The 144,179-nt window shown below is 37.8% G+C and overlaps 4 protein-coding genes and 1 long non-coding RNA gene across 8 annotated transcripts; 2 read left to right on the top strand and 3 right to left on the bottom strand.

The window, feature by feature from the left end:
• The first annotated feature begins 68,053 nt into the window (after window positions 1–68,053).
• On the top strand, window positions 68,054–69,740 carry si:ch211-198c19.1 (uncharacterized protein LOC100151013 homolog). Its single transcript, XM_059567090.1, has 2 exons — window positions 68,054–68,203; window positions 69,177–69,740. The coding sequence occupies exon 2, from the start codon at window positions 69,187–69,189 to the stop codon at window positions 69,712–69,714; it is 528 nt and encodes a 175-aa protein (XP_059423073.1). The 5' UTR covers window positions 68,054–68,203; window positions 69,177–69,186; the 3' UTR covers window positions 69,715–69,740.
• Window positions 69,741–77,710: 7,970 nt separating this feature from the next.
• On the top strand, window positions 77,711–96,648 carry cep162 (centrosomal protein 162). 3 transcript variants are annotated; one of them, XM_059568254.1, is made up of 28 exons: window positions 77,711–77,850; window positions 78,187–78,252; window positions 78,498–78,642; window positions 80,566–80,658; window positions 81,034–81,339; window positions 83,395–83,547; window positions 83,621–83,795; window positions 83,951–84,009; window positions 84,102–84,172; window positions 84,844–84,874; window positions 84,958–85,083; window positions 85,172–85,333; window positions 86,023–86,104; window positions 86,183–86,423; window positions 86,627–86,846; window positions 87,104–87,252; window positions 87,331–87,519; window positions 89,343–89,480; window positions 91,443–91,555; window positions 91,673–91,778; window positions 91,873–91,999; window positions 92,097–92,365; window positions 92,840–93,088; window positions 94,149–94,801; window positions 95,362–95,503; window positions 95,672–95,770; window positions 95,868–96,002; window positions 96,183–96,648. In XM_059568254.1, exons 2-28 carry the CDS (start codon window positions 78,193–78,195, stop codon window positions 96,402–96,404), a joined length of 4,515 nt encoding a protein of 1,504 aa, XP_059424237.1. In that variant the 5' UTR covers window positions 77,711–77,850; window positions 78,187–78,192; the 3' UTR covers window positions 96,405–96,648. The 3 variants fall into 3 exon arrangements, with proteins under 3 accessions (XP_059424237.1, XP_059424239.1, XP_059424238.1); XM_059568256.1 differs by lacking the exons at window positions 80,566–80,658; window positions 81,034–81,339 and having other exon boundaries at window positions 83,410–83,547; XM_059568255.1 differs by lacking the exons at window positions 80,566–80,658; window positions 81,034–81,339.
• Window positions 96,649–98,141: 1,493 nt separating this feature from the next.
• Window positions 98,142–101,061, bottom strand: LOC132158720 (melanocortin-2 receptor accessory protein 2A). Its single transcript, XM_059568257.1, has 3 exons — window positions 100,503–101,061; window positions 99,898–99,997; window positions 98,142–98,777 (listed from the first exon to the last, which is right to left on the bottom strand). The coding sequence occupies exons 1-3, from the start codon at window positions 100,618–100,620 to the stop codon at window positions 98,351–98,353; spliced, it is 645 nt and encodes a 214-aa protein (XP_059424240.1). The 5' UTR covers window positions 100,621–101,061; the 3' UTR covers window positions 98,142–98,350.
• Window positions 101,062–102,415: 1,354 nt separating this feature from the next.
• LOC132158717 (uncharacterized) lies at window positions 102,416–103,830 on the bottom strand. Its single transcript, XR_009437710.1, has 3 exons — window positions 103,766–103,830; window positions 103,281–103,379; window positions 102,416–103,038 (listed from the first exon to the last, which is right to left on the bottom strand). It is a non-coding gene; the product is annotated as an uncharacterized LOC132158717 (long non-coding RNA).
• Window positions 103,831–112,027: 8,197 nt separating this feature from the next.
• Window positions 112,028–136,085, bottom strand: plekho1b (pleckstrin homology domain containing, family O member 1b). Of its 2 annotated transcripts, XM_059568252.1 has the most exons (6): window positions 135,684–136,084; window positions 134,394–134,540; window positions 123,787–123,927; window positions 120,659–120,763; window positions 116,845–116,946; window positions 112,028–115,726 (listed from the first exon to the last, which is right to left on the bottom strand). In XM_059568252.1, exons 1-6 carry the CDS (start codon window positions 135,708–135,710, stop codon window positions 115,034–115,036), a joined length of 1,215 nt encoding a protein of 404 aa, XP_059424235.1. In that variant the 5' UTR covers window positions 135,711–136,084; the 3' UTR covers window positions 112,028–115,033. The 2 variants fall into 2 exon arrangements, with proteins under 2 accessions (XP_059424235.1, XP_059424236.1); XM_059568253.1 differs by lacking the exon at window positions 116,845–116,946 and having other exon boundaries at window positions 135,684–136,085.
• Window positions 136,086–144,179: the final 8,094 nt, after the last annotated feature.

Here is a 144,179-nt window from a genome sequence, read left to right as displayed (position 1 = left end):
GATGCCAGGTACATGCGCTGCCTTTAGCGAGCGCAGATTGTAATGTGCCCATGTCAGAAGACGCTCGGTCAGGGTGTGCAAGGTTTCTGACCTGACACCACCCTGGCGATTTATGTAGGCCACCACTGACATGCTGTCTGATCTGACCAGAACGTGGTGGCCCTTTAAAAATGGGAGGAAAGCTTTCAGGGATAGTTCGACCGCTATCATCTCCAGACAGTTTATGTGTAACAGTCGCTCCGGGCTCGACCAGAGGCCGGAGGCAGACCTGCCCTCGTACAGGGCGCCCCAACCGAGGTTGGATGCATCTGTCGAGACTACTTTCCATTTCGAGACAGCGCCCGTGCTTACGCCTAACTGATACCAGTTGGCTATTTTCCAAGGGGCCAGAGCTGTGATGCAGCCGTGGGTCACCCTGATGCGCGCGCGGCCGGAAATCCAGGCGCGCGCTGGAACACGGTCTCTCAGCCAGCGCTGTAGTGGGCGCATGCGCAGCAGGCCCAGTTTGAGAACCGCAGAGGCTGATGCCATCAGACCTAGCATTTCCTGAAATCGTTTGAGCGGGTAAAGAGACCCGGCTTTGAACGACACGGCTAAATGCTGAATAGTGAGAGCGCGCTGTGACGTCAGACGCGCTATACATGTCACAGAGTCTATGTCTATCCCCAAAAAGGAAATCCTCTGGCTGGGAGACAGAGCGCTCTTGACAGTGTTGATCGTGAGACCCAGGCATTCTAAATGGCTGAGGATCCAGGATCTGTGTGTCGTCAGTAGTTCCTCGGAATGGGCTAAAACTAGCCAGTCGTCGAGGTAGTTCAATACTCGCACTCCCCGCATTCTCAGGGGTGCGAGAGCGGCATCCATGCACCGTGTAAACGTACGGGGCGCTACGGAGAGGCCGAATGGAAGAACCATGTACTGATAAGTCTGCCCCTCGAAGGCGAATCTCAAGAATGGCCTGTGATGGGGTGCTATTTGAATGTGAAAGTAAGCGTCTTTCAGATCCACTGAGAAAAACCAATCCCTCGGGCGAATTTGCGCGAGTATTTGTTTGGTAGTTAACATTTTGAACGATCGCGTCATAAGCGCTTTGTTCAAACGTCTGAGATCTAGGATGGGTCTGAGACCGCCATCCTTTTTTGGTACGAGGAAGTAGTGGCTGTAAAAGCCTGACTCGCGCTGCGCAGGGGGGACAGTTTCTACCGCCCCTTTTGCAAGAAGGTTTATCAGTTCGGCGCGAAGGACGTGTGTCATTTCGCTTTTCACTTTCGTTTCGACCACGGCGCGAAAGCACGGCGGTCTGCGAGCGAACTGGAGCGAGTAACCTCGTTTTATTATATTCAAAACCCAATTTGATATGCCGGGGATGGCCTGCCATGCAGCGGCTCGTGCGGCTATGGGTTGAATGTGCTTCGGGCACTGGCCGCCTGTTATGAGGGGACCAATAGCTCGAGTATGCTGTGCTTGTGACACTGTGGTGACAGCGCTTATTTGTAGGGTTGCGCACTGAGAAGTGGGCACGCGCGCTACATTTAGAGCACCTCCGGCGCGAGCGGGAAGGTGGGCATGAAAGGAGACCCGAGTGAGTCTTTGTGACACTTGGGGGAGTGTGTATACATGTAGGGGTGCGTACTGTGTAGTGGGCACACTGCCTACATAGAAAAAGCTCTTTTTGTGCTTTATTGAGGTCGCCGTGAAAACGACGTTTGTGTGCAGGCGTGCGTGCATTGTAACAGGCTCGTTTACTGCAGTATAGACATCTCCAACCGCCTTTAGTGAGGGGATTGGAGGAAGCATGTGAGGTTTCTTGTGTGGTGGTCCGGCCGCAGCGGGACTTAACCACGGTCTTTTCAGCCCGAAGGTCAGCAGAGCTAGAGCGTTTCGGCAGGAAGTGTCTCATTGCCTGTGACGTTTTCTGAGCCTCAGTGAAGCGTTCAGCGAAACCCTTAACCGACTGGCCAAAGAGGCCGGAAGGCGAGATAGGAGAGTCGAGAAAGGCGGATTTGTCGGCGTCTTTCATCTCCGTGAGCGTGAGCCAGAGGTGTCGCTCTAAAACAGCGAGGCTTGCCATGCTTCGGCCGATCGCTTGTGCTGTGGTCTTTGTCGCACGCAGGGCTAGATCAGTAGCGCTGCGGAGATCTTTAAAGTCATAGGTATCTGGGGCAGACTCGTCCAGGTTACGGAGAAGTCTGGCCTGAAAAACCTGCAGCACAGCCATGGTGTGTAGAGCCGAAGCAGCTTGACCAGCGGAGGTGTAAGCTCGGCCAGCGAGAGCTGAGGTGGTGCGGCACGGCTTGGATGGATGCACAGGCTTCGACCGCCATCCAGCAGCTGAGGGCGGGCAGAGGTGTGCAGCAATAGCCTCCTCGAGAGGGGGGAGGCTCTCGTAACCGTGGTCTCGGGCGCCGTCGACAGAGGAGAGCGCTGACGAGACAGAAGTCTTCAAGCGTGCGGAGAATGGGGCTTTCCACGACTTCGTGAGTTCATTGTGAACTTCCGGGAAGAAGGGGGCGTTTCTTTGCGGAGGGGCCGAAGGGCGCCCCTGCAGGAACCATTCATCCAGCCTGCTTTTAGCGGGCTCGTCTGGAGGAGACCAGTCGAGCTGAAGGTCGCTGACAGCCCTTGTAAGCACGCGAGTAAGCTCCGCGTCGATATCGGCGCGTTGTCCGGTGCAGCTGGGTGCTGTAGAGGGGGGGGGGTCCGCAATGGAGCCCGACCATTCCTCACTACTGGACGCGGCGAGAGAAAGGCTGTCGTGTCTGTCCTCTTCCGCCTCAGGCGCTCCGAAGGAGAAGGGGGCGCTGGTGAGCAGGGACTGGCGCTGCTCGTCCACGAAGAGGACAGGCGAAGGAGAGAGAGCGGGCGAGGCACGCGGGGAGTGTTCCGGCGTGAGCTCGCGTGTAGCAGTATGCTCAGGCATTCTCTGATCGCGGCGTTTCTTACGCGGCACTTGAGAGAGAAGAGGCGGAGCGGGTGGAGCATTGTGGCTGGTTTGAGCTAATCGAGCCCGCAGGGTCGATATAGCCATGTCGTCGCACTCAGGGCAGCCGCCCCTGAAGAGTGCGCTCTCAGCATGCTCGCGGCCCAGGCAGGAGACACAGATGATGTGGCGGTCCTCGCTGGGCAGAGGGCCTCGGCAGGAAGCGCAGGCCCGAGGCATTTGAAACAACGCCTCGAATTCTGGAGGAAAAAAGTGTGATGCAGCGGCAAACACACTAGCTTTGAAAAGGATATAGTCACGCCGGATGGCGCAGCAGGAAGCGAGTGCTGAAGGCGGCGTCGAGATGAAGCACGAGCCAGCGTCCTCAGATCTGCGTTGCAGTGCTATCCCGCTGAGAGGCTTTTCGACGGCGTGTAGAGGCTTCTCCGGAGAAGACAGCGAAGTGCAGGTGAGATCGCTGAAGGAGATGAAATCTGATCCCTATGGTGAAGCGGTGGCTTATATAGTTCCAGCCACGCCTATTTTGGCGCGCTCTGACGTCCAATGGGCGCGAAGCGCCCCCATTGGTTCGTTACTCTCCGCCGCCTCACCATAGGTTGCTGCAGTTGCCGCAGCAAAGCCAATAAGCGCGCGAGCCGCTTCGCTTGGGTCTGCTGTGCTGCAGCACTGCGTTTTACATTATTTAAAAATTAAGGATAATTTTTGGCTTCATATTCTCGAGAAAAGGGGACCTTTTCCCATAGCGTAAGCTAGCTTACGCAGTACGAGAGTACTCTCGAAAGGGAATTAATATTAGTAAAACTATTCCACTTTTAGTTAAAACAGTTTATAAAGTGATATCAAAAATTGAAATTGCAAGGGGTTATATGATGCAATTTAAATTTTTCCTTTCTCTTTGAAGTGTTACAAGCACTTAAGCATAAAGAAGATCTGTATAGTTGCAAAGACTGAAGTCTCAAATCCAAAGTGATATTGATTATCAAAGTTAAGATTCTGCCACGTCCCCCTAAAATGGGTCATTCACACATGCCCTCACATGTCTATGTCACTATGTGGCAATATTTGTGTAATGCTAGCCTAAATGTTCACGCAAAGAAAGAAGACGTGGTTTCAGTAACCGCAGTAAGTGTTGAAGCAGCCGTGTCAGGGAGATGCTGTGTATATCTAGGCGAAAGCAAATGCACTTTATTTGGCCTTCCAAAAGTCGATGCATTAAGGAATCTTTAAGATTACTTACAACAGAACAGCAACGCATTTTATGGACGACCGTTTCCTGAACCTAGGAGAAGAGGTCATTCTGACTTTGCTACGACAATCTGGCACTTCTGAATCACCTATTGTAAGTATGTTTTAGTTATTAGTTTAAGTCTTTGCTATTGAATGTCAGGTTGCGCGTGTGTGTTTGTGTGCGCACGCACACGTGTGTGTGTGTGTGTGTGAGAGAGAGAGAGAGAGAGAGAGAGAGAGAGAAAGAGGGTCACACAGTGGAGTTAGCTGTCTTAACCGTCTGTGGCTTGTGTACTGCAAACACATACAAGCTTCATCACTGTGTCTGTCATGCGTTTCTGTTCGCCTTTTGGGCTTGAACTGATGGTAAATCTATAATTAACTGGGACCTGGGAGTGGAACATTATTGAAGGTGCATTTCCGACGAGTGCTTGCGTTGTTCAGCTAGTCACAATGCACTGGGTCAGTTGGCCAATCAGAGAGACTGCTCTTGTCGGAAGGAGGGGCTTTGTAGAAAACGACGTGCTTGAGAGAGGCAGGGCATAGAGGACCTACAATAATGTACAGTATTTCAAAAAATATTGTGTTTTTTGAACATTAAAGCATGTCAAAATATTCTGTTACACAAAATAATGATCTTTAAAACAGCATCATATTACACCTTTAAAATAAAAAGTATGAAATAAAAATACAGTAATTTATTATTTTTTTAATTACATTTTCATCATTTTCAAACCTAAAATCAGCATTTTATTTTTCTTTATTTTGCCAGGTGGAGTGCATCAATGAATGAAATGTCATGAATTTTGTATTTTGCTCTGAAACTAACAGAGCATAGCCTGTTAGTCATGCTAAAAGCATAGTCATTCGCCACAATGGTATTTCGATGGTCTTTCTGCAGAAGGCCATAATCTGTGGAAATCACTCAGAGTGAAGTCCAACCTTGGGATCTAGAAATAGATTTTTTTAAAAGAGAGAGAGATCCAGGTAAAATCACTCACACTGTAAGATGTTGTTTCTTAAAGGTTCCGTGTCATTTCTCCTCTTCTCAAATCTTTACTTTGGATCACAATAGAGTTCTGCTTTTTCACACTCACTATGCTTCAGAGGATTTAAAGCACCGTGAAGCTTTCGACTTTACTATTATGGTTTTATTTTGAATATTTTAACTTCAATCAGTGTGGCACTTGAATACATAGCACATTTTTGTTACATGTTCTGTTTTAAAGTATGGTTTTTACCAGTTTGGGCCCATGACTTCTGATATTCGATGTCAAATCAAGATCCTCAAATAAAAAATAAGTAAATGGTATGATTTTCGTTCAAAATGCGTCAGATAGAAAGTCATACGGAAAACATGAGGAGTTTTTGGTAAACTATTCCTGTAATTCTGCATGTCTGTTAATTGTCTGAGGTTTTTGACCTCTCTTAAAGTGCCTTGAATGGGTAAATGTTTTGAGTCTAAGGTTGACGTGTGTAATGCAGAAGCTGACATATAGCATGTCAGACACATCCCAACCCTAGACAACTTTCCCTGTCGAACTTCAATCAAACTCCAGCCCACAGGTGAGATGACCTTTTAATGTCAATGCTTGGTCTTTTGTTGAACCTCACTGACAAATTAGAAATGAGAAAGGTCGATCAGGCTAGGGTGGAAATTAGGAGGAACACGGAAGGCTGTTTCGAACGTTTGTTAGTCAAAACTCTTGTAAACTTCTGTTTATCACACACAAAATAGGATGCATCCAAAATACCACTCAGTTGCACAAATGGGTCACTGATTTTTGGGTAAGGTCACACTGCCTGGAGGTAAGTAAAGTAAGGTTATTTAAATTATTAGTGAATTTTACTTTGAAGTTTGTTGAGGTGCTTCAAGATCCGTAACTGCACATGTTTTAAAAATAATAACAAACTACCCACTTTTTTCAGTGTAGCTTGACCAAAAATTACTACACACATTGCTTTTGATGGTGCACCAAGCATACTGAGCGCATTACTATATAACAGTAATACTCACTCTCTCAAGAAAGTAACTCGTAGTCTTGAATGCAAATGGAGAAAAACTAACTTGGAAGTTTTTAGAATTGCATGGAAAAACAGTATGTCCAGCTATAGACAGGCTCTAAAAACTGCTAGGGCAGAGCATATACAGTACACAAACTCATAGAAAATAACCAAAACAATCCAAGGTTCTTATTTAGCACAGTGGCTAAATTAACAAATTACATGACGCCACCTGATTCAATATGGATATTCCACCAACGTTAAATAGTAATGACTTTATGAATTTCTTCACTGATAAAATAGATAACATTAGAAATACAATAGTGAATGTAGATTCTACAGCGTCTAACACTTCAGTTTCATCCATCGCACCCAAAGATAAACTGCAGTGCTTTACAAATATAGGACAGGAAGAGCTAAATAAACTTATCACTGTATCTAAACCAACAACATTTTTATTAGATCCTGTACCCACTAAATTACAGAAAGAGTTGTTACCTGTAGCTGAAGAACCACTTCTCAATATTATTAACTCGTCGTTATCTTTAGGTCTTATCTTCAAGCTGGCGGTTATTAAGCCTCTTATTAAGAAACCAAAACTAGATCCTAGTGAACTGGCAAATTATAGGCCTATTTCAAATCTTCCATTTATGTCTAAAATTTTAGAAAAAGTTGTGTCTGCTCAATTGAGCACCTTCCTGCACAAAAATGATCTGTATGAAGAATTTCAGTCAGGTTTCAGGCCCCACCATAGGACAGAAACTGCACTTGTTAAAATTACAAATGACCTGCTTCTTGCGTCAGATCAAGGCTGCATCTCATTTCTAGTTTTACTTGATCTTAGTGCTGCCTTCGACACCATAGATCATGACATACTCATAGATCGATTACAAAACTATACAGGTATTCAAGGGCAGGCTCTAAGATGGTTTAGATCCTACCTGTCCGATCGCTACCATTTTGTTTACTTAAATGGGGAGTCATCTCATTTATCATCAGTAAAATATGGAGTGCCACAAGGATCCGTCCTAGGTCCCCTTCTATTTTCATTATACATGTTGCCCCTTGGTAATATTATTAGAAAATACGGAATTAGCTTCCACTGTTATGCTGATGATACTCAGTTATATATCTCAACGAGACCAGATGAAACCTCTAAATTATCTAAGCTAACAGAGTGTGTTAAAAATGTAAAAGATTGGATGACCAATAATTTTCTCCAATTAAATTCGGATAAGACAGAGATATTAATTATTGGACCAAAAAACACTACACAGAATCTTGTAGATTACAATCTGCAACTAGACGGATGTTCTGTTACTTCTTCTTCAGTCAAAAATCTGGGTGTTATATTAGACAGCAACTTGTCTTGTGAAAATAATATTTTCCATGTTACAAAAACTGCATTCTTCCATCTTAGAAATATTGCCAAGCTACAAAACATGTTGTCTGTTTCTGATGCAGAAAAGATAGTTCATGCATTCATAACCTCTAGACTGGACTATTGTAATGCACTTCTAGGTGGTTGTCCTGCTTCTTCAATAAACAAGCAACAGGTAGTCCAAAATGCAGCAGCTAGAGTCCTTACCAGGTCAAGAAAATATGATCATATTTCCCCAATTTTACAGTCTCTGCACTGGCTACCTATTAAGTTCCGTATCAGTTACAAATTATCATTACTTACCTATAAGGCCCTAAATGGTTTAGCTCCTGCGTACCTAACTTGCCTTATACCACGCTACAATCCATCACGCTCCCTAAGGTCACAAAACGCTGGACTTTTGGTAGTTCCTAGGATAGCAAAGTCCACTAAAGGAGGTAGAGCTTTTTCACATTTGGCTCCCAAACTCTGGAATAGCCTTCCTGATAATGTTCGGGGTTCAGACACACTATCTCTGTTTAAATCTAGATTAAAAACGCATCTCTTTCGCCAAGCATTTGAATAATGTATCTTAAATTGTGAGTGTAGTTGTATCTGATCAAATGTGCATTGTTATTCTTTAGCTTGGGTTAAACTAATTAATTTTACTTTGTTGGAACAGCAGCTGTGCTAATGATGTCTCATTAACAAATGTATTTGTTTCTATGTTTTGCTAAGGATTTACACTAACTAGGATTTACACAAGCTCCGGTCTGGATCCAGAACACCTGAGAAGAAATGATGCTGACCCTCAGAGGACCTCAGATGATGCTAACCCTGAATCAACAACAGAACAAACTAATATTGCTACAAGTGTGACTGCATCATATAATAATTATTAATTAATAATAATATTGATAATGTTCATCATCTGGCTGACTACGTCTTGTATTCATTTCTCTACAAATCCTGTCATATGTGCACAAACTGACAGTCACCACTTATAAGCTATTACTAAATATTGTAGAAACATAATTTTCTGTAAAGTTGCTTTGTAACGATTTGTATTGTAAAAAGTGCTATACAAATAAACTTGAATTTAATTGAATTTAATTTAATTGAATACTGAACATAAACAGCTAAATGGTTTTTGCTTTTCATTGCCACAGGTAAACAATAGACATTACCATTTCAAATAGCCAAACTAGAGTGGCAGTAAATTAGCTTATAGCTTTGGCACCTTCCAAACATATTGACTCCGTGAGGTCTGAATAAGGGCTCCCCTAATTGTGCACAGCACCAAATTTACATTTATGACCTCAATCCGATATAAATCCTCATAACTCTAGATTAGATTGATATTATGTCAGGCAAGAGTGCAATAAAGAGTTGATCAGAGGTCCGGACAAGCTGCATCAAATCTAATTCTGATTTATTCTGAAGACTGACGTGGCTTTTGCTGATGCTAATTTGGGAGTGATGAATTGGCACAACTCATTCTTGTAGCCAACTCCCTGCAGAACATTAACCATCCACCTGGCCACCGCACAGCCAATGATGTGCAGCACTGATATATATAAGGCATCGATGCGCTCTGAGAAGACGCAGACCCCAAGGATGCATGTGCCCTAGAACAGATTCCGCAAGGCTGATAAACGTTATGTTGTTGATGTAATACAGTTATAAATTAGGTAAGCCAGGTAATTTTCTTGGAAGAATTTTTCACAATAACAGCATATTGGTTCATTACGGTGGAAATTATCAGGGGAGTGATACTACACAGATGAGCTGAGAATATAATGTGCAAAAATCTATGCCAAAATCCTCTTGGTAAAATTTTTGTGAAAATCACCGAACTGTATCCATAATGCTTTATAGAATAGACACAGTGTATGAGCATTTGACCTCTTCTGTGACCCAAAAACAAAACAACAGCCATGTGCTTGTGTATCCTGATTCCGAAGGATATGGATGTATGGATGGATGCATGAATGGATGGACGGATAGATCAACTTTCTGTGGGGTGTGGCCAATTGAGGAATTGTGAGAAATGGTTGGGTGGCAGCATTGTACCGAGTTACTGTGGATCTTTAATCTTTCGTAATGGCATTGTAGGCCAAAGTCTGTCAGGAGTGATTCGTCGGGCCGGATAAAAATGGAAGAAGGAAGGGAGAGGAGAATTTGGGTTGATTTATGGTAATGTCAGGCAGATGGTTATGCCCGCATTCTTGAGGTTGTGCCCTGTAATGGAGCGTCATTAACGAGTCGCATGTTTACTGAGGATGGGGCCAAGGCCTGGGCACGGGGCTCAAGACCGCTGATTAGATATGCAGAAAAATAACTGTGACTGCCTGAGGGGAGGAACTTGATGTGTGGTCAAACGGAAATGAATTTAACGGGATCTAATGGGGTTTGAGCCCTTTCTCTCCCTTCAGTGAAGTCAATGGCATAGTTAATATAGCGGGAAGACGGGCAGTTCATGGAATGTAGACTGAAGGGAGCATGGAAGGGATTCTGGGAGCTCTGGAGTCAGTGCTGCTTCTGGAGAGAATGCTCACGACATGCTACTGTCAGATCTGAGATCAGTGGAGTAAGGCTTTCGTCTGCCTCGATGGAGCCGCCGCATGAGTTGTCGCCTTGAGTTTAGCTGATGCCAGAGTCGTGCTGTTTAATGTGCAGGGCATGACCAAGCAGCCGAGCTGCTCCGCATTACTGACTGCTGCCTCTACGAGACCTTGGTGAGACATTAACAGCATGGAAGAGGTATAATTGCCAACGTTGCATATGGACGAGCAGAATGGACTCACCTTGAAAATGTTTTACAGCCAAATGGGGAACGGACCCTGGCAAGTGTACTTTAGTTCCCCAGTGAGGTGTTTAGCTTCTTTATGGAACACACATATGGCATAATGGTACAGTTTTTGTTTAACTGGTCATTTATGAGGAGGTCATCTCATTTGATGGCCAAGGTCCACCTCAGCACAATGTTATTGATTCATATTAGAGAGCTGCTGCTGTTGATAAGAGTTTTGCTGCCAGAGAGTTTTACTGCTTCTGCAAAAAAGAAAAAAAAAGATGACAGCAAGAGAAGGCATTAGGCTGGTGGGGGTTTTTTTCTGAGAGGAGGATTGTTTGTATGTGTTTGACAGGGGCAACAGTTTCCTACTGTAATCGCAACTGTTGCCATGCAATTTCTGAGCCAATACCGCTGGCTTGGATGGAGAGAGGTATCAAAACTCTTATTGTGAATGGCACTCCCTAATGACCATCAACTTTGCAGTTGTTCCGTTCTTTCTCTCCGTCTCTCCTATTATTTATTTTTTTTCCCCTTTGACATTCCATGCCACCTGTTTGTGGAGACTTGCATGCAGTGGTATGTGAGTGTAATAATAATAATAATAATTATTATTATTATTATTATTGTTGTTGTTGTTGTTGTTGTTGTTGTTGATAATGTTATCATTAATAATGTTTCTTAACTCCAAAGGTTTATATTGATGATGATAATTATGATTATGATGATGATGATGATGATGATGATGATGAAAAAAATTATGTTAAATAATAATAAAAATTATAATAATGATTATAATCATGTTTAATAATAAAATGTTTTCTGCCCACAATGTTTCTTAACTCCAAAGGTTTATATTGATGATAATTATAATAAAAATGATGATGATGATGACAATGATTCGTTCAATAAATAATAATTATAATTACAACAACAACAACATTATTATTATTATTATTATTATTATTATTATTATTATTATCATCATAAACATTAATTTAAACCATTGGCAAGATCAAGGTCACAAGTAATGTGCAATCGAACAACTAACAAATCTAATTTATTATAAAAACATTTTTTAAAAAGAATGGTGCAGTCACATAGGGCTCTGCAATATTCACTACTGTGCGAAAAGTGGAGGAAATGTGATCATACATGCATGCATAATTATATAGCATATACAAGCCTTTATACAACAATTAAAACAGCAGTAGTCCACAGTTTGTATGCCAATTATGGTTACTGAGCATAATCACATTAACATAATCACAGTATTCTATGAGCACCAACTAAATTGCAGTATTGGTTTAATTACAGTATAGGATGCATGTAAGTCTAGCCATTGACACACCCCTGACCAAAGCTTTGTGGACACTTAGCTGTTAGAGAAGGAATCGTTGGGGTGCATGTTAATGTCCGTGGTGTCTGCTGAGTACTGTCAGGTGCTAGCGGTACAGTGCTTCTATAATGAGCATGGCAGACTGTGAGCCAAGATCTGGAAAAGTGTGTGTGGGGGAGAATGTAAAAGGTCACCTTGTTTTGCACCTCTTACACTCCACCTAGCAGTGAACTCATTCGAGATGTCAAATTTTGTCTTCTGAAACTCTGAAAACTGTCCATGTGTGGCACTGCAACACACCAAAGATATTGGCATGCACACAAATACACAGACATTGGCATGTTTGTTTTTCTTGAACTGTGCCATGTTTGCAGACAGTGATAAATAAATCTGTGCAGTCATGAACATGCAAAGGGTGCATTGTGGGATCCTCTTCTGACTCCATCCACTTGACGGAGTCAAGATCATAAAAAAGTGTTGTGTCTTTCACTTAAAAGGTCACTGTTAATAGTCAAGGCTCAGGTCACTGCAACTGATGAATCTCATCTTTATAAGTGCAAGCTCTCTCCAGTTTTGCATTTTAATCACTATAATTGAGTTAAATGAGAAAGTTCACTTCTCTGGGTGGAATGCTTTATGCACGTACAGACTAGCTTTGTTCAGACTGAACAAAAATCAGATTTTTTTTCTTAGCATATCCAAATCAAATCTGTTTAAAATAAATAATCATAAATGCATTGCATCATATTTATTTTTGTATTAAGATTTATTTTTTTAAATTGGAAAAACATTTATATGATGTAGCAGCCTTTTACATTGCAATTAGATTGCTCATTCAATCATGCATATGCGACTAAATTTTGAGCTACAGTATAGGCAACTAAATAATGTCTACAGTTAGCCATTGGATAATAAATTGTAAAATTTTGCTCAGCAATGTTTGGGTTAAAAGCTAAGAATTTTAATACTAAGTTTAGTATAGATTTATTTTTACACACTTTCAGCCTCTGAGCGCTGGAGATTTTCACTCGGCATCTTTACAACGCACTATTCTCACTGATATTAATGGATACGCAGCGTATTTGACATGCTGTAGCCTCTAGTGTAGGCGGCCATTGTCGCTTGGCTATGAGAACTGTGTTTCTCAAACACATGCAAAGAAAAAAGTGAGAGAGTTTTACATACCACAAGGAATTTACACGCTACATGTTTGTTTGGAATTATTCAGCCTTGAAGAACATGCAGAAGACACTGCCGGTTTCTTCAGTAGTGGGCGGAGCTTATGCCCAAGCAGCTGGCGCATTGACTATGCTCATTGATTACTGTCCACATTTTGATTTTAGTAAGTTCAAATGAAAGCAGACAACATGATTAATACTCATTAGCCCAGCAGCTCATCAAACTTTGTGTTTTTCTATTGTCGTAGAGGGTTGTAAGGGGGTATTGTATTCATAATATTTAAAATAAGTTTTAAGAGTATTTACAGAATAGAGGTCCTCTCGGTTGTATCTGGCCTTGTTTGATCCAGCTTGCCAAACATGACTGCATCATTAACCACCCTGTATTGTTGACAAGAAAGAGAGAGTGCTAACCCTAAACCAAAGTGTTAAGTGCTAAGATGTTGTTCTGAGGACAAACTGCAATATCATTTTGAACACCTGGGCACCTGCTTCCTGTGGCCCTGACTGTTCTGTGATGCTGCTTCATCTTATTGTAAGAGCACAAGAAAAAGCAAATGCATATCAATATTTGCTAAGAAAAGCCCCCAGATAGAGATAATTTTAATGTTAAATTGTGGCAGTTAAGTAAAGCGCTGAATAGATATTTAAAAAAATTGTCATTAACAGTCAATATATTTATTTTGTCTGCATGCATTTTTTTTAATCATTGTGAATGGTAAATTAGAAAAAAAACATATAATTAAACACAAATTTGGAGGAATTATATTCGGTTTATTTGTTGAGCATTTCTTCCAACAGTTGAACCAGCGACATTAATTCTGTGACAACAGGCCCATCTGTGCTACAGTACTCTGACAATTAGAGTCGTTTTATGAAGTATTCACAAACACACACAAACACATAGACGAAAAAGGGATTTAATTCCCTTTGAACCCGAATGCTCCCTTAAGAGGGACTAGACCTGATTAACACATCAAAGAACTAAAAATCACAAATGCAATCCACACAAGTAAATAAACAATGCCACATACACACACACACACACAGACACACAGACAATGTCCACAGACACACATGTACACAAAATTTACTTCAACAAACAGCCTGTGGAAATGAGATTCTTTTCATGGCTTAAGTGCTTCTCCCAAATTTTGCACATTTAATCAGAGCAGGATAAATGCTAGGCAGAACATCAGCAGACCGATTCAACAAAGCACAGCATATAATCGCTCTAAAAAAAAGTTCAGGGCCCGACCGAGAGAATAGTGCTTTGAGGCAATGACATTGACGTCCATCCCATTGAGAAATTGGCCAGAGGACATTTACAGGCAGCCAAGTCTGGTAATTCTCAAACCATTGCGAGCAATAAAAGCATGACTAGAAGCCCATTGCACATCTTTCCTCATCCTCTTTTGTCAAAAACGCTGGCTTCTGTAGTTTTTTATCCACTACAGGCACTGGATTTCAGACAATTTCAATGAGGTATGGATTTATATAATTAGTATTAGCTACACAACAGCCAATAGAAGACAAGATGAAATTATATCATTGAGAGAGTTGTCCATCTCACAGATTTTAAAAGGTATTAGAAGCATTTAAGAGATGAAATCTGCTCCGCTCAGAACCGGCCATTTTGGCGTTGCTTGCTTTTTTGCTTTCTCTGTATGATTGATCACAAAAAAAGGAAGAAGATTAATTAAGCCAACACAATTAAACAGAAATTCTCTGGGCTGTATTCATCCCCTCTGATATTCAATCATGGAGTAATATTGTTTCTGCCACTCACATATTGATTTAATTGTCTCATCTACTGTGTTAATTAACCAGACTTGACAGCCAAGACTGGTGCCCACCGTTGGAGGTTACAACCCTGAGACAAAGAGCTAAAAAGGAACAGCTGCACAAGTGTAAAACTAAAGTGGCACATGGGATGCAATGTAACACTATGTGCATTCAAGCTTTGGTTAAACCAGTAAAGCTTACTGTGGCAAAAATACAATAACTGATACTTTATGAACAGTGGAGTGTTGAATAGAAATGCAAAAACTGGTCATACATTGAAGCTTTGAATGGATTATATTTTTTTTCCTTTTTTTTTTTTTTTAGTGTGATGAACAGACTGGGATTTTAAATTAATCTGAGTGGATCAGTTGATTCTATAACAAATCAGTTGATCCACCAAATAAAGTGGAAAAAAATATTTAAAACATAAAACCTTTGGTGCTCCTACATCTATTTTAAAGCTTGAAAACTAATAAACTAAAGTTATGCATGTTTGGAATGCTAAGATGAGTAAATGATGACAAGCTATTCCTTCAGCTGGCTTGTCTAGGACATTTCCCACATCACTGATCAATATAAGTCTAGTGAGTCGGCTCTCCAGTCTGGATCAGTATTGAGCATTCCATATTAATCTTTCATCTTTCTTTCCAAAACTTCTTGTGTATACCCTTTTTTTGACCCCGTCAGAAATACCAGCATGCAAGGCCCAGATGGTAAAGACGGGAGCACAGCATTTTTAATTAGCACGAATGAATCCTAGTCTGTTTGGACTGGGCCGTTCCACCTCCTGGCAATTGTTTTTCTGGCTCCTTATGCATGCCTGAAAAGCTAATGGCTCTGTGACATATAGGGGTCAGGGGGTCACAGAATAAGTGGCCCTAGACCCACCTGAGAATAACATGCACATATGGAGTCCTTTGGTGCTTGTGTCTGCAGTGCATGCATGCATCAGATAAAGAAACCCATCTGAAAGACATATAGGTTTGCATGAGAAATAGAAAAATTTGGATCGTCTGCCAAAATATATTTTGATGCATGTGGCTTTCACCATGGGAATAAATGTTGTTCCCACCACACATGCACACACACAATCACAAACATCTGTTTTAATTACTCTTCCTTCTAATTGAGACTGTGGAGGAATTCAATTAGCCATATTCTGCGTGCTAAGTGGCTGCGCCGCTCCACAAAAGCAAAGGTTTCCAAACAGGCCTGGCCAGCAGATGGGCTCCATTCACTGCAAATGGGCCCTCCTATTGAGGTAAAGCTGATGACATATCACTGCTAACAGGTTTGCACCAGCTCGCCACATATCATTCACATGCTAATCAAGAGCGGGTTGCGTGAGGACTTTTTTCCACCCCACCTCTTATTACCCACGTCAATTCGGCTCCTGCTCTAAAGCTTTCATTGACTAAAGTGCCAATTACAGCTCACAATATATCATCCTCTGCTCCCGCAGACACGGCACGGCTGAATTCAGATATCAGAACAGATGATAATATGCAGAAGACTAGTTATATATGGAGTGTAAATGCACTTGTGATGTTACCCGAAGTGACACATGGGAAAATCTGATGAAATATTTATTCAGCACAGAGCGAGCAACATCTTTGACCTCTCTTGGCTGGCAAACCCAGACCACTCGGTGTAAAATTTATTGTATCTCTTTCTATCTTTTTGTCATAAAGTTTTTATAGGTATAACGAAATTAAAAACAAGCCGTAATGACTGCGTCTCTCAGCATGATTGAACCTTCATGAAAATTTAATGGGGTTTCTTGGCATGCCACAGTAGCCCACTTCACTGCTGACTTCCAAATAACTTCCTTCTCCAAAACCAACACAAACACATTTGTTGAGAAGTGACTAACTAAAAGTACCAACATTTAAAAATTAACTAGCATTAGCACTGGAAAATTTTCGTTTATTTTAGTGAATCTGTTCATTTGAATGGTTTGTGTAAAAAAAAAAAAAATTAATTAATTACTGTTTTTTGTTGTTGTTGTTTTACTAAGTTTTGTATTGATCCTGTTCCCTGTACAGAATTTTTTCTTCAGAGCCCCACACATGACATGCACAAGAAAAAAACAATACCATGGACATGAAATAAGAATTTGTTCTTACAACTTATTATTTTGTTCCGTAGTTAAATTGTGAATGGGTTGTATATTTAATGAGGGAATGCATTAATACAACATGGCAACAATTTATCTAAGAGCATTTAATGAAAATCATGGCAGAGAATTCTTAATTTGTGGTCACAATATATATATATATATTTATTTATTTATTATGTCTGTACTCTACATTTAATAATTTTATTTATATAACTGATATAAATTAATACAAATTATTTTTATACGAACAAGCATTTTGATTGGACGAACATTTCTTGGTCATACGCCCTCCACAGAATATATTAATAGAGATAAATACATTTACATCACTTAACTTGATCGCTATCGGGATGTGAAGAGATTTTTAACCAGCATAACAAAATATGTTTCTGAAGACAATCACCTATTGCACCTTTAACAAGTTTATGAGTAGACAAGCTTCAGTTTTAGAGTAGCTTCCCCAATGCTGATATACACACACAAATATGCATATGCTGCTATGCTGTAACCCTACAGATTTCTCTGTATTGATTTCTCTCATAAATCTATCACACTAACCGTCCCCTTGGCAGGTTTCTTGCATTGGTTGTCTTGCTATGTACGTAAGCCAGGTCATATCAGACACACAGCTGTGACCTCAGCACATAGGCAACTCAAGAGAGAAACACATACTGTACTCTCACCTGTGTTTCCACACTGCAGACCAGCATACAGAGCACGTGTTCATCGTTTATGGTCCTGCTGTATAGTTTAATGTCTCTCTGCGCTGTATGACAGAGATTATGTGTGAGATATAGCAAATATTGGAAAGGAAATCTCTCTCGCTTTAGTAGATGCTCAGGTTTTTGTGTGTTTGATGATGACAGCTGGAACAAATTTAGAGCCATAATCCTCTTAAATAGTGTTTGTTGACTTCAATCATTTTATTTCTGTTAGACGGCACAAACAAGCTTTGAATGACAGATATTATCACTTGATTCAAGCAGATTATACTAGCACCACATGTCTGTTTAGGTTTTAGATTTATGAGGTCACTGGGCCAGCAGTTAAGCTATTTTGCAGTCCTTTTCTGTCCACAAAGACTGAAATTATAGTAACTGAATTCGGAAGCAGAGACTACAGGTTGCAATATTGTCAGATTTTTGCATTACATATTACAGTATTATTGCAAAAAGATCAATGCTGTATTATTGATCATGTATATATTTCCAACTCCATTGAAAGGGTGCATTGTCTTTGCAAGGATTGTCTGTGTGCAAAGGATTGTGGGATATTGTGAGATCAAATTAGAAATGCATCTAGGTTTTCATGATCATCAAAGACCCTATCAAATTTAACCATACCACCAACTGTGCCTGTTTGTGTGTGTGTGTTTGACACATCTGTATCACTACATGTGTGTCTGATTAGACAGAGAAGAGTGTATTACCCCTAATGAGGGTTAATTGTTACTGTTGTGTCAGAACATGTTTCTTGATTAGCTATGTGCTCCATGCTGCGAGGGGTTCAAACCCACCCCACTGGAATGGATCTCATCTCATCATTGAGTCGATTCCTCAACACAATCTGACACTGCTCACTGCAGAACAGCAGCGGACAGAAAGCGGGCAAAAGAAAGGAGAGACAGATAGACAGCCAGCACTGGGGTGATGTTAATTGCAAGTTAGAGAGCTTTGGCCACGGTTTTACATCAGGATGGCACGCAAGAAAGGCCGAAAAGCCCCTCCCACATCATAATTTATACATCTTTTTACATGCATAACATGATTTACACAAGTATGACATGCTCTTGTCAACATTTCTGTCAACCAGTCATAGATCTAACTATAGCTGCCATATTGCCATAGAAATATCACTTTTATGTTTGCACAGCTTCACTAACCTGCAATTTTGCATTGAAAATCCACATATGAATCCACTCCTAATTTACATAAACACGCCACCAGTCACATTGTCTACTGCATTAAAAAAATGTAATACAGCAGAATGTTACTCTCTGATCATTTTGTGTTTTCTGTTGTCCTTTAGTGTTATATGATCAATATTTTGTTCAATTCAGTCTCATAGTTACAGTTGCATTGCATCACTGTTCACACACTGGCTGAATTTATTTCTTTGACTTGTACAGACATGTACATGGAAAGATGTAATTGACCAGGCTTTCCTTATCATCATGCCACTGATTGTTTTTTTATTCATAGGAATAGTTCACCCAAAATAAATTATATTTTCCTTGAAATTAGAAAAAGTAACACAAAAATGGTCCATACAGTATTACTTGTGCAATACAATGCAACTCTTCGAAGCCATTTGTAATTCATAAGATAAAACAGATAAAAAAGAAGTAGTGATTTGTAAAGAGTCTTTACTTTGTGACAGATCTTTCAAATGAACTGGAAAACTGATCTGAATAATTTGTTCCCAAGTTGGACCAAATCAATTCTTGAATTCAACTCATTGACTCAGTTCAACTCACTCAATGATTCAGTTGCAGTGGTTAATAGCTCAACAGAGGGGAAAATTAACAATGAATAATGACTTGAATTTTAGTCTTTTCTTCACACAAAGTTATTAAATTAATCCAGAAAACAGAATATAATGCACAACCTGCATTTGAAAAAAAATTTCTGTTGTTTTGTCCTTTTTGAAGTGTTACCTACCAAGAACTTCCCTTTTCATTTATAGCTTGCAAAAATTCATATAAAGGCTTTTACTTATTTCTCTTTTCTTTATCCAAGAAAACATATTGTACTGCAGTGTAGCGTCTGTGTTTTATTATTATCCACATGTACTAGATCTACTCAAACTGATGATCATCAGGAATAGATCAAATAATTAGACAACAAATCTTCTCCATCTTTCATTCCCGCATACACATAAACAAATGCAATCTCAAGAGCTAAAAGAGCCTCGTACAGTGGCTACCTAGTGATTTCTCCTTGTCCGCCCACAGCTCTCTGATTATGCCTGCACATGGAAGATGCTTGTTTGGATTGGGTTCATCTTTCCCACACAAAAGCAAAGACGACCTCCACAACACCATCTACTAATAGAACAGGCCAGCCTGCTCTAAAACAACCACCACTGCCTCGATGCGTGACTCCATCAGAGCACTCCAGCTTCAGAACGCTCAGAGTCTGAAATACAATGCAGCTTCTTAAACATTTACTGATCCAAACAAAGACATCTTATGGGACTTCCTCAACAGTGGTGGTGTACAGAGGGAGTAAATTAACCTCTGGTGCCTTCATTTTTTAATCCTGCAGAACGAAAAAGGATCATGAATATGGAATATGGAAGTAAGGAACATAGAAGAATGAAAGAGTAATATAAAGTGACACATCTGTGGTGGGCACCGAGAGAAACGGCGTGCCATTGTGGGGTGAAGGGGGATGAAATATTTAAATGCTTCTGAATGAGGCACGAGGGAAAAAAGCCACTCGTATACTCATCACACTGGAAATTTGAAGGCCTGCGGCCACACTTAAGCATGAGCGATAAGCATAACATTTGCTTCCCGTCTCCTTTGTACGTGATATCAGCTGTGGAAAAACATTCTGTCCATGGCGAGCAGCTTCTCAGATTCCCTTTTGGAAATTAAGCTAACTTTGACTAGTTTCTCTCTCATGAATATGAGGGTTTTACCATAATAACAATAGCTAAAAACATGGTCTATCCTAGAAAGACAGGCTCAGGGGTACTAAGGACTCAACAATGTTGGTCCTCAATTGGTTTACTTCAGGAACAGGATTTTACAATTGGCAACAACAAATGGCAACTCGACATAGTTTCAAAGTTGTACAAAATATCCTTAAACTCACACACTGAAATAAATCAATATCAACAAGAACGTCCCAAGGTTACGTATGTAACCCTAGTTCCTTGAAGGAACGAGACGCTGCGTCGAAACGCTTTGGGGAACGTCCCTGACGAGACCGACTCTGAATATCGTGTGCAATCAGTCCATCGGAAAGGCGTGACGTCACGGGCGGGGTGACGTAGCGACCAGGAAGCTATAAAAGCACGTACCGTGCAGCTGGCTTCAGCTTCGAGTAGGGAAGCAAGCGCCGGCAGGGGTGCCGGGAGTATGGCTCTGCGACGCAGCGTCTCGTTCCTTCAAGGAACTAGGGTTACATACGTAACCTTGGGACGTTCCTTTTCAGGAACTCGAGCTGCGTCGAAACGCTTTGGGGAACGATGTGCCAACGCTGCCAGACTTCCAAATCCCTGCCTAGTGTGTAGTCATAAGAGCACAGCTAAGACGAGAGGACAGAAGAGCCCGGCGTGGCTCGCATGTCAAGATCGTAAAATCGGACAAATGTGGAGGGCGTGGACCACCCCGCAGCGTTGCAGATGTCCAAGAGGGACACACCTGCTGAGAAGGCCATGGAGGCCGCCATACTCCGAGTAGAGTGAGCCTTGGCCCCCAAAGGGGGGGGGGAGACCAGAGGACTCATAGGAGAGGTTGATAGCCTCGACTATCCAACGACTAAGGGTCTGCTTGGTGGCAGGAGAACCCTTGTTAGAAGGACCGCAGCAAACAAGCAATTGGTCTGATTTTCTCCACAGGGCAGCTCTGTGGACGTATGCGTCCAGTGCTCGCACTGGACACATACAGTTTAGCTTCTCTTGGTCGTACTCCCGAAAGGGAGGAGGACAGAAGGCCTGCAGTACGATAGGCTGTGGTGTAACAGAGGGAACCTTCGGAACGTAACCCGCTCGAGGGTATAAAAATGCTTTGGCCATACCAGGGGCAAAGTCTAAGTAGGTAGGGGCCACCGAAAGGGCCTGAAGATCTCCAACTCTCTTTAGTGAGGTGATTGCCAGTAATAGGGCAGTTTTAAGTGTCAGATGTCTATCTGAGATATCTTGTATAGGCTCGAATGGAGCTTTACAAAGAGCCTCTAGAACCACAACCAAATCCCAGGGGGGAACACGGGATCGTACTGGAGGTCTCAGCCTCAGCGCACCGCGGAGGAAACGTGTAACTAGGGGGTGTCTACCCACTGACTGACCATTGAAAGGGACGTGGAAAGCAGCTATGGCCGCCACGTAAACCTTTAAGGTGGAGTGGGATAACCCCGCAGAGAGCCTGGCTTGTAAAAACTCCAGAGCTGTACCAACTGGGCAGTCTGCTGGGTCAAGCTGGCGGTCTCTGCACCATGAAGTGAAGAGCTTCCACTTCAGGGCGTACAGTTTCCTCGTAGAGGGAGCTCTGGATTGGAGTAGGGTCTCAACAACCTCGGTTGAGAGACCGGCTGCTAACAGCTGTGCCCCCTCAGGGGCCACACCCACAGCCTCCACAACTCCGGGCGAGGGTGAATTATCGTGCCCTGCGCCTGTGAGAGTAGGTCTGTCCTGATCGGTATCTCCCACGGAGAGCCGTCGAGGAGCGAGACTAGATCTGAGAACCATACTCGGCCCGGCCAGAACGGGGCTACTAGTAGTAGACGGGCCCCGTCCCGGCGTACTCTCGCCAGAACTCCCGGGAGCAGAGCGATAGGGGGAAAAGCGTACAGACGAAGCCTCGGCCAGGTCTGTACCATAGCGTCCAGTCCCAGAGGAGCTGGATGAACTAGAGAGAACCAGAGGGGACATTGCGATGTCTCCTGAGTCGCAAAGAGGTCCACCTGAGCTGTACCAAATACTCTCCATATCTGCTTCACCACCTCGGGGTGAAGCATCCATTCCCCGGGCCTCGGCCCCTGTCTCGACAGTATGTCTGCTCCCACATTCAATCTCCCAGGAATATACGCTGCTCTGATCGAGAGGAGCTTGCCCTGGGACCACAGAAGGATCTGGTGTGCCAGCTTGTACAAGGGGCGCGAACGCAGACCCCCCTGGTGATTGATATAAGAGACCACTGATGTGTTGTCGGTGCGCACCAACACATGGTGACCTCTCAGGTCCGGGAGGAAATATTCCAATGCTCGATAGACCGCTAGTATCTCTAGGCAATTGATGTGCCATGTTAGATGGCGACCACTCCACAGACCGCGGGCAGGGTGGCCACTCATGACCGCACCCCAACCGGTGAGGGACGCATCTGTCGCTAGCGTTACACGGCGACAAGGAACTCCCAGCACCGGGCCCTGATTCAAGAACCAAGGTTTCCTCCACATGTCTAAGGCACGAAGGCACCGCCGCGTGACCTTGATAACTCGACGTGGATTTCCCCTCGGGGAAAAACCCTTGGACTTGAGCCACCACTGTAGGGGTCTCATGTACAGCAGGCCAAAAGGTATCACGTTGGACGCAGCTGCCATCAGCCCTAACAATCTCTGGAATTGTTTGACAGTGAGTGACTGGCCTTCTTTGACTCTCTCGACTGATGTGAGGATCGACTCGATCCGAGCAGGAGACAAGCGTGCCTGCATCGTGGTCGAATTCCACACTACGCCTAGATAGGTGGTTCTCTGAACTGGAGAAAGTACACTCTTCTTGGCGTTTAGTCTCAAACCCAGCTCCCCCATGTGTGCGAGAACGACATCTCGATGTCGAGCCGCCATCTGCTCTGATTGAGCTAGGATCAACCAATCGTCGATATAGTTCAGAATGCGGATGCCCTGCATACGGAGGGATACCAGAGCCGCATCTACACATTTCGTGAACGTGCGGGGTGAGAGTGCGAGGCCAAAGGGAAGTACTCAGTATTGGTAGGCTTTGCCCCCAAAAGCGAACCTCAGAAACTTCCTGTGTTGTGGAAGGATGGATATGGAAGTATGCGTCTTGAGATCTATTGTGACAAACCAGTCCTCGGATCTGATTTGAGCTACAATCTGTTTGACAGTGAGCATTTTGAACTTCAGTGACATTACTGAGAGGTTTAGATGACATAAGTCTAAGATCGAACGCAACTCCCCATCCTTCTTTGGAACTATGAAATACCGGCTATAAAACCCGGACTCCCTGACTAGAGGAGGGACCACCTCGATGGCCTCCTTCCTAAAAAGGGTATTCACTTTTTTGTTCCATAACCAGAGCCTGCAGGAGGCCGACTATTGTCTTTCCACTGTGCGCAGGACCCATTGAGATACATTGGCAGTAGTTTCCACGCTGCTAGCTAATGTACTAAGGGAATCAGTCTCTCGAGACTGATCTCTGGAGTAAGAGGCCCCCGAAGGGGAGGCGAGTATCCCAGCTCCGCTACGTTCACGGGCGGAAATAACTGAGTAGTGCTCGCTGGAGGCCGCTGCACCCTGAAACTCCGGCAGGGTTGGCAGACCCACCTCCCGAGGGCACTGAGGTGAGCCGGGCACCGTGTAATGAGGTGGACACCGCTCTACCCCAGTAGGGGCTGCCCTCTGTAGTCGTGACTGTTTGTACGCGGAGGGGGCTGCTCCCGCCCAGCAGTCCCTCCAGTACATCTAACTTCATGAGTCAAATAACTGTCATTATATTCCTCAGAATTTAATGAAATCAAGCAATCAGACAAGTAAATACGGTCTGGATTGTGATACAATACACATTGAAGTGATATATTGAACTTCTCGAAGTTAGATAACAGTCGTTAGATTCCTCAGAATCTAATGCAATCCAAATCCCTCAGAATTTAGTGAAATCAAACAATCAGACAAGTAAACACGGTCTAGATTGTGATAAGGTACACATATAGTGCTTATGCAACTTTGTTTGTGCAACTACAAGCTCGCCGACGCTCTCCGTGTCAATCTCCCCGGAGAAAGAAAGGCGGAGCGTCAAGCCCGACGTTCGGGGGGAAGAGCCGAAGCTCGGGCTTCCAAACCCCGGAATCAGGCAGATCTGGTGGAAACGTAGGAGATAAGGACGTGCCCGTCTCCATACCTTCCAGCAGATCGATCTGCGAACCCAACGAATGCCGGCGCGGCTTCGCCTCGGCGAAAGCGGAACCGGCATCGCGATGAACGCTTGCGAAGGCTCACTTCTCGAAGAGAGCCCTGCAGGATCGAAGCGTCCGCATTGGCATTTCGTTCACAATGCGGGCAGTCGGCCCCCTCGAGAGCTGACTCAGCATGCTTCGATCCCAGGCAAGCCACGCACAAACTGTGTGTATCCCCACTCGTAATGTAGCGAGGGCAGGGAGGAACACACAATCTATAACGTGGCTTGGAATCGCCCTTCATATGTTAGGTCTTTTGCTTTTGTTTTGGCATATTGAGCTGTTTTAGCGATCTTTTAATGGCTAAGGGACAGACAACAATAAATAGGACCAACAGGACAGACTTTGACATGCACACACAGAGCGCTTGATGACAGATTCGAAGCTGAAGCCAGCTGCACGGTACGTGCTTTTATAGCTTCCTGGTCGCTACGTCACCCCGCCCGTGACGTCACGCCTTTCCGATGGACTGATTGCACACGATATTCAGAGTCGGTCTCGTCAGGGACGTTCCCCAAAGCGTTTCGACGCAGCTCGAGTTCCTGAAAAGGAACTACACTCTTGGTTCCTTGAAGAAATTAATTGAAAATTATTTTATAGTAATGACACTTGGTGGAAGTAAGAATAATAGTGAAACAAAAATCAAAACATGAGCTGTGTTTCCATTACCCCTCAAACTGCACAAATTGAAATAGCTAATCTAATGCCCAATGGAAACACATCAATTTTGCAAAAACTCCCATATATCATCAATGGGAATATTAACGCATGCGTGTTTTTAGGTGTTTTTTTCAGGCAATTCAAAAAGGGACATTTCACAAAACTGCAGTGGAAACAGGTTTTTCACATTTACATGTCACCTGTAGGCAGAAGTCACATGATCATTCTTTAATGTACTATAACCTCCAAGAAACACCTCATAGTGGCCGCGCTCATAGGGGCTTTACTTGCTATTAATGCTTGAATAGATAATGCTTTGTCGTCGTTTAATGGAAACATTGTCATTTCACAATATTCTGAATCCTGGTAAAAGGGTCTGCAACTACAGTATCTTGGCATGAACTGTTTAGGTTCATCCATAATAATCTCCGGCGACATGGCATACTGTATAAGAACTTTCCTGTAGCTTAAACAGTAGCACATGGCAATAGTAACAAGGCCATGGGTTCAATCTCCAGGGAACATGAAACTGTTAATACGTATACTTTGATTGCAAATTAGATTTCTTTAGATAAAGCCATCTCTATGAATGCAATGTAACTAACTAATGTAGCTTGAGTACAGTAATTTTGATATCCCCCTCATGTTGTTCCAAACCTGTATGATTTTCTTTCTTTTGCAAAACAAAAAGACGTTGAAAAGGTTATGTTATTTTCATAGAAAAGTCACTGGGGTCCAATGTTTAAGGCAGCAATTTTTTATACAAATAAGGCAGTCTCTTGACAATAGGTTGCTTCTTAGAACAATTTACATCACTCTAAACATAATGATGAGCCATCCATTTTTCCTGATGTCACTATGGTCATACAGACACCATAGTTGTGTTAAATATAGTTACTGTACTCTGCAGGAACAATGGATTCATGACTTACAGATGATTTAATTACTTTTTAAGTAATCTGTTATTGCTTTTATTCAAAAGAACCTTGTTTATTTATAAAGTCATGCCAAGAAGGGTTTTGACATGCGTACGTTTTTGTGATCTCTGACAGCAGAGTGGCTTTGTAGAGGACAGGTCTGTAATCATCCATATGGGTGTTGCCAGTCACAAAAGATGGTGTGTTTGCTACAATAGTAAGAGCTTCCCTTTATCTACCAAAAGAACATGGTGTCTGATCTGATGCCAGAGTTGTGTTACACACAGGGTGAGAGCAAGAGAGAGCAAAAATAAAGCAAAAGAAGAAAGCAAATCCAGTTTCCCTTTATCCACTCATTTTTATCTAAAAGCCTGTCTCTCCCCACATTCTTGTTAACGGTGGTCGTTTTGCACTCTGAGGTTTCAGCGAAAGGCGATAAATGGAGCTACTTTAACACTGATCATTAAAAGAACCATGGAGAAAAAACTGAAAACATAAAAGCTACCCATTTATTTATGAACACAAAAGATAAATCACTCTGTAGTTCCTACGTACGCGTTTGTGTTTTGTGTGCATGCATGCTTTGTGAGGGAAACCAGCAGGGTCGCCACCTCAGGGTGTCGAATCTTTTTAAAGCAACCAGCTAAATTCACTGGCCGTACAACCTGCGTTTGCTGCACAATAGAGATGTTTAGACAAAGATGAATGGGGGGTAGCTAATTTCAGCCATTTGTTATTCTTGATTACCGGCACCCATCGGTGCTAATTGGCTTCTTTCTTTCATTTTTGCCACTAATACAAAGGCATTTTCCCCCTCAGGAAGCCAGCAACACTCCAGAGATTTCCTCTCATCCCTGCTAAAACCCTAGAGTTGTCCATGACTTAGGCCCTAATGGGGGACTTCCTTATTTTTAGCATTTGCTGGATAACTTTTTGATACCAAGCACCTCCAAATATGATTCCCTTCTTTATATCACATATTATACGCAATATTTAAAAGACAACATGTTTCCAATAGGGATGCACCGATATTAAAGTGCCCCTATTATGCCAATTTTAAGGTTGCTAATATTGTTTTATGAGTCTCCTAAAACAGGTTTGCATGCATGCAAGGTCAAAAAATATGTTAGTTTTCTCAGAAAATATATTTATTTTCTAAATGATTCATAAACGACTCGTGCAAAGCAGTTCAAAGAGTCAGTATCTCTAAACCCCTTCTTTCCTTGAGCCCTCACTGCTGTGATTGGTCAGATGGTGCAGTCCTTTGTGATTGGTCCAGAGCCGTAAACAAGTGTTGACAAGTTTGTGGTAATTATGAGATGTGATCAAATAAATTTACTCTCACAGCGTAGGATACAGCGTCTTCTCGAAATGAGTGAACCACATAGAAATTTTACTGTGTTTGTGGGCAGGCAAGTAGGTGACCTAAAACGTGGGCGAACATAATGCAAATGTGTTACTTCGTGACGCAGAGCCGTAACAGAATAAGATTCAAATTCCTGACAACATGTTTCGGCGATTGCGAGCCGACTCTTTGATTGTTTTTTTGCTTTTTTTGACAGATAATAACTTTATCTATCGGCTTTACAACTTTGCAGATAGTTTATGTTCACATACAGCTACATGACACACTGCATGAAAGGTAACAGTCGACAAGGCATAATATGGCCACGTTAAAATTCTGTCTGATATAAAAAAAGTCTCTAGTACTTATTTTTTGTCTGAATATTTTTTTTTAAATACTACCAAAAAAACTGAAACTAAAATAAGTTATTTTGAATGCTACATGCGAATTTAGGCATCACATCATTATAATGTACAAAATGAAAATGTTTTGCAAAGATTACATTTAACAGTTTTACAGATTGATTTAAATGAGCATTAAACAATGGTGAATGTAATCTAAATGGACAAATAGGGGAACGGAGTATGATTAAGATGTCCAATATTGCTCTTTACTAACATAACACAAACATATGTTAGCAGCTTGAAAGGAGAAATGAGCACTTTTATTTTATCAGCCATATGGGTTTTATTTCATGCTGGTAAAAATGAAGTATATTAATAAAATAAATGACTGTAATTGTAATCTCAATTTCTAACCTTTAAAATAAGCAAAAAGCTTTTATAAAAAATAATTTTTTTAAAAAAATATTTATAATTTGTTATGTTATAAGATATCAATTAAATGTTTAACGCAATAGAAGTTTTACAACCCTAAAAAATTCCCCTCTAGCACCCTCTTGCGGCCCCCTTGGAGGTCCCCGGACCCCAGTTTGTAAACCCTTGGTCTCGATAATTGGATGATGGGATTGTTAGTGCTTCCATCCTGACCTCTCGACTCTACACAGTTCATATCAAAGCCATTTAGTCCTACCTGATAGCATCTCTCACTTGCTCACAGAGCACATGACGATCTAGCTCGAATGAGGGGCAGCGCTTTGGGAGACCCTTTGCACCATCGTCCGTGGCCCCTACTGCTCAAGGGCCACCGGCGATTAATCAGGTGCATCGAGCACAATAAAAATCAATGCGGAAAAAGAAGAAGGTGAGGCATTTACAGGACCACTCCTGCTCTGCAAAAGCTCATCATTTTTATTGACTGCTTTTAACTGCCTCACGACCAGCTTGCAGTGCCTGCATTTCTTTATTGGCTTCAGACTATCTATAAAAAACAGTGGGGCCAAAGCAGCTGCATATCTCCTGAATAAATCATGCATGCACACACACACACGCACACACAAAATGGGAAATGCACATAAGCGCCAAGGGCAAAAAGTAAACCGACAGTCTCAGAGAGACTGAGGAACATGGTGCCCTAAGGTATGACAGTCTGGTATCATTTATCTAATCAGTTGTGGGATTAGTGGTAAAAATATACTTTTATCTGTTCAGTTCAAAATGATTACATCTCTGTGCTTTATATAATGTTGAACATTCATCCAGTTTTATACAACAGGCAGCAAGATTCAGAAACATATGCAATATCATACAGCACGATCTGACAGAAATGGGCATGGACAGCAATATGTGTACATACACATACAGACCCCTGACCCAGGATCGTGAGTCCAGCGCTGTGAGTGAGTGATATCTCTGTTATCCAGCACCTATAGGAAGCTCATGAGACAATGGGCGGCTCTGATGTCTTCTGGGATTAGGTGTGAAGCTCACATAACAAACACAATGGCCTCTTATTGATCCCAGTGTTTCTCAGAAAGGTTTATGACTCACTGATGCTTAATTTGCCGGAGCGATACAGGAAGTCTTGGACCAAAATGGTCACAGATAGTATCAGTGACCGTATGTTTTTTTTTTTTTTTTTTTACTTAGCGCTCCCTTCTCCTTTGTGGGAATTGATTGCATGGTTCATTAACCAAATGAGTGGTGCTTCAGGATGTCGAATAAGGCAGAAGCTTGAGTAATGTGCTCGTGAAATATGAGTGAAAATTCGTTCGAGAGTACAGTTGAGCAGACATTAAATAGACACTGGAACTGCAGTGGACCAATGATAATAAGAGGCTCCTGTCTGTTTGGATAGAGATATAAGAGGGAATCATGATGGAGAGAAATAAAGGCCTGGGATTGTGCTTGACTTATTCAACTTCAGGCTAGTGTGTGCATGAGTCTGTCCTTGTGGGAACCGAATAGGGACCAATATCCCATAATGACCACCCTATATCCCAAACAACATACTTTGTGAGAAAACATAATGATAATGTCTTATTTATCATGAAATGTGTCAAAAGGTATCTGTAGGAGGTATGGTTATTATTAGCTTAGCGTAAAAACAATTCAATAGTCAATAGTTGGGCATTACCTTGATATAAAATATGAGATGTGTGTGGTCATGGTGGCCAGTGATGGGGGCATCAATAAAGGGTCAACCTTGGTGCAGCGTTTATCCTTTTAAAGAAAGGCTGAGGAGACAAACTACTAAAATTGCTGAACAAATCTTCTTTGGTGTGTGTATATGAGGTTAAATACCAGTAAAACCTTATAATCAGACAACTAATACAGTTACTCGCAGGTGTCTCAAAATAAATTTAAAAACACGTCCAGCTGCTTGTGATTATACTAAACCAGACATGTGTGATGTGTGCTGAAATATAATACACTATTAAATATAATAGAGTGCAACCGCCTACCTTTTTGCTAGTCTTGGTTCTGGTAGTTTTTAAAAAGAAAAAAAAAATCTCCATAGTGATGTAAAATAATTCTTTAATAAAGAGTTCTATGCCATAAATCACAACATTACATATATATATTATATATAATTAATTTATTTGAATTAAAATTAAACAGTAATATTGTTAAGCATTGCAATTTAAAATAACAGATTTCTATTGTAATATATTTTAAAATGTTATTAATTCCTGATAATTTGACACTCAAGAAACATTTATTTTTGTGATCAACATTCAAAACAGCTTAATATTTTTGTGGAAATGGTGATACATTTTTTCAGGATTCTTTGATCAATATTAAGTGCAAAACAATAGTATTTATGAAATATAAATCTTTTGCTATATATTAGAAATGTTTTTACAGTCAGTGTTGATCAATTTAATGCATATTTTCTGAATGAAAGGCATTTTTTGGCATTTTCTGAATGCCAAATTTTTGAAGTGTATTTTGGTTTTAATACAATATCATATAAATCAAAATATTATGTAAATACAGTATGTATATGATTTTTTTATGAAAAAATTAGCTACATAAATCTCTGCAGCATTACTAGACAATGTAAAGTTCTATTGTGAACTTAAAATGTAGCTATTAAATGTAGCCATTTTTTTATTTTTTAGTTGAAATTACACTGATTGATGGTGGAAGTCGTGGCCTAATGGTTAGAGAGTTGGACTTGCAATCGAAAGGTTGTGAGTTTGAGACTCGGGCCGGCAGGAATTGTAGGTGGGGGGAGTGCATGTACAGTGCTCTCTCCACCCTCAATACCACGACTGGTGCCCTTGAGCAAGGCATCGAACCCCCAAGTGCTCCCTGGGTGCCGCATCATAAATGGCTGCCCACTGCTCTGGGTGTGTGTTCACAGTGTGTGTGTGTGTTCACTGCTCTGTGTGTGTGCACTTTGGATGGGTTAAATGCAGAGCACGAATTCTGAGTATGGGTCACCATACTTGGCTGAATGTCATTTCACTTTTCAACAGAAGGAAGCTTATACAATTTATTCATAACCTCAGGGCCCATGGTAGGTTAGTCTTGTAAAGTTTACACAGAATCGTTAACAATCAATTTCTTTATGGACAAAATTTATGACATTTTTTTTATTCCCAGAAGCCCATATTAGCACTACAGCACAGCAACACAAACTCCCCCTATCTATCCGTACATACCCTCAATTACTGAGGTCAAAAGAGGAATGAAAGAGAGAGTGTGAAAGACATGATGGACACTGAGTGGCAGTCAAGGCAATTTAGCACTGACCTCTTTCCCACAAGGAGACTAAAGCCTAGCGCTAATGAGCTAGTCAAGTCAAACTTATGTACATTCATACTGTCAAAGCCTAAACAGGCGGGAAGTCACCCTCAGAATGAAGTTGAATCCTTGCCATCAAACCCGGGGAAGGAACCTTGTTGAGCCTTGTCTTTATTTAAAATGCTTTGAATGACAAAAGAGAAAGTTTAGTTCATCCAGGCACACAATGTATTAAAGACTGGATTACTCCAACTTCCTGCTTACAAAAAAAGTCAAAAACACAGGTTTTCTTTGGGAAATGCTTTGCTCAGACTCATTGTGCATTTCAAACAACACACTGAGATACTACCATGTCTTGACATTTCATTAAATGGGCTCCACTCTCTACAGCCAGTCTGAGCTGACAATATTGGCGGCACAGTGCCATCTATTGGTAAGAGGAAGCTGAAAGCTGAAGCAGGTTTTCTCTTTTTTTCTCTAAATCATAATATTTAGTCTACAAGTCTAATGCTTAAAGGAATAGTTCACCCAAAGAGGAAAAAGATGATACGTTGAAGAACATTTAAGCTATTTTCATACATACAAATGCAACAAAAAGTCCACTAACTACCATTGTATGGACTAAAAACTCTTGGAGACATTTTAAAAAGATTCCCAATTCCACAGAATAATGAACGTCACACTTTTCAAACAACATGAGGGTAACTAAATTGTCAGAATTTGCATTTTTGGTGAACTATCCTTTTAAGAACACAAACTCACAATTTTGTGATCATCAGCTTACCAAGAAGAATGAAACATTCATTTAGACCAACAATAGAGGAGCCACTAGAATGGCTAAAGCTCCTCAATAAAAACCAAAAGCTTGCTGGTCTGATTCCTACAGGAAGCAAGCCATGATCCATTAAACTGTTCTTTTAAACAAGCCGCTTAACCTCATTTCACTCTAGAGGGATTGTCCCTTAAGTGTACTGTAAGCTTTACATATAATAGTCTGAGAAGTGCCTACTTAACAAGGAAGCAAACATACATGACAATAAGACACAGTTTAGCTCTAACTCCTTAGCAGAGAGACCACTGTATCCTTTAGCCTTGCTTTTGAAGATGGATCATTTTGGGAGGTCACTGAAAATCGATGTTGACTACACAGTGTAATCATCGCCGGGAATGCCATTAGCATATCTTAGCATGGATTGAGTTGTCTGGCTGGCAGGCAGAGGGAGGGAGGAGTGATTAGGGATTGATTGTTCTGGCTGGAGAGGCTTCGAGTTCGAAGGACGGTATGGGAAAATGTTAATAAAGGCTGAGTTGGAGCCTGTGGCCCCCGCTTCTTTAATTACCTGAGCATATCTACATGTCCAGGGGGCCCAAGCCTGCTCCAACGTGTCCGATAAACATTGAGGGAGAGTGTGCGTCTGACTCAGGCTCTGATTAGAAGGTTAAGACTGCTACTTTCTAGATGCTCTCCCCTTCCACACTTCCTTAATGTGGAGTGCCTATAAACTCTATCTCTTTAATGACTAGTTGATCTGCTGAGTTTGGATAGCCTCGACCAGCATAGGGTCTTTGGCTGCATTAAAATACTGGGCAAACTAGGGTTGTTTATGTCCTTTCCTTTATTCATGATTTCTGCTATAGAGACAGACAGTGTCTCCATCTGCTATGGAGCACCCGCACTTCCCCATGATGCTTCGGTTCAGAATTGGCAGTAGGTGCGGGCCGCAGACATTTATTAATATTCATCGGATCTCATTCTGCCTGTTATAATCTTTGACACAGCTGTAGAAAGCTTATCTTAACATGCTCTCAGTGTTTAGACGTCCATTGAAGTAAAAAAAAAAAAAAAGTGAAAGTGAAAGGTGGGCCAGTGGCATGATGCAATTTTTTTTCTAACTGGTAAAAAAAAAAAAAAAGTTATTAATATAATGACTTTAAAAAGTCTCTTCTATGATGGGCTTTTTTTTTTCACAAAAATGTCAGGGTATATTATATATATATTATAAAAAATAAATAAAACAAGCCTCATTAACAAAAATTAAACTTGAGAAAATAAGTAGTTTGACATATAATTCCTTTATTTCCTAAAAAGAAATTGTAAACAGCACCCTTGCACACCCATATGTGTATAAAAAAAAAAGGTAATTCTGAACATTTTATGACAAGAAAAGATTAGTTGACATTGTATGTTGTCATGCAGTGCAACTCACCCAGAACTTAATAAATGAATTAATAATTCATTATATTAGTAAAAAATAAATACATACAAATATATATTTTAAATGTGTTAAATTTTACAACTGTGTATTTTTAACATTATCTATCTATCTATCTATCTATATATATATATATATATATATATATATATATATATATATATATATATATATATACATTTAGTCATTTAGCAGACACTGTTATACAAAGCGACTTACAAATGAGGACAATGGAAGCAATCAAAATCAACAAAAGAGCAATGATATGCAAGTGCTATAACCAGCAGCTTAACGCAGTACACATAGCAAGTTTTTTTTATTATATATACATTTATATAGAAATCTAAAAGACGTTTCTTTCACATGTATAGCACAGTAATAAAGGCAGCAACGTGATAGATAGGACAGAGCAAGAAAGACTATTAATAGTCTTTGATTGCACAGAAAAGTATTGTAATACTAAAGGCACCAATACAGAGAGGCACAGAGCACTTATGCGTGTCCCGTGTGCAGAATGATGATCTTGAAACAACACAGAGTCACAGGCTGCACAGCCCTATGAGTCCACATAGAAAAGTTAGTACAACACACCAGCTGGTCGGCTCGAGTTCATCTTCAGTTCTCTCTGCACAGCAGTTCAGCCAGTGTACTGTTGGAGTAAATGAATTACTCCAGGATATTGGTTGATTTTGACTCAGAGGGAGTGTTAGTCACTTTAAAAAAGTAAATAACTTAAGTAATTTGTTGATTAATGCTAACTAGAGACACGAATCGTTTCAAACAATTCAATCCGATTTGGTGAACTGGTTCAACCGGTTCACTAAGAAGACCCAGTTAAATTGAACGATTCGTTCGTGAACCGGACATCACTAGTTCAAAAGGAAGATATATTGATAAGTAGTGTATTAAATGTGTGCGTTAGTTTATTGAGCCTTTTCTTTGAACTGTTTTAAACCTCAGTTACTGTGTGCTCTTGAAGAGAGTTTCATCATTTTGACCATAGTAATCGAATGCAACACACAGTTTGATTGCTGAATGCAGGATGACAGACAGCCACAATGCAAAGAAGAGTTTAGGTGAACTTGAATTTAATGACTTAAATATTCATTTGTACCTCACGCTTAACTATGGAACAGCTTCAGAAAACTTGAAATATAGTGCACAAAAACGTGTTGGTAATGTTTTTGTGCCTTTCGTGGGGCTCAGCAATAACACAAACCGATACCTGATCCGCAGAAAATGCCAGTATCGGAGCCGATACCGATCCTGAGTATCAGATTGATGCATCCCTATTCGTGATCCAGCTTCACCTACAGAAGAAGGGAGTCTAAGGTCTTTTAATAAATCTTTGCAAATCGCCTTTCCTGATAATGTGCTAATTGGCTAGTTTCACATTGAATGCAGCTAAAGTAAACAGTCTGTCTGAGAGCGGAAAATGCTACAAGACGTTTTTGACGGTAAAAAAAAATTTTTTTTTTATACTACCATTGAGAAATTTTAACCACAGACTTTTCATTAATACCCTAAAGAATCATTTCAACTTGTGGAAAATGGGCATCCGATGACCCCTTTAATCGTATAATCAATAAAAAGAAAACAGATAGAATACAAAAAGATTAGATTGTTTTTAAAGAAAGGAAGCAGTTAGTAAATGAATAGAGTGCAAGTCTAAAAGGGAAAAAATAAGAATAGAATTAGAATAGAGAGTTCTAGAGTTTGAGGGTCAAATAAAGATGGAAGAGATGTGTTTTTTGTTTTGGAATCAGATTTTCTGTCACGGTTCTTGAATTCACTGTCTCTCTCTTGTCTGTGTTTGTGTTGGTGTAGGTGGAGCCGCCGATCACTGGGCTGATCAGCACCGCAATCATGACTAATCAGCATGCCAGCTGCAGAGGATCTGCGCTGACTATTTAGTCTCTATGTTTTCACCTTGTCTCTTGTCAGATCGTTGTTTGGAAGTTCCTGCCTGTTCTCGCCAGTCCAGTTTCTTCGCTGCCTGTTCGTTTGTCCTGCACATCCGCCTTCACTTCGTATTCTTCTCTTGGATTATCACCGCGGTCGACTTCCAGGTTGTTGTTTGTCTTCACTCACCTCACGGGATCGTCACGCCCGGACTGGGCTGTACCACAGCATCCCTGTGTCACTGAGTGTTGGCTTCCTTGGACTTTGTTTGCATCTTCATCATCATCCCTGTTCCACATTTATTAATAAAACTCTCTTTACTTGCTATTGAATCCATCTCATCATTTCATCACACTTTCAGATTGAGTTGGGCAGGACATTCCACCAGGAGGGAACATTTAATTTAAAAGTATGTGAAAGTGATTTTGTGCCTCTTTGGGATGGCACAATAAAGCAATGTCCACTTGTAGAACACAAGCTTCTAAAGGGCACATAAGTCTGAAGTAATGAATTTAAGTAAAGGGGTGCAGAGCCTGTGGTGGTTTCGTAGGCAAACATTAATGCCTTGAATTTTATGCGAGCAGTTATTCGTAGCCAGTGCAAATTGATAAACAAAGGTGTGATGTACATTATTTTTGGCTCATTGAAAATGTATCTTGCTGGCTTGTTCTGGATTAATTGTAAAGGTTTGATAGAACTGGCTGGAAGACCTGCCACGAGAGCACTGCAATAGTCCAGCCTGGACAAAACAAGAGCTTGAACAAGGAGTTGTGAAGCATGTTCCAAAAGAAAGGGCCTGAGGTTTCTGGCTGTTTTTGAAGGAGCTATGGTTGATGTGCATAACTGGATGGTGAAATTGTGATGAAACTATGGGTTTTGATGGAACCACAAACAGTTCTGTCTTGGGAAGGTCGTGTTGAAATTGGTGGTCCTTCATCCAGCAAGAAATGTCTGTTAGACAAGCTGAGATGTGAGTAGCTATCGTCGGATCTTCAGAATGGAATGAAATGTAGAGTTGAGTGTCATTAGCATAGCAGTGATATGAAAAGACATGATTCTGAATGACAGATCCTAATGATGCCATGTGTAGACGTAGAAGAGAAGTGGTCCAAGGACTGAGCCCTGAGGCACCCCAGTAGTTAGATGTTTCGACTTAGACACCTCAATTCTGCATGATATCTTGAAGGACCTATCTGAGAGGTAAGACTCAAACCACTTGAGTGCGGTTCCTAAGATGCCCTTTGCCAATAGGGTTGACATTAGGATCTAGTCGTTAACCATGTCAAAAGCAGCAGACGGATCCAGCAAAATAAGTATTGAAGGTTTGGAATACTTATTTATACTTACTTTGAGCTTTAGCAACTGAGAGCAAGGAAGTCTTGGTCTTGGTTAGAGCCTGTCTAAATTCTGAGGGGAAAACACCAGTGTGAAGAGGTACAACTGCACTCAGTCTTAAAACATTACTTGGCTTAAATGAGATGAGATGGAATAGGATCACGTGGACAAGTAGTAGGATGATTAGAAAGGATGAATTTGGAGACTTTTGCCTCAGAGAGTGAAGGATGTGAATGAGTGTACATTTGCTGGTAAGATGTGTGTTACATATTTTTAGTGATTGTTATATCACCTGACATCCTTAAATTTCAAATGTTTTTCAAAACCAAATGAAACTAGCATAAATACAAATTTACAACATGATATCTTTGGATTGCATTGAGGAGGTAGCCTGAGACAACTGACCTAACGACATGCTTTAATTGTTGTATTCTGGCTTCTGCATACATGATCTTGGCAATTCCATTTTTATTTAGGTCATATTATGTATGACTGGCATATGACATATTTGATTAGCTGCAGTCATCTGATTGGCAGGTGCTACATTTCCATCATTGTACATACCTCCACTGATTTAAAACAAAGCATGGAATCTAGCAGACATCCCTAAAGAACATAAGCTACTGCTAATGCTAATATCCTCCTACAAGCACAGCTGGACATTTGGATTTGGCCCTGCTTACCAAGAGTTCACCCAGATAAGCTATCAAAGAGAGGACAGCCAGCATACCACCACCGATTAAGGGCAGCCTGCCCATAATTAGAGGAGGTCCCAATAGACATTCCCTAGCCAAACGCTCTTCCCCTTTGAACACTGAAACGTCAGCCATTCAGAGACCGGCATCTCCTGTTGTCTGGGAGGGTGGCTTGATGCCACCATATTCTCATTGGATTGTGCCAAATGCAATGGTTAAGTGTAATTAGCGAGCTCAGTGTCCTTGAGATGTGAATGTTGCTTTCCAATAGTCTAGTCCCCAACAAACCACATGCACTGTACTGCTCATAGACGCCAGCCAAAATTCTTGTGCCATATTGCATGGGTTCCATAGGCCACCAATGGCTGGTGTGGGTTTTTTGTCCCTCAGGCTATTACAGATCTACTTAAACCAATCTGTCCAATGTCTCTCTCCTATTTCTCAAAATAGCATCTCGCACCATTCCAGATGGATTGGTATCTTTGAAAGAGGTGATGAAATAGAAAATAGGAAATTGGAGAAGAATCTGTTTTCTGAGCATTCACACACTGAAGTTTTCCACTAGGATACATTTTCTCTACCTGGTGTTCTGCCAAGGCCTGCAATACTGTTGTGATAGAGGAAAAATTTCTGTCTGTGTGTCGATCTCCTACTCCCTGCTGTATAAAACTCTAGTAGATTCAGGTAGTACTTATGGTGGAACTCAAGTTGATTGTGCTTATGTACCAGTTTTGAAAAAAAGAGGTGGAATCAAAATTGGTCCGAAACAGCAGTGTTGTTTGCTGTTCACATATGAGTGAGTATGAGTATGGTATAAGAATACCTGTTAAATTTCAACTAATTTTCTGAATTTGAATTGGAATAGCAAACAGGATCCATTTTTTAATCAAATAAAATGAATTGGGTTGATTGAAATTGTATTTGAAAGTTTAAAAAGCCTTAAAGCCGCAGTCCATAACTTTTGGCGTTCTAGCAGTTAATAAACAGAACTGTATGCATCTTGCAGAAGAACATTGTAGCCGGAGCAAATCATGCAGGTACTGGGCTACTCCGCAGTTGTAACTACCCGAACCAGTCTAAATAGTCTGAATATAAATGAATATATTCCTGCTTGTCCCGTAGATGATCTGCTCGCACGTTTTTAACTTCACGCACGAGCAGATTGGTTTCTTCGCTTTTCTCCAGCTTTTCCGCCAACAAATTTGTATTGAACTTTACGCCCCTTACTTATTAAGTACCTATCACCAAGTAATTGTAATTACTACAATAATTACACTTTTGGTTAGTGATCTACAATGGACTACCTGTAACTTGGCAATTTGTGAGTCAATGTCATCTTAGACTAGTTATTAGCAGCTGGTTAATGGATGAGTACAGAACAATTCATCTTAAATCAATTTATTTTCCTTTTTCAAATTGAAGCAGCTCATGATTTGTGTAAATACGCCAAGAGTAAAAAAATTGGCTTTGCTGAGTAAATAAAATAGTTACTATGCAGTTGGAGCTTTAATAGGATAGATCAGTGGCTGGGACAACTCAAAGGGGGAAAAAATCATAATGCAAAATACAGTTTCATGGCTGGTGAGAAATATAATATAATAATCAAATTTTTCTTACCATTAGTAGGTGTAGCAAAAGTGAATTTTGGTCCCTGAATACATTGTCATATATTAATGCTTTGGCCAGTAACTGGTAAAACAAGTCCATCAGTGATATAAGATTTCTGAGAAGAATGACTGATGAGATTCTAAGAAGATACAACTTCTTGACTAAGATACAACTCTTACATCTGAACTACAGTAACCTCTTTTAACAAGCATGTGGCTATTAATCCAACCAACAGCTGAGGCTGTGGACAGTAATAAAGAGGTAGGGCTGCTAAAGCAACGGTGAAATGCGTGTTTCTCCTCGTCAGATCATCCGGTGCATAACTCAAAGCGACGACCAAGACCAGCACCAGAAATCAAAGTCTTCATTCAGCTTTCCAATCCTCTGACTGAAACTGTTTGAGTGGCTCGGAGAAACTTCAAAGCGGAAGGAAAAGGGAGCGTTTTTTAATTTCAGATAAGGCCCCCTGAGCTGAATGTGAACTGCTGGAACTCTAAAAGTTCACATCTTAATCGACGTGACCAGCTGAATTGGGGAGTGAAGAACTCATCTCCAGAGCCCTCATCCCCTGGCCTCTTTTTTCCTCTATAATCTGTATAATCAAAACAGGACAGAGAGCCTACAGCAGAAAGAGAAGAAGGAAAACAGCTACTCTCACTGAAGCCCAGGCTGCTGAGAGACTTAAGCATTATTATGTAAGGAAAAACACATTTGTATTGTTGAGCTGGAGTCGCATCAAGTTTATTGATTTACTGTAATGCTGCAATCATTATCGAGCTTGTATAAATCTCTTCTAAAGCAACCAGTCTTTTCTGGTTAATTTGGTTTTTCTTTTCTTTGTTTTTTTGTAAAGGTTTAATATGTTAGATCATTGAATTTCAATAAATGGGAAAAGTCCAATGTGTACATTTAAAATTAAATGGCTAGTATTACTTTTTAAAAATCAATTACATAAAGTTATAATAACAATAATATGGCAAACAAGTGAGAAACATTTGAGTTGTTTTGCAAATATCATGCACTGTATTCACATCAAGTGCATCCACATTAATTGATACGCCCACAGTACAGTACTTGAATGCAATAGCAGCTGACAGAGCATAGTATGATCCATTAGGCTTTTCAATGTGCTCTGCTATGTTATCTACTAAAAAGGTAACCCCCACTTAATCTCCAAATATTAAAGAATTAAGTTTACTGCAATTAAAATATTTCCAAATGATAAGTTTCATAAAACTCTTGTCGAATTGAAACAGTTCTACTCTGAAGAATATTAGTACAAAATTCAGCATTTCAGTAATTGATGCTGAAAAATTCAGCTGACCTGAATGTATTAAGTAAAAAAAAAATGATTTTGTTTAACAGGTTTATAAAAATGTTACATCAGGTAGTTACCAGTACATTACCAGGAAATAATAACAATAATTGCTGGAGTGATGTTGTATTTTTTTAGGCCAATCTGAATGTTAAAACACTAAAGGTGTTTTCCACTAACTTTTGGATTTTTGCAGAAAAAAAGCTCTGTGACCAACAAAAGTTTATGATACTCAACGTGTTTAATTCATCATTTTAATTTTCGCAAATTAATTTATGAATTCTGAAGACTAAATACAACTGGCAGAAGAACAAAAGCTTTAAATGAACTAGTCCATGAAAGTCTGAGTTAGAATAGTTTGCAAGAGTGTAATTATAAATGTGAGGCTCTCAAAGCGGACTAGTGAGTCGATGAGATGAGTTTACTTGTTCAGCTTGATGATGTTTAATGTTCCAAGCATCTTCTGCAGTCCCATTTAGCTACTTGTTTGTAACCACATTTTTCAAGACAAGTAATTCACTGCCCAAATATAGGCTAAATTAGCTCACAATCAGCTTGTCTCATATGGACACTGTAAAAAGTGGTAAAAGTGGATAAATTAGTTTTGTCACTATAAATTAATGAATTTAGGTTGATTCAGTGATGTTAAATAAGACCAGTACATATAGATGGTACTATTTTGAGGTTACCCTTTCTTTCAGTATATATAATTCAAAACATGACTGAAACAGTCAAGATTTGCTCCCATTACCTTTATTCTGCTCTGTATGTTCATGCTTGTCTGTTTGCATTTTGATGTTGAAAGCAACCTGACAATTTCCTTGCAGCTAATTATTTTTTTTTTTTCAGGCTGCACCACAACACAACAGCTAACATAGGGAGGAAAATCTTGGAATGGTCTGCTTTAAATAACAGCAGTATAGTGTGAGTCTTAACAGAGTGTGGTGAGCAGATCAGATAAAGGGTTTTCTGTGCAGAATAAAACAGATCCTCTTCCGAGGCATTGACCAAGAGTGAAACAAAGAATTGACTCTGGATTGATTCAACTAGCTGCGGTGCTGGGAATAAAACTATAGGGACACATGATGTGATTATCTGAAAGAGTATTAATCCATATATGCATGTGAATCAGAAGGCAACCATTTCCAACATGTTTCTGGAAAAATACATTAGAACATTGTATGGTTTACAAAATCTGGACTGCAGAATACTTACTGGTGAAATATTTCTTATTATACTGAAAGCAGCTGTCCTGCTTAATATTTTACTGTTCATATATATTTTCAGTATGGTCTTACTTAAGCAAAACAACTCAAACATGAAAAAATGATACAGCAAAACAAACCATCAGCCCTAACATAGAGGGCAATAGAGATCATGTGAGTTGGCACATACTTGATGATTTGAATTAGAGAGGACGAAAGCCTCTATAACAACATCTGTATTTACAATTTTCCCTCTCTTAGTAGTCCTTATCTTAAACAATAAAGCATTGCAAACTGGTGAGCACCTATTTCTTGTCTTCATAAATGAACTGAAGACACTGTGTCCTTGCCTGCCTGAAAAATCTCAGACATCATTCATAGGAAAGATAACAAACAATGGGGGAAAAAATTAGTTTACAAAAGAGCAAAAATGGTGCACATTTAAATAGCCCAAGCTCAAGGTTTCTAAAAACATTTTTAGAAATCAGTTTATCCACACTCATGGCCATTCAGATATGCCCCATTAAATTTTTTTTGAGCTGAGTGGATTTTAGATGCAACTTAGCCTTTGGAAATTAAGGTTGTTTTTTTTATTACAGTGGCACAAATCACTTATTCACGTGTCAGTCAGTCCAAGTTAGTCAAACTTTGTGTAATTTTCACACCAATATGTCAATGAAAATGCATAGTTCTCACTGGCTGTCAAGCTCAGATTGAATTTTGGTTAATTATTGAATTATTATAAATATAAATATGCTGGGATTTGCTCTTATTTAGCCTTTTCAAAAATGTGTGAAGTAAAAGCACAGGTCTTACACTGTTCTCCCTTTGGAGCACTTGGTTTGTGTGTGTTTTCTGCTCTCTTTTTTCTTGCTGAAGGCCTCTGAGTTTGTTTTTGCAGTAACAAAGTGTGGTAAAGCAAGCCCACAGCAATCATAATCCAGCGGTCTGTGGCCCTTTCCATGGCGGAAATTCATGCCTCATCTTTCAAAAGCGGTTGTTCACACTTCAGAGGAGTTAGACAAGCTGCTGGAGGCTCTGGGATACCGCAGAATTCACAAGCATGAAAATAACAGTACATGCAGACGAGCTGAACGGTTATGAACAGAAGGGCAGTGGTACGAGAAAAAAAATAATTTCAAGCTGATCCAGTCTTTGTTTATTTCACGCGTGGTGGTGTTCATCATGACCTCTCCGCAATCTAGACTATCTCCATGGAGAGTCTGTTACGTTCTCACAGTTTAGCCAGAATACATTTACATATATTTGCTAGTTAGCTCTCAGAATTGTTTAAATTCAGTATGTGTTATGTCAATGTTTTATGCCGTTTAATACATGAGTGTTCCTTCGGAGGTCATTTATATGCTAGTGTATTCCTAAATGTTGACTATTTATTTTTAAGCATATACTGTAAACACAAATGTACAATCTCTTTTATCCAATAAACACAGACCAAAATATTGATGACTCATCCAGCACTAGCATACACAGTTTTTTTTTTTTTGTCAAATCAAATGCTTTCAACAAATGACAATGTCCCTTTCTATGAAACCACCCTGTTAAAGTTTTCAAATGTTGTCAAAGCAGTCAAATATCATACAGATATACAGATTTAAAATGTACAGTCTCCCACCTCTGGGAAAACAGAGCAAAAACACTGATGAGACTTCTTGCACTCAAAGGCATATGCAGCACAAAGGAAACACATCAACACATGATCTCACTGGGCTTTCCGCCTCTATTCCACATCATTAAAATTTTAGCTGGAAGCAAAAGTAATAAGCTTTTTCACTTCACAAGACAGTAATTATTGTATGGGATTATTGTGTGTTTTTATCAGCTGTTTGAACTCTCATTCTGACAGCACCCATTCACTGCAGAGGCTCTATTGGTGAGCATGTGAAGTAATGCTAAATTTCTCTAAATATGTCAGATTGAATACATAAACTCATCTATATCTTTGATGGCTGGAGAATGGATGCATTTCATTTTATTTCTAGGTGAAGTATTTCTTTAAATGTATATTAAGACTTTTGGTAATTAATCAGATTTAATAAGATCAACTAAATGTTTAAAAGATAAGACAAATAAGAAACTATTACTATCATTATTACAGTGAATTTCAACATTATATGTAAAAGCAGTTTTTCAACTAGTTGTTCAGCAGGTGTGTTTTCTCTCTCTCTCTCTCTCTGTCACTATTACTTTTAGTGTCTCTCACACACACATTTCTCTTGATTCATGTCAGCCTCCAACTATTATTCACATCTGATACTACAAATAAGAGCATTTTGACATCCCCACGGTCTCTCCGATGCGTTCACTCCCCCGCAGTGCCGTTCCCATTCCTCTTTCCCCCTCTTTTAAAATCTTTGCCATTTTTCTTCATTTGGTCTCAGGCTCTTTACACTCATGTCAGTCCGATCGTGATGTCTAAGGTATCATTTTGCAAATGAAGGTTGACGTTCCTTCAAGCTTCTAAGTTACTCATAATGGGGGGGGGGGACAGGAAAACAAATCATACTGTCAACAGGAGTAATTTTAAAAGGCCAGTATCGGCAGTGAAATACAATGGTGTAAGATTGCATCTTAAGTCTTAGCTCACACGCCTAACACACAGGTATTATTTTTCACAACCTTACAATCATAACATCATGTTACCTAATTGCCTATCAAATTTGCACAGCATAGCAGTGCCCCTGAGGTCCCTACTGAGACCGCTTTGATTTGATTTCAAGGAGATTTGTTGGCTGGATTCAGTGGACCACTGAAGGAGGATTAGAGAAGTTATTTCAGGATTAAAACGGGCTTGTCATTTAATTTGCACTCTCTTAGGCAAATGAGATCAAGCAACATTGCCCAGGAAGGTCTAAATCTTTTACATATTAAGTATGAATTTTGCCTATTTACATTGGTGAGTGGCACTTTAACCAAGCGTAAGATGTGACATGTGATAACACCTTACAGTATCTGAGACCTGACCTGAGAAATTTGCTGTTCAAAAATTATCTAATAAATCTTAAGAATTAACTATTGCTGTTTAAGCCTTGTTCAAAACCTAGTTTTTAAATATTGTAGTCTGTAGAACCTGTTTTCATATTGACAAGTTAAGTATACTTAGAAGAAACCTACCAAAGTAACAAACAAAAAAAATTACAATACATAAACTACACGTCATGTTTTTGTTACATTTTTTTCTTATTATGAGTGTGTTTAGTTAAATATATTTTAGAATAATGTAATAATAAAGACATAATGGGTGACAAATAACAATATAATAAAAACAATAATATAAAGACAAAACAATAAGAAAACCTAAACCAGTTTCAAATCTAGAAATGTGCCAAAAACATGAATCCAATACCCAATAGTTTGTTTGCAATCTTTTCAGGTTCAGGTCAGGTCAGAGTTATTTTAGTATCGTTAAGTTTTATTTTTGCATTTTAATTTAAGTAATTTTTGAATAAATAATGTGTAAATTATAATATTTTTGTCCTTTTTATTAGTCTCTTTTTTAAATATGTCTATATAGTTCTAGATTTAATTAACTATAATAACCCTTGGTCAGGTAGGAGATTCCTACCCAGTGAAAATACTGCATCTTTTTTGTCCAAATTTTTTATCCAAATACTGTGATGGCTTTGATCAGGACTAGTTCTATATCGTCTGCATTTGTCATTGTCAGTTGAGACAGTGCATATTTGGCTTGGCCAGTCAGCTGTGAATATCTTGTGTCTTTCCTCAAAAGCTGAAAGTTGCTCTGAGAAAGCGGAGGCTGCTGTGATTGATGACTACACTCGCCCCAAATCTAAATTAAAAAACTAAAATGATTAGTTCTTAAAAGAGATTAGAATGAAAGACGAAGCTTCCAACCACCACACAGAGTGATCTGGGAATCAGTTACACTGACAGACAGCAGGGTCTTCTAATGAGTCACTCCCTACTGGTGAATATTCATATTTATTTGCATTTATTCTCTCGGCAGATGCTTCCTACCGAACTGAAGCTGATGGCATTCGCGTGGCAGGTAGATTAGGATAAAAACAGAAACAAAGTGCCAATAAAACCATTAACAAGAGAGTTGAGCAAAAGCTTTTTACACACAAACAAATGATAAACAATAAGTCTCCAAAGAGAACAGCATCTGTAAGAGAAAACATTTTACCTATTTCTCTTGTGAATCTATCAAACAGTTCGTTTAAACAGACCCTCTTTTTCCATCCAGTGGCTCAAAGCATTGAAAGTCCCAATAGTCAACATGACAAAATTCAAAATCCCGAAGTTTTATCCTGTCAGCATGTCTGAAGCAACAGAGACTTGCAAAACATGAAGCACAATAAAAAGAGGGTTTTCTTTTCCCCCATGTCAAACAATGACAGACTTTTTTTATTTATTTTTTAGGACAACAGAAATTGATTTTTCTAATCACTTGTCTGCCACAACAACATTGTCTGCATTTTACATCAACATCTCGACCTCCAAAATAGTTTGGACAGCTCAAAAGTGTCAGTCTCTCAGACAAAAAAACTGAATGTTGTTCAGGTTTGTGCCTCTATCTGTTCTCTTTAAGTCCTCAACTATATCATGTTGTCTGGACTTCATGTCCCAAACTATTTCTGTCCAATGGTGCTAAAATAAGACAAATGTCTAAAAGAAATCAGTTTTGAATAAAAAAAAACAAATACAGCACACAGCCCCACCAATACTTTTTGTTTATAAGGTAATTATAAATACAATTATATAAATCTGCAACATTTAAAAAAAAATAATAATATTAACCTCTTTAATTATAACAATTTTGACAAGTGTATAGAAAAGCGCTTCAAAGAGCTGTGCAATAAACAATATCATATCAAGATTGTGATCAAATTCATGACAATAGCAATGATAAGATCTGGACAATTTTGCTCGAAATGGAATAATTTAATAGCCTATCAAATAAATTTGACAACAGCCAATAAAGTCTGCATGTTCTGCATGTCTTTGTGTGAAAGAGTGGCGTAGTTTCATCTACTACACAAACTCATGCTCACCGTTTTTTCAGTGCCATCTCAATATGAGGACATACAAGTTTGGTTTAACTTGAAGAAATTATGACAGAATGTACTTGTTAATAATACTGTTATAATTAAAAAAATAATAATAATGTTTCATGGTATATTAATTGTTATATTTTCGTTTTTCATATTTCATTTAATCAAATTGTTAAAATGAAATTAATTAATTTCATTTTTGATGATAAATTTGTCAGCTCATCAAAACGTCAATCATAAAACACAGATTCCAGTAAAAAAATAAATAAATTACAAGATTTAGAGGAAAATAAAATTAATTTCATGGGGCCCTGTTATGTTATATTCATTCATTCATACTCAAGGTCTTACAAACAAAAAACATTTCCTTCCCCATTATGGTTAAGGAATATTGTGATTTTGTATGGCATGGGGAAAATATTGGGATAATATTTCTGGCCATGTCGCCCAACCCAAGTGAGTGAAAATGAAAGGTCTTTTTACCATACTGTACTGCTTCCATTACCGCACATTTGTGACCCTACACTACCTCCTCAATAAGTGGCCCATCTGTAGATTAATTTTACAGTAATGCTAGGCAATATTTCTTCGATTTTTTGAGATGTCAGAGATTGTTTGAGGAAGGAGATTAAATAATTACCAGATCAATTAGAGGTCTTTTAAAGATACTGTACTTGACCCTCTGCTTACAACCATTCAACTCCGCCCATGCGCACTGATTGCACTTGTTAAGTGTGCTCCTTTCCTTATTAATAAGCAGATAGACATGACCGCAAATGACGATCCGAGAGAACGGCCTAGGCCTGAGACACAAACGGCTTCCTTCCCTCTCCAGAGCACCATAGAAACATAGCAAATCTATCATTACTGTGACATCACCACATCCTGCCTGTATTCAAACTGATGATGGCCTTCATGGAGAGCTCAGATGGAAGTTTTATTCAAATTATATGCCGTGCACAGAGGGGAATCAGCCATGAGGAGAAATTTGCCATAGCTGAAATGTGGTCCTTATAGTTTGTGAAAGGTGATTAAATGAAGCTTCTCTTTATAAATTAGTATCAAAGCACAATCTCACACTATGCACCAATATATAACTACATACAGTGGGTCTAAAGGTTTGAGACCACATGAAAAAGATTAGATATTATTATTAAATTATATTTGTGCATTATATTATTATATTTTATCATAATTACTATTATTACAAATGTTATATCATTTCATTTGATTTAAAAAATAAAGTTTATGGTTTTAGACAAATTTAAGAGCAAAGAAAAATAACAATGTGAAATCGGGGGAAACAGACTGGATTAGCTTAGATTTCTATTTTCTCCTAATTGTGACCGATAAGTGGTGCATCCCGGTGGTCCACTTTCAGCCCAAACACATTTATAATAGCTGTCACTGCCTGTATTCAACAGCCTGCTGTGATGACTGTGAATAAGTGAGGTTACTTAAGTTTCTTAGTGTGTAGAAAAGCCAATTAATCTCCTCTTATTCAGCTCATCGATTGCGTCAAGTGATAAGTCTGAAAAGGCAATTTCAGAAACTAATGCTGACAGTTGCTGTTGGCTCATCACATCTTAAAACTGCTTAATGGTGTTTCAGTATATCACTAAATACACAGTGAATGATATCTGTCTTGATTGTCTGTCATGGATGGATCGATAAACCCTTGGAGATTTCGTTTTGGTTCTTGTCCTCAAAGTTCATGTGTACTTGTATATTAATTACGATGAGAGAGGTTTTATTGACCATCTCAATCAGTCTCTCCATTTAACAAAGTTAGACTGTGAAACTGCTTTAGACACTGCTCATCAAAAACTCCTGTTTTACGTTGTGATCTGATCTATCAAATAGACCGTTTAAATTTATTACGTAACACAGAGTGAAAGTGAAAGTGAAGTGACATTCAGCCAAGTATGGTGACCCATACTCAGAATTTGTGCTCTGCATTTAACCCATCCGAAATGCACACACACAGAGCAGTGAACACACACACACTGTGAGAACACACCCGGAGCAGTGGGCAGCCATTTATGCTGCGGCGCCCAGGGAGCAGTTGGGGGTTCGATGCCTTGCTCAAGGGCACCTAAGTTGTGGTATTGAAGGTGGAGAGAGAACTGTACATGCACTCCCCCCACCCACAATTCCTGCCGGCCCGGGACTCGAACTCACAACCTTTCGATTGGGAGTCCGACTCGAATAACCATTAGGCCACGACTCCCCTTTAAATAAGTAATATTGGACCCACAAGGGGGTCCAATATTCCCCAATATAAGTAATATTGGACCCACAAGGCAGCTGATACAACACAAGAAGACTTGTGAAGCATAGGGCCTTCACTGTCAAAATACTGTGACATAAACACATAATGACAACAGATCAACTCCCTGCGCTCAGTTCACATGCTGCATGTGGGCTTTGTTTTAATAGGAAAGACAAAGATCAATAAGAAACCAAGAAGAACTGTTAATGAAAGCATGTCATCTAGGGCAATAAAGTGTCTTTACATAATGAACTATCACACTTCAATTGCTCCCTAATATTCTCAACATTAAGAAAAGAAAAGAAAAGAAACAAAAAGAAAAGAAAAGAAAAGAAAAGCTTCAGAAGTTTAGTAACTAAAAAAATTAAGTTTTTTGTGCCGGGTTGTGCACTATTCAGCACTGGATTCAGAATGTCAAATTTAAATTGAATTGCTAACTTTGAATTGACATTAAATTGAGATAGCAAACATAATTCCAATTTTATTTGGAACTTAAGAAAGTAGAAATTAAATTTTAACTTAAATTTAAATAAATTTGAGAACTTAAACACTTTACTAATAAGCCAACATGTAATTTAGCTTATTACATGGCTCTGTGGAATACTTGATTCTGATTGGTCAGTCAAGGTATGTTATCCCTTGATAACAACTGGTAAAAGCTTATAACACAGCTTAAACAATTTTTTCTTGGTGGAAGCTTTGGGTTTGTTTGGCTAATAAAATATTAAAACTCAATTCAAAATGGTGTACAAGTATTTAAATATGTTATCCTGGTATCGCAGACTCGCTTCCAATTCATACAAACGCAGCTGCTGCCATTTTGCTAATATTGTTTTGTACACTGTAATGGATTATAAGAGAACTAACAAACTGGTAACTTGTAGTTTCGAGTCGGGGTCCTGATCACCCTGTTGGGGTTTATTCTGAGATAACAACCGGCTGGATGTACATTATTCCTTACTTAAAAAGTTGTAAAGTAGCCCAGACGGACAGGCAGATATAGATAGATAGATAGATAGATAGATAGATAGATAGATAGATAGATAGATAGATAGATAGATAGATAGATAGATAGATAGATAGATAGATAGATAGATAGACAGACAGACAGACAGACAGACAGACAGACAGACAGACAGACAGACAGGCAGACAGACAGACAGACAGACAGATAGACTTTGATATACCAAACAATGTGTTTTTTGTCCCTTATAGAAGTCAATTATTTGCCTGCTGTTGTGTGGGTTTGTTGAGTGCCTCATATGAAGCTGAGACTGTCTGCTCTGGAAGTCTGTGCTCTCTAATGATGGCAGGTTAGCATGAGAGTTTGACAGGCACAACTGCGCAAGGTTTGCATGATGCCAATTCTAACTCTTTGTGAGCTGCGGACTGAGGGCACTACAGATTGTTAAAAGGGTTCAAGCATAAACACCCACCAAACCCCAGCTCCATTCACTGCATTATTTCAATTGTATTTTTCTCTGTCCCACAAGTCAGCATGCACCTGTTCTTGTCAACGTCACAGCAAGAACATTTATAGTTTAAATGAACATCTTAAAAATGAGCAACTATTTGAATTTATCATTGTGGTCCTGAAATACATCCAGAGCCACTTGTATCTGAACCCTTTCACTGAGTCTATTCTTTCCAAACACTTTTCTCCGCTACTCATTCATTCCATTGAAGCTTTAATAACATGTTTCTTTTTACCAGGTGTGCCTCATGATAAATGTGAATGGTTCTCATCTATAGCTGCACCCGTTATTTCTTTCCACTAATTATTATACTGCGACCTTGCGGAAGGAAAATCGCTACTTTCCTTCATGTCTTTGACTTTGTGTGCTCTCGTTTCCTTTACACAGCGGGGATCAGAATTTGCATGTTAAATTTTGCTTTGCAAAAATCAAAATCATCTTTTCCCCTTACAATACACTGTCAAGCATAAATATTTGCATATTAATCTCATCAGAAGCTTGTTTTTCCATGCTAAAATTCTATTCCTATTCTTAAAAAAAAAACAATGCCATTGTTAATTTGTACAACAAAACTCTATTGTGAATGTGTAATAAATTACTTCATATAAACGATCAGTCATTCAGTAAAAAAATAAGTAGTGGTCAACTCATGCACACTTTGGAAGACTACAGGTTTTTTTTAATTAAATGTTTATTAAATATTCAAAGACTTGTTTAAATAATATAAATGTGTTTATCCTGAATGCTGACAGTAGATGAAAAAGCATTATGGCATTTGTCTATTACTAATATGAGATAAGTAAAAGCTATAATACTTTTTCATATACCAGTTCCTTCAAGTAATTTAATAGACAGAGGGTAGTGTAGTTTTGCTGGAAATCAAACTTCTGGAAAGGTACAAATAGTTTTAGCCCATCTTCACCATATGTCTTCAACTTTATCAGACTCAGCTTGCATTCACAGTTTGTTGACATCTACTTAAGTTGATTTTAATTTCAATATATTACCTCTGAGAGATATCCTGTCATGTGAGGTTAAACTTTAATGAAGTCTACAGACAGGCAATTTGCCAAGCCACAGGGTACATTGCTCCTAATTCTACAGGAGGATGCGAGACAAATCAAACTTTATAGACATTAAGAGAAGGAGAGCCCTTTTCCACAAGTCAAACTGTGCTGAGTAGCTTTTAATCAAAAGAAAGAATCACAACTAAATTGAATAAAACGTTATCTAAGAGCCAGAAGTGAAGGTGGAATTTATGGTACATTATGTTGCCCTGATAAACAGACTTGATCTGAAATTTAGCCCACATATATGATTCATCACCCACTGTTCAAACTCCTCTCTCCTACTCCTCACCTTAAACCAGCTTGGAACATTGGCCAAATTGATTTCATGAAAACTTCTACAATACACTGGAGACGTTCAGAGTGGTGAGAAGCACTTTTCATTCATCAGGCATTTCATTTTCATTTTTGCTTTTCATTCTTCAAGTACAAACATAGACAAAAATACAATAATAATAATTAGTGTCTTCATGTACCAAAGCATTAGGTCTAACAACAGGGTTTTGTGCTGTATCAAAATGCTTCAATTATTGTTCTCATATGAAGTATTTTATCACTTCTGCTTTGTTGGAATTTTATTACTAAAATATTAATAAGACTTTATATTCCTGGTGTAGATTCATACTAATAATGCCATATACTGCATTAAAAATAATGCACTCAATTCTGCACTCGTGTGTCCCATTTTTAATTTATGACTAGCTCTCTGCTTTTTCAAGTCAGGTGTGCCGACTGAATGTAACATCTAGTCATAATGGCAGATAATAAACTTCTGATATTTGCATATTGTACTTTTCAAACCAAAGACAGTTTCTGCATTGCAGGGATTCAGATAATCTCCCCCACAGATCTCCAGCCTAAAATGCCCAAAATTGACGATGACTGGGAGATGAGAACAAAGTAGGCACACAAAGCCATAATAAAGAATCTAGCAACGGTCCTAGAAAGCAGAACTGATCTGTTTCTCAGCTCCAGGGTTGATGTTCCATTACAGTCTTACACTACACTACACGTTTATTTCCTCACCCAATGCTTTGCTTTATTTTTTTTTATTAATCCTGTCTTAACCATGCTTGGTTCTCCCTGAAACTTTCATTTTAAACTTAAGGTCACTTCTGCCCAGAGGTCAGGGGACATCAGAGTCCGACAGTAATTGATGGTCCAGAAGCGAGATACAAAGATGAAGTTCAAATGTTCAATGGACCAGATAGGTTTTCCTAGCGGCAAAAGACCATGTCCCCCCTCCTTCGTTATTTCACAAATTTTCTTTCCTTATCTTCATTTAACCTTGAATCAGAAGATAGAAACCCTCGTCTGTGGTCTCAGCCCCCTGATAGACACAATTTATTATCTTGTCGCTTGTTCATGCACTTTCATACCCCCCCCCCCCCCCAACCATCATTCCTTTTCTTCTCTCTAAAAATAAATTCAAAGCCCAGGCTCAACGAGAGGAACAAATCAATGTGTTTCTCATTTTGGACTGTAAATTCAGACTTTGCTCAGAAAGCTATCGCTTAATCTAATGTTAAAAAGTGTGTGGAATGTGTTGAAAGAGCAGGCGATGGATGAGGCCATTTAGTTTTGATGGGATTCTTAGATCATTAAGTTGTGCTGGATTTCATTGGGCAAAAGGGGGAAAAAATCATCTTTCTTTCATCTGCAGCTGTCCTCACCTTTGTAATTCACCACCATGTAAGAGTCTAAAATAGACTCTTGTAATTTAACTGGAAATTTTGGAAATGCCATTTAATTTAAGTAAAACTGGGAATGGTTTGAATACTTTTTGAGTTTGTCATAGTTTAGTGCAGTGGTTCTCAACTGGTTTAGTCAGGAACCATATTTACATTGGATATCAACTAGAGACTCAACATTATACAAAAATAAGCAAAAATGACATTAAAGGGATAGTTCACCCAAAAATGAAAATTATGTCATTAATGACTTACCCTCATGTCGTTCCAAACCTGTTAGACCTCCGTTCATCTTCGGAACACAGTTTAAGATATTTTAGATTTAGTCCGAGAGCTCTCAGTCCCTCCATTGAAACTGTGTGTACGGTCTACTGTCCATGTCCAGAAAGGTAAGAAAAACATCATCAAAGTAGTCCATGTGACATCAGAGGGTCAGTTAGAATTTTTGGAAGCATCGAAAATACATTTTGGTCCAAAAATAGCAAAAACTACGACTTTATTCAGCATTTTCTTCTCTTCCGGGTCTGTTGTGAGCGAGTTCAAAACAAAGCAGTTTGTGATATCCGGTTCGCGAACGAATCATTCGGTGTAACCAGATCTTTTTGAACCAGTTCACCAAATCGAACTGAATTGTTTGAAACGGTTCGCGTCTCCAATAAGCATTAATCCACAAATGACTTAAACTGTTAACTTTTTAATGTGGCTGACACTCCCTCTGAGTTCAAACAAACCAATATCCCAGAGTAATTCATTTACTCAAACAGTACACTGACTAAACTGCTGTGAAGAGAGAACTGAAGATGAACACAGCCGAGCTAGATAACGAACGAAAGATTGATTCATTCTCGAGTTAGATTAGAGTCATTAATTACATAATTTTAATTTTTCGGTGAACTAACCCTTTAAAAAATCAGAATAGAAATTTATGAATGGTACCTTGAACTACAAATGCCCAAAAATATACTGTACTATTGTAGTTATTTAACCTTTTTGTGGCTTATGTTCTAGTAGGACAAAACAATAATAATAATAAAAAAAGTTTTGCTTTTTATATAAGAAAATATGCTAAGAAATATGATACATAATATAAAAAAACAAAATGTGTTTCTTTGCAGGGCAAACTCTCTGCACCTGCAGTCCTGATCCCAGTTCAGACCATCTGTCACAGTTTATGAAGAAACCTCTTGAGTCTTGATTGGTTTGATTTACGGTTAGGCCATTTCATCCTGTGTTATCCACTATTGTCACAGACAATGAATGTAATTAGCATTGACAACTGGATTAGAAGGATACGGTCACTTAGAATTTGCACGGTCTTCTAAACATTTATATTTACATTTAATCATTTTGCAGACCATATAATTTTTTATCCAAAGTGACTTACAATTGGGGAATACATAAAGCTATTCTTCTTAAAGAGGAAAACAGACACAGGCATGCTCATAATGCCAAGTTTTAAGCATTGTTCAAATAAATAAATACTTTTTTTTAATTTAGGATGAAGTCAAGTAACATCGAAAGAGATGAGTTTTCAGCTGTCGCTTGAAATTGTCAGGGATTCAGCATTCTGGATAGACCATTCCACCAGCCAGGAATGGTGAACGAGAATGTTCTGGAAGTTAATTGCCGCTGGATTCTGAATCATTTGTAGAGGTTTGATAGTGCTTGATGGAAGTCTAGCCAGAAGAGCATTGCAGTAATCCAGCCTAGAAATGACAAGGGCCTGGACAAGAAGTTGTGCTGCATGGTCCGTTAGAAAGGGCCTGAGCTTTCTGATGTTGTGCAAGATTGAGCAGTCTTTGCAGTGTGGTCTTTGAAGGTCAGCTGGTCATCAAAGATTACAATAAGATTTATGACCGAAGTTAATGGGGTAACTATAGAAGAACGTAGCTCGATGGTGAAATCATGCTGTAGGGTTGGAGTGGCAGAGAAGACAATCCGTGCAGCTACTGTTGGATCATCTGGTTGAAATGAGAGATATAGCTGTGTCATCAGCATAGCAATGGTAGGAGAAGCCATTGATCCCTGAGGAACCCCAGTGACCAGTTGATGTGCTTTGGATACCTCCCTTCCCCAGGCCACCCTGAAAGACCTACCAGTGAGATATGATTGAAACCAGCTAAGTGGAATCCATGTGATGCCCAATGATGAGAGGGCAGACAGGAGGATCTGATGATTGACAGTGTCAAAAGCAGCAGATAGATCCAGCAGGATGATTTGGAGTCAGCTTTTGCAATCCGCAAGGCTTCCGTGACCGACAGTAGTGCAGTCTCAGTTGAATGGCCACCTGAAACCTGACTAGTTAGCATCCAGTTTGTTGTCCTGTGAAAGAAACAATGATACCTGGTTGAAAACAACTCGTTTGAGGGTTTTCGCTATGAATGGAATGAGTGAGACAGGTCTGTAGCTGACTATAAGAGAAGCATTTAATGTAGGTTTTTTTGAGTGTTGGTTTTCCTGAGCCTGCTTGAATGCAGTGGAGAAGGTGCCTGTGAGGAGAGATTTGTTGATGATGTGTGTGAGTGCTGATAAGAGTGTAGGAGAGATTGCTTGGAAAAGGTGTGAGGGGACTGGGTCTAGAGCGCATGTTGTAGGATAGCTGGAGAGGAGAAGCTTTAATACTTCTGCCTCAGTGAGGGGACAGAAGGAGAAGATGGCAGTATTAGCAGTGAGTGTTGGTTTGAAGTCCTGTGTGCTGGGAGCTTAGTTTTTGTCTAGAATGTGCCCAAAACTGTACTCAAGTAAAAGTAAAAGTACTTATAGAAATATTTAGTCAAGTAAAAGTAAAAGTACTGAAAAGTTACTTGAGTAAGAGTAAAAAAGTATTGGATATAATATATATATATATATATATATATATATATATATATATATATATATATATATACATATATATATATATATATATATATATATATATATATATATATATATATACATATATATATATATATATATATGTATATATATATATATATATATATATATATATATGTATATATATATATGTATATATATATATATATATATATATATATATATGTATATATATATATGTATATATATATATATATATATATAGATTTCATCAGCCTTTACTCCAGTCTTCAATGTCACAAAATCCTTCAGAAACCATTCCAATATCTTGATTTCCTAAAAAATATTAAGCAGCAAAACGGTTTCCAGCACTGGTAATGAATCAATATATTAGATTTATATTGAAGGATCATAACTCTGAAAACTGGAGTAACAGCTGATGAAAATTCGTATTTGCATCACGAAATAAATTATATAAGTATGTATTATATATGTATAAATAACCTCTAACACAAAGAAGAGTGAAAACTCCTAACATAACCGCTAAGTTACTGAACATCTGAACATAACGAACCAAATGAACAATGACGGATCTTCTTTCATCTGTTCTGCAAAATGTAAACAAATGTATATTTCTGCAAGTGTAAATATTGTGGAAATATCATTAATAATTGTGTCTAGGCATAGGGGGGTCGTGACACACAGCAGCAGTATTTTTTATTTTTATTTTTATTAGAAACATTCCCAGAAGCATGAACTATATAATGAAATATATAGATTCTCACTTTTCATAAATTGTTAATGATAATATGCGATGGTCAAAGTAGCGTAATTATGTAATTTATTATAAAAACCTGTCTGTTTACTTAAGTAATATAGGTGTCATGCCATAAAATATTTTTAATAAAACTTACTTTATATTTAATGGGAATTTAACATTTAACAAGTCAATGTGTTATAAAAATCTTTCATTGTTCAAAAAGAGAGCAAATAACATTTACATTATCAAAGATCATTTTCACTGACAGTCTATCAATCACTCTCAGAAACTCCCATTAAAATCACTGAACCTGTTAACACTGTGAAATCAATATCTTATTTACAGATTCGTACACACACATCTGCACTTTGTTGTTTCTGAAGAGAGAATTCGCCAGAAAGAAGTATTCAGTCAGCGAGCGAGTGAAGGAAGCACCGGCATTTCAGCGATGACTCATCGGAACACCTCTGATTGGCCAATGCTTTAACAAGCTCAACAGAATCTTGTGTGATTGGTTATACCAAAATGTTTTCTGCAATACAATTGTGTGTAAATTAAATCAAGTTGTTTGCTTGATTTGTGCGTGCTTGTAGTGATCATGATAGTTATAGTGTTTACAGCTTCCAAACCAAACCAAAACAGTCCACAATTAAATAATCACTTACTGCAGCATCTTTGTAGTTGAGTTTGCTTTCATTAAGCAATATTCATTAGAATGAAACATTTGGAAACTGTAAAAGGTTTTGGAATGACCTAGACGTAAAGATAGCACATTAGATTACTAATTTGATTATTGATGAGTTTAACAATGGTCATTACCAGTATGGGAAAAAAAAAACTTTTCCAATATGTCATGTCAAACAAAGACTCTAACCAGCATTCCACTGATCTTCTTAAGTCTGCATAAAAAATGTGTCCAGGCTGTAAAAATTACCAGTACAGCACCATTTCCTATTACCAACCTCACGTTTTACCGGTTGTATTAATTTTGATGGGTGACTATGCTATTAATTAATGCAGCAGATTCCATTTTCATCAGAAAACTTGCCAGTGCCATAATGAATTTTAAGTCTTAGTGCCAATTCATAATAAAAATGGATGAAATAATAAAGTTTGTGGGGGTAAAATGGATAAATGGATGCCATTTGAACAGGCACTTCAGTTCTAATGTGTGACCCCTTTATCTACTGTAATAAATTTCCTCTTAAAGAAATATTAAAATGACTGCTACACCGTGGAGCTCTTCTCAAGCCATCAAAACAAAGTGCTCAGAAAAGCCCCAGCATTCAAATGGCCATTAAAAATGATCCCACTGCTTAAATGACCCTTGGAGTGGAAATTAATTGGGCAGGGTGAGTGGGAAAATTATTGAATATAACGGCTATGAAAATCTAAATTCTTAAATACACCATTTCACATATAACAAATCAAACACTCATGTGTTGCCTAAGAACAATTTCTAATAGGTCTATTGTGAATAAATTAAGGTTGCAATGGCTAATCGATAAAAAAGATAATGAAAGTAATCAAAAACAAATTTCATTAATTTATTTGGGTCACCACACTATACATGGAGAAGCAACATTTTATAGTAATGAAAAGGGTATGACTGTTCAGAGTAGAACAATTGCTTACTACTGTGCAGTGCACTACACAGTATGATGCCTGCTATTTTAAAAAGTAAGTATGGATAATATTTTCAGAATATTTATTATTATTTATAAAGTCTTTATTATGAAGTAAGAAACTTTTTATTTAAAAATATTATATGTATCGGGGTTATTGTACTTAACTAAAACTAAAACAAAACAATAATATTTTTAAAAAAAACTTTCATTACTTAAAATAAAAGATAAAAAAGTTTTAGTTATTTTAAACTAAATGAAAATGAAATTTTTTTATCTTTTATTATATATAGTATACAGACTTATTTATAAAAAATATAAAAATATAAAAAATAAAAATTTTAATATATAGTATACAGACTTATTAATAAAAAAAATTAAATGACAATAACATTTTAAACTATAAAATGTTTAAAAAACTAATTCAAAATATTAATTTAATTATTCATTAATTAAATAATCACTTATTGATTTATTTATTCTAAACTATAATTAATATATCAGTGGTACTTAATCAATAAAACTATAGTTCAGTGTAAAGTATTCCATTTACAAATGAATTACTTAAAAATTACCAAAAAACGTCACTGCAAGACTCTAATTGTAAAAGGTTATGGCGATATAAGGATCCTAGATTCAAATCCCAATAACACTGTTGTCAGGTGGCTCGGCATCTTTCCAGGTGGGTGAGCCAAAGACTAAGTCCTACAGGGTTTCTTATTCTTATCCTAAAAACACCTTGTTATTCAAGCTGCCACGGCCAAATCAGAGTCAAAATGTGTAGTGTTTTTACACTGACCTCTACAAGGGCAGTGCTGTAGCCTTTTTTATATGATCACTCTTCATCCCTGCCTCGTGCCCTTCCATTTGGTTCCCATCTTCGATGCCAATCATCTTTCCATTAGTATGTATTTATCTCTTTATAGCTTACTCCCTCTAAGCCTCAGGGAGGTGTCACTCCCATCTTCCTCCCATTGTTTTTATCTGCCCACATCGACATGCTTGGCAACCTGCCACTTCGCCACATCTCTCTCTCACCAATACACACACAAAAAGTCCATCAATTAATGGTCTGCTGGAACAGGGACACACAAACTTGGACTGATACACTCCCACCATAAAAAGGAATATAATTGCCATGTGTCATCAATTTACTTTTTTATTTTGCTGTGACTTCATTTCACTATCTCATGTTCACCAGCTTGATGCACTTTAATAATTATTAGCCAAATGGCACAGATTATAGTATTCCTTTGATTACGTAGACGATTACGAGATTGTTTAAATGGCATCCTGGCCTGTTGCAAAGTGCGGTTTGATGAATAGAAATCACATGTTGGATGAGCTCTCATTTGAATTTAATGGTTGCAAAACATCCTTTTCGCCCCTTAAAATGAGCCGCCATGTGACAATGCTTTCAGTCATTACTCTTTGATTCTCTAAAAGTTTCTAGATGATTATTTTTGGGCAGCACACCTGGCTTCAGTCAAACTAATCAAACAGCCCCATGTTGTTAAAGTTTGTTTTCTGAATTTGTGCTTCAATTGGGTGTAAAACTAGCCGTCATGAGGATTTTTTTTTTCATTCTGCAATTTGACAGCATTATTCCTGATTTATGGCTTCTGCTCAAGTAGAAAGAAAGTGAAGAAGAAGACTAGAAGGATGATTAAATGCATCAGGTTGAGTATACTTCACAAAAGTTGTTGTCTTGCTTCTTAATAGGCACAAGTTAAATAATGAACCCATTTGATGTTCACATGTGATAATACTTTACATAAATAGATCCTTTATGCAGAATCAGGAAAATATGCAGTGTGATTATATATCATTACTTTAAGATATAATTACTCATACAGGGATATAAAATATTAGTCATACAACTAGTCATACAACCTCTAATGTGCAGGGTAGAAAATATACAGGTTCATGAAGGCTGCTAGCTATTTGAAATGTTGTCAATTTAGTGGCTAATTTACAGGAATTCATACAAATTAATTTGTGCTTTTTTTCCGATCTGCTTTCATCTCACTGAGGGTTAGGTTTAGGATTGGTCCTTCATGCTTGCTTTTATTTCCTTAAATAAAACAATCAAATTGTATGAATCCACACCAAATCATCACCTCATAAAATGAACAGATTCTCTGATTGTTAAATGAAATGGTAAAAAATAGTAATTCAATTCTGTTTAAAATTATTATTATATTTTTTGGCATTAATTACAAACCTGCACTCATTCAAACCTGAAGTTATATAACGAAAATCTGAAATCTTATGGACAGTTCATTCTTCCCGATGAAGCACAAAAATCTCTGAGTGGCGCCGATACAGGATGGCTGCCTCCGTGACGTGCTCTGCAGTTGTTTTTGTGTTTTTGTTAGTTTGTCCTGTCTTTAGTTATATTCCTGCAATCAGTTTCACCAGGGACGAATTGCTGGATATTCGGCAACACACATCTCCCGATATTTCACCGGTTTTCGACTATTCTGATGTTTTGCTGGACATTCTTGTCGGCGGAGCGGCTGCCCTGATCACACGCTTCAAGAGGACGCGCAGGCGGGGAAAGCGAGCGGGAGCGCTCGTGAGACTCAGAAAACGCGGATTTCGAACGCCGTTGCCTAGCATCCATCTGGCAAATCTCCGCTCTCTACCCAACAAAACGGACGAACTGCTTCTGCTCTCTCGGACAAATAAAGATTTCTCCCACTCTGCTGCTCTGTGTTTCACGGAAACTTGGCTGAATGACACCATACCGGACAGCGCGCTCCATCTGCCGGACTTTCAGCTGTTTAGAGCGGATCGCGACGCAGAATCAACGGGGAAATCGCGCGGCGGCGGGACATGCTTTTACATCAATGAACGGTGGTGTACAGATGTAACTGTGTTAAAGAAGACGTGCTGCTCAAATCTCGAAACGCTCTTCATTAACTGCAAGCCGTTCTATTCGCCGCGGGAGTTTCATTCGTTCATTCTGGTTAGTGTTTACATCCCTCCTCAAGCGCACGTGAGCTCAGCTTTACAGAAACTCGCTGAGCAGATCACAGAGACAGAACAACAACACCTACTCTCAACACTCTGTTTTAATCATTCTTGGGGACTTTAATAAAGCCAATCTCTCCCGTGAACTGCCAAAATACAGACAGCATGTTACTTGTCCCACAAGAGACAGTAATATATTGGATCACTGTTACACAACAATAAAGGATGCATTGCTGCAACCCATCCTGATCACCTCTCCAATCAACCGCTCTCACCATTCACAACTCCTGCAACCAACCCTGAATGCCTCTCCAAACAACTGTTCACACCACTCACAAATCCTGCAACCCACCCTGAACACCTCTCCAATCAAGCGCTCTCACCATTCACACCTCCTGCATCCCCCCTCTCCCCCACACCTGCAATACAGATCAGCGAGGATGCGGTGCGCCAGGTCTTCAGGAAGCAGAAAAGGAAAAAAGCACCAGGCCCAGATTGTGTTACACCAGCCTGTCTGAAATCCTGTGCTGACCAGCTGGCCCCCATCTTCACAAAGATCTTCAACAGATCGCTGGAGCTGTGCGAAGTCCCTTCATGCTTCAAACGCTCCACCATCATCCCCATCCCAAAGAAATCCAAAATTACAGGACTAAATGACTACAGGCCTGTGGCTCTAACGTCTGTAGTCATGAAGTCATTTGAAAAACTGGTGCTGGCCCACCTGAAGGACATCACTGGACCCTTGCTGGATCCTCTTCAGTTTGCCTACAGAGCAAACAGGTCTGTGGACGATGCAGTAAACATCGGACTGCATTATGTTCTGCAACACCTAGACAGACCGGGGACCTATGTGAGGATCCTGTTTGTGGACTTCAGCTCTGCCTTCAACACGATCATCCCAAACCTCCTCCTGCCCAAACTAACTCAGCTCTCCGTGCCCACCTCCGTCTGTCAGTGGATCAACAGCTTCCTGACAGACAGGCAGCAGCTAGTGAGGCTGGGAAAATACACATCCAGCACCCGTACAATCAGCACCGGAGCTCCCCAGGGCTGTGTTCTCTCCCCACTGCTCTTCTCCCTGTACACTAATGACTGCACATCTAAGGACCCCTCTGTCAAGCTCCTGAAGTTTGCAGATGACACCACACTCATCGGCCTCATTCAGGACGGTGACGAGTCTGCTTACAGACAGGAGGTTAAAGAGCTGGCTGTCTGGTGCAGTCTCAACAACCTGGAGCTTAACACGCTCAAAACAGTGGAGATGATCGTGGACTTCAGGAGAAACCCCCCTGCACTCCCCCCACTCACCATCATGAACAGCACTGTGACTGCAGTGGAGTCATTCAGGTTCCTGGGCACCACTATCTCTCAGGACCTGAAGTGGGACATTCACATTGACTCCATTGTGAAAAAGGCCCAGCAGAGGTTGTACTTCCTTCGCCAGCTGAGGAAGTTTAACCTGCCACAGGATCTGCTGAAACAGTTCTACTCCACCATCATCGAATCCATCCTCTGCACTTCAGTAACTGTCTGGTTCAGCTCAGCTTCTAAATCGGACCTCAGAAGACTACAGAGGGTAGTCCGGACTGCTGAGCGAATTATCGGTACAACCCTCCCATCTATTCAAGAACTGTACTTATCCAGAGTGAGCAAAAGGGCTGTTAAAATCACTCTGGACCCCTCACATCCAGCACACTCCCTCTTTGAACTGTTGCCATCTGGTCGACGCTACAGAGCACTGAGCACCAGAACGACCAGACACAGGAACAGTTTCTTCCCTCAGGCAATCCATCTTATGAACAGCTGATAATAACTGTGGGACACACTACACTATTTATATTTATATACACTACACTTTTTATCCAACACACATACTTAGCGTACACGTAAATCTTTTGCACATAATATACATGTACATACATGGAACACACTATACTACTTATATTTATATTTATATACACATACACTTATTTATCCAAACACACATACTTAGCGTACAGTTACAATTTTTCCACATAATATACATGTACATACATAAATGCTCTTTTTAATATACCTGCCATACATTGTCAATTTGTATATTGTCAATCCTTACCCACCTATTTGTATTTTTTTGTATTTTTTATTCCTTATTGTGTTTTTTGTTCTGTCGCTGTTATGTTGCACTGCGGAGCTCTGTCACGAAAACAAATTCCTCGTATGTGTGAACATACCTGGCAATAAAGCTCATTCTGATTCTGATTCTGAATTGAGTTCTTTTAGCACCCCAAAACACTTCTATTGGCTGACAGAACTTAATGGATAGAAATCGATTAGAAATGTACAGTAGTTTGTGGTCAATAAGATTTTTTTTTTTTTTTTTTTTTTTTTTAAGAAAATCAAAATATTAGAATGATTTCTGAAAAATAATGTGACATTAAAGACTGGCATAATGGCTAAATAAATGATCAAATAAATGGGATTGCTAACAGATATTTTACTTCACAAATGATAGCGGTTCTTGACACGCTGTATTGAAAACCTTGTCAAGTTTGTCTCTCTAGCCCCCTACACTCATTGCATAATTATTACAAGCCTACAATCACATTCCCGGTCACTGCATAAGCACACATCAGACATGCAATATGATGATGCACTCAAGATTCATTATAAGAAACTACACGTAAGAGTGATTATACATGGCTTCTGCTGTGGGTTTGATGGAGACCCGTTTCATTGGGGAGAAACACAGTGTAAATCGAGTGTGCAGAGCAATTTAAAAAGTGCCTTCTCGTGCAGGCTGACACTGCAGAGAGAGGATAAAATATAAAGCAGACCCTGGAGCGCTTGGCAATTCTGTGATAGAAGTGTCAAACACGCTTATAAGAGAGTTTTTACTGCCTCTCTAGCCCCCGCAGTCAATGCAGACAGACACTAAAGGATCTACAAGCTTGTGTTCCTATTGTGCCCCAGTGGGACTCGGCTGTCAATTCATCAGAGATATAAATATACGTTCACAAAAGTACAACAAGAAGTGGCCTCTGCTCACTCTTCTGTAGGCTCATCAGATGAAGACGTTACTTGTTGGAACTACATTAGGTCGCTGAGCGCACAACATACATCTTCTTAATATCACTTCATTACTGTTTTATCAAACTCTTCAGCTCCACAGTGATCTAAACTAACTTTTATATTCCTTGCTAACTGAGTGTTCTCCAGCTGTTTCAGATGATGGAGAAGCAGTAACACCCGCACCCTTTTTAAGCGTGAATCATATATTAAATGCAAAATGGTTGCAGTTCTTGATTGATTAGTTTAAATGAATAATGTATACAATAAGTTCTGTTTTTTTACACTGATTGTGATTTAGTAGGGAATGCACATATAAAGTATACAAAAAATGATCAATGAATATATCTATTAGATGTATAGGTTTCTGTAAAATGTCAAACAGATTTTATTTACTAGACCCTTTTCTACACTGTCGAGTATAATAATGTTCACTTTTGATATAATATAATTGCTGTATCTTTGCCATTGTAAAATATCTTCGAAATATTTGAATTTTCTCACACCAGGAAAGTCTGCTAGTTCACCTGCTTTGGTATAGGACTAAATAAAAAGTTGTATTGTTTTTGTTTTTGGTTGTTGTTGTTTTTTTTGGTTCAGTTTCACTTTCATATTAACCTTTTTTGCAAGTGGACCAGAAATAGTAAACAAAACCACACGTATGCTAAGGTCATCCATTCATTGGACAGAAGTTCTCAAGCAGGGAAAAACAGGAAGTGCAAAAACAGGCTAATCATGAAGATCTTTCACAGTGCAATTCTTATTCCTTCACTAATTATAGTGCTATCAGATACTAATGCAATATGAAGAAATGTTAAGCATCATATATGAGACAATGTCATATGATGTTGTAACTATGACTTGCCGAAAATAAAATCTCTCTCTCCTATATATATATATATATATATATATATATATATATATATATATATATATATATATAATACTTAAAGCATATCACAATGTTAGTTTAAACATTTAAATTATATAAATGTGCGCTATTAGGTGCATATCCAGTTGTTTGTGAGCAGACATAAGTTGAAACCAATTAAATACGGCATCATCTTTGCACATAAAGGTAAGAATAATACATCGTTCGTAACTGTAAAGGGTCTATTTTTATTAGCGTGCACTCACAATATCAAGAAAACGTTGTGCTATTGTAAAATAAAGAAAACAAATAGGGTGCACCTGCCGTCTGTCTTGAACTGGAGCTTCAAATGACTACAAAATGAAATAATTCAAATCCAAAACAAATACTCTTATTATTATGTAATCCGTAAAAATGTATTTCTTTCTAAATGCACGTCCAATGATGAGATGGCGAGTCAGGATCATCAACTTCATTGCGACACTGACTCATGTTGAGATTATGTTGAGGTTTTTGTTAAATGTGATCCAAACTCATCACAATTAAAAGAACCAAAGACTTAAACTACTTCAGTCTGTGTGCATTGAATTTAATACACAAGTTTCACAATTTGAGTTGAATTACTGAAATAAATGAACTTTTCCATGACATTCTAATTTATGGAGCACTAATTTATTCATCTGTATATGCAATAATGGCAATATTATTGCCCAATATATAATTTAATCATGACGATAAGCCTTTTGTGCCGGCATATTGATGCTAAGGGTTTCTTATTCATAGCAATGGAGGACCCTGAACATTGATAAATGACGCTAAAGGGGTGCCCTGTGCGTCAAAAAGCAACGCCAAAGTGTCCTGACCAAGCGTCAATATATGACGAGTTGGGAGTGAGACTTTGTTGCTTCAGCTGGGTCTCGGTACGATTGTTCGGTCCGCACCCAAGTTTGATTGCTGTATTCACACCTACCAAAAAGGTCCACACCAAAAGGGGACCAATCGAACCAAACAAGACAGGTGTGAATATACCTCTACAGACTTTTTTAAAGTATCTATAATTTATAATAATATATTACATAATTAAAATATATTTTAAAGAGAAAGAGCAAAGCTGTAAAATAAAGTTCACTAGGAAGCATGTTGCATTTACCATAAACTATAGCACTCAAAATTGTCAAGAATTTTATCGTTACCTAATTTCCATTATTTCATTAATGAGTTGGCCACTAAAAATGCAGACAGCACACACACACGAACAAGCAATAGGCCTATTGTTCGTGGAAGCAGTTCTTTTTTAGTGAATTCGCCCCATAGTTTGTATTCCACCAAGTCGTTTCAGTCAGACTCAGTTGGTTAACTTCAGGTCACACTCAGCACGGAATGGAAGAAACTGATCTTTACACTCAGTGCAGCTCTGGATAGCTTATAGCACCCAGAGGCAGGGGGAACTAATACGGTGTGACCCTAAAGTCGTGTATACATACACCAGAGGAATTAAAGAAACTACCCAAGAGCGAGAGTGCCACATTGCCAGGGAGATTAGCCCAGCAAGCTTTTATGTGAGCATCAATGTAAGCAGGAAGATGGCAAAATAAATAAATAAAAGCGGCAAAATGGAACATTATTTGGTGTTAAATCTGTAAAAATAAAACGCTAATGCCTGCTCTATCTCGCTGCCTTCCTGTCTCTGTTTTTTATTCATACCTTCCTCTAAAAGCTGAGCTTGTTTGCCATGCTGGGATCATTTAAAAGTCTAATTTATTTGTAATGAAGTCAGGAAGCTTTGATATGACACTGTGAGTTAGAACGAGGGAACAGTCAAGAGAAAAGCCACATTTCTGTTTTACATGCAATGTGTACAGGAATGTAACCATCACGGTCGCTGCCCACCTCAAGGCACATGCTAAACCTATTCATTTCATTATAGTGAAAGTAAAGGGAAATCATGGAATATGCTTGACGTGAAATCAAGTACATTCACATTTTGAATTTGTTTAGTCTGAATTATACATTAGCTGGACCTGCTTGGAAAAAATGCAGTGTTTTAAGATGAATCTGAAACAGTTGTTGTCAGATTTTGTTGACGATGCTATTGAAACATAATCTTGACAAAAAGTTGACACTTTTAAAGCTGATTTCAAGAGTTGCACTGAAAATAGCTGCCTGGGGGTTTTCCAAAATGGCCATGAGTGAACTGACTTTAAAGGGAGGAACTTTGGACATAATCTGTGAGCAGAAACTGTACTTTCCACCTGCAAAAATTCTCTGAGAAAAAAATCTCAAAGCACAGAGCACCTGCAGGCTATTGCATGCCATATTTGCTTTTCTGTAGGGAAGAAGAAATGTGTTTTCTCTCTTTTCAGTCTGCACATTATGTGTTTTAATTTCACAGCTGTCGTGTTTTGAATTGAATCAGAGCTGTTAGGATTAAGATGAATGCATTTTGATAATTCATAATCCGGAACTGAGACCGGGCAACAGGGCAGAACACATCTGTCATGTAGGCTTCACATATTTAACCACTTCCTCTTATAGGGTGAAAAATTGCAGCAGAAAACATAGCTCTCAAACTAAGAGCCCACATACTCTGAACAGACTCTACAAGCACACAGTTTGTCCCAAAATATCCACTGCCTCCTCAAGACATTCCTCACCCACGTTCTGCTGACTCATTCAGGTAAATTAACATGAATACCGCTTAATCGAGAATGCTATTTTCACTGTTATTCTTTGCTTTAAACACCTCAGCACAGGTTTCAAAACTGTAAATGAGGTGCAAGTGTTTTATTCACCTAGAAATTTAGAGGAAGTGTCTATGTTCCTGTTTAAGTTGGAAAAAAGAGATATCTGTCTGGATATGTAACAAAACCAACAGGAGAAGCAGGTACAAGACATTATTTTCATACCAACATTATAAAAATAGGTGATAGAAAAGAAGAAGAAAAAACGATTGCTCAAAATGTCAAGAGCTTTTAAAAAGAGTGTATTAAAGTCAACAAGAAACAGCATTTTCTAATAATTTTTTTTTCCAAATTCTGACATATTTCAGATTGAAAAATTAGGGATGCTTAATATATAGGTGTAGTCACTATCAGATACTATCAAGTCACTATCAAGTCATCAACTATCAGATTATTTTTGAATTTTCAAATCTATCAGTAATCATCAATGTTAGATTAATATCAGCCAATACTGTATATTAATTGTTGATCTGCTTTTTTTTTCATTTAAATGAGCTACTAACAAGCTCATTTTACTTTAAAAACACTAAAAATGTAATAACATCGTTAGTATCTTTAGCAGTTCTTAGAATATCCAAATATCAGTTTTTCATACTATTCATTATAATGTTTTCCTAAATTAACTTTTTAGCATTTTAAATGGTTTTAGTTCTTAGTGTTTATGTTATTTTTATTTAGACAAAATAATATTGAATTTTAATATTGTGTCATTTATTGGTAATTGGTTTTGGCAAAAATTTAATTATCGGTACATTCCTTAGCTGAACTTTTTTTAGGAATTAATTAGATCATGTGTCTTTAGTAAATATGTGGATGTGCATAGTAAAAATGGCAAATTAAAATTATTTTATATTTCAGTCATTATTTTCCAGCTGTTTTGATCTTAAATTGCTTTCGTTCTCCCTGCAGACTTTATCCAATGATGACAAATCATTTCAGCCTTTTGATTGCCATCTTGGTCATCGCCATACAAACATTAAACACTGAAGAAGAGCTGAAGGAGACTGGATTTGGATATCCACCTCCCCGACATGGACTTGCCTTAATAAAGTGGTATGTGAAAACGTGCATTGACAATAACATGGTGGCTCTCTGTAACCCTGTGACTGGACAGTTTGGGTTCCATGAATTCCATAACAGCGGGTTCCTGCTCCCTCCACTGAAGGACAAAAGCACGTATATGTACTTCACCATAGGAAACCTTCACTACCCACACTCTGAAGATCTTCCCTATGAAGTAAGGAAATATTATGATCCACATAACAAAATGAGCAACATGGACAGGGTCATTGTGAAGCTCAACAGGAACAAGAACAAAATCGAGGAGATCTACATATCAGAGCACTATACACCTCAAAGAACTTTTCAGTTAGGAGCCTCTCTCATCAGTGACTTAAGACAGTTGCAGAACTCTCAAAACATTTCACATAAGATCTTCGATTATTAAAATGAAATAAAAATCCTGTATTACCACATTTGCTTCCACTATTTCCCCACAGCTGCGCCTTTTTGCACTTTCAGTTTACTTGATATTTAAACTTTCACTTCTGAGTTTTTCTTCTGCACAGCCTACTTTATACCACTTCTCTTTTTTATTCTCTTCATCACATGCCATAAAACAGTTTAGTAACTTCCTACATGAAGTTGAATGTGGACTTTAGACCTGGGTAGGTTTACAGTTTGCGGCAATGTGATTAATTTTGCCTACCTTTGGTAATATCAATTATAAAGATGGGCTTAAAAGGTGAAGTGTGCAGTTCTTCATTTTTTCTATCCCAACTCATGCAGCCTGATCTCATTATTCATAGGTTTTTATATAGAATTTACATTTGTATTTCTTTATATTCGAATATTCACTGAAAACACAATACATACAAACTGACAGCATCTTAAACAACCATATTTACACTTGCACAGCTAAAAAAAATCTTTATATGATTAAATGATGAGCCCTTAAACCTAACCCTATCCTGATTACTTCTCATATATATATATATATATATATATATACCTCTGAAGCGCCAATACCTATTAAACAAACAAAATCACATTGCAGAATACAAAAACAACTATAAGTATTTTTGGTAGATCTTAAAAGCATAGACAACAACCAGCCCAACAGCAACACTAGCTCAATCAGTGTAGGAGAGTATTCAGGAAACATTCAGATATCTTAAAACATTAGTAAATCCATTTGGTGTTGTGGAAAAATTACACATTTCACCTTTAATTCTAATGTAATTCAGATTATTAAAATCACTCCTTGAAGAAAGGGTACATTCATTAATTCTGCTTTAATTAATGCAAATGCAAGACAATTTCACTTCTCCAAATCTAAAAAAGGAAGACTTCTGACAATAAACTGTTATACAGCTTTTTTTTGAATAATGTAAACATCTGCATGTGAATGTGCATATGCATAAGCAACAGACAGATAATGAGTAATGCTTACTAATGCACAGACGAAAGTGTTCATTGTGACGTTCTATGTAAATGCATCCAGTCTGAGACTATTAAAGACTGTTGCAACACATTTAAAAAAAAAATGCTTGAAGTTTCTTATAAGTGTTCCATTAGTTGTTTTAATTTAGTAAGAGGAAAAACTGTCTCAACCTCACTCAATTCAAGAAGTACTGTACAACATATTCACTATAGAGGTGTAAGTGGACAGTGGATTTCAATCATGGGACAAAAAATGTGAACATGTCAAGAGTGGACACTACAATAGTTTGGAAATCAAAGATTTAGGTGAAACTTTTCAAACCATCAAAACCCAAAACTGTTTGAGACATAAAAACAGAGATTACAGTACATATTGCTAAATGTCTTCAGCATCAAAGATAGCTCATCAGTGTCTAATGTGTCTAATTTAATGAGATGCGAAGATCATAGACTTAGATCTTACATTTCGCTCAGTATGTCAAGGGCAAAAAGATGACAATTTTTGGCTTTTTTCCAACACCACCATGTTCTTTCTTTTTTTACATTTTTCTTTGCAGCTATAGGGGGGAAGTCAGGAGTACTTTGACAGAATTCTAAAGCAGCAGACAGAACAGATGTCTTGGGATGATTAATGTGCCTCTCCTCCTCTCCTCTGAAGAGCAGTGAGTCTGCGCCTCTTGCACCCTCCTCTCCAGAGTTACTGTGCAGAGTCCCTCCCGGAGTCAGGGCCACCCTCCAGCTCTGCGCCTCGCAGCCCATCTCACTCTTAACCGAGGGATGATGGGACAGTGAGCTGCAAAGTGCCAGTCAATGAGGAGACACGATAATGTGCAATCTGAAAATCCAGCACTTGTGAAACGTTTAGGGTAGGATAGCTCACTGGAGAAGGGGCCTCTGAGAGATGAAGTGATTCTGTGACGATAATGAGCAATATTGAATATTGCAGTTCTGTTTTCTCATAGTAGGCTGTTTTGACAGAGTGTGGACGCCTTTGTATTGGTCTTGAGATTCTTGAGTGGGCTTTGGTCAGTAAAGGAGGAGTTTGGAGGGCAGGTTTGTATGCTCAGGGGATTACACCTAAATCCCATAGATAGAGGAGGGCAGAAAGATGAGCAGAAGCCAAGTGTGACTGTTTCTAGTGGTGAGGGTTGTTACAGCTGAAAACACTTCCATAGAGCAATCCTGCCCCCTTCTGGAATATGTTGGATGTGCAGTTTTCCCACGCAAGCAGACTAAATTAATAAAGGCTGCATCTTCACATGCAAACTTCTGTGCTATAAAAACAGAATCTGAAAACAGTACGGATGAAATGAAAGTATAAATAAAACAGTAGACGAAAAAATAATCAGTTGACCAACAGTACAACTTCTGATAAAATTACAAAGTTTGCATCCAGTGGTCGCTTTTCTAATCGCATGTGGCCATGGGGAGAGGATTTGTGAATGGCAGCTACCAAATTAATGTTGGAGGGTCACATGAGGATGACAAGATTATGAATATATATTATGGATATATAGTATGTACACATTGCATTTACACAACAGACGTTCATGCTATCATACCTTTTTAAAAGTAACAAAGTAATTACTGATTTAAAAGAAGTAGTTTGCAAATTTTGAACACTTCCAAAGTGTTTTGGACAATGTTCTTCTTCTTCTTCTTCACACCAATTTGTTTCTACAAAGTAAAAAAAAAAAAAAAAAAAAACGCTTAACCAGATTAGTTTGGCTGGTTTTAACTGGCCATCCAGCCTGATCAATGCTGGTCAGCAGGCTGGTTTTAGAGGGGTTTTGGCCACAACAACCAGCTATAACCAGCTTCACCAGCCTAGCCAGGCTTTTTTGTACTTTGTTTGCTTCATACGTGGAATATTGTGCAATAACCACCTAAGAGAAGAGGAAGTGAAAGTAAAATTACATACAGCCAAGTAGTGACCCATACTCAGAATTGTAGAATTCGTGCTCTGCATTTAACCCATCCAAAGTGCACACACCCGGAGCAGTGGGCAGCCATTTATGCTGGGGCGCCCGGGGAGCAGTTGGGGGTTCGGTGTCTTGCTCAAGGGCACCTCAGTCATTGTATTGCCAGCCTGAGACTCGAACCCACAACCTTAGGGTTAGGAATCAAACTCTCTAACCACTAGGCCATGATTTGTGAACAAATATGATTACATATGTCATATTACATATGACAGAAAGCTGGTATTAAATATTAATGCCTAAATTTTGTATTACATAGAAATGCAATAGCAAGTGCACTTAAACATGACATCTCTGGATATTAAAAGTTAAAGTTCTCCCAGCCCGGTCCTCATAATCCTCCATTTATTCTCCCAAAACTCTTGATTTTCATCAACAGATGTTACAGCAGTTCAACAAAACTGAACAGAAGGGCCTGAAACTTATTGAAACTTAGATCATGAATCACACTTATAGATAATGAGTCTATTCAGGCAGGAATTACAGTGAAGAAGCTCTACGTGTGTGTGTGTGTGTGTGTGTGTGTGTGTGTGTGTGTGTGTGTGTGTGTGTGTGTGTGTGTGTGTGTGTGTGTGTGTGTGTGTGTGTGTGTGTGTGTGTGTGTGTGTGTGTGTGTGTCCGCACCACAGACCTTAGTGTCACGTCAGGAGCAGACTCACACGTCTCAATGGCCAAAGTCCCCTCTCATACCATCATAAACAGCTTCTTCCCCTCCTCTCTGTGGCAGAAATGGGCCTGAGGCAACGAGCCCAGAAAGCTGATGATGAAGCGGGCTGCCAGACTTGAGTGTCCCCCGCCAAAGCGTTTCAGGAGGCAGTAGTAATTGATCGTCTAGGAGAAGAGCACGAGTGAAGAGATGATGTCTGAGAGACTGCCAGCCTTAGTGTCTAATGGGCCTCATCTCTTCTCACACGTGCAGGCTCATTTTTCTTCACCACTTCTCTATCCATCTAAACTGCATTTAAGGGGGAATCTACATTTATATCCTTCTTTTCTTTAAACTAGAGACTGGAAGGTGGACACGAAATTGACTATGAATTACTATTTTTCAGATTTATTTGCTTTTGTTTTGTTTTTTAAATCTAAATGAATTCATAATGTAATGTTCACACTATGATTGAACAACAAAAAAGATAGTTTTATTTTAGTATCGAGATACCACAGTATTATAGTTTTAATTAATATTTTGAAACAGTTTTTAATTTCATGTTTTGTTTTATATTTTAGTTTTAGTAATTTTGTTGTGTTTTTGTCATTTTTAGTATTTTAGAAATGTTTTTATTTATTATTTTAGTTAAAGTTGAAAACTAAATTCAAATAAATGTTGCAATATATAACGTTTTTATATATTTTATTTTAATTCAGTTCATGTCTTATTTCAAGTATGTTACTTTATTTATTTAATGTTTTATGTTTTAGTTTCAGTTTGTTTTGTAGTGGTAATATTTTGGCACAATTATATCTCTGAAAACAATTCAGTATAACAGGACAGCAAAGTTAGAAGGACAGCACTACATATTGCTATAGAATCTGAAGAATTGGTTACCAATCTGACGGATGTATTCTAACTTACCTAACTAATTCATTTCAGAGCCATTCCAATCTCTAAAACAGCTGAGCCTGATGAAAGGTACTCCATGTGGCTTTTAAATGTATAAGTTTGCAGAAGGACAGTCAATGTCAGTGTACTGTATTACGCTGAAATACAACTGAAGGTCAGTCCAATTATCTGTAATGGAGCCCCTCCTTTGTGAGATGCCCACCCCACCAAAATATTAACAAGCCCTTGCATGAATATCTGTCCGGCTCCTATCAGCGAGCACACCGGCATCCCAATGTCAGGTCGACAAGAGAGGACACTGCCTTCATTAAGGTATAGGGTGCGTTTGGTGGACGATGGGGCGCATTTACATGAGAAACGAGGGAGGAGGGAACACATCCTAATCACTCATTCACTTATCTCATTCAGTCAGAGTCAGATAGAGCTCTGATGACACCAGGGTCATGATTAAAATGCATTAAGCATTGATTTAGAAAAATCGGAGACAAAGATGAGCGTGAACCATGCTCTTAGATGTTAGTTTTTCTGTATTCCCGGCAGTGATTTTGCTGATTGTCCCATTTGGGCACCCATCAGGGGGTTAATGCAACAGAAATGACAAGGCAAATGACATTCGATGAAAGAGGGAATTTTATGATATTACTCACTTAAGGTTCATTCATACAGCATAAGCTCGATTATGAAATTATATTTCAGATGGTATCAGTAGTAGCAGTTGCGACTCTGTGTATTGTTGGGGAGACTATTATTTGCTGTCTGCAAATGTTCTAGCCCAATATCTGTATGCAAGACTTGACAAGGTAAGAGTGGCTGATTTGTGCAGCAATACTGCCCCTGGAGGTGATTCATGGTCAGTACAGGACACAGTGTCAGAAGAGGGCTTGCATTGATTAATGCTATGGTGCATGGAAGTTTTATTAAAAAGGAGGGTGGTGTTTGACCATCTGTTATCCAGAAGTAAAAGCATACTTTTAATACCTTTTAAAAGTATAAGATTGTTAAAGAATAATCAATTATTATTATTATTATTTTCGATATATATAATTAAATGGTAACACTTTAGAATAAGGTTACATTAGTTAATGATAGTTAACTACTTTATTTAACACGAATTAAGCAAGAACAATTCTTCAGCTGCATTTATTAATCTTAGTTCATATTAATTTCAACATTTACTAATGCATTATTTAAATCAAAAGTTGTGCTTGTTAACATTAGTTAATGCACTGTCAATTAGCATGAACTAACAATGAATAACTGTATTTTCTTTAACTAACATTAATAAAGATTAATAAATACAGAAATAAATGTATTGTTTATTGTTTGTTCATGTTAATTAACACATGAACTATTATTAACTAATGGAACCTTATTCTAAAGTGTTTCCAAATAAATTAATAACATTTTAACTTTAATAAATACATGTTTTTAAATAGTTTTAAATCTTATTGTTTTTACTATCACTCCACTCTCTGCTATCACAAAGTCATTTGTCAAGTCATGTAATATACTGTACCACTGGATTATAGATTAAAATAGCTGGGTAAAACTGCAAATGCAATGCAAGGGGCATGAACAGATAAAATATCCAGAATTATATTTTTTTTTGTTTTTTTTTTGTTTTTAATCAGTCATTTCACGAAAAGGGTGCCTTTGTGCATCTTATGCAAGTGTACATGTAATGACTACTATAAACTATAAAAATGAAAAGTTGACTTATACTATGTAAATTTATACAACACAGCAACAATTTATTTATTATTATGATTATTATTGCAATTAATTTGAAAAAAATATAAATTATATATATATATATATATATATATATATATATATATATACACGAATATAAAAAACAATTTAATTAACTTGATAATTATTAAATGTAATATTTAAATAATAATTATTTTATTTTTATATTTTGTATTTAATTTATTAAAAACAATAATAATCATTGATTAAAAGCATGTTAACATTTGATAACTACCAAGGTGAAATGATACCATAAATAGATTTTTTTTTTTTTTTTACTTCAATGTGAGAGTTCCTGGGCCTGTAAAAATAGTCTCTCTCTCTCTCTCTCTCTCTCTCTCTCTCTCTCTCTTTCTCTCTCTCGTTCTCTCTCTCGCTATTGGGATAAAATGTCTTTCTAATGTGTTGATAGTTAGGGCAGCTGGTGAGAAAGTGTTGCTCTGTCTCCACTTCCCCATGATTACAGTAAGGGCAGATACGGCTGTATCTGGGCAGCCAGTGCTGCATATCTTCCCGTCTCTATCATCAGAATATGACTGCTCAGTCTGTACCTCATCATTTGTCTTCTTAATTTACAGTCTTTCACTGTACTCAGATATTCTGCAATTGTGTAATATCTGTTTAGGGCCAAATAACATTCAAGTTGACTTTGTTTTTCTCTTGTTTCAGTCCAATAAGATAGATCATTTTATTTTTGTGTTTTTATCATTTGGTTAGGCCTGATTATGTATGTTGTTAGTCGTGTTAGTTTGTTTCTGCAGCTTCAGGAGCATCTGAATCAGGGGACTTTTTGCTGGGTTCATTTCATGGCTTTTAAAGGCTTTAAAGCTGGGGGTCACTAATTTTTAGGCGTTTCCAAAATTTGATGGCTCATTTCTCAATGCACATTAGTAGAGGGTTTTGGCCTAATTCTACCCTGCATGCGTTGGTCGTAGTGTTCCTCTGTACTCTGAGGATAATTTACTCTCTCTCTCTCACCATTTCACTTATGCCTTGTCCAAATACTCACACTTGTGGTCTTTGCACTTGATCACTTGACTACTTATATGACGAATTTCCTGTATTTGGCCCAGGTGTTCAAGTGAGGATGAAGTCAACAAGTGTGTGTACAACTTTTCATTACCTGATGGGGCACACTTATAGTGTAAAACCCGATTTGTTTTTTAATTTTTAACACTTTGAATTTTAAAATAAACTTTTAAATGTCTGTTTAGTAATGACACAACAGATGACACAATTTAATTGCTGGTGCTTCTTATTAAGCGATAAAAAGCAGTTGCAAATTATGTACAACATAAATATACTCACCTTTGCACCAATAAAACGTGTATCACTTTGTTTTACTACCAAATGATATGCAATATCTTATTATTAATCATATTTGACTTGCATTGGAAAGGTTTCCGTGACCTATCGCGATCTTGGCAAAAAGTCTCGCGATTTCCAGAACATGATGCATGATGGGTTACACCAAAACACTCCGGAGCGGTATTTGAGATAGTGTGACTTCAAGGTATTGCGCTTCAGTGTTTTTAAGACCTGGGACAGTCTTAAGCACTTACTTTCTGCCAACATCGCGAGTGTGGGTCTTTGGACAAGGCTCTTAAACGTAACATCCGTATTGAGTTAATAATACGTTCTTTCTCCAACATGGCAACCCAGACACGGAACTGAACCGCTCAATGAAATCTTCGGAATCATGTGACGTATCATGGCCAATAAACTGTCAGTAATACCCCGGTTATTGTAGCGGGAAACTTTATGATAAACAGTAACAATACCAAAACAATGTGAACATCAAATTATTTACTGCATAGCGTTTTTTCATTTTCCAACTCCTTCTGTATGGGTGAGTCTTTTGCTTCCTGGTTTTCCATTAATTTACTAACAGTTGAACGTTTCGCTCGGTTGCCATAACAAACAAGCTAACGTTAGTGAGCTAACGTTAATAATGAAACCTAGAATCACACAACAATATAAACATTTTCACTTTCTTCAGCCTGTTTTTTTATAATGCAGCGCGAATAGACGCTTCTGTCTCTCTTCCAGACTCTTTTAGGATGTGTATCAAATGTGATTTAACAACATTTATTTGTTTGTATGCAGTTATTCTTATATAACACGTGTACGTTAAAGTAATATAAAACTTAGCACTAATTCTGATGTTTGTCTCGCAATGTTTTAGTGAATTATGGCTCATAGACTGACTAAAGAGGAGCTGGATCAGCAGTTTGAACAGTTCTTGAAAGAGGTACAATCTTTTGTTAACTATTGACAGTTTTCTGTTTAACTATGTTTGTATATATACTCTCATATTATATGTGAAACATTTGGAAAGTTCATGCTTCTTGTTATATGACACGTGTACTTTTCAAATTATTTTATAATATTTCTATATGAAGTGTATTAATTGAAAGACAACATGCATTACATTATTGTTGAGCACAGTATTCCAGGTACATTTTATTTTGTTGTGTATTTATGCTTTTTTTCCAGTCTGTCTCTGATGACTCTGTTGATTTGGGCACCAGGCATACTAGTGTTCTTGACAGTTTGGGACAAGCACCTGTCAGGCCAGTAAAGAAGGCTTCAGTGTCTGTGCCGTGGTGGCAGGATGATGATTACAGTGAAGAGGGACCAGGTGAGTGCTTGAGTCCAAAAGGAGCTTGGCTTAAATCTTCAGACAAATCTTTAGCATGATCTTTGTCCTGGATATGAAACCCGTATTGTGTGTGTACGTGTGAATAGGAAGGTGTATCTGTCTAATAAAAATCTCGAGGGTTCAAGCATCAAATATTGTAGTTTAGCGTTTGTCCACTTGAGGGCAGCAAACACAAAGCAGTAGACAATATCAAAATCACGCAAAATAACGCAAAATCAACTGAAACTGCAGATGTGTCCTCATCAGGGATTCTGATGACTGTGAGTTGCACTGCCTTTGTTTGTTTTGTTATTTTTCTGACTAGAATAAATTAAATAGAATAGCCGGCTGTTGTTTTATGTTGTTGGCTCACATATTATAACTCAAATCTACATGTCAACTGATGCATGTGTTTTTTGATATTATTACACTTGATTTAGTCATCACCTGCTGTTATTCATCTAGGCAGCCTAATTATTTCTGCGATGGAAGAGCTGCCATTTTCTTGTTTCATTACATGCTCTTAATAGGCTTGCTTTGTTTTTTGGGGATTTGGGTTTCCCAGTGCCTTTGCACTTGCTTGCATGTAATTGACTTTGCAGTTAGTCATTTAGCAGATGCTTTTATCTAAATTGACTTACAATTGAGGGACATAAAGCAATTTATCATAGATGCTAATATCAACACCTAACACAAAATATTGTGGGAAAGTCTATTGGATGTCACAAGTGCATTTATATCTGAACAACAGTAAAGAAGTGTGCCATAAAAAGAAAATACCTAAACTAATTGTGCATTGTTTTACCATCAAGTCCCTCAGTGATTATGGTGTTGTTTGCTACATAAACATACTACTTGTTTCTCAAAATCACTCTGTAGTTCTGAGATAAGACATCTTTATTTTCAGTCATTCTGAAATTATAAGGTATGGGTATGATTCTTGATATTTTGACACTCAGTAGTGTATTGCTTTGCTTTTCCTCTCAATGCATTTTGAGTTGGAGGAATTTTTTAAGTTTTAAATATTGTCTGCATGGGTGTTAAGAAGTTTGGGATCATTAAGTTAATTTTTTTGTTGAAAGAAATTGATATTTATATTCAGCATGGATGCATTAAACTGATCAAAAATATATATTCATCAGGAAATTCTGAAAAGTATCACAGTTTCCACAAAGATTTTATGATACACATTTTCAACATTATTAATAATAATAATAATAAGTAGACAAAAATGTTTGTTGAGCACCAAATCAATCAGTATATTAGAATGATTTGAAGCATCATGTCACACTGAAGAGTAAGGAATAAAGGAATAAACTACTAATATACTTAAATATTTGAAAATATCATCATTTGTTTTAAATTATAACAATTATATTTCACAGTATTACTATTTTTACTTTATTTTTGATTAAATAAATTCAGCTCTGCTGAGCATAAGAGTTTTTTCTTAGGATATTTAAAAACATGAAAAATATTACAAGCCCTGAACTTTTCAACAGTAATGTATATCTGATGTATTTGCTTTTTTTAAAGAAAAGAGCTACATAGGCAGATCTAAGAGACATCAGTAAGTCTAGTGTTCTGTTCAACAAGTGTGTTGTAAACACATTGTTCTGTTTTAAGCAGTAAACAAGTTTTGTGTCTGATAAATAGTTATATTTCCAAGAATGGAGGTTGTGTTCACTTTTTCTTGAACCTCTAAAGTGCTGTGCACAGAGATGTATCATTTGCTGCTATTACTGTTATTAGCATTTCAGTAGATGAAAAAGACTGCCCCACAGGGACCACTTAATATGTAATTTGTCCAATTTCACATTTTATCCATCAAGCTTTAGTAAACCTTCCTTTCTTTTTTCTATTTGATATAATCGTCTCTTTTTCATTCTGCTTTTCTCTTTTTTTTCCCCATCCCTTTTGCAGAAAAAGCCACTAAACGCCGTTTTACTAAAATTACAAAGTCCCAAGCTTTGGACCCTCAGGTGGAATCCAGACACAGAGAAAGCCCTCCTCTGGGTACATCTTATTCAGTAGTCGATGATGTACATGCAACATAATTGCTAAAAATACTGTTTTCAAACAGGTTTCCTTTAAGTATAGTAACATTGAAAACCACACACTTCACCCTTTTACCATAGTATTACTTGGATATTCTTTTAGATCTTTAAAGGATGTCAATATGTTTCCTGTTATTTATTTTATTTATTTATTTATTTTTAGGTTTCACACTTGAAAACAACTCATTTAGAGTAGCTGGTTAAAACTTTAAGTGTCATTTAGTTTTTTCCTGATCATTTTATGATTTTAACTCTCATTTGGTGGCTTCTACCTGTTTTACAAACTTCTTTCATGTTGTTTTTCTTCCTTTGTTCATTCCCCTTATAAAAGTAGTCCCTATTAAACCCACCCCTAAACCTCGTAGCAATGCACTTGACAGGGTGAGCCAGTTGTCCAATCAGAGGGCATCCCACAACACGAGGCCTGAACATGATGAGACAGTGAATGATAAGATGCTATCACCTGACCATAGTTACTCTTTAGAGGAGCAGAGGGTCTCAGAGGAAGACTCTTGCTGCTTACCAAGTCCAGCGCCTGATAACCCCTCCAGTACATCAGGACACAAGAGTCCCATTCACTCTGGTTCTGATGAGTTGTCTGTGCAAAGTGATGCTAGTGATTCAGTCGAGAGAGAAGATGGTAATAGTACAGTCGTGGCCAAAAGTTTTGAGAATTACATAAATATTAGATTTCAAAAAGTTTGCTGCTAAACTGCTTTTAGATCTTTGTTTCAGTTGTTTCTGTGATGTACTGAAATATAATTACAAGCACTTCATACGCTTCAAAGGCTTTTATCGACAATTACATGACATTTATGCAAAGAGTCAGTATTTGCAGTGTTGGCCCTTCTTTTTCAGGACCTCTGCAATTCGACTGGGCATGGTCTCAATCAACTTCTGGGCCAAATCCTGACTGATAGCAACCCATTCTTTCATAATCACTTCTTGGAGTTTGTCAGAATTAGTGGGTTTTTGTTTGTCCACCCACCTCTTGAGGATTGACCACAAGTTCTCAATGGGATTAAGATCTGGGGAGTTTCCAGACCATGGACCCAAAATTTCAACATTCTGGTCCCCGAGCCACTTAGTTATCACTTTTGCCTTATGGCACGGTGCTCCATCGTGCTGGAAAATGCATTGTTCTTCACCAAACTGTTGTTGGATTGTTGGAAGAAGTTGCTGTTGGAGGGTGTTTTGGTACCATTCTTTATTCATGGCTGTGTTTTTGGGCAGAATTGTGAGTGAGCCCACTCCCTTGGATGAGAAGCAACCCCACACATGAATGGTGTCAGGATGCTTTACTGTTGGCATGACACAGGACTGATGGTAGCGCTCACCTTTTCTTCTCCGGACAAGCCTTTTTCCAGATGCCCCAAACAGTCGGAAAGGGGCTCCATCGAAGAATATGACTTTGCCCCAGTCCTCAGCAGTCCATTCACTATACTTTCTGCAGAAGATCAATCTGTCCCTGATGTTTTTTTTTTTGGAGAGAAGTGGCTTTTTTGCTGCCCTTCTTGACACCAGGCCATCTTCCAAAAGTCTTGGCCTCACTGTGCGTGCAGATGCGCTCACACCTGCCTGCTGCCATTCCTGAGCAAGCTCTGCACTGGTGGCACTCCGATCCCGCAGCTGAATCCTCTTTAGGAGACGATCCTGGCGCTTGCTGGACTTTCTTGGACGCCCTGAAGCCTTCTTTACAAGAATTGAACCTTTTTCCTTGAAGTTCTTGATGATCCTATAAATTGTTGATTTAGGTGCAATCTAAGTAGCCACAATATCCTTGCCTGTGAAGCCATTTTTATGCAACGCAATGATGGCTGCACGCGTTTCTTTGCAGGTCACCATGGTTAACAATGGAAGAACAATGATTTCAAGCATCACCCTCCTTTTAACATGTCAAGTCTGCCATTCTAACCCAATCAGCCTGACATAATGATCTCCAGCCTTGTGCTCGTCAACATTCTCACCTGAGTTAACAAGACGATTACTGAAATGATCTCAGCAGGTCCTTTAATGACAGCAATGAAATGCAGTGGAAAAGTTTTTTTGGGATTAAGTTAATTTTCATGCCAAAGAAGGACTATGCAATTCATCTGATCACTCTTCATAACATTCTGGAGTATATGCAAATTACTATTATAAAAACGTAAGCAGCAACTTTTCCAATTTCCAATATTTATGTAATTCTCAAAACTTTTGGCCATGACTGTAGATTGTTATTTTGATTTTTAATGTTTTGTGGGAGTTTACTTACCATTATTGGCTTTATTTCTTCATAAGTTTACCTTAATACATAATTGTATGCCTTAATTAAGCACAATAAACCAGAGCTGTTGTTTTGGTTATATGTAATTGCAGCTGCAGTGTTTGCAGCACCAGTTTTTGCTGTAAACAAATCCTTGGAATAGTGCCTGTTTGAAGGACATGTAGTGCCAGTTAGTAATTTCTCTGATGTCTAGTTAATTGAATATGTGCTCCTCAGCATAATAATGTGCCACACAGTGGGCCAATATATCAAACAGTGGATTTACTCATAATAATTTATCTTATATATATAATATATATCTATTCTGGATAGTTTTAATTATTTGAAGGGTAAAGAACAAACAATAACTTTTACAGTATGTGGTACTTTTTAAAAAGGTCTGGTTTGGAAAAATGCCCACTGTAATACTTTTGTTTTCTTGACTTGTAGGGATGTCATCAACAGGAAAGTCCTTCCTGAAGTCTCTGAGGAAGACTCCGTCCATTAAGGAGGTGGATGAAGAACATTCGAAGGAGCTATTCTTGGAGGATGAAGGGAATAGAGACCAGGTCATCTTCAGCAGAGACAGCCTTGAACCTGAAGGTCAGGCTCTTTTAACCGTTTCATAATATTTATCTTCACTCTCTTTATTTGACCTGTAATTACTTCTTTACAGATTCTGTAATTGTGTCTGGTATGGTATCAAGTACACGTGTTCTAGGGCTGGATACATTAGATGAGGATGAGAATATCAGGTTTTTATCCAACCTGGGGAAAGAATCATCTTCTTCCATTGACTATCCCAGAGTGAATCAAGAACAGGAGCCATCCACCCTCACAAGCCCACAAAGGTGCACCAAGAAACGAAAAAAGCTTTAATTATGTGACTTAAAGCACAATTAATTCCATGTGACTTAAACCACAATGATTTCCTAGGATTCTTTTTGTGAAGGAGCATTTGTATATGTCCCTTCTTTTAAATTTAGTTTCACCGTGTTCCTTTCAGAAGAGAAGAAATGGATTCAACAAATGAAGAAGGACAGAGAAATAATAAAGACTCTGCTGGTAAGAGCAAAGCAGAGAGAATTTCAAAGGGATGTGTTTTGTTGTTATTGCTTTCTGTAGCATAAAACACTTCTATATTGCTTCTTTGTCAGCATCGCCTGCATATAGTGAAGATTTTGAGGAAGAGGCCAGTGAGAAAAGTGACAAGGTGCCTCAAGAGAAGGTGAATATACATTTTTAATGCACTTTAATCCTATGAAATGAGCTCTGCCTTAAAAACTGGTGAATTCAGTCGTGAGTTATGTAGAGATGCATGGATACAAATGCAGGTCCCTATCTACATCTTGCAATATATGCTGCCTGAGAAATACATAGTACGTATTAAATACAATATGAAATACAAGTTCATATTAAACAATATTTTAAAGAGTGCTGGACAAATTATCAAAGCAAATATTTCGTAAAAGAGTGTGTTTTTATTTATGATTATTTGCAATTATTTTGTTTTATATGAATTTTTATGCAATGATATTTATATTTATGCATTTGTTCTTGCAAATAAAATAATTATGTAAAGTGTTTTTTAACACATTTACACTAAAACGCCAATAGTAATCCATCTGTATTAATATTACATTTGACAAATTCTTAAATTGACTAGAGGTAATTACTGTAGTCACTGGTGACCTAGAAAAAGCTGTTTTATTCTACATTAGGTCAGTCACCTTCTGACGGGGGGCTGATGGGGTCTTTTATAGAATTATGGATGACATTGATTGATTTACGATTTTTTTTTCATACCTTTATAATACATTTGCAAAATAAAATGTAGAATATATAAAACATAATGTAATTTTACGGCCCCTAATTTTAACAATTTCCTGCTCTTTTTAGAAACCTGTAAGGCAAGGGATGCTGGCCAAAGGTAAACCACAATTTACAGTGTGTAATGTTGAAAATGGTAATATCAGGAGGTGAAAGGCTGTTCTTACTGTTCGTATATCCAAGTGTCACTGCATGACTCTCTCAATTCCACGGATGGAGCATTGCCTCCTGCAGTTCCCAGTTTGGCACCCAGGACAGAAAAATGGCCAGACATCAAACAAACAGAGATGCCATCATTGGAACCTGCAGGTTTGAGAATCTGTTTCTTTGCTTCGAGCTTGTATTGTTGAAGTAAACTTGTAACAAGTGATTTAACATTTTCTCTGCCATATGTAAGTTCAATCATATGGTCAGAGTGGAGGGAGTGAGATGGAGGCACTGCAGGAGGCATACAGGCAGATCAGCAGCTCAGCAGGGGAGTGTGAGGACAAACGAGCCGAGGGCAGCAGGACGCCCCTCTCTCTCTCTACGCTTCAGCCTGCCTCCACCATGGAGTCAGGTCAGAATCAGCACCTATCTAATTGTTGCCAGTCACTGTGGGCATGTCTGCGCTTTAGAACTTTTGATTTGCAGCTTTTCCACCACAAATGCTTCCAGTTATGCTTGAAACTGAAGGACGTGAGGTTTTTAGTTTTGGCTTTGTTTGCGGCATGAGTCCCGCTAGCTGACTCTAAACAACTCGATTTTGTTTAGGATGTCACAATGACTAGTTTTCCTGGAATCTCGAAGTCTCCTATTGGAGGTCTGTCACCCTGACTGAAAATGAATGGAGGGGCTGGTGGACTAAACTACTGCCTCTGGCCTTTCTTTCTAATTCTTTCCCACATGTTCTTCAGTGCCTTGTTTTGGCAGCAAATCCATGTAAAGCTTGCCAAAGCAAGATATAAGTTATAAGTTTTGTTCTTTTTGTAAATATTTAGCATCAAATAAATGCTGTTCTTCTGAACTTTTAATTCATTAAATAATCCTGAAATAAATATCATGGTTTCCACAAAAATATTAAGGCATCACAGCTGTTTTCAGCATTAATAAGAATATTTATTTTCCACTTACTGGTGACTGCCAGAGAGACACAGCCATGCACACCATATCCCTATCATTCTAAATAAAGCTTACCACTGAAAATTGGCTAGTATGATTCCGGCCTAGGTGAAATTTTGTCATCAGGGTCTCGTTTATGCACCACAGATTTACCCACTGCTGAGGAATTGATGTGTCCGATTGGACCAGACTCTGAATTCACCCGTGGCTTCTCCCTCCATCCCATAATGTGAGTTCACTAGTTACATTCACACACTATGAGTCATGTGTTCTCATTTCAACAGCTTTAGACTTTTTTGTCTTTCAGTGAGGCTGTGCCTCGAGGCAGCGAGAATCACAGTCCATTAAAGATGTCTTCAGACGGGAGCCCTTTCAGTTCTGCTAATGAGGGATGTGGAGGGGGTAATGCAGCTGGTCTTACAAGAGAGGAACATCCAGCCTCTCTTCAGTACACTCAGAAGAGCATCGCTGAGGAGATCAAACGGCTGATGCAGGAACAGGACAGCTCCTCCATGGAGCCACCTCCTGTCAAGCCCAAGAAGCGCCAGGTTAGAGACTCTGCTATTATGAGTCATTTGCCTCATGAATTTCCTCTGTAAATTAGATCCTGTAATTTCTGGGGTTTTGATAAATGAAAACGGAAAGATAGGAGCACGGACTCTGCAAAAGTAAATGATAGCTTTTTTTATTCACATCAAATGTGATAATCACATTTATGAAGCTTATAATGAAATATTAACTTCTCTCTCAGGTTCCTGCCAGAAACAATGCGTTTGCATCAGGTTACTCTAGAAAAACTCCTGTTCCATCAGCAAGGTCCAAGAAACCCGAGAGCAGGCCATTACTCAGAGCACCTGCACCCAGCAGAACCAACCAAGCTGCTAAACCTCCATCTCCTCTAACACAGAGGAAAACTCAGAACCAGCGCCCTAAACAGACTCAAACCCTCAGCCAAACACAAACGGTCAAAGGTACCTGGGTTACCTTCACCAAAACGGTCATATATTTATCCTCAAAATTAAATGACACAAAGAATGCATAAAGGAATTACCGGTATTTGTAATTAAGTTACTGTAATGAGAATTTAGGAGGGAAATCATCTTAAAAATTATCTTAATTGTTACAAAAAATAATGTCACAGTGGACAAAAAAAACATCTAAAATATATTTTGAAGCCCGTTAAATTCACAGCCATATTTGCACAGACATTTTTTTGCATCTCTTACAGGTTTAGACACAAGGTTAGGACCAAGCAGTGAACTGGTTGCATCTGTGCAGTCCTTTGCTACATTCCTACAGCATCAGGTTGAAGCCAGCAGTCTACAGGATAACATCCCTCCTCGAGCAGACAGGATCACATCTGAAGCAGTGACAGGAGTGAGTTAACTGGGACTGAATCAGAGCATTGAATTAAATCCCCAAGCTCATTAACTTCCTGTTATATTTGTCTGTCAGCACCAGGTGATGCACGAGAAGGTGGATAGTGGTCCAACCTTTCAGCAGGAGCGCTCCTCACTGGAGCGCTTCCGTCTCCAGCTCGCACAAAAAGAGAGAGAGCTCCATCTGAGGGAAGAACAATTACAGGAGGAGCACAAGCAAGAGCTTGCAGCCCTGAGACAGGAGAACTATGTGTTACAGAGCAAGGTGAGCCCTGTATAGCTGTAAAACTTATATATATTCAGAAAGTGTTTAAATGTAAGAAACTTTTGTTCTTTGGGGGGTCATTCTGCCATGGCTCTACCTCAACGCTGGGTAATTTTGTGTGGTCAGATTTTGTATAAACCTCAGGGAGCTGCTTTACCACTTTGTAATTGCTGCTGACAGATAACTTAAAAACCACTCAAGTTCATCTATTTTCCTGGCCTATTTATCCAGCCTTAAAGCACTCATGACCTTGTGTCTTTTGTTAAAAAATCAATAGAAAACTCTTGCTCTCCTTAATGTGAATGTGAGGAAAATTATATGTGTGCCACAATAAGTGTGTTTAGTAAAAAGGGCAGGCTGTACTTGCAGGTGAATGCTTTGATAAAGTAATCATGACGTCTATAGCAAACATATTTCTGTAGCTACTCTGCCCATGGAGATTTTTACTTGTATGCTGTTTAAGAAGCTGTTCAGTACTCTTAGCGATGATTAATTGTGCTTTTAGCATAAATGCATTAGGTAAGGTTTGTTCTAGGCATTTGTTTGAATACCCTCAAAGTATTGAGTATTGTTTAATAAAAGCCATGCTGTGCTCAGTATTTGGTAGTGCTTTTTGTTGCACTAGCAAATAATGACCCTCAACAAAATTCAACCTTGGATTTAATAGGAAATGAACATAAGACATGGGACATGCAGCATTTTATTTACCCTTCTGGTGAAGTATAAATAGTGATTATAGACAACAGATCTAAATAAGAAGAATTGTTATATAAAGTGCTTTTGTCGAATGGCACCATAAACATATTTGAAGGACAATTGTTCCTGGAGCAACCTGGGGTTAAGGGCACAATGGTGAACAGCTCACTCCTTACTGAGCCACTAAACTACATTGTTAGACCTTTTGAAATTAAATAACCACCATGATTATTTGATCTAATCAGGCTTAAGATAACAATAATCATCATTCATGTTTAACTTCCTATTGTTACTTGATTCTAATAAAATAAAAGAACTTATAGTCTACAAAGGCTATTTTTTCGACAACCTTTGCATTGCTAGCGCATTGCTCTACGGTTTGAGCTACAGAAATGCCTTTTCTGATGCAGCAGTGTTACTTGAATGCTCCATCCTTTACAAATTGGCTGTCTTGGGAGGTTTTCTGAATATGATCCGAGAGCACAAAAAGCTCTGTTCACTTTACATTTACCTAGTCCTAAATTGTTTTTGCCAGGTAACCAGCTTCAAAAAAAGGCGATGAAATTGTTTCCTCCAGATTTAGAATAAAGAGAAGATGAATTTTTCTAACTTTCTTCATTTGTGTGAAAAAATAAATCCCTTAAATTTTTACTGACATGAGCAAAAAATAATTTACCAAATTCAAATCATTAATCTAAATAATTTTCACTACCGTTACCTGCCATAGTGAAATCATTGTGATTAAACAGCCATATTTACCTGCAACAGATTTTATATTTTATTTTTAATGAAACGTATAATGATTTCAAATTATTTTTTGCTGCTGTTTTGTAACCAATTCATTTACATGGACCTGTCTAAACAAAGCAGCTATTTAAGAATGACTGAGAGGAGGACAGCACATCTCTGCCCACTCTGTAGGCTTATGCAAATGTTACAGCAATGTAGCAATGTCACAAAAAGAAAAACATTAAATGGAAAAGAAAAATGAAAAAATCTATTGACATGCTATTGAAAAATATATTTAAGTTAGTAGTTTCAATATTTAGTTACTGTTCCTAAAAACTGAGCAAGCAATCCTCATTTGTCCAAGTTAGATTCTGAACTGTTAAATGCTTACTCCATAGCTACACCGTGCCGAAGAGGCCAGTAACAAGCGAAAGTGGAGTTTTGGCGAAGCTTCGGACCCTGTGACTGAAGAGAAACTCAAGCTAATAGAGAAAGAGATGAAGGAACAGGAGACTCTGATTCAGGGTTACCATCAGGTAAGTCTGTCTCTCTGTCTCTGCTTATTTTCTGGCATATATTAGAATGAGGCATTCTGAAACATGGCTATTATGACATGCATTCATTGTATAAAGGTTTCATTTTCTTATCTCTATTAGGGGTGTGCACGGAAAGTCGATCATTCGAATATTCGTTCTGCTCTAATTATTCGATAAAAATGATATTCGAATTTCGCTAAAAAAAAAAAAAGTTCACAATAAATCCTAATTTGGTCACTTTCTGTGATTCTCCACGGCATATTTGAAGATGTTTGCAAGCAAAAAATAATTAATTAATGAATAAGGGGCTGTTCACATATTGCACCTGAAAACGAGTGGAAATCGCTAGGCGCGTCGCTTTCTTCTCCAAAGCGCTCGGGCAGAAGCGCTCCTGAGGCGTCTGCCGTTGCTAAGCAACAATGACGCGTTCTCTCCATGAAGACGCGGAAATTTCAGCAAAGGATAAATGGATTTGCAGCACAAAAAATTGCTTTCAGTAGCTCTGCTACTAAATTTATTTCAAAATGGCAATCCATATACAGCTATGATCAGCTGTTCCTTCATCTTGGCTGAGCTTTCAACGTTGTTATGGGAAAGGATGAAGCTGAATGTTTAGTTCTTGTCACATGACCCGCGGTGCACTTGCGGCATTCTGAAAAGTTGAGATGTTTCTTTCAAGCAACGAATAAACACCGCTAACTTGGAGAATGCAGTGAAAACTCCTCTTCTCGCGTCTGCCCTAGACCCTCGGCACAAACATCTCAGGTTTCTCGATGAAAACATGAGAGAAGTAGAAAAAAAAAAAACTTTTTTGAACATTATCAGAACATTTTCCTTGATGCGAGTGGTGCGGATACACCCGCCGCCACCAACGATGAAGAGGATGCAATGCCCACTCCTCGGTAAAGGCTGAGCCAGTTCTTCAGCGATGATTACAGAGAGTCCAGCCGAGACGAGTGGGAACAGTTCTTGCTGGAGCCATGTATTCCTCCAGATGAGGATCTCATTCAGTGGTGAAGCGCTTCACAAAACTTATTCGCTTAGCACACCGTTATTTGTGAGTCCAGCCAACGTCTGTGCCGTCAGAGCACGTTTTCTCTGCAGCCGGCCTTATTGTTAACAGACTAAGGAGCCGACTTTCCCCCGATCATGTTTACATGCCCGTCTATCTTAACAAGAACATGTAAAACAATAGAAATTTTTTTTTGATTTGCTGACAGTTTCAAAGTTAAGTGTAGGCTACGTTCTACAATAGCCTAATTGCTGCAGGCTGCTTTACGTTTTTCTTTGTTCACTTTTTTTTTTCGCTTTTTTTTTTTTTTTTTTTCGCTTTTACTCTGTACTTTTGTTTGTTTGCACGCATTGTTAAAAGTTTTCAGCTACAAAACACGATGTGTAATGTTCAAGCTTATTGTGTGTAAGCTTGTTCAAAATGACGGAAACAATAAATGTTGCTGAAAAATAACGTCTGTCTCATTAAACTAAATTTAAATAAACGAATATTCAAATATTCATTTTTTGTGAGCTCAAATATTCGAATGTGATATTTGTGGAAAACGCCTATCCCTAATCTCTATACCTAGATGTTTTCTTTTGGTGAGCTATTACGAATGTCAGTGAATGATTCAACACAAAACTCAGTAGTCATTTATTTTTTAGGCCATTTTACAGTATAATGAGGCATGTAATTAAACACAGTTCTTTTAAAGTGACACTATTACCAGCACTATTACCAGAATTTAGAATAACATTGATAATTACTTCTCACATTTTCTGTAATTACAGAAGAACTCGTGGCCTTTCCAGAAACCAATTCCAATTCTTTTTTCTTTTTTTCATGAACTATATTCAGTGTAGAACATGCACTGAATATATTTGCATTTTGGTCATTAGTATTCATATGCTACAAATAGGTTCAGAGCAAAACATGTCTGAAACTTCTTTCTGATTTTAACTATAAAGGAGAATGAGAAGCTTTATCTGCAAATTAAAGCACTCCAAGCTCAAAGCAAACAAAACGAGGAGGCTTTGTTTATGGAGAACCAGAGACTTCTCACCGAGCTTGCCCTCACCAGGTCAGTGCTCTAAAAGTTTGTCGGTATAGTGATCTAATACATATCACAGCGGGTTGTTACTATTCATGCTGTTCTTTGCAGCAGCTCATATAAAAGTGATACATATTCATTTCCCAGGGACCGACTTAACCTGCACAGCATTCAAAGAACCATCGGAGGGAGAAACATTGCTGACCAAAGCTTCAACATTGCAGATTTGACAAGTCAGGTACAAGCCGCACAGGTAATTGATCTGCAGTACGTATGTCAACAGCTCTCTGCCTCGCTGCCTTTCTAAGTAGCAAGGTGCATTCCTGATAAAAAGTCTTTGTGTGTAGAAAAATGAGCAGCGACTGCAAGATGAGATCCATAGGCTAAAACAGGAGAAACAAGCACTGCATGTAGACCTGGACATGATGAGGAAAGAGCGGGACCTTGCCAGAGTTCAGGCTGTCTATACATCAGGTAATAGCTTCAGATGTGGAAACATTATGGTGGCAGTCTGTTTTCAGCAATGTAATTGTTATCATGATGATAACAAGCATCTGGATGTATCTGCCAGGTGATAAAGGTTTCGAGCTAAAGATGCTTCAGGAAAAACATCGAGAGGAAGTCACAGAGCTGAAGAAGAGACTGCAGTGGTATGCCGAGAACCAGGAGCTACTAGACAAAGATGCGGCCAGACTCCGAGCCGCCACCGCCGAGACTCAAATGCTCACTGAGCAGGTGGAAAAGCTAAAAATGGAAGTCACCAAGAGGGCCAATGAGCAACAAAGAAAGGCAAAAGAGAGAGCGGGGGAAGCTAAAAGAATCCAGGACCTAGAACGACAGGTCAGACGCACACTCTCCACAGACTTTTGTTGTCTTATTCTGCTGGTACAGCTAATTCAGGGCACGTTCTTCTTTGTTCTCTGTTTGCTGAGAGGTGGAATTATCCAACCGTGTCTGTGAGTAACAGACCATCTGTCTGGATAGTCATTTTTCCAAGCACTTTCTGTTTACCACCTTCTCTTTATGTTAAACTCCTTTCTTTGACTGATGTGCAATTGAATGACTAAATTAATAACTTTAAATTTAATTGGCTTAATGGTAAGTGTGCTCTCTCTATTATCTTTTAAGTTGGTTGCTCATGTAGGTTTCGAGTCTGGCTTGCAACATTGCCCACACCCTTAAAATTTCCCTTCACTGTCTGCTGGGTTTCTATTCCACTTAATGAGTGTATTGCAATAATTAACATTAGCTGCCTCAATAGAACTCTTTGCATTCTGTTCCATCTATCACTCATGTTTCCATTTCCTGACTCAGCTCAAACAGATGGAAGAGCTCTTGAAACGCAGGCATCCAAACTCCCTGCCAGCCCTGATCTTGGCCGCTGCGTCTACCGGAACAGAAGATAATGGATTAGATCTTCGTCCCCCAACTGCCCCTCATTCCTCCCAGACAGCAGCTCTGTTGGAGAGACGTGTCCATCGACTTGAGGCGGAGCTAGAGGGCCGCGATGAAGCAGCCAAACGCAGTCTCAGAACGATGGAACAAGAGTATCACAGAATCAAAGTATTCATTTCAGATTTAATACAAATGGAATTTAGTTTAAAAGCACTAAACATTCAATCCATACAATCTATAAATTCAAAACAAGTTTGAACTATTGGAACTTGACTGTGACTGTGAGCTCACTGACTGAAATAGTGTTTTCGTTCTTAATTAGTAATGGAGAAAACAACTCAAAACTACTTACTTTTTTCCAAGCATGTTATTTACCCGAGCACACAGCTGGATCAATCTATTTCTAGAAAAAAAAAGCTTTGCCAAGGAAATTAGGTTTCTATTTAAAGTCCTTTGCGCAGGGCTTTTAGTGTGCTATCAGAATGGCATCGTTTCTCTCATTTCTAAACCCTGCTGTGTGCCCACATAAATTTATATTATATTATTATTATTATATATATTTGCTTATATACATACTACACTACTGTTCAAAGGTTCAGGGACATTAAGATTTTTTATGTTTTTGAGTCTCTTATTTTTACCAAGGCTGCATTTATAATAAAAAAAAATATATGAAAAATATTATAATAGTTTAACAGACTATTTTCTATTTTAATATATTTCAAGATGTAGTTTATTCCTTTCATGGCAAAGCTGTGTTTCTGCAGGCATTACTCCAGACTTCAGTGTTACATGTTACATTCAGAAATAATTTTAAAAGGCTATTTTAATGGAAACTGATCTTTTTTTATATAGTTCTTTGATTAATGGAAATTTCAAAAGAACAACATTCATTTGGAATAGAAGTGTGAATAGATTGTGCAGAGGACTCCTCTTTCGTAACTGTTTTTCATAACGATAAAAGTATTTATTTAATTATTTATTTGTATTGGCCTCAAACATTAAAATAAAACTAAAAGAATATTGTTTTGAAAATAAAACAATATTGTAAATATCATAGTTATTATAATGCAAATGTATTAGTCTATAAAAACTGTAGAATTTGTAAGTTTGGTTCATTATAAAGAATCAGTTCAGACTGTCCGATTTTAGTGAATTGTTACTTTTGAGTTTATTTTGGGCCAGCTCAATTAAATATGTCTGCATGTGTCCTTCTCTACATCTTCAGTTGCAGTATGAACAGCAGATCTCAGATCTGGAGCAGCGTTTGGCTGAGAAGAACCAGAACAATCAAGTCATTTCATCAGAAATGTCTGCGTCACAAACTCAGGGGTTGAACGCAGAGATGGAGAAAGTGAAGAAGGCCTATGAGAAGCAAGAGAGTTCCCTCAAGGCAGAGGTGGCCTCTCTGCAAGAACAACTCCGTCAGGCCCAGTCTTTGACGCAAGCAGACAAGCCTGCCCGCAGCCCCTCACGCCACCAGCTCCATGCGGAGGCAGCACAAGCAACCCGCATTGAGAGACTGACCCAGGAACTGAGCTCCAAGAGCCGCACCATTCAGGAGCTGAGCCGTACTGTAGAGCGCCTGCAGAGGGAGAGGAAAACCATGCTGTCGGGACCTGGCTTGGATCGTGTCGCCAATGAGACCAAGCGACATTTTGGTACAGCCAAAGAGCCCAGAAAACCTGCAGCTGAGACTTTCCCCCCTACTCAAGATGAGAAAGACTACCATCCTGGTGCGTTCTCAGGATCACACATCTCAGAGGTGCAACTGGAGAATGATAGTTTGAGGATGAGATTGGAACAGCTAGAGATACAGAAAGAACAAGAGAAAGCTTCCTTGCAGGCTGCAGTCACACATGCACAGAGTCAGATCCTCAGGTAAAGTCTTTTGGAGTGCTTCAGTCATGTTTTTATAACAAAACATGAACAATAGCACACAAGGCCCTACTAAAAGAAAACAAATTCCTTAAAAATAATTATATTTGTCATCAAGAACATTAAGGCCATTGTAAAACTAATGAAAATCAACCCATCGTCCCAACAGTTAATTAAGCATAAATATTCAGCACAACAAATGGTGATAAACAAATGGCTTCAAAACTTTACTTTAAAAAATATTTTCTATACATTATAATAAGATAAAGGCATTTGGGGATGAGTGGCTTAAATGTGCTGAATTGTAAACTGTTATTGGTCCTAAAATAAAATAAAATAAAAATTAAGCTTTATTTTCATCATTATAATAATAATAAAATAATAATAATATGAACAATATAAAAACTTTTATTTTATAATAATATAAAAAATGTGAAGAATTAAAATGCACTGTAGGATTTAAAGAATGTATATAATTTTACAGTAACATTATTATTCAGAATCAGTCATCTCTGAATCTCAATTAATTAAATACATTAAAATAATGTATCCTTTTTTTTCAGGATTCAGGAGCAGAATGCTGAGCAGCTTGCCTCGGTCAAGGCTGAGCATCATAAAGAGATTGAACGCCTCCTGGCTAGCCATGCCCTTGAGCATTCCTCCTCCAAAGTCGTTGAACTCAGGAATCAAGTGAACACACAGGAGGTTGGTCACTCCAACAGTTCTATTTATATGGCTATGTGCATTTGTTTGGTGCTAAGTGTTGCCTTGGCCTGGTACTAGAAACATCAAGGTCATGTGTTTGTTTGCCAAAGTCACTTTGGGTAAAGGCATCAGATAATAAAGCTTTGGATTCTGAATTTCTCTATTCAGATCATAGTTCAGCATTTAAAGGGGCAAGTGAAGGAGCTCCAGGGAGCCGAAGATGCTCTGGCTGTGTCTAAGATCAGAGAGGAAACCCTGCAGAATCAGGTAATGAGTGAGACTTTGCCACCAAGGTTTGGTGATTATGTTTCTGTAGGATTTTCCATGTCCTCTTCATGATTTCCTGTTATGTGTATGTCAACAGCTGTCTAAGCTTCTAGAAGAGCTGAAACAGGCCAAAGAAGCTCACAGTCCTGAACTACGACACTTCACTAGCCTGGAGCAGAAGATTCAGTCCATGGAGCTCCGTTATACTCAGCGTGAGAAACAGCTTCAACAGGTAACACTCACACATTCCCACACACACCTACACGTGCTATACATACACTTCAGTTCAAAATATAGTGTTCAGTTGCACTACAGTATACAGTTGTTTAATGGATCTCAACAGCAGTCTGTTGATTGACAGAATCTGCACCATGATTATATGCACTGATGTCAGGTGGCGTTGTGTTTCCAGGTGATTGCAGACACACGGCGGGTGGTGGAACAGGAGCAGCAGGGTGAGGTGGAGCGCTGGAAGAGACTCTCTCAAGGCAGGGCTAAAGAGCTGGAGGTCTTCAGACTGGAGCTGGACTCCATACTGGACGTGCTTCGTGAGCTCCAGAGACAGGGTGTAGTTATTCCCATCCCAGAACACACCTCCACCACCACTCACACATACCTGCCCCTCCGATCCTGAGCTGTCTTTGCATCACTCAGAACACTCAAACCTCTGTCTCTGGCTAGCAGAATTCCTGTGACAGAACTAATCTTTGATTTAAATCTGTGGGAATATTTATTCTTATAATATAGTGTAAAAACATTATTTAATTATTGTCAAGGAACATGCAGGGTGTCTAACATCAAATACAAACAGTTTGGTGTTAGTAATTTGTAGCATAAATCCAAATGTTATGTTGTATTAAAGTTAATTGTTATTTGTACATTTTGTCCTGTTTTGCTGCTCCTTTGGTTTTGCAACATCTGCTTGAGCAGAATCCAGACTACTTGAACAAGCAACAGCAGTAACATTTCTGTTGATACACCACCCACCCAAGAGTTCTAAAAAATGCTGAACTCAAAAGCTCAACCTAAAAGTACATTCGCACAACAAATACTGCAGACGTCATGATTTATTACTCTTTTTAATGCTGGGCTCAAAGGACATGGTCTGAATGCTAATAAACTACTAAAGAACATAAATTGCGTAAGAGGCTGGAGATGGAGCTACAGTGTTGTGTGATGATTGATAAGAGCTGATCAGCATGCAGCACTGTTTATAAACACCATGGGTCCTGATAAAATATAATTTAATTGGGCACACAGGAATACATTTGAGGAGAAGTCGTGGAGTATTAAGAATTTAAGTGACCAATTTACTTGATAAAAGCAATTAAAAAATGTATAATTATTTGTCTGTAAGTTAGAAGGTTAAATAATGTCACTCTGTAAATCATGAGTCATTTCTTTTTTTAATTTCTCCCCAGGAAAAATTTTCAACAGTGCTTATTTTTATTTTGCTGATAGTTAATAATGACCTGTACAGTAATATATTACTGTACTGAATTTTTAAAAGGTTTAAACATCGTATGTGATCCCATAGTTCTGCACTATAAATTACAACAGTATATTAAAGACTTTTTGACATTTTCTGAAGAAATAAGTGGTGCTTTCTCATCACATGTCACCTCAAGTGTTCTCAGTGGTTGCCAGGACATTGCTCAGTGGTCGCAAGTTCAACTTTCAAAACCAAGTTAAGACATTCTGTTCTCAAAATTGGTCCCTCAAAAATGTGTATTTTATTTTTCACCTGTTTTATCATTTGTCAGCTTAAAAGTCAGGTCAAAAGGCAAGAACACAAGCTGTATAATGTGAGGTTTCTTCAAGGTGTGGATTTAAGTGAAATTTTCACCACGGGAAGCTTTGAACGGGAATTTTATTGGCATGTTAAGTGTTCAATAAAATGGGAGACAGAACTGTAATTCAATTGTTCAGGCAGCTGTATTCAGACAGAGTTAGTATGCAAGTATACTCCAGATATTCTGCAGAAAGCCACTGATTCAGTTGACAGGTGCAGACAGCGAGCTATTTTCTACTCGGGCATTTGCTCACAACAAGGCCAGAGAACCAGGCAATACGCTTCAAATTTTTCCAATAGGTTACATAAGTACAATGCTACATAAAGCATCTTCCTACTGCACATCAAGAGATTTTTTTTTAATTCCTTTATTTTTTGAATCATGCTGTTAGTAGAAATGAAGTTTGAACCAATAATGTATTGCAATCTACTGGAATGTCTTCCTACAACCGGAAACAAAATCCTTTCCCTTGATTTCATTGTTTTTCTTTAAATATCTGGCATTTTTTCCCAACAGTCTTTTAGCATCCTGTCGCTGCTGTCAAGTACACAATTGCCAAATCCCATTCGTGCAATCCCTTCTTTTTTTTTTTTTATCTTGCGGCCTGACATCATGAGTCACTGTAGACCCCAGATGTCAGAAAATAGCTCAGCCTTAAAGCGTGCACTGCAAAAGCAGAGCTTTTGAAGCAAAACACCATCACTCTTCACTTTTCGAGATCACAGGCTGAGTTGAAGACAATAATGGAGCCATAATGAGTGAAAAAGGCCACCTTTAAACTGGTGGATTAGTCAATGATATGATGGGTACAGCGTGGACGGGCCTCCTCCATGATGATCGGTGGATCACCAAGTAGTAAATCTTCATCCCCCAACACAGAATTCAGTTCTGAGTTCACAAAGTTGGGGATGTTAAAATGCGCCAAGAGTGCCGCCTCTCGTTCCGCCCTGGTGTCCATGACCATGCTTTGCACAGCTAGGATGACCGTTTCCACCTGGTCTCTGGAGTCGCCGCTTCCTGTACATCCATGGGCGGCACCAGCAGTGGCCCTGCCTCCTTCTCGCTCTTCTTCGTTTATGTAACAGTGAAATAAAGACCGGGACTCTTCCAGCAATGGGCGAGAGAGACTCGTTCGGGGGTCTGCCTCACGTTGGCGGCCCAGACCCTCGGCGCAGCTTGTGAGACGCATTCGTTTCTCATAAGGCTCCGTGGCCCTGAGAGATTGAGACAGATCATTGAACTCATTGCCTCATCACCAGGTTTAAACAGCTTTATTTGCCTTTTCTAATAGAGGTAAAATGAGCACCGGTGCTTCAGGTGTGTGGGAGCACCCTCATCTTATATTCTATCCTCATCCTGTGTGTGTGTGTGTGTGTGTGTGTGTGTGTGTGTGTGTGTGTGTGTGGGCGCACATATTCCTATCCTTTTTTTTCAATGATCTTGACTGTAAGAGGTTTCTGTTGGTCTGTGTTAATGGATGACACATCTATAGAGCAGTTTAATCAAAAGTGCATTAAACAGACTGTCAGCCCAGCCCCTAAGCTTCCCAACTGCTCCATTAGAAGAGACGCTGGGGACTAATAGTGCTGCACTATTATAACATAATAATAGTGTAATTACATGCAATAAACAATAAACGCCCTTAGAATTATTTGGCCAATACATTTGAATGTAGAAAGAGGGCATTATTGGGCATGAATTTGCTTTTAAATGAATTCTGGTTGGTTACCAGTACACAAGACAGAGATAATTATTATGTTTGTGTATGTGCATGCATATGGGGGCATTTGTGCGCATTAATAAACATGAGCTTGCGGCAAAACAGATGCAAGGATTGATTGGATTAAAACCGCATGAAATGAAATGACTGTCGCAGTGCCTGTATTTCTGAGTTTATGAAGGTTAACATTGCCAGACTTCATATGCTAATTGGACCAAGATTTCAGATTGTTGTTTGTTTAATCAAAGTTTTCTGAAAAGAATCTTTGTTGGTCTAAAGAAGTATTACATTGGAGACACTGACCTAGCAGAGAGCTAATGAGAGTGAGGGAGGCTGCAAACTCGGACACACACATGCAGAGAGAGCTCTCTCTGAAGCTAAGGATAATGAGGCAGCTAGGTGACCAAAACGCAGGCAGCGGGAAACAGAAAAACCATGCTGAAACACTGGCTTGGTCCAGTAAATCGTGCTTGTGGTGCAGATGTGAGAGAGATGAATTGATCTACTGGGTATTTCCATGGTCTGGACTTTTGTTTGGTCTTTTCTATCCTGTCCTTGCCACAATGCCTGATCACCAAAACTGTATTTCACAGAATATTAAAATATATACTTACTCTGGGTGTGGTGCTCCTGTTTTGGTCAGAAGAGTCAGAACAAAAAACATAAAAATGACAAAAACTGCAAGACCCACCCAAAAGCCGATCACAATGGAATCTGCAGAAAGAAACAAAGCTGAGTGATGTAAAATGCAACTGATTTTTTTTTGTTACTGACTCTACTGGCATTAACCCAAATTACTCAAAACAGGAAATACAGTTTATATATAAATTTATATTTCGATTTTTAACTGACAATGTTCCTACATATTGCATAGATGACTGCTACTTTTTATGTGATTTTTATATGTGTGTGTGTGTCTCTCTCTCTCTCTCTCTCTCTCTCTCTCTCTCTCTCTCTCTCTCTATATATATATATATATATATATATATATATATGCTACGTTTTAATGTCCTAATACACAGTGTACCTATAAACAATTATGTTTACACAAATATCTGAATAATTGTTATTGTACTGTGGGCTGGATAAACTTTTGTTATACACATTTTTAAAGTAGCATTTGTTATTTAAACATGCATCTTATAGTATCTTACTACTATCCTACAGAAAAAACTGGAGAAAACACATCAAGCTATAATGGACTAAATGCAACACTTACATCGATGTGCTTTGAGTCCCTCAAAAGACACAGGTTCTTCGTCGTCGTAGTATTCGTAGCTCCATTCATAATTGTGATTTGGTATAGTAGTGCTGTTTAAATGCTGGAACCTCGGCATCTTCAATCACAGATAGATCAAAACTACTAATAAGAGCGCTTAGGGGAAAGAAACATCACGGTACCTCACATCAGTCGGTGATACATCACAATCATCTGCTGCATCCAGAGCTGAGAACCTAAACAGCTGTTTTAACACGGATACTGCCGACGAATTCATCCTTATCCCGCGAACATCTCACGTCTGTGTGCTCAAATGCAAAAGTCAAAGAAAATGTGCTGTAGGTGGGCGTTCTGTAAGTAGCGCTACTAGTGAGGACTCCAGTGGAGACTGAATATGATGAGATCACGCATCTATCTCATCCATCAGCTCGCGCGTGAATGGAGAGATCTCACGCGCCGCGGGTGGCATCCGAGAGCGATTCTTTCATTCTTACTTTATTTTACAGCCTATGATATTTTTTACATTTATAATATACGTTTAGCATTTGTCACACTTTTTACTTTAATATTTTCTGTACAGCATAGTTTACATTTTTTAATTTCTACTATTTCAGTATGGGGCATTAACCTAAGTATTGCAATAAAAATCTATTTTATTTACTCTATTATTGTCTAGAAAAAAATACAGCTCATCGAACGTACTTTTCTTTTGTAACAACATGCCCCATTTTGTTTCATTATCCACTTATTTTTCAGAGCGGTTAAGCTATTTTCTGTGAATGTGCGAAAAATCAAGAGGTCACCCAATAATCAGTGATGAGTCTGCAAATGCACAAATATGCATTTCTCACATTATTATTATTTATATTAAAAACTTTTGTTATACTTAAAATAAACTTTAACAGAAAAAATATGTATTTTATTTCAGGCTAGTTGCCAAGCCAACATTTCTCATTTAATCTATATTATCTTATCTTCAAAAAATAAATAAATAAATGAAAACTGATATTAAATAACCCTGCTCTTCGGTGCTTTTAGCCTCATCATTTTGTATTATTTTTTTCCGGATTTTTGTTTATTTTATTGAGTTATTATATTAGTACCTTATTAAGAATTTTTGAAATATATAAAGTTTGCATTTGGAGCTGTTAAAGGGGTCATATGATTTTAAGTTTTCCCTTTTCTTTGGAGTGTTACAAGCTCTTGGTGCATAATGAAGATCTGTAAAGCTGCAAAGACTATAAAGTCTCAAATCCATAGAGATGTTCTTTATAAAAGTTAAGAGTTAACCACACACCCCCTAAAACGGCTCGTTCCAGCACGCCTCCACATGTCTACGTCACTGTGTGGGAAGATTTGCATAACGCCGCCCAAATGTTCACACAAAGAAAGAAGGCGTAAATCTCTCGCTGTAGTATTGTTGCTGCTGCCATGTTGTGGAGACGCTGTGTGTTTCATTGTGAAAGCACAACTACTTTGGCCTTCCGAAAGAGGACACAACCAGAAATTAGTTGTTAAGTTGTATTTACAACACTGTTCCGGAACAGTTCAACCCAAATATTCAGATGTGTGCAGTGCATTTTATGGAGGATGAGGACTGTTTCCTGTGAGAGTAGCCTACCGTTCCAGTGTTCTGACAAATAATGCTGATTCACAGTCTGTAATTACATTTTAATATATAAAGAATTTCCCACTGATGATTCAAACACGAGTTTTGAGCAGTGTAGAGTAGCACTTGTTGTTTGTCCTTTCTTCGATCACAAATACAGACATGGTTTTATGTTTATATGGCACGATGCAAAGCAGGGCGTAAAAAGACAGTATAAGTCATTATAATCCGTAATTATGTCCCCACTGGATGCTACAAATGCCTTGTTTGTCATAGGTTTTATTGGTTTTGTCTAGTATTTTGTCTAATATTTCCATCACATGTTTGAGGTATAAGGCCAATCACAATGCAATGGATAGCTGGCCAATCAGAGCACACCTCACTTCTCAGAACAATGAGCTTTGTAAAAATCAACGCGTTTCAAAAAGGTGGGGCATAGAGGAGAAACAATAAAGTACAGTATGTGGAATTTTTTTTTTTTTTACCTTAAATGGCATAAACACATTGCATTACACCAAATGCACAAAATAATGTTTTTTTTTTAGCAACATCATAGGACCCCTTTAATCAGACATCCTGACTTGTGAAAGCAATAAGTAAAAAATACCATATGTTAATTTTTTTGGGGTTTTTTTTATGCAAAAGTGAAAATGTTGGTTACAGTTTCATAAAGGCTTCTCAGATAATGATTGTTGGATAATTCATAGACCCAGTAAAGCATCTTAAACAGCATAAAATCTGTGGTAATTTCAAATCACATATAAAAATTTTAACTGCCTTGAACAACACGGATACATTTAGTAGAAAGATTTTTCTTTTTTCCAAAGCTCCCGACTTTAATTCAGTGAAAATCTCAGTTATGATGTCACTGTGCAACAAAGAGGATGTTCTGGTCCTTCCTCGTAGAAGACATCAGCAAATCGGTATCTTTAAAATATAAAACAAAACATGCAAGAAATGACTGTAACACTGTTATCTGACATGTAGCACAATAATAAATTATCACACTGCTGTAGCTATTATAATATGCTAACAGTACAGAATGGTGCACTTAATAGAGATTTCATCAGTCTCTGTAATAGACAGATGTGACTACATATAGACAAGCTGTGAATGGACTGTAAAGCATCATAGGGGAAAGATGAATAAGAGGCATCGAAAAAACTCACTTTTGTTTAGTCCATAGTTGATTTTCATGTTTGCTGGCAGAAGTGCAGCACCAGCAGTCCTGCTAGTATTCCATAGTGTCTATACACTGACACCGAATCCTAAAAAGCAGAAAGAGTTCATTAAGCAGTCAGTATAGATATTTTTCCCAGTTAAACATTGAGATTGTTTGCTTTTTGATTTCCTTTTTGGCCTGCGGCATTCTTGATAAAACAAAGCCATCAAACAATAGCTTGTTCAAAAGATGTTCCTTTAAATTTCTACAAACCTATTTTTGTTTTAGCAAATCTCTGCCCCTTTCCTGTCATCCATCATTTACGAATCTGCTTAATTGTTAATTTTTTCACTTTATGCCATGACAATCTTATGCCAATTTAGTTCTATTCATTTCAATTGTCACAAGTACCAAGAAATGAAGGTGTTTAATCAGGCTTTTAGAAATAAAATACCTGTGGATAACATAACAATAGAGTTTATGCCACTATACCGTATTTCCTTGATTTTTAGTATCACTGAGAATTTCATAACTCTCGTAGTTAAATGCCGTGCCATCTGAAATTGAAACAATAGAACAGTTACATTTATGTATTTGTTTTAATACCCACATTTTGCCATTAATTGCAACAAATTTTAATTTTGTAATAATACATGTTTCCTAGAGAGCAATGTAAGGAGTCATTTGATTTTATGAATTGGCTGACTTGTAAAAAGTGTCACATACCAGAATCTGGCCAAACTGAATAAAAGTTTGCTAACACAGCATCTAAATAGCTATGGCTATTGGTTAACATTATGCATAATTGTTATTAGATGAATCTCTGGAATACTCAATTCTGACTGGTCAAAAATGGCAGCATTCAGTGTTCAGATATTTCGTAATATCTACCGCCGTCCACTGTAAAGTTGTTTGTCAGTCCATCCATCCAGTATTATGTATCTCATGACATTACAAACTGGCACTTTTGGATTGTATTAAAAATGTCTTTAGAATTTAGGACAGCTGTCTGCTATATGCTCACCAGTGCTCAAGAATAACAATCAAGAATAACGACTTACTGGGCGTATAGTAGTCGAGAGTAAAATTGTAGTCGTAATCTGGTATTGGCGTCACATCTTCATCATAATCTTCACTGCTTAATGTGGTACCTGAGAAGATTTGACAAACACATTTCTCTTTCATTGGTTATGAAGGTAATCTTGAGAAATGCTTTAAATCTATTTTCCTTTTTTTTTATGCAACAATACCCCTATATGCAAGTGATAATAAATGGATATTCAACTATTAATGCAACAAAACAAAACAAAAATTTCACACTGAAACAGTATTGAGATACTATTTGGTTAAAGTTTTTATTTCTTTTTTTATTTTATATTTCGTTTTAAATTAAAAACCGTATTATATGTTTTATAAGAAGTTGAGATTTTCATTTAAAATGTTGTTAAAGTTTTTAGAAAATGTATATCAGGTTTAGCTTTACTAAATCAAAATACACTAAATGTTGGCAAAAAAAAATTTTTAATCAGTGTAGTATTTTTATTTTTGAAATGTATTATATTTATTTTTATTTTTAAATGTATGTATATATATATATATATATATATATATATATATATATGATTTACATTTAGTCATTTAGCAGATGCTTTTATCCAAAGCGACTAACAAATGAGGACAATAGAAGCAATCAAAAACAACAAAAGAGCAACGATATACAAGTGCTATAACAAGTCTCAGTTAGCTTAAACGCAGTACATGTAGCAAAAGCTTTTAACTAATATAATAAAAAGAAAGCAGATAGAATAGAAAAAGAATAGAGCAAGCTAGTGTTTAGAGTGTTTTATATTTATATTAGTTTGCTAATATAATTCTGAGAATTATTTCTTGTGCATGTTTAAATACAGAATGCCAAGACTGACTAATCGAAACAAATATTCAGAGAGCCGTACAGTTTAAATAAATGCATCTTTGAATCATGTTATTGTCATTGTAACATTTTTAATTAAAACTATTTGGGTGTTGGGTTTCTATTATTCATTGTGTTGATATCACCTTTAGCCAAGAACGGAGAAGTTATGATTTTCGATTCAGGGCCTGTTTTCATGTGATGCTATCTTTAATTCCAAAGAATGATATATGCTCAATGAGAAGACAGCACAGCAAGAACAGATGACAAAACAGCCAGATGACTGAGCCAAATCTATATATGATTTTCAGGGCAGAAGCCTGTGAAGTCTGGGTCAACACCCGTTTTAGCCTTTTAGATGAAAAGCAAAAGGACCTTCCCATTTGTGTGAACGTTTCTGTGCTAAGGAACTTTTCTGGCCTTCTTATCTGAACATTCTTTCTTTCATGCATAGGTCATTTTCCATTTTATTTAAGAAAGGCATTTCTTAAGCATGCCATTGCAAGCCCACTGTGTCCAATCCATCTTTCTCAACCACAATACTATGTTGCAGTCAATAAGAATGTTTCTTTATGAATAGCAATATTTTGATATCAAACAATCTGTCAATAATTTCAATTTAAGAGACCTGTAGATTTAAGAGACCTTTCCTGTAAAGACGAATGCCGCGGTGTTTGAATGGGTTCTGTTTTAGTGACCTCAAGTGAACTGGGCCTTCACGGGGCAAAAGAAGAGATCTCCTCATAGCATCTGTCCCACCAGAAACAAATGAGACAAATGAGCCTTGGCAAACTGTCATTTTGGCAGGTTCGTTTTTGCCTACATTTTACAACAGGCAGAAACACGATCTAGATGTGCTCTAACCTTAAAGAAGATTAAAGAACTCATTTTCCCCCAAAAATTCCTATCCTGTCTTCCCTCCTTTTGCTTTCTTTTGTTATTGAGACACACTACTTTGGGCTATAGTTTGTTGAGTGTAAGATGAAGCTAGTACGGATATGTTTCTTCATGTTTTCTTGGTTACATCACAGGCCGTGCAATAAATACACTGACAGAGTTGTCATTGCAAAACTCAGCCTTTATTTCATCTTTGAAAGCTTTTAAGCAGCTTTTCAAAGAAGAGTTCAACCATAAAAATAACAACATTTTCATAATTTATTAACCCTCACGTCACTCCAAACCTGTTTGACTTTCACTTCACCATTCACAATTTTATTTATATTTTTACAAAATCAGAAAGAATCAAAAGTCATATAGTCTTAACTTGGGAAAAACAGAATCGTGTGTAAACAGTAATAGTCATTTCTGTTATGCTTAGGCACTGTTGTTGAGTGCTGTTGGCATATTGGCTGCAGTGCTGAAGAACTGGATGTGCCAAGAACAGGGCCAAAACATTCTCAAATTATTGCGTGATTCTTAAAGATGAAGATAGCGTTTGCAATATTGCGGTGGAAATTCCCTGCAAATGCCATCTATGTGAACAATGCCAGTCATGCCCCCCACCATAGATAAGGCTCAAAGCAGCCGCTCGTTTCTGTTACCCCTCAGATGGGCATCAACACAAGAAACAAGATGAAGAACTGTAGAATTGCACTTAAAATAAAATAAAAAATTTAATTTATTTATATGCTATAAAAGATTGTTTATATATATATACATAATTATTTTCAAGGCTTATTTTATTTTATTTAAAATACAGTGAAAATAGTAATACTGTGAAATATTATTAAAAATTTAAATATCAGATTTCAATCTCAATATATTTTTTAAATGTAATGTATTTCTGTGATGCAAATCTGAGTTTTCAGCAGCCATTTCTCCAGTCTTCAGTGTCACGTGATAATGCGAAATCATTAATACGCTGATTTGGTGCTCAAGAAACATCTCTTATTATTATCAACGTTGATAAAAGTTGTGCAGCTTAATATTTTTGTGGAAACCATGATCAATTTAGTTCTTTGATGAATAGGACAAAAAAATTTTTTTTTGTAAGAATTGAAGTTTTTACTTTCACTTTTTGATCCAGCTTTTGAATGGCAGCATAATCAAGTTTTGACAGCCATTGTTTCTGTTGCAATGACTGTGTCCTGAAAATCTAAGCAGATCAACTTGAGTTCCTGAAAAGTGATATTTGTTCTAAAACCACTTTTTTTTCATCACATTTTGTTCCTCAAATTGTCAAGAGAAGCAGTAAAACGGCATAAAAGCATTCTGAAATTTCTTCGGTGGCTTACTTTTCTGCTAAATACACCCAAGTAAGCTTAAGGTAAGTCCATTCTCAAAGGAAAACAAATAAAGTTAAAGAACTATGAAGGGAAAGCCATTTCCAAGACTTTTGCTATGAAGAAGAAATGTACAGACTATGATATGTGTGAATGTCCTCTAGCGCTTGTGAGAGGTTAAGGGCAACGGTTTTGTACTTACCCCAGTTCAGGAGCAGCAGTAACGCCCCAGTCACCCAGAGAGAGAGCAGCCGTGTGAACATGCTGGAGGAGACAGAGGAACTGGCTGGGATCCTGGCTGCTTGTCTTATTATCTATATATGAGCACATGCTGAAGTGTAAGGGTGGGAGTCAAGCCTGGGGAAGGCTTGAACGGTTACGGGAAAACTTGTGGCAGCATTGCTAGACCGGTCATTCAAATCCAGTTGCGTAAGTTAAAAGTACCAAAATGTTTAATTTATCTATGAGTAATTCTTTACAGCTGTCTTAAGGTCAAAATACTGTCCCTTGCTTCAGTTTTTATGCTTTTTATTTTTCTTTACGAGTCTTGAGAGATTTTGCACCACTAAAAGAAGTGAAACCATGAGGTTTGCACACTGACAAGTCCAAACATGCTCTAGATATTTATCGGTAGTTTCATCTTGACATTTTTCGCTTGATTTAAATTTCAATCTTTCATGGACTGAACGTTACTGTCTTAGCATTAATAATATTCACACGATCTGAATGAAAACAAAGGATCCTGGGAAGGTGAGAAGGCTCTAATCAAATGGCTCTTTAGCAAATATAATACTTTCTAAGGATTGTTTTCACAATCTCACATGATAACTACTTCTAAGTCCATTTCAGTTTTTCCTTTTTCCTTTCTACTCTATTTCTAATAAGATTTCCATATATAAAAAGATTTTACTTTTTTAAACAGGAAGATCAAAGTTGGCACACCACATCTCAGAAAATAGTAGGCCTAATTTGTTTATGTTATCAAAACGGATGACATTTTTCACACCCGCATTGAGCTTTTGGTCTGTTGGATGTGCGTACTTTGATAGTAATCTTTGTGGGTAATTTTATATATATATATATATACATATATATATTTGCTGTTCCAAGTTTCATAGCTGTGAGCAGTAAACCTGTTAACATCATCTGAGAAATTATTATGGGACAAGTTTTGTCAAATATCTTGAAGCCACCACTTTCTCTTGCTAACCATAACTTCAGGCTGTGATAGATTTCATTTTAATAATGCAAACAATATTGACAGTAAATTGCGGTTCCGGGTACATCATCCCCCAGGACAGGATGCTGTAATACACGGTATTCAAAAATGTGCTAATCAAAAATAATCAGGAGAAGTCAAATTCTAAGTGTCAAAGACCATTAAGGCCTGGTTTCACAGACGGGGCTTAGTTTAAGCCAGGACTAAGCCATAGTTCAATTAGGATTTTAAAGAAATTTTTATAAACATGTCTTAGAAAAAAAAACATTACTGGTGTATCGTGAGACAAAACAAGGGCACTGACATAGTTTAAGATCAATCGGTGCAAGTTTCTTTGTGCAAACAAAATCAAGGCCTGTGTTGGCTGTCAAGTGTAAATCTCTCCACAAGATGGCGCTAAATACTACTATTTCAGAAAGAGCACAGTCTCTGAAGTTTCTCCTCAATCTTTTCCTCAAGATCTCCTAAATGTTTAATGAGACAGCTTTTGAGGGTGAGAAAATGGGACAAACTTTAAGACAAACTTTAATGTTGTCTTGAGAAAGCTTAGCCTGAAAGCTTGTTGTAAAAGCTTGTAGTCTGAAACAGTTGAAAAATATGGATGGATGGATGGATGGATGGATGGATGGATGGATGGATGGATAGATAGATAGATAGATAGATAGATAGATAGATAGATAGATAGATAGATAGATAGATAGATAGATAGATTGATTGATTGATTGATTGATTGATTGATTGATTGATTGATTGATTTATAATGAGAGCTAGCGACGCCCTTTTCGCCGAAGAATCACACTTGCGAGTCGATTGGTTTTAATGAATCGATCACAGATCAAACAGTCTGAATCGATTCGTGAATGATTCACTCTTACGACTACGAGTCAATTATGAATCAGTTTTAGGGGTTGTCATCTGATCTCTCGCGAACAGATTTGTTTTAATCCTTGTCTAACTGCGTAAATATTGGAGAGTTTATGAACGGAGGACAAAAAAGAGCAGCTGAATAGTTTCTGACTACTCAGTGAAACCATCAACCCTGCACATTTATGTTATATTTTGAATTCACAATGTTCTTGTTTTTATAGCAAACAGAAAGGTTAAGCAATAGCACATGAGGAAGAGTACTGTTTTTTTCTTGAATATCAGCATGATTACAAATATGATATTGACTTTATAACCATTCAAAAACAAGATGTTATTATTAATTTACTTAGATTATGCCTTTTTAATGTTGGGGACGGGGTGCTTTTGAAGCATATGTTTTTATAATTCATTTTAAGGGGCGCCAGTTCTGTTAATGTTCAGTTAATTGATGTGTGTTGTCCTTGATAAATAAATAAATACAAAGTATTTAAATCTATAAATGTATATATATGTACAAACACAATATTACCACCTTAGGTTTATGTTAATGCTCAGTTCTGTAGTACAGGGGTCACTGATTAGTGGACAGCTTTCCAGACTGGATCTTTCCAGATCACAAACAATTTCTTTATGAATAAATTTAATTATAAACAGCCTCAAATGTGGACAAAAGAATATTAAAACATTACTTGGACTGTTTTATCTCTTTCTGTTAACTGTGTGTTGATGTCCCCCTGTAGTGTCTTATGGGAACATATGGACGAGCTCAACAGCTGTAGGGTTTCACACTACTGGATCTTTGAGATGAATTATTGCTTGGTACCAAATGCATAATTTCCCATGGAAGTCACCATGGAAACTCTTTTTGCCAGTTTCAGAGGGCTGGTTTTGGTTTTAAAAGAAAAAAATATTTTTTTTTTCCTTTTCACGAAACATCTTGGTACTATGAATAGATGCAGGTCTGCTTGTGATTTGATAACTCAGGCTTTTTTAAGCTTAAATCTGAAAAATTCCATCTAGTTTCCCCGTTGCAAAATCTGACATGGTGTATGTTAAGTGGTTTCTGCTTGTCTGAGATGCTTATTAGATGTTGCAAGCTGATTTTTGGAACATGCTTGGTGGTCAACCAACAAATAGCAGCTAAGAACCAGTTTAGACCAGCTAGAAACCAGCTACCGTGTTTCAAAAAGACAACCACTAGTTTAAGCTGGATATTACAATAAAACTGCTTTCAAAAACCTATAAAAGGAACAAATATTTGCAGAAGTGAAACTTGCATCAACATAGCATGAGATATGGTCACATTTGTCTGAGACAGTGTTATTTTAATATTTTAGAGATGCTTGTAGTTTTTTTTAATTTTTACCTTTTTTTTTACATTTTTAATTTTAGTAATTTTTCTTAGTTTATGTTTTAATTCATTATTTCATTTTATTTCAGTTTTAGTTATTTTAGTACTCCTCATCATTAAACCAAATGAAAATGAGTTCTAGTTGAGTTTTCTGTAGTTTAATTTTATGTAACTTTTTTTGTTTGTTTCAAGTAACATTTTTTTTATGGTTTAATAACCCTTTTCTGAGATGAAGCACTCCTGGGGTATGTCCTACAGCTACAAGCTCTGTGATTAGGAAGAGCCTGGTAACGCCTTCTCACTTCCCTGTATGGAGTGTTGGGAATGCATTTGACACCTCTTGACACAGTCCTAACTAGGTGAAACGTTGCTGCCATGGCAACACTCCCTACTCGGCTCATAGCCAATCAGTGGCTTCTGCTGTCACTTGTCTGCTAGTTTGCTTGCGTTTCAGACCACATGCGGTTTGTAGTGTACGTATAGCTCCCTCAGTATAGTTTATTTTTTGTTTTATTTCAGTGTAAATGTGTAAACCATGTAAGAACTGTGGTCATAATTACTAATTGAATGAAAATAAATAATATTCAATTTCATTTTCAAGTAATAATTCATTTTAGATAATTGTTAATTGTTTAGTGTGATTGTTAATAATCCAAATTTATGTCATGAAACTCTAGATGGTGCAGTCCAATAGGTTCTAACTTAGTCTGAAATAACGTCATCATTATTCACATTGATTGATTCTTTTAGTATCAGCAGCCAATGAGCTTGATGCTAAACATTCAAATACTTAGCTAGTGCTAACTGTGGTAATTGCAGTGCAATCCAGAATCCCTCCACCTTCCCCAGCTCCACCTGTATAGACCTGCTACAGCATGAGTAGGCAACGTCAGTCCTGGAGTGCTGAGTTTAGCTCCAACCCTGAAAAAAAAACCTACTGTAGCCTTAGTAATCCTGAAGACCTTTATTAGCTTGTTCGGGTGTGTTTGATTAGGGTTAGAGCTAAACTCAGGACCGACGTTGCCCATCCCTGTGCCACAGGATGATCATGTATTTTATATAGAGTTGGTTAATTTACCCATGTGTTTCAAATATTTTAAGTGAAATTTAAGATTTTGTAATATAAGTCTCAAGTAAATTTGCTACATTTTGCAGTTAAGATATGAACACTCAGAATTCAGGGATGTTGAATGAGGATCACTTTAATTGCACAAGTGGTTGTGTCTCAAGTACATCAGAGATTAGCCAGTGCTGAGCTTACAAACACCCATTGACAGGGTTCTGCTCTCCACACTGCAAACTGACCCCCATTTACAATATGCTACAGAAGTGTGAAATAATGTACACAGAGATTTACAATTGTCCATAGAAATGTGATTAGCAAGAGCGGAAAAGACATTTGAGAATCTTGAGTTGTTTACCAGCAGCTTGTATCTAACGGTCCATCTGAGAGATTGTGGGTTTGTGAGGATAATGGAAAAATTCCAAAAACATTCAGGTTTTCTTCTGTATTAATGTGCATGTCTTTAACATAAACCTTAGAATAGCCGGACTCTGTCATTTGAAATCAATTGTTAGTTCCTTTGTGATTGCATAAGACTTTTTTCCAGTGGCAGTGACCCACTAGCTCACAAATACAACATCCCTATGCAAAATTACTAGTCTGACGACAATAACACAGTCAAGAGCCAAATGAGAGATTTTTCTCTTCATTCACATTTTATCAAAGGTCTGCAGAAGTTCCGGAAAATAGTGACAACAGATGAACAATCTTATGGCATACATAAATAGTTCAAAAAAGCATGACGGAAACATCAGCTCTAAGCAGTCACATTGTTTATGATGTCAACTTAAAGTAATAGTCATAAATTATTAATTTATGACCATCAAAGTGTACAGAAATAGTTTGGCTCTGTTTCTGTTATTGTACGTGATAGGACCTGTGCGATAGGAGAGATGTCAGGATTGGTTTTGATGTAATCTAATATGATTCTGGCTACCTGACAGATGCTCAGGTAATTAGATTCACCTTCCGCTGGCGCTGTCAGAAAAATCAGATCATAACAGCCAGCTGACCAAACAAAACCAGTTCATCTGATTAAACCTGAAAAGATCACACAACATTGCTCTGTTTGAGATAAGAGTTGTATGAGGATTGAGAAACGGAAAACCTTTGGCATCTGTGTGGCGATAATATAATAAGAATAGAATTTAAAATGTGAGGGGTAGTGAATAAAAGCAATTAACTATACTATTTTTTATTTATTTTATTTTTTTAAAGCTAAGGACTGCCATAGGCTTTGTGCTTTATTACCTTTGGAGCGAAAATGTACAGTTTTTTTATGACAAAATTCCAGAAGCAAGGAAAATCCAGTTGAGTTGCGTTTCCAGGGGAGTGGTCAAAGTCAAAGTAAAACGTTTAAAAAGCAAAAACTCTCCTCAAAGTCTACAAAAAAGCACTTTACAATAAAATGTACAAAAAATATAACACTGTTTATAATCAAGTCTTCGTAACAGAACAGGCGGACCTGTACCCATAGAATTGTGCAAACACATTATTAAGCTACTAACTGTAAAACAAGGTGTTTTATACTGGCAAGACATACCCTTTGGTCGTTTAACGCAACACCGTACTGCACATTACCAGTAAATCCTGATACATGTGGATTATTTCAAGCTTATATGTGGGAGAATCTCACTAAACCTATCTGAGTCACATCTTACACCCAAATTAAGAAAAAAAAATTAATTATATATTGCATAAAGATAATGAATTGTATATTTTTTCCTTTATGACTTTTCTTTATTATGACAGTTTTGCACTGGTAATGTATTATAGTCATATTTTTATAGTATAACTATATATATATATATATATTGCATTTATCAGAATAAATTGATTAAGGGAATGAGAACTGGGAGGGGATATGTGCTTCATTTTCATAAAAACTAAGAACAAAAATAAATTTTTACTTCTTTCTTAATTAAATTAACAAATAAGCTTCATGTACTTTAAGCAAAACACAATTTCTTCTTTTTCTCAAAGCAATTTTGGAACAAAATATGACTCTTGACCGATATTGTGAGTTTCACCCATGCAACCTTGCATAGTTCGCCAGAGACAAAAATCCTGCAAAGCGCAAGCAAAATAAAATCCTGCTTTAAAAGCTTCTCTTGAGGTGCAGGCAACTTGTAGGCGAATTTTTGGAAAATTAAAATATACAAGCATTCAGAGTCTTTGAAGAGTTTGAAATGCAGTTTGCATGTGCCCTTTTGAAAATACACTAAGGCAGCTTTTGATTTTGAGAGATGCCAACATATTTTCAGAATACCACTTAGGTGTAAAGACTAGGAGCTACACGCCCCATGTTTCCCTACCTACAGTAGATTGTCTGTTCTGCCTCTTAGGTTTGAAAAGATAGCTTGCCAGTGTCACTCTCATTTTACAGCATTCTCCATAGTGCAAATGTGTAATTATTAATAGTTTCCTTTACTGCATGGAGTCTCGTCTTTAATGGCAGCTGACTTTCCACAGCAACACTGGCACCAGACGTCATCTGTGTTCGTGTTCATGGCTTTGTTCACAATTGGAGCCCATCTGACGGGATATTGAGTGCCCCCGGACAAGGAACACGCTCTGCTGTCCGTGATCGTTCCCGCCAAACGCCTTCGGCCGCACCCTGATTGCATCTTATTATGAGCTTAGTTTGTGTTAACAGCAGAGCAAGTGTGCTGGGCATTATTATTATTATTACGCACACAAATGACCCTGGGGGTCTGCAACCATTTCGAAACGAAGCTCCTCCAGTGTATTATGAATCAGAAGGAAAACATTCACATTGTGATTGGCTGGTGATGATGACAACATCACCGCCGTCTGGTGTTTCTCACCCTGTCTTACCCTGATGGGCCGTTCAATGACTCGGTGCTTTTACTGTCCCTGTCGACGTCACTGTGAAAACTGATACCGCCGGGTACGACGCAACAGCTTGTGTTTAGTAAAACCACCAGGCCCTCGTATTTCTGCTCTGACACTGATATTAGGGAGTGGAAGAAACTAGATTTGCTCTTTTACAATTCATACATACACGTATAGCTCATGTTATTCGTTTTTTGTCGATTCCAGCAATGCTAAAGCAGTCAACAGGAAGAGTTTATTGAAAAATGGCGCCATGGAGGACTTTGTATGATCTCACATCTTGCTTTTCTGGTGGTTTGCTTGTTGAGGGCTGTTTAGTTTGCCGTTCTGTGGAGGACTGAGTGTGACGGAAGAGGCGGAGTCAAGCTGCTTGAATAATGCTCGGAGTTCTTTCACTTCCTCCAGCACATCACGAGCCTGTCCCCAAGTGGACGTTGCCTCCTCCAGAAGCCTCTCTGCCTCCATCCGCTGACCCTCCAGAGTTGAGCTCTTCCCAGCCGGCGAGCTCTTCCCCTTGCCTTGCACCCGTACCTCCGTCAGCAGTTTTTGAGTTCTTTCTAGCTTCTGGGTGATGAGATCCTGGAGCTGGCTGATGGGCTGCACGGGCGCTGAAGTCGAGCAGTGAGGGAGTGCTCGCGTCTCGCAGTGCGTCAGGATCTCATCCATGGAAGCGCAGCGGTTCTTGTCAGATGTGGCATTTTTTTTGCTGAACTGTGGCGTCCTTTGGTTCTCTGACCAGTCGAAGGCGCTCTCACTTTTCCGCGGCAGACTCTGGGACTTTCCAGGTGTCTCTTTACAGGTCGAGAGCTTGGAGGTGTCCGTGATGGAGCGCTGGGAATCTGGGGTGCGCTGAGAAGCAGCTTTGTCGAGGGTATCCTCGTGAGAGTCCTGACACTGTGTGGAGGGGACATCTTCTTCCTGGATGAGGTCAAGTGTCAGCATGCCATCCGAGTTTGTGGTAGAAGCCTGAAAAGGGTGGGGAGATTTTAGACTTTAGACTGTGTTTCTGGAGGGTAAATGCAAAAATAAAACTGCTTCATTCAGAGTGACGAATTGAAATTAAATATTGCTGTCAAACGATTAATCGTAATTAATAAAAGTTTTTGTTTACATAATATATGTGTGTGGTGTTTATTTTTATGTATAAATACACAGATATGCATATATATATATATATATATATATATATATATATATATATATATATATATATATAGATAGATATAGATATAGCCCGTAGAAACATTTTATTTTCATATATTAAATATATTTATAAATTTATATATAAGTATAAATAGATGGAAATATTTTCATAATATATAATATATAAAAATACACAGTACACACACATATGTTGTGTAAACAAAAACTTTCATTTTGAATGCGATTAATCACGATTAATCATCTGACAGCACTAAAGAGTTTTAAGTCCTGCCACATTGTTTCTTTTTCAAGTATACCTTTCTTAAAAGGCAGGGCTCAACAACATGTAAACTTTCATGTGAAAGATGTAAAATTGTCGATATGTCCAACATAGATACGTTACTGTAACTATAAATTGATGGTCATGGTAGAATTAGTAAAAATGGCTTTGAAAATTACAAACCGATTATTAATGTTTTACTATGTATGCCTTCATCATAAGTTTTGAATGTTATTGTAGCTTTCGGTGTAATTGAAATTCATGCATCATTTTTATTTATTACTGCACACTTTCTTTGTAAAGAAAGTTTAACATTTCAAAAAATAATTTATATCAAATAAATTATGAAAAATATTTACAATTATAAATCCAAACCTAATTTTGTTAAATATACAGTACATAATGGACTAATGAAAATGTAGGCAGGGCAAGTAGAAATCTGGACTGGCCTGTCCTGGACAGCAGAAAGATTCTTATTGTTTGGCCCTAAATTGTCCTAAAATTAAAAGTATGTAGGAGAAAGTTTTTTTTTTTTAGTAAAATCTTATTTACTACACACTTTGTTACTTTAAAGGACTGTTTCATATGTATCATTCCAGTCTTTTCCCAAAATGAGGTTCACATTTAATGAGATGATATTCAGAGCAAATAGACTGCTAACCACAGCCATGAGATGCCCGCGGGTGGGCAGACGGCGAGTGTGGGGTATCTTAGCTCTGTCGCGCGTCGGATGGGCCAACAAGCTGTCCTCTTCCACTGTCACCTAAAAGGGGTCGAACAAAGAGCACTGGAATGAAGCCCAACTGAACAAATCAGTCACATACAAACTAGCAGCAGCTAAATGTCTCACGCAAGCCTGCAGGAGGACAGCCAGTACATTGATCAACCAGTCAATGGGTCTGTTTATTATTTGTATGTGATGTACAAATAATGACACAAGCAGTTCGGCAGACTGGATAAATGTTTGAGTTCTGAGCAAAATGGTCTTACAAGAAAATAAACGGAGAATATGTTACACCAAATCAAGTGTGTCAGTACAGCCTGTTGTTTACGAGAAAGCTTATGCTGTAAATGCTAAAATCCAAGACTGTGTGTTCTGAGATGGCTTTTGTTTGTTGGCCAGGAGTGTACGGCTAATCTTACTGTGTTTGGTCAGGGTTTATGGACAAAGGGAGGGGTGGTAAACTGCCACCGGTGGTAGTGCACGTGACGTCACGCACTCTATAGCAAGCATAATACGAAGTTTTGTATACACGTGTAATAACAGTAATAGCTGCAAATTGTTTTATTTAGACTTTAAGTCTATGGTAATTAACAAATTACCTCAAGCACCATACACAGGGTTTCCTTTAAATTGCCAGGTTTGAGCGCAGGAAAACAGTTTATGCACTCAGAAAATAAATTTTGTGTTGGGCGATGGACCTCGCTGGGAACATGCCGCTCACGTCAGTTAGACGTGTGTATTTAACTTTCTTATTTAGGTTACATTCTTGTTAAATGTATTATTTCTTTGATATTAATTTGAGTGTTTTGCAGGCTGCATATTCACTGATGGAAGTGCTAAAATAAACACGAGCTGATGAGTTAAATTGGGTGTCTTAGATGAGTGAGACAGTGCTGGGCTGATTTCAGAGACGTGTATATATATATATATATATAGCTTTAATCACTTTTTTGGTAACTCCATGACTTAACTGACCGTGACTCTGCATGCAGTTTATTTCACGGTTTGATATGAAAGGACATGTCTACACGCCTTGTGCATGCAACATAAGAGCACGCGCTACGAACTTCCATGCTCGCTTGACTCACGCCTGGCGCTGAAATGAAGTGGAGCGGGCGTCTGAAACGTCTCCCATTCTCAGTCATTCTGCGACTGAATAAATTAACTTCTTATGAAGAGAAAAAGTGACAGAAGCAGTAGTTGTAAGTGGGGTGGCCAACCCCCGCCTCAGCATAAATTGCATAAAATATTTTTAACGCATTAAACTGAAATTAATCACCTGCGTTTTCATGCAAATTTTGAAACCACTAATATATTTATACATATATGTCGGTTGTTGGTCCATTACCACCGTGGTAGTAAAAATCGGACACCGTCACAGCCCTACTCTTGGAACACTATACCAACTAACTAGCAACACTGGATGATGGGTGACCAACATGTGACTGCTTCCTGTATCCTACCCCTACCCTAACCGTGGTGGTGAGTTTCACACAAGCTCAGAATGTGTAAAGTTCTTGTATGTATTTTTGTGCATTGTGTTGTTTGTGGCTAGTGAATGCATATAATTTTCAGTGTCTAGTCACTAAACCTGCTGCCTACACATTTCACATACTTGTAACATACAGCAGTGCTTGGCAACAGATAAGCAGCGCATTGACAAACTATAATTTGCAAAACCAGAAAAAGAATATGGCCGATATTGATTATTAAAATGCGAAAATCGATTGCTCTTTTGATATGTGTTTTCCTTTGATGCATGGAAAATAATGCAAAACAACTGTAGCATGCCATTTGTCTTTATAGATGTTGGCAAATCAGTTGTGAATCATGGGGTGGGTGCAACTGGTTTCTCTGTCACTTTTAATTCCACAAGCGATCTAAATAATTGAAGCATGCCTGTTAGTGAAATAAAAGCAAATTAATAATTATAGAATAACATAGAATCAAACAGAAATCAAAAGGTAGACCTTAGTCAACAGAAACTCTCAAAACGGAAAGTTATTGTTGAAAACACTGACATTTTGTCAGCTGAACAACAGTACAATTTATTGAACTGTATTTCTATCCCTCACAGGCTCATTTTCATTCCTGTCATAAATGAAATACGGTGCTTCCCTCACTAAGGTCTAGTGGAAATGAATTGACTTTGAATCAATACACCCAGCATTGTAAAAAATTTAAAAAATATGCAAATGCAAAAGACCCTTTTATCATTATTAGTTCTTTCTTCATTAGCAATATTTATTTAATTATTTGATCCATATTTGAAGACTACATTTTTTAATTTGTTAATACTTAATATAAAAAATAGCACTTTAGGTTTTGTATGAATGTTTTTGTATTTAAATATTTGTATGAACTATGTGAATGTTGGTATTGCGACAACCCTAAAAAGAATAATTTGACATAGTTGTACCATTTTCTCATTTTTAAATTGGTATACTGAATAGCCATAACAACAGTCTCTAGTAAGCTTCAATAGAAGATCTCACAATATAAACGGCTGTTATCGAGTGCTGACTTGTCTGTTTCCTCTCCTGTGTTGAGTGGTTTGAGAGATCTCGCCTATTTAACTAGATGTAGGGTATGAATCACACCACATTGACGTGAAAAGGAAGGCACACGGTCTCTCTGGTCTATTTGAAGTCCCCATGAAATCGAAATGAAAGTTTTTGGGTGTTAGTATCAATATGTTAGTCTTAATGTTATCTATGAGGCATTGTGCTCCAAAACATTGGCAAAATTTGCATTTAGATAGAAGATATAAAACATCGCACTTCATCTTCTCATCAAATCTTCTGACCAATCAAATGCTCTCTAGAATCCGAAGCGCCTGCCCCTGCACTATAAATAGACGTTGAAGCACCGGCTAAGATCGGTCACTTTAATTACCACTATTTTGTTTTACTAAGAGTTTAATATTGAGTTTTAGGTGGTAATCTATTAGACTGAGGCTGTCAAATGCGGCTTTACCAACAAAATGCTATCTCTTCCTGTTCCAGTTGAAATTACGTCACCACATAGAATAATTCTGTATGTTTCAAGGCACTTCAGGGGACCTTTAAATTCATATCTAGTACACTGGGTGTGCTGTGTCATTGTCAGTATACTTGAAACGCCTGTGTGAATGTTTACGGTCCCAAACAATGACATGGTCCCCAGGAAATATGGAGGATGCCGACAGCTTAGGCCAGGATAAATCTTGTTCATTATCTGAAGCTGAAGGTGAAGATAGGCTCTGATCCACCTGGTACAATGCTGAAAGTCGTGACTGCCATCTATTTTTGGAGGAGTGATTCAATTTCTCCCACTGTGTGCCGAGCGTGACTATAGACCCGCTTTTAAATTGAGCAAATCCCTTCGCAAACAAACTGTGAAAAGATCAGGGAATGAGAGGGCAGGAAACTTTGCGATTAGAAGTTTTCATAAAAGTGGCTCGTCTAAGGACCCTGTGAATGACAATCCGTGATTTCACATTTTTTGAAGAAATTGGAGTGGTGCTTGTCTATGCTAATTGCCGGTAGGGTGTTGTGGGAGGTTGTCTGAGCATTGCTGTGTAGCAGATGTTCAGATGTTGCTATGCTAGAGTTTTTGGGATGGTTGTTTATATCCCTAACCCTACGCTCAGAAACCTATTTAATGTAAGTGTACAAAATACGATTGCTTGGTCAATGTTTGCGGTCTGGTTGTAAATGATTAATAGCAAGCAGCACTGGTATATGCAAAGATATGGAAATGTCTAGCTTACCTCATCCAATATGTGATTCTTGGCCCTAGTGATGGCTGCATTTAATGAATTGATCCATGACTCCTTCTCTTCTGGACTGACAGCCAAAAACACCAGATTTGGGACCTGCATGTGGCAGATGAGAGAAACTTTAATATAGTGTGCTGCTGTTTGAAAAGATCATTTATCTAAGCACAGTGCAGGTTATAGAGTAAACACAGTTTGATGTATGACCAATATGCCCTGAACATTGCTGGCTTTTAATTTTATGCCTACACACGTGGTGAAAATTCCTTCAGGCTTGTGCTAGGCGGACACAAACATGTAGCGAGCCAAGCATAAATGAGCAGGTACGGCCATATGGCTCTGTCTATGGACAGCTGATGCAGCAACAGCGTGAGGCAGAAACCACCATATTAGGCAACAACACTGAAAGTCTTCCAAACACAGTCTGCTGGAGCTTTGACAGGCGGCCCTTCTGTTGATGCTGCAGCTGTGTAGATAAGACACTGCTATGCGCCCTATGCTACGCATTTTTACAGTTGTTGACGAATCACTTTGACCATTAAAGAGGACATATCGTGGGAAACAGAGAAACACCTTTTCGGTCTGATTGCTGCTGTCTTTGTTATTATTTGGGGTCAAAATGATTTATTTTTAAAACAAATTAATTGTTTTGTTCAGTAAAAATATTTATAATGTAACATGCTTACTATTTAAAATAAATACAGTTTTTTCAAAGAATTAAAAAAAAAAAAAATTTCATGGTTCCCACAAATTTTAAACAGCACAACACTGATAATAATAAGAACATTTATTCTTGAGCAACAAATTCAGCTGATTTATGAAGGATCATGTGACACTGATAATTGGAGTTATTGCTGGGTAAAATTTAGTTTTGCCATCATAGGAATAAATTACTTTTTAAAATATATTAAAATAGAAAACAGTTGTTTTAAATTATGAAACTGTTGTAACTATATCAAAAATGTTTTGATTTCTAATGTGTTTAGTGTTGTTGCTTAGTGTTATGGTTGGTTGCTAGGGGAAATTCTTACAACAGCAAAAATGTTATTTAAGATTGGGTCCAAGTAAACTTGGACTTGCTTCATAGGTGGATCTCAGGGGTAAAATATAAAGCTATAAAATTTATAGAAAATGGTTTCTGTAAGGCTTTTGAATTCTTTGGTAATGAAAATTAGATTAGTCTGTTTTTAAAAGGTGCAAAAAAGAGGCAGGAGAGAGAAAAGAGCAGAAAGATGATGATTTTCATGAGGTAATGTATTAGGGTGTTTCCCCGTTGAGCTGCATGTGGAACAGCTGTTGTATGTGGGACAGAGGGACTTATTAACCATGTAGTGCCATGTTTCTGTGGGTTTGGAATTGGGAGGGTGGCTGCTGCTGGATTTTCCTAAGACCCCTCCATGTTTGTTTCCTGAGGATTAACCCCTTGTCTCAGCACTGGATTTTAAAGGATTGGTCAGGCGTAACCCCTAATGTTTCATCAGAAATCCTTAAAATGTGTTATAGACGACCAGAAAAAGCTTTAAATCTACATAACTAAATCAGACTTCTAAAAGGACGGATACTAATAAAAAAAAACGCATTTCAGAAGAGGTGAAAATAAAATTATATGTAAAACATTTCTTTTTCCAATTGCAAATTGTAATCGAATTGCAAAAATGATTTTTGTTTCTCTACAGATTCTCCCATACTCACACAATTAGTTGAGCCAGGAGATCTGAATTTTATTTGAAACTGAATTGAAAATGCCTTGTTAATTCCTGAATTTGTTCTGATTTTTAATAAAGTTACCAAACAGGAGGATGAATTGCAATTTGAATGTAATGCCAGAAAGCAGAATAAAAATGTTTTTTTAATAGAAAAACAAAGTTTGTCTAGACTTAGAATGCTGGCTTTAAAAAAAATCAAGCTCTGAAAAGGTTTGTAGGTTTATGGATGGATGGATAGAGAGATAACTTATAGTCTCTGAATTAATTGGAGACAGAATTAACAGGAAAAAATAAGATATAATAAGAATAACATAAAAAATTGCCTTTAACCTGTTAACTGTCACCCCGTCCCGAATACGGGACGCCTACATTGACTATACTATATTACAATCAAATCTAATCTAATCTTGACAAACTATATATCGTTGGAAAGGTCTAAGACTCCCAAATATATATTTTACCAATATTTTTTGTTAAAAATTATGTAGGAAAAGTAATAGATTAATTTATGACAAGAGTGTACCCTCAGAAATCTACATTACAAAAGGAGTTTTGACCTTTGTTTAAAAAAAAAACGTCCTCGTTGCCTTTTTCTCTATCACATTTTAGAAATCATCAGAAGTTATATATCACTTGAAAACATAAAATCTCAAAATTCATCCTTTAAAACCCATTTTAAAATCAGACATTACATTACCATGTAAATGGCACATCAAAATCATGTTACAAAATGTTTTCAGTCATGAATTACAAAAATTTAGGTTTGTGTCATGCACATTCAAGTCTATCTTCAAAAACGTGAGTGACAGTTAAGGGGTTAAGAAACAAGGAGCCTTGACAAAATTGGTAAGATGTTCTATTTGTGATGGTCTAAAGGATAAAGGATATTCGTGGCGGCCTGTGGTGTGCTAGTGAAAGCAATAAGCTGAGCCGTTCTTACTGAAAGCCAATTACTCAGGACAGGATGACTACAGAGGTCGGTCCTAAGTCTATGCTTAGAGACCAGGATGCCAACTATGCTGGAGTACGATTTATTGTCTAATATTGTCTTAGACTTGAGACGTAATGGCTGCGTTCACACAGTCAGTGTTTGGGTATCAAAAACCGTGTTCTCAAACAGGTGTGACTCTTGAATTGTCCTGTTCAAAGTACAAAAGCCGTTTGAATACTTTCTGTATATCAAATAACCAGTCAAAACCCTTTTTTATTCCTGTTTAGTTTCCTTTTGCAATAATATGTTTGAATGTATGTTGAGACACAGATCTTTGAGTTGTGAAAAAGGTGATCACTGTCTCACAGCATGACTGCAAACTGACTAATAATGAAGAAGCCCAGCAGTGCTCTAGTGCTGACTGAGGCATAAAGCCATTAGCTATTATCCTCTGCTGTGAAGCCCAACTTCCTGTGGAGACTGACCATGTTGCCTGGCTGCCGTGAACGTAGAAGCGTGAACTTGCTGTGATTCTTTTTACTCCTGCTTTTGGCCTTGCGAAGTTCTTCAGACCTCTCGTAGTCGGTGAGATCCACCACCTCCTGGATTTTCTTTTCATCTTTGACCTGTAGAAAGTACAGATTTGGTTTTAATACTGTGCTTTAAAATTGTTAAAATCTCAATATTTATGTATTTGTTCTTAAATAACTTTAAGGGGTGATTTAATAGTTTGTTTGACTTAAAATATTGATTAATACTAATAATAATTAATTGTTTATTTAATTATTAATCATCAATATCATTATTATCATTATTAAAAATAATAATAATATTTTTGTACTTTTGTATTCAATGTGTGGTGGTGCAATTTTTGTAGACTATGTAGAAATTAGAAAATAAATTTAATTTGCTTAATTATTATTATTAAAACAACAACAGCACAGCATTTGAAAGGTGTATGATGTGTTTGTGGTCAGTGTTTGGTTTAGTCTAGTTGATGCAGTCACAATTGTTAAGGGCATCTGAATGACCAATGATACTAACTTTAAACTGGGAGAGACCTCAAAACATAGCTCCCAAATATCATTGGTCCTAACATGGAAGAAGAGAACCTTTTAACCCAGATTCCCAGTGAACACCATGGTCTGATTTGCTATCACCTGCCAAACGTTCTCATTAAGTCACAATCAATTTCCATTAGCGTTCCACTAAAGACAAAAAACACTGTCTCTGCATGCAAGCACACATCTGGTTGTGTTCTGTACTACAGAGCCACTCTACAGTGCAGTACTTAAGAGATTGGCATCACACCCAGTGCACTATGGGGTGTCACGACAGGGAATGGCTGTACAAATAGTACATCTACTGTTCCAGCAGTACAAAGGCAGCAATTAACTGGCAATCTGATGCAATCCTTTTTTCCAGGAAAGGACAGTTGGGGCACAGTACACAGTATTTGCACTCAATACCGGACATTAAGAACACCTCAATACAACTAGATTCAAGAAAATACTGAAGTATGCTGTCATGACTTACAATGCACTATAGTGAATGAAAATGAGGCATAGAAGTGAGGTATAGAAATTATGTTAAAAAAAGAAAATTATTGATACCACAATAAGATTTGTATATTTCCCCGTCATTACGTGTAAAATGATCCTGATATATCTGATGACAAATCAGGCACAGTAAAAGTAATCTGAGATCCCACAGAATTCAGATTAATTTAGTGGTGAAATTCTTTGAATGAATCAGGACTACACTACTATATCTGTAGTTATGCTCTTTGCTCCTTTAAATGAAGTATGCACAGTCTAATTAAGAGGTTGTATATATGAATCCGACACCATGTCTTTATGCTTTATTTGGATTTTATAACATTTGAAACTTCATCTTTAAATTAAAAGAAATGCCAGATGCTTGAGCAACAGGCCAATTTTCATTTTGCAGAGGAGATGCACACACACACGTATACTGTGAATAGATCAAAATAGCATCTTAAATAACCAAAAGAAAGCTAGAGAAAATTGTTTGCCAAACCTTGTGCTTCTCAACAGAAAGAGTGAAGGGACAGAGAAATACTACTGAGAGAATAATTTCACATTTTTGCGAGGCTGTCTGATATGTACTCTGTAATCAAGCTACTTTCTGTTATGTAATTAAAGCTGTCTGGAATTGTAAACAATATTTTTGTTGTGTGAGGTTACAGAAATGTTCCTGGTTTAAAAAAAACTTGAGCTCTACAAATAGCAGCTGTGGCGTGCTGTTGAGTACCACAGAAAATCATTTTGGCACAAATTTGTGTTTACATCGATGCACTTATAATGGAAGTCGATGGAGCATGTTTCTCAAATATGCCACAAAACTGCTGTTCACAAATGTTACAGACTGAAACAGGATATTCAAAGAAAAAAATGTAGCAAGGAAATCAACTGAATCCAGAGAAAAGTGGATGATTAACAATTTTACTTTTTAAAATTTTACAATTATCAAAGTTAAAAGTCAAAATGCTCAATTTTTTTTGTCCTCTGTGTCATACAAGTCAAATTATTTTTGACATTATGCCAGCAGTTTAGAGCTTAAAGGGTTAGTTCACCCAAAAATGAAAATTAGCCCATAAATTATGCACCCTCAAGTCATCCTAGATGTATATGACTTTCTTCTTTCAGACGAATCCAGTCAAGAGTTATATTAAAAACTCTGTTGCATGCATCAGTCCAAAATAAGTTAAATAAAAATCGCCAACCCATTAAAAAAAGTGTCTCACACAGCTCCAGGGGGTGAACAAAGGCCTTCTGTAGTGAATCGATGCATTTTTGTATGAAAAATATCTATATACAAAACATAATAATCACTTTAATGTAGCTTGCGCTCACAGTTGTAGACAGAAGCAGCTACGGGAGCATGACGTATGAGGTCAGCACTGAGTATGCACCAGTGAGTCTAGTGGGGGTGTACTAGGTGTACTAGAACATGCTTGCATGCCTGGTGGTTCGAAAAACACATTATTTTTTACATACTTTATATTATTACAATACATTTCTCCCCATCCTGGCACAAACGGCTCGGTTAGTTCCCGGTTTGATGAAGGCCCGCCTTCCAAAAACTAAATGTGACTGGTTAGCTGTCCCAGTGTGTTGTGATTGGCGAACAGTTAAGATGGTGTTTCAATACTGCCCCGCCCCTTGCCAAACCAGCAAGTTCCTCTGTCTGCTCTGGTTTAGTTAAGGAATGCGTCAATATGACATATCAATTTGAGCCGGAATAAGACCCAGATAATATTGAACAAGAGGGTCGCGCAGAACCTTTGCACGCATGGATATTGCAAGACATATTACAATGGTAACGTTATTGTTGTTAACCTCCTCTAAAAAAAACTGCTTTATCAGACATTAAACGCAAGATTACATTTAAATTAAAGTCGGTTTCCTTCAGAAATACAGTGATATAAAAGCACCTGCACTCAATGTATAGGAAACATTGTAATCTCATAATTGAAGTGTAAATTCTGCAGATTACATCATTGTCCAGTATTGTACTGTCAGCAATTTATTATAAAAACATTTTCATAACTGTAACATACATAATTATTCAGGTGCATATAGCGAAACCAAGCATTCTATCCACGACCTTGCCCGTCTCCACCCCCCAACCATTCAAATTTCCGTAGGTGGGAATGTTTAATAATATTCTAATGGGCCGCTTTGAGATATCACAAAACCCGGAAAACAAACGCTGTAGTCCAAATGAGCCATTCGTTGTAGTTCTTGAAAAGGGATTTATTTAAAACGAAATATCTCCCTTGGAGTGGACTTTGAGATTTGTAAGTTTGAAGATCTTCTTTATGCCCAAACATAAACACTACACTCTGACTAAAATTCAAAAAATGAAAAAGCATAATAGGACCCCTTTAACAGGAGCAAAGGAAGCAAAGTTTCCTTACTTTAGCAAAGGAAAACCAGTCTCCTCATTGCTTATATCGAAATCCTGGATATTGGGTATATTGAGATATGGATATTTTTCTTACAAAAACTTATCGATTCACTACAGAAGGCCTTTGTTCACCCCCCAGAGCTGTGTGAGACAGTTTTTTTTTCAATGGATTATTTATAGGACATTTAACTTCTTTTGGACTGATGCATGCAACACCCGCTGAGTGCCATGAAACAGCTTGAAAGATCAAAGACAATCTTTAATATAACTCTGACTGGATTCGTCTGAAAGAAGAAAGTCATGTACATATAGGATGACTAGGATGAGTAATTTATGGGCTAATTTAAATTTTTGGGTGAACTAACCCTTCGTATAAGGTTTTTTTTTTTGTTAACATTTTCTTGTTGCTCACATGCACCATTTCCAGTGTGTAGGGCTTCGTATTCATGTTATTCAACAAATCAACTGGAGAATTTCCTGTTCAGGTGTAGGGCTGCAACTAACGATTATTTTGATAATCGATTAATCTGTCGATTATTTTTACGCTTAATCGATTAATCGGTTTATGTACTTATATTTTAGTTTTGCCCATTTTTCCCCCAAGTAAATTATTAATAAAGGGTCTTTATCATTCAGCATAGATTTTTAAGAGATTTTAACCATTTTGAATTGTCATATCCTCATCAAAAATATACCTGGAGTTGTTTTATTATGTGTCAGTAATCCTTTGTCGAACTCTTCTGCAATCAAAACACTGACCCATACTCTAGCAAATTTCACAAGATTTCAAATAATGTTTTCACCATGGCAGTCCTTAGAGCTCCTAAAGTAGTTTAACATCCCAAACAAAGCTTAAGGAATCTTTCAGAACATATTTTCACGAAGAAGAAGGATGAAACAGAATAAGATTGCAGTGCGTTGTATTTTATTATTTACTGGGAAACAGCTTTATAGCTTATGCTTTGAAATTGTAAACAATCCTTCGAATAAAGTGCCAATGGCATGAAACCTGAATGGAACTCACAATTTAAAGTAAAATCCATCAGAAGGTTGTCCAGAAAAAAAAATTTTGGACACACAAAAAACTGCTGTGTGAAAAAGAGCAGTGCATTTCAAAATATTTAAACATGTACCTCTCTCATTCAGTCATAATTAGGCTGCAAGACTGAATTATAAACTGGTAAACGACAAACTGAAACGACAAGCCGTTCACATATCGCGCCTAAAAACGCGTGGAAAACGCTAGGCGCACCGCTTTCTCCTTCATTCCAAAGCGCTCGGGCAGAAGCGCGTCTGCCTTTGCTAAGCAACCATGACGTGCTCTCTCCATGAAGAGGCAGAAATTTCAGCAAAGGATAAATGGATTTGCAGCTCTAAAAATCGCACCCGCGTTGCGCTTGCGGCTCTCTGAAAAGTTGAGATGTTTTTAACTCGATGCAGTGCGGACGCCCCTGAAAAACGGGCGCGTCGCGACCGCGTCGCTTCCATTATGAGTGCGCATACCGCGCGCCTACATTAGAAATAACGAACTTGAGCATGCAAAAGACGCAATATGTGAACGGCCCCTTAAACAGTTCAGTAGTGCAGAGTTTACAGGTTACTCCTCTTTTTTGAAGGCTCAAAGTAAAGTACTTCCTCATCCCGCTGAACTTTTACTGTCTATGGCAGAGACGCTGTTCGGGAAGCACGTGACATAAAACGAGGCCAGCTATTGGCTATTCGCTACTTCTCCTGCTGTACTGGCTGAGTAAAACCTCCGGTGGCTCATTACTGCCACACTTTGGTCACCGCAGATTTGAAATATGCACGAAATGAGCCGCTTACGGCAAATAAAAGTTATTTAGCAACTAATCGATGACTAAATTAGTTGACAACTATTTTAATCACGATTTTAATCGATTAAATCGATTAGTTGTTTCAGCTCTATTCAGGTGTCCTTTTGTTTCAGTCTGAGGCCAGGTGGATCATTCAGAGATGAGCAGTCATCGTTTCATGTTTCACTGTCTTTCAAAGGACCGGTCAAGTTCTGTCTGAATGGAATTTTGCTATTCAAATTCATATTTACCTTCTCCATTAACCGGTCTAACCTTTCATAAACATCCATTAGGGTCACAAAACATTGCAGCTAAGAGGGTGTATCAGAAAAGCCAAATACCCTGAAGAGGAATTTGAAATGAATACTTCTCGGCAATGTGTCCCATCAGCCCACATATGAAAAATTATTTGCTAAGTGTTTACGTAGAAATCCCTGAATGGTATGACCAATGCTGCTTTATGATATGAAAGCTGCAGGAGATATCTTAGGGTTAAATTTAGCATGTTTACTTGGCCAGGTGAGGGAAGGAAGGGTGACACATTGACAATCAGCAGTTACAAACCAACCAAAGACAGTTTGAAGGTGTTTCCTCTCTGACTTCTCACACAGTGGTTTTCATCTAGTCAAGTTGTGACCAAATACAGTGCAAAAAAATGTATTTATATTAGGGCTGCTCGATTATGGCAAAAATCATAATCATGATTATTTTGGTCAATATTGTAATCCCGATTATTTAACACTATTATGAGGGGGCCATATGGCGAAAACTTTATATGAGTGATTTATTTAAAGATAATTATCAAATATGCATTTCCTGTAAATAAGGTTGTTATGACATCTACATTGTAACAACCAGCGGAATTGCAAACAAACAAACAAACAAAAAGTCCTCGAAATTATAAAAAATAACTAAACTCTTTTTTTATGCAATTCTCAAACAGTAGCCTATGATTATTTCATTTATTCACTATAATATTTATTATTAATGTCTAATACACACTGTTGGGAACGTTACTTTAAAAAAGTAATTAGTTATAGTTACTCACTACTTGTTCCAAAAAGTAACTGAGTTAGTAACTGAATTACTCTATAATAAAAGTAACTCATTACCAGGGAAAGTAACTATTTGAGTTACTGTAAAAAAAAAAAAAAGCTGCTAAATGTCAAAGAATTTGTTTTTTTTTTTTAGCAGTTTTCACAAATCAGTTGAAATGAGTAGAACAGACAGCTGTTCGTACATAACTTTCAATATTTATTGCACGTCAAGAGACAGCAGGAGTTTTATCCTGCACTTCAAGTATTATCAAAGTGTTTTTGGCCACTAGCTTTGTAGATGCGTGTCACACATTACATGCACGTTCTTGCCTTTGACCAATATGAATTTGAAGTAGTGCTTATATCTCCGCCTTGAAAATGCCAACTTTTCATCTGATTGCTCCTGACTCGTTCTTTCTGCTGCTGCTGCGATTCTCTGTGTAGCTGTTGCATGTGTGTGTGTGTGTGTGTGTGTGTGTGTGTTTGGCACTTAGCCAATCATAATCGCTTATCTCGTTATTAACCCACCCGGGGTGCATTCGGATTGCATAGTTTATTAAATCAATACATAGTAACGCACCGCATTTAACGTTCAGTAATGTTAACGGTGTTGTAATGACGGGAAAAGTAATTAGTTAGATTACCCCATTACTGAAAAAATAACGTATTTACCTAACGCCGTTATTTTAAACGCCGTTATTCCAAACACTGCTCATACATTCCTAAATATATTTTAGTTTAGAGGCACTGTTTTACAGTTTATCATTGAGTCTAACAAACTTCTCATTTTGAACTTCTTGATGCTATTTTGCAAACTGCTGTTCCAGAGTATCAGCTTGCAACTTAGAGGGTTTTTCTCTCCCGTCATTTCAAATTCTTTGAAACAACTTCCAATTGCAGTAACAATTATCTGACTTTGTGAAACTAGACAGAGAAGAAATGATTTCATCACTATACAGGGCACAACTTCCTCCGCTGATCTCCCTTTCCAGCAAGTGAGTCAGAGCTGTGCCAGGCCCTGACATGTGAAATGATTCATCCGTTGATTTCTACTTGTGTAACTGTAGCTGGGCAACTGCACCCCATCACCCTAGAGAACCATGCCGGCAGTTGTAAAAAGAAAAATTCACACATTTCTTCTTGAGTATTTGTGCATGTAAAGTATGCAATGAAGTCTAATCTTTTACTATTGCACAGCATGATCTCATAATTTTATTATGTTTTCCATTTGCACTAATTCACACTGCTTGAATAATTCAGCACATCTGCAGATCTCTTTATTAGGGAATGCAATGCATATGTACTAATATGACATCTAAACTGGAGTGGGATAAATGGTATACATGAACTAATTCAAGCACTCTGCTAATTATCAAAGGTGGAATATTGTAGTGTCATTATGAAACTGACAAGGTTGTTTCTGTTTAGGGTGGATACTGTGTTGTCAGTCACCCAAATAGAAAGACTATGACTTAAATGCACATTTATTGGAATCATTTTAGGCAACCAAGTTGAGCAAAAGGGGGGGGGGGGGGGGAGTTGAAAAGAGTTGTGGCCATCACACCCATGCCTACCATCTATGCATATGGCTTCAAAAAGCAGAAGAGCAATATAAGACACTTTCAAAATAGATGAAGACCACAGCTTCCTTATTTGGGCTTGAAAAGGCAAGAAGAAGACAGACAGACAGCTCTTGTCTTCTACTTTCATGCTGAAGTTCCGGTAGATGCCATTTAGTGTAAGCGGAACAAACGAAGACAGGAAATTACACCTGATTAAAGTTCAGATTGTGAGAGAGAAATTTCCCAGGATAAGTGTGTAAATGTGAAGACAGTCCTGGGTGAGTGGGAAAAAGTTGTGGACTCCCTACATCTGCCACAACAGTGGCCAGAAATCTGACCCTAAACAACACTTGCATGACATCTGCTCCTTGAGCTGTTCTGGAAGAGTTTCGCAGGAAACATTCTCAGTTTACTGTCACCCTTCAATCTGCTATCATCTGACTCGATTATGTCTATTTGATTTAAGTGGAATCACATTTAATGAACGGCCAGTGGTACTTGCTGTTGCCATTGCTCATACTTAAGCCCTTAACCCTGCAGATATCTCAAATTTTTGTTGAGTTTGTTAAAGAGGCATGCTTATACTTCTCAAAGCAGTTTATACCTGGTAGTTGATACATTTTGCTAATAAATATACAGAAAAATAGGGGCCTGAGCATTATGTAGAAAATGTTTTTTTCCATTAAATCAGCATTAAATGCAAATGTTCTAAATGCAGGTTTGATCTTTTTGTGACTAATTCAGCATGTTCAACATGTTTTTTCATAATTCATAAATCAGTGAAACAACAGATTTCTCTTTGTTGATGTAACCACCTACATCTTACTGGCATGGCAGCTAGTTTTTCACAGGCAAGTATCACCAAAAAAAAAGAAGGAAAAAAAAGTAAGTTGGTAGCTATTAAAATGGGCACTTTTTTTCTGTAAGTTTAATTTACGTTTGTTGAGACCAGCAGTAATATTGTAGTAATTTTGTTGTAGCTAACTATGGTATTTTTGGCAAAAACTACAGTTATCATGGTACATCTTTGAAAGCTGTCAACATTTAATTATTTTTGATACTTTTATGGTACCTTTGTAGCCTGGAAGTCATAATTCTGAAAGTGCAATCATCACAATTGTTAAAATATTCTCCTTTCGTGTTTCTGCAGGAATAAGTCATGTGCATTTGGAACAATATCAAGGTGAGTAAATAGTGAACTGTCCCTTTAACTCTTACGGGCCTGTATAAATATTATTATTTTTTTAAATGTATAGTATAAGTCCATATACCTGATGGTATATGTTTTAGAACTATATTTTATAACTATATACTATATCAAGCTTGGATCTTCAGACAAACATATAAAAATTAGAATCATTTTGGCATTTATCTATTAGGAAACATGATACCAAAACAACAGCATCGGATCATTAAAATCTGTTGTCTGTCTAGAAACATCTAGACGACAGCATGATGAAACCTCAGTCTGTTAAGCACTAAAAGGGTCAATCCTCCCTCTGCGCTGTGAGCCAGAGCCCATATGCTGCCTCGGCATTGTTTGATCTGATGCTGAGCACAGCAAACAGTCTTCTGCGTGACCATGACTCAAACTCAATCCTGCTTTCCTTCCCTTCCTCCTCCCACACTGCAGTAAATCAGCCTCACTCCTGAATAAAGGCCCTTTATTTTTCTATTCCTTCATGCTTGGTGAACTTGTTAAACCTCTCTTTAAACCTTCACTTCATCCAGGCACAATAATATCAGGCACACGCTGACAGTATGTGGTGCATTGGACTTGGAAATGACAGTCAGCCAAGTGAATGTTTACATGTTTATCTCATCATGTTTGGCCTTTCAGCACATCCGGCTCTAATTCCAGAACAATGTCTGCAATTGGATAAAGGTGTTAACACTGTAAGAAGCAGCTCTGTGTACCACAGTGAGCCTGATCTGAACAAAGCTAAATATTAAAGGGACAGTGACTTCAGGATAGACACAGTCCAAACTGCTGTTTTTTTTTAAATGAATACAATGAAGAAGAAGAATGAGTTGTATAGACAACTTTTATAATGTTTTATGAAACTTTTTGTTTGACCTTTTTTGGAGATTGACAGTCCTTAGTTACCATCTTCTGTCATTCTCTTTAACTTCTCCTTTCCAATAAACAAAGGAAGTCTTACGGGTTTAAAAAAAGGCATGATATGAATAAATGATGACAGCATTTTTATTTTTGGCAGAATATTTTATTTTTGGCTGTCATCATTTACTCACTTTTTTTTCCCTTCTGCATATGTTATACATAAGATAAAACTCATGTTATTTGACTGGGTTGATACACACTGACCAATTATACACACAACTGTTATGTAATCAGTAATCAGAAAACACTAACATGTATTATTATTACCATGGAGATAGATAGGCTAGATAGGCTGAATTGGAAAAGTGTGGGAAAAGCTTGAGTGATGGGTTTCTTTTGTCACATTTATTTGCATTGGAAGTTTATTCTTGTATTGCAGTGTGGATTGTATTTTTATTATTTTTTTTACTTTGTGTAGTTTTATTATGGTTTTCAGAGATGAGGACATGTAACCCATCTATGCCTTTAAGCAACTGGAGCAGATTTCTTTCTTTCTCACACCGAAAACAGTGCTAAATATCATTGTAAGCATGTTACACAAGTAGCATGTCATCAATCAAATGAAAATGATGTGGAGAAAAGCATAAAGAGAGAGAGAAAAAAAAAGATTTGTCCAAAACTAACCTCTTTTTCGGAGATGTAGAGTTGGTCTCCTTTCAGTATAACAAATCTGTTTTTCCAAATTTCCCTGAAAATTCCTTTGCCACAGAACTTGCGAATCCAGCCAGTTTTGTCGGGCTGTATGGGCTGTTGATTGGCATCCTGAGGGCCCTGTGTTTACAGAAAAAAATTAGAGACATGCCTGTGAGTCTTAAGGTTAGGCCTGCATTTCAGCCCTTAACAGCATTTCTGGGATTTTGCAGGTCAATGATACACATTATGCTGTCTAGGAACGCAGTTCACTAGGTTTTGAGACACAATCATAGTCTCTAGAGAGGGGAAATTTTCTTAAAAACCATGTGATTGTATTTGTCATGTAGATCATTACACATTCCTGGCGTTTACTCACTTTTCTCACACAGCACATTCACACACACCAGTGTTTCCTCAGCCTTTTACCCGAGCTGGGATCTTGCAATCTTAACTGAGTGTGATGAGAAAAGGCAGTGTACAAATACAATACTGACAAGACAAATGTATTTCTAGTGCACTGATCTCACGGACAGAGTGAGCAATATCCATAATGTTTATTATTCAGAAAAAGACTTTCCCTCAGCTATTTATGCATATAATTAGCATATTCTACATGAAACGCCATTCTTCACCTGCTAGTCTAGACAGGAAACATTAAATGTGTCATTTATTATGCGTTCTAGTCATTTTGGACAGTAATTGAATCAACTCATCAATAGTGCATGTTAAGTGTTCAGTTTGTAGTCCCAGCAGATAACTAGCATTTTTCAAACCGTGGGTTCCCTTGGGAGTTTCCTTTTGGGGATTCAGAATGAATGTTTTCGATGCATTAATAATTCAAATTGAAATGAAATTATAGTCTAATTACAGAATCAAAAAGAATTGTAAAACTCCTGTTTTCTAAAAACTGTAATAGCCTACTGGTTATAGCAATCGGGTTCTGTTTATTTTTGATGTGATATGAAAATAAATCAGTTCTTAATTGAGTTTAAATTGTTTAATGCATGTATAGTACATATTTAATAAACTTATTTAAAGGCATATAAAACAGTATTACTCATTTCACTGTATAAGCCTGGTAAACTACTTCCAAAAAAGGCGTGCGAAATAATATCATGTCGACTTCTACATTTACAGCTACTTTAAAATAATTACAATTAGTGTACTGCATTGGTGCATTGCAAAATGTTGTTAAGTGGTGTAACGTTAGTGTTCATTCTTGTGCACAAAGGCTCGCGGCGCTCCTCGCTGACAATAGAATTGACTGACTCGATGTCTTACCCGCTTTGTTGAACCGTTCTTCTTCATGGCTCAATAAAACGGAGCTTCCCGACTCAAACTCCCACCGCTAAATCCAGATCCTTTCGTGCACGGTGTGTTGTCCACAACGAAACAAAATCCCTGTGTGGACTCGAAACGTTGCACTCAAAGAAGAGCTCGGTGTTGAATGAGTCGTTTCCCCGTTTGTAGGCTATCTCACGCCTTCTCTTGTCTATTTACTTCCAGTCAGTGTCCTGCAGATTATCATCCGACGGCTTTTTCTTTGTGGTCACGCAGACAGATCTGAGAAATGTGCTTTCTAGAGCAGCAGATGAGTTTGTGCTGGTGCCATCATCTTCGTCGATCTACTGCCGTCATGTGTGTGTCTCTGTGGAGTTCTGTGAGCTGAGCTGGAGAACTTATGGCTCTCTCTTTGTCCTCGACAGCTCCACCTATGGACACCACAATGATGTCACTGGAAAGACAGAGTGGGGACTTGTTGTACTGAAAGGAATGTGCAGTATTTTTACAGTATATTTAATTTAATAATAGTAATGTATTATTATTAAATATTAATAACGTGTAATTAAAATATAATTACACTAAGAACATGCTGTTCTAAAAATGTAACTTTTTACTAAGGAGCGATATTTAAACCAGGATTTGAAGAACATTTTAAAATTTTGAATATGACTTAATCAACTTTAATGCATTAAGTCATATCAAAATAGCCTCTGAAGATACAAACTGCACAATTTCATTTTTTTATTTAGAAAATTTCTATTTTAAATATAAAATTATTTATTTATATTTTTCTGTCTTTCATTTTTTTTAAATCCCCTTTCACGTAAAATGTGTGATCTGAGCAGTTATGGATGGTATATCATGGTATATTTTGATAATGAATTACTAGTTTTGGAGCATTTTCTTCACATTCACTGTTTTCAGAGCTGTGTTGTTGTTTTGCATTATTTAGTAGCACACACAAATGTCAGGTAAGAAAATATGTGCTTTTGATGTTAAAATCTAAATTAACTGGTTTTACGGCTTTTATAATTAATACATCATTAAAATGACTGAATCAGCTTTACTATATTCAAGTCATTTTTATGATCCTGAGATAGAAATAGGTGTATGATTTCAGTTTTTACAGAGTATATGTTATTGTTTACTTCTAAATAATGCTGGGCAATGATTAATCACATTCAAAAAAGTTTTTATGTACATAATATATGTGTGTGTGCTGTGCATATTTATTATGTATATATAAATGCACACACATGCATGTATATATTTAAGAAAACTTTATGTTAACATTAAAGATATATATATATATATACTCTATATAATATAAATTATATTAATATAAATATATACATGTAAATATTTTCTAAATATATACTGTAGTTTGTCCCTTTATATATACATACTAAATATACACAGTACACACACTTATATTATATATTAAAAAATAACTTTTATTTTGGATGTGATTAATCCTGATTAATCGTTGCCCAGCACTTCTTATAAATAAATGTATTCATTGATATATTTATATTGTAAATTTCTTGAATCTCCATTTGATATTAGATATAAACATACAAATATATAAATATGACTGGTAAATTCTTGAGGAATTGATGAATTCTTGAATGCAGATTAAAAAGAAAATTTTGCAGTTCTATTCTTACAGAGCAACAGCTCATGACAGGCAGCCCCTGAGGTGTTGGTGGATAATGCTTCCATTAAGTGATGTAACTCAGCAGCAATAGAAACATGTCCCCCTGTCGTCTTAAACCTATCATGGCCCTTCTTAAGTGTTCAAAAATAGTGATGCATAATGCCTTGATAAGCCTGTGTCTTCAATGCCCCCCTACCTACTATGTTTTTAGAGATAAATTATTAGGTTACTTGATAAGGTAACATAATAGTTGGATAAATGTATAATTACAAATGCAAACAAACATGTGATGCAAAATTTAAGTCAAGCTGAAAACATGGTTAGCGTAACATTGACGGTTTAAGACATTTAAGGGCTTAATATGGGTCAGTCAGAGTGACAGTTTTCAGAGGTATGGTACACTGCTGGTTATCTGTTTAAAGTGAGTCTGTTACAGTTTGTTCAAACAGTCTGTTGCTGTCCGTTAACAGGAAGCAGTTGTTTCTATGTAATGCTTTTTTATCAATTGCCAAAACACAAAATATGTATTCTAAGTATAACTGAATTTTTCTGCATAGTAATTTTATGTGAAATAATTTTCTAGTCCTTGCATGCATAAATACCCATTTTTTAGTTAATGCTGGCTTTTATAAACCCAGGTAATCATACAGTAGCATCATTGTAATGACGCGCTAATCCAGCAAGCAATAAAGTGGAATTAAGCAGTGGTGCTGTCCCAGTTTAAATAGGGCTCTTGCGCAACAAATCAGCTTACAGAGTGGCCTCTTCAACTGCTGCCGAGAAAAAATAAGAAAAATAAGCAGCCACAAGGCTTGAGGTCACTTTTCTCATCAGGTTAAAGTGTCCATGTGAAGAGCTAGTCAGTTTGTGCTGCTAATCATCTCTCTCCTAAAATGAATACTACCTTGATCAGTTCAAGAGTTCCCATAAGCACCATGCGACATGAACAGACCGTCTTATATAGTGCTCAGGCCCACTTTATTATGATTAAAAGGTCATCTGTATTCTGTATAAAGAGACGTGAACGTGTTGTGTTATCAGCAGTCTGTCATGCTGTGGCCTGCAGTGAACTGATGGCAAACTCATGGCAAGGAGTGCTATCCTGGTTCCTCACCACTGATTGGCCAAGATTATAAAATATTCAATGATTTGATAGGATACGCTGTGTACAGATCTGTTTTGAGCAGATTCAGGTCAGTGTTTGGGTGTAGTTGTGTTGCAAAGTGCATTGAAACATTTGTAATGGCATACAAAATGCAAAATGAGGTGAACTATGCCAAAGTGGGACAGTTTTTCTCAGTTTTTCGTGATGGAGCACAGATAAAATCAATTTAATATCAGCTTATTTTATCCTTCATCCATCCTAAAATGTAATATATTTTAAACAACATTTTAAAAAAATTGTCACAGATATGAACTATTAGTAATTAGTTCCTACTGTTAATATGATGCATAGTATGAGAAGCAATTCAGAATAGTCCCATTTTACCTACAGTACAGACCAAAAGTTTGGACACACCTTCTCATTCAAGTTCGAGTTTTCTTTATTTTCATGACTATGAAAATTGTAGAGTCACACTGAAGGCATCAAGGGCTATTTGACCAAGAAGGAGAGTGATGGGGTGCTGCGCCAGATGACCTGGCCTCCACAGTCACCGGACCTGAACCCAATCGAGATGGTTTAGGGGTGAGCTGGACCGCAGACAGAAGGCAAAAGGGCCAACAAGTGCTAAGCATCTCTCGGGGAACTCCTTCAAGACTGTTGGAAGACCATTTCAGGTGACTATCTCTTGAAGCTCATCAAGAGAATGCCAAGAGTGTGCAAAGCAGTAATCAAAGCAAAAGGTGGCTACTTTGAAGAACCTAGAATATGACATATTTTCAGTTGTTTCACACTTTTTTTGTTATGTATATAATTCCATATATAATTCCACATGTGTTAATTCATAGTTTTGATGCCTTCAGTGTGAATCTACAATTTTCATAGTCATGAAAATAAAGAAAACTCTTTGAATGAGAAGGTGTGTCCAAACTTTTGGTCTGTACTGTAGCTGCATAAATAAAGCTACATCCCTACAATATTTAACAAATTAAGATAAAGTGGGAAATTCAACGCCAACACAGTTAAATGAAATATAGTTTTGAAACTATATATATATATTTTTTTAATATATATAATTTTTTTTTTTATCTGAAATTAAATGTTGATGATTTCTTTTCTTTTTTTTTATAGAGGCTTGTGTTTCACAATTATATTCTCATTTGCCTTTGAGTGATAAAAACTCTTTATTATATATATTAGCTGGTTTTTATATTGATTTGTAGGACAGTACACAGTCACATCTGATGATGGGACGGGTCCCAACGTGAGCCACTATTGCACCGCTGGATAGTCTTGGGTGGAGATTACACTCCAGAAGAGAAATGTAGGCCACGATGCAGACACAACTTGTAAGAGATTGAGAAAGAGGTTGCATGTCAGATCTTGATACCTTCATTGGTGCAGAATAAAAGCGATCAAAAATAAAAGAATCTGATCTGTCTCCAGATTTGAGAAGAAACAGATCCAAGTGTAGTAATTTACAGTGGAATCTCGTGACAGATGCAGAGAAGAAATTGATCCAAGCAAGCAACTATATAATGACCAGATGTTCCCATGCTGCTTGGAGACTTGCATTTGACCTCCGCCACAAGATACTGCAAAGCTGATTGAATGCAAAAATATAATCACAGGTTCTGGTCTTCTTAAATACCAATTAAATACCACTAAAGGCACTGAAATGACATGAGATTGGATAGTACAGGTTTAAGAATGCATAAATGATAACAATGTTCATTTTTGGATGAACTACCCCTTCAATTCTTTAGTGCTGGAATTATAATGGGATTGTTAGCTGTGTTGTTATAAGGAGATGACGGGTTCGTTTCCTGTGTTTATGTCTCAAGTTTTCTTCATCCAAATGAAGCTAAATGTTTAGTAAATCTGACCACGTCTCATTGGCCACTCACACAAGACCGAAACATATACTTAAGTTTAAAGGCAAGAGTTTTTGAGACTGGTTTAGGAGATTTACAGCAGCCCAGAGTGAAAGTGGAATGTGAAATAAAGCCTTTAAATTCAAAGTGGCATTTCAACTGTGCTGACACAGACAGACAATTACGACACTCCATCCCACATCATCATTCTGCGGGGGCTGATTCGACAGAAAAGTAGCCACAATAATAAAAGCCGCTCCACCCTAATTGGCTTGATGTTTTAGTTTGGACAGGACAATGTGCAGCCTTCAGTGTGCCTTTAGTGATTTTCAGTTACTTTTTAGTAAGTTAGTAGTATTTATCCTTCTTCACTGTTTCTTTTATCGTTTTATCACCTAACAGGGAAAAATTCTTCACTTTGACTGTATTAATTATTTTTATAATACAAGTCAGGTGACTAACTTTGTGATCTATACCCATCACTTGAGAGAAAGACTGTTGGCTCTCTGTCATTTGTATTGTTACCTTACACTAGTCAATGAAACATTCAGTGAAACCTCATCTCCTTGACACTGATTAATCTACTCGTCAACCTTTGAGTGACCAGGTAGTAAAATGTTAGTGTAGAGTGAGTTGTGGTGGAACTGTATCCTTTTTCAGACTTGTTGTCCCACTGACATTTTCAGGAAATATCAGACACAGGGGGTCTGATTTCACCATTTCAGAATGCCCTGCAACACAGGAGCACTTTACTATTGAAAACATAACCAGGGTCAGGGTTAAGTCCATTTTACATTCTCTTTTCCGACAGGCTCTTGAACTGATTGATTGGATTGATTCAAACTCGTACTGAGAAGGAAACAATATGACTGATGTTGCATACAAAAGAGCAGCTGCTTCTACATTTAGTTCCAGAACCACAACAGCATGTTGTTCCACTCTATTCATTACATCAGAGGGTCATGCAATGCTAATCGCATGGAGAATGGACTCTTGAGCTAATGTCCCAGCTTCGTTGGGACTATAAATGAAAGCAGGTGGATTTGGGAGTGTAACAGAACCTACTGTGCTATAAAACTGATGCTGTCTTTCAAAGGTACAGCACATTCTTTCTGTATTTGACTTAGATACTTATATATCAAGCCAGTTATGCAACAATATTTACTGCTCTGTGTGGCCTGGGACGGGAAAAAAAACAGCATTGGTATACTTTTGTATGGAAGCCCATTTTTGCCACTGAATAAAAAAAAGAGGTAATTATGACTTTATCTCACAATTCTGACTTTTTCTCGCAATTATGAGTTTACATGTCGCGATTCTGACTTTTTTCTCAGAATTGCGAAAAAATAAAGTCAGAACTGCAAGATATAAACTTTTTTCTCACAATTGTGAGTAATAAAGTCCACATCTGAGGAGAAAAAATGTCTTCAGAATTGCAAGTTTTTAAGTTTATATCTCACAATTCTCAGAAATAAAAGTCAGAATTGCGAGATGTAATTTCCCAATCAGAATCGTGAGATGAAAAGTCACAATTACATTTTCATTTTATTTTTTTCAGTGTCGGAAATGGGCTTCCATACTTTTGACCTTGTTCATAAAATATGTCAAACTATTTAAATCTTTAATGCCACTTTTAAAATCAATTTACTAAATACAACTCAAGTATTAAAAATATGTTAATAATTAAATTAAAATAATTAAATAATAAAAAATAAATACATTATTTTATTTATTTATTTTTGATTATTATTACTATTATTATTTTTATTTATTTTTTGCTAATTTCCCCCTGGGCCACAAATCAGATACTATTATATTATTTTGTGTTTTTCAGTAACAAAACATTTTTTGCACAGTCTGTTAGTCTCTGTTAGGGAAAGACGTTACTGTAATGCCTTACTCCAGTTAACACAAAAACCTGCGAAGAGCACTTCTGAGTACAAAAGTGTCATTAGCAATCTGAAGTGTCACATTACAACAGTACAGTACATCAAAATGTTCACAAACTAAAAAAAATCTGTTATTAATTAAATGAATTCTTAGTTCTACATATTCAATGCTGGTACAAGAGAATCTTCTAGTAGTTAGAGAAAGTTTTGGACAAAAGATGGATTGCTTTTGCTCTGATACTAGCGTAGCTTTACCTGAAGGAGATACGACTGGATCTTGTAATGCTAGCCATGAAATTCAACTCTGGAGACCTATCAATTATAAAGTAGACTAACGTCAGGGACCTTTAGTGACACTCTTTCCTGCCTGCTATCTCTCTTGAAAACATTTTGGCACTATTCGGAACAATAGAAGAATAGCGGCGGTTTCATTTTCCGAGTCTCACTGTGGTTTCAGGAAATAGCCGAAATGCACACAGGTTTGTTCATTCTCTCTCTTAGCACCCAGATTTTTACATGCTTCGCATCACTGAACAATATGTACCATCAAGGAGTTACTGAACCTTTGCAAGAACATGTAATATTCTAGAAATATATCACATTTCATGGATAAGCACACAGTGAAATTACAAGAACCGTCTTTCTCGTAAAAGGTCTATCAACATGACAAAAGCATCATTCTTTTTATGCTTCTTTGCATTTTCTATTAAATTCATGCCTGTGTCAAAATCTGCCATTTAAGGCTTGTATTATAGCATTGCAGGCTGTCTGAGGTTTATGTGTGATCTGAGTGCCCCTCATTTATTATTTAAGCATCTTTTATTGGGTTGCACATTATTTATAAGCTTTAAAAAGGGAGCTGTGCCCTCTCACTCATCCTTTAGAGATCCTGTCTTATCATTAGACCAATCCATCATATACCAGAAATAAAACTGTACCATTTAGAGCAGGGGGTTTAACCTTTACAAACAAAGGAAATCTAAGCAAACCAATATTGAAAAGCAAGATGTGGTAACACTTCATGAAAATGTTCAGATTATGTATTTAAATAGCTCAAATAGTTAGAAATGTCAAAAGCAAAAAAGAATCAATTTGGTCAATTTGCAAATAAATTTCATAAAAAATCCTACAGTGTGATTTTCTGGATTTTTTTTTAACATTTTGTCTCTCATAGTTGAAGTGTACCTATGATGAAAATTACAGGCCTCTGTAATTTATATATATTCAGTATATATAAATTCCTGAGCATCAAATTGCTTCTGAAGGATTGTATGACACTGAAGTAATGGCTACTGAATATTCTGCCTTATCATCACAGGAATTAACATATTAATATTGTGAATTATTACCATTTTAAAAATAATTTAAATATGACTGTTTTTACTGCATTTTAATGAAATAAATGCAGCATTGCATTTATATTATCTTCCTAGACCATCATAGAATGTTGAATATAGCGAATCATCTGTTTTATAATTGGCTAGAGGTAACACAATTCATTTTTATTCACTCAACATGCAAATTTGTATATATCCAATAAGAAAACATAACCTGACCCTGCAAGAGCGGTTTTACGATATTGTTATTGTTACATTGGCACCACCTTGTTCAGTCAGTTCAAACCAGGTCACTGTTTGAGATATTGGCATTTTCTTCACTGCAGCACAGCACTGTTGAGTGCCATGTGATCTTTCTCCATCACAGACAGACAAAGTTTTGTGTTTTTCCATTTAGCGCACAGTGTGGTCATTTGAAAATGTCTGCCGGCTACATTGGGTTAGATAACACAATCGAAGCTCTGGAGATCAATGCAGCCTTCTCTCTCACTCATTGCAAGGCCTGTGATCCTGCACCAAAGTCACAGTGACTTTCAGTCAACATCTGAGCTTGAAATGAATCACAAAATTTGATATCGTTTTTTTTATGAATCTGTCTTCATAATTTTGATTCCGTTTTAATTATAAACACACT

This window comes from Carassius carassius, chromosome 15 (genome assembly GCF_963082965.1).
Source record: "Carassius carassius chromosome 15, fCarCar2.1, whole genome shotgun sequence".
Lineage (NCBI taxonomy): Eukaryota > Metazoa > Chordata > Actinopteri > Cypriniformes > Cyprinidae > Carassius > Carassius carassius.
Note: the sequence above shows the minus strand (reverse complement) of the source record. Positions and strands in the feature narration are given on the sequence as shown.

Excerpts from the sequence above, each read along its gene's own strand:
- si:ch211-198c19.1 (XM_059567090.1), top strand. The coding sequence starts at position 69,187 with ATGATGACAAATCATTTCAGCCTTTTGATTGCCATCTTGGTCATCGCC.
- cep162 (XM_059568254.1), top strand. The coding sequence starts at position 78,193 with ATGGCTCATAGACTGACTAAAGAGGAGCTGGATCAGCAGTTTGAACAG. Across the intron at positions 81,340-83,394 it reads TTCAGTCGAGAGAGAAGATG|GGATGTCATCAACAGGAAAG; the intron begins GTAATAGTACAG and ends CTTGACTTGTAG. Across the intron at positions 91,779-91,872 it reads GTCAGGTACAAGCCGCACAG|AAAAATGAGCAGCGACTGCA; the intron begins GTAATTGATCTG and ends CTTTGTGTGTAG.
- LOC132158720 (XM_059568257.1), bottom strand. The coding sequence starts at position 100,620 with ATGCCGAGGTTCCAGCATTTAAACAGCACTACTATACCAAATCACAAT. Across the intron at positions 99,998-100,502 it reads GGGACTCAAAGCACATCGAT|ATTCCATTGTGATCGGCTTT; the intron begins GTAAGTGTTGCA and ends TTCTTTCTGCAG. Across the intron at positions 98,778-99,897 it reads ACAGGAGCACCACACCCAGA|GGCCACGGAGCCTTATGAGA; the intron begins GTAAGTATATAT and ends TCAATCTCTCAG.
- plekho1b (XM_059568252.1), bottom strand. The coding sequence starts at position 135,710 with ATGAAGAAGAACGGTTCAACAAAGCGG. Across the intron at positions 116,947-120,658 it reads AGAATCACATATTGGATGAG|GTGACAGTGGAAGAGGACAG; the intron begins GTAAGCTAGACA and ends GACCCCTTTTAG. Across the intron at positions 115,727-116,844 it reads GCGGGCATCTCATGGCTGTG|GCTTCTACCACAAACTCGGA; the intron begins GTTAGCAGTCTA and ends CACCCTTTTCAG.